The 111,973-nt window shown below is 42.2% G+C and overlaps 2 protein-coding genes, 1 long non-coding RNA gene and 1 other non-coding gene across 5 annotated transcripts; 2 read left to right on the forward strand and 2 right to left on the reverse strand.

The window, feature by feature from the left end:
* The first annotated feature begins 6,831 nt into the window (after positions 1-6,831).
* SLC25A30 (solute carrier family 25 member 30) lies at positions 6,832-31,112 on the forward strand. Its single transcript, XM_040267223.1, has 10 exons — positions 6,832-6,899; positions 15,476-15,590; positions 17,581-17,728; positions 19,822-19,916; positions 20,913-20,998; positions 22,787-22,882; positions 23,499-23,623; positions 25,664-25,802; positions 27,166-27,246; positions 28,232-31,112. The coding sequence occupies exons 2-10, from the start codon at positions 15,527-15,529 to the stop codon at positions 28,271-28,273; spliced, it is 876 nt and encodes a 291-aa protein (XP_040123157.1). The 5' UTR covers positions 6,832-6,899; positions 15,476-15,526; the 3' UTR covers positions 28,274-31,112.
* A 2,734-nt stretch (positions 31,113-33,846) lies between these two features.
* On the reverse strand, positions 33,847-33,919 carry TRNAG-UCC. Its single transcript has one exon. It is a non-coding gene; the product is annotated as a tRNA-Gly (tRNA).
* A 12,851-nt stretch (positions 33,920-46,770) lies between these two features.
* COG3 (component of oligomeric golgi complex 3) lies at positions 46,771-106,366 on the forward strand. 2 transcript variants are annotated; one of them, XM_040267224.1, is made up of 23 exons: positions 46,771-47,099; positions 56,607-56,753; positions 58,247-58,308; positions 59,566-59,731; positions 60,509-60,583; positions 61,625-61,717; positions 62,412-62,537; positions 65,476-65,556; positions 67,212-67,255; positions 67,690-67,816; positions 68,409-68,500; positions 69,672-69,811; positions 71,620-71,780; positions 75,533-75,644; positions 79,395-79,519; positions 84,126-84,215; positions 87,441-87,561; positions 90,008-90,096; positions 90,205-90,339; positions 96,396-96,471; positions 101,177-101,304; positions 102,395-102,493; positions 104,419-106,366. In XM_040267224.1, the coding sequence occupies exons 1-23, from the start codon at positions 46,923-46,925 to the stop codon at positions 104,446-104,448; spliced, it is 2,496 nt and encodes an 831-aa protein (XP_040123158.1). In that variant the 5' UTR covers positions 46,771-46,922; the 3' UTR covers positions 104,449-106,366. The 2 variants fall into 2 exon arrangements, 1 of the variants encoding a protein (XP_040123158.1); XR_005725713.1 differs by lacking the exon at positions 96,396-96,471 and having other exon boundaries at positions 104,419-104,531.
* LOC120883205 lies at positions 58,535-64,386 on the reverse strand. The gene is made up of 3 exons (XR_005725714.1): positions 64,299-64,386; positions 59,250-59,252; positions 58,535-58,548 (listed from the first exon to the last, which is right to left on the reverse strand). It is a non-coding gene; the product is annotated as an uncharacterized LOC120883205 (long non-coding RNA).
* Positions 106,367-111,973: the final 5,607 nt, after the last annotated feature.

Below are 111,973 nucleotides of genomic sequence, written 5' to 3' on the forward strand. Positions count from 1 at the left end.
AAGAGGACCTGTGGGACTTCCCCGGTGATCCAGTGGTTAAGACTCTGCACTCCCAAGACAGAGGGTGCAGTTCAACTGCTGGTTGGGGAACTAAGAGCCCACCTGCTGCCCTGTATGACCACCCCCCACCTGTCAAAAAAAGAGTGCCTGTAACCAAGAAAAACATATGCCAAAAGCCACATTTCCAGGAACATAATTTCTCAAACCTCAGCACTGTTGCCGTTTTTGATAATTCTTTGTTGTGGGAGGCCTTTTCTGGGCATTGTAGGGTGTTTAGCGGCATGGCTGGCCCCTACCCCTTAGGTGCCTATAGTAGCACTCAGTTGTGACAATCAAAAAACATCTCCAGACACTGCCTGTCTCCTGGGGGACAGATCTGCTGGTTAATAACCACTGCTGTGAGATATAAGGATAAAGAATTTGACCAGCTCATTCCAAGCATACCAGCTGGGAACACTGCCCATCCATCTGTTGTTGTTAGGAGTAGCTATGGCCCTTTACTGCTGCACTTTGCCAGGGGCAAGGTGACCAGATGTCTCTGATGCAACCTCTCCTCCCACCACCAATCACTGAAGTCCACCCTGAAAGTGGTCTGATTCAGGCCTTTCATTCCGCATGGCACCAAGCATCTAAAAAACCCAAAGAGACTCCTTCCTGACAAGAGGTAGGGTCACATGACAGTACATCAGTATCGTTCCTATAGTCTAAGGTAGTCTCACACACATTTATTAAATTCTAGCTGATTCCAAAGCATTTGTTCTTCCTCGTTATTACAGCAGTACAAGTGCGACTGCCAAGGTGATGAAGAAAACCAAGATGTGAGTGAGGATGGCCCTTGCTGCCCAGCTCTTCGTGGCGTGTGGCATAGCCCAAGTCACAGACTGTGGTGCTGGCTTGTTGAGGGTGACTCTTCTCAACAGCAGCTAATAAAGGGCCTGAATGCAAGTACAGCAGAGAGTCCAGCTACCTGAGATGGACAGGCTTTAGAATGCAGGGTTGAGAGGCAGATGAAGAGGGGAGGGCGGGGAACAGGATTCCTGTGACTGGAAGCTCTAAGGACCACAAGGGAAAGGGCTTCTCCGTTAGGCTAAGAGGCCGTCCTTGATCCTGAAGACCCTGGGAGGCCAAGGAAGAATTTTAAGCTCACAAGTGACAGAGCCAGATGAATGTATTTATTTATTTTTATTTTTTAAGATTTATTTATTTTTGGCTGTGCTGAGTCTTCATTGCTGCAAGAGGACTTTCTCTGGTTGTGGTGAGCGGGGCCACTCTTGGTTGACGTGGTTGGGCTTCTCGCTGCGGTGGCTTCTCTTGTGGTGGGGCGCCAGGTAGGCACACGGGCGTCAGCAGCTGTGGCTCAAGGGCTTAGTTGCTCTGCGGCACGTGGGATCTTCCCAGACTAGGGGTCAAACTCGTGTCCCCTGCGTCGGCAGGTGGATGCTCAATCACTAGACCACTAGGGAGGCCCCGCCAGATGAATTTAGAAGATGTTTCTACATCATTTACACTTTACAGAGTACATTTTTGCACGTCACTTCATTTAACATTCTGTAAGGTAGGTGTTGTTTGTATTTGGCAGCTGAGGACTTAGAGAAGTTGATTAATCAAGGTCAGAGAGCTAAAACAGTTGTGGCCAGGACTGAATAGAATTCAGGCCTCCATTTCCGCCTTGCCGTCTCGTATTTTGACTGTAGTCAGATAAAACACACACAAAGGGCCGTTATAGGGCAAATGTGAAAGCCAAGAATAGGTGAAAAATTGGTTGTGTTTAGCAGGGACTGGCACTGAGTAGTTAGTAGATTTGTTCCTAGACTTACCGTTTCATTTGTTATTCTTGTTTTTTTCTAAACTGGTTGTGATGATGTCACCATGTTAGTATTCCCTAGAGCAATAATTTCCAACACATGGATCAAGACCCTTGGGGGAACCCAAGGTTATTCAGAGGGTCCTCAATTCAATGTGAATTTTAGGGATTCCAGTATTTTTAAAAATTCAGTTTACATTACAAAGGAATCTTTATACTTGAGAGGGACCTTCATGCTAAATATACACGATATTATGTGTGTATTACTAAAGATGATGTGTATATTAGCAGAGGCTGGTGGGGCACAGGGAAATAGTGGGGTTTGGCTGTCTAAAGAATCTACAGGAAAGGGTGTGTCACACAGTCGTGAGACAGAAAAGGAGTTGGTGAGATGACAGTGGAGGTAGAAGAAGTCATGTTCTTTTTTCCCTGCCTTGGAAAGAACAATATCCCAGTGACTGTTCCTACAGGCTGGGGATTGCCTTTGTTTTTTTTTTTTTTTGGCAGGAATCATGTGATACCTCAAACAGGTCCAAACTGTATTGACATCAAAACAGCGAGCGGACAGAAATGCAGGGTCTCATTTAGAACTCAAGTTGGAGTGTGGAAATAGGGTTGTTGAAGCGCAGCCCAGGGCTTGAGCTAAAGAAATAGGAAAAGGGATGAGAGAGAAGGGCTCTGGCATAGACCAGTCACCTCCTGCAGCCTCAATTTCCTCATCTATAACATAGGAATAATATCTTCCAGCATGAATGAACCATTGAATATAAAGATTCCTGAAAGAGGGCTTTGCATCAATAAACGCAGGGTTTTAAAATTAATTAATTAATTTGTGTCTGGTCTTAGTTGTGACACTCAGGTGTGCAGAATCTTCTATTGCAGCGCAGGGGATCTCTAGGCATGGTGTGAGGGCTTCCGTAGTCGTGGTACCTGGACTCGGTTGCCCTGAGGCATGTGGAATCTTCCCTGACTAGGGATTGAACCTGTGTCCCCTGCATTGCAAGGAGGATTCTTAACCACTGGACCATCAGGGAAGTCCCAAATGCAGATTTTATACACAGGCATGTACCTTTGGGGGCTTCTCTGGGGGCTTAATCCACCTGCCAATGCAGGAGACACAGGTTTGATCCCTGGGTCGGGAAGATCCCCTGGAGAAGGACATGGCAACCCACTCCAGTATTCTTGACAGGGAAATCCCATGGGGAGAAGCCTGGGGGGCTACAGTTCACAGGGTTGCAAAAGAGTCAGGCACGACTTAACAATTAAACAACATAATACAGTGGCTGGTGTCTTAGCAGAAGGAAATTTGGACACAGATATGCTGCTGCTAAGTCGCTTCAGTCGTGTCCAACTCTGTGTGACCCCATAGACGGCAGCCCACCAGGCTCCCCCGTCCCTGGGATTCTCCAGGCAAGAACACTGGAGTGGGTTGCCATTTCCTTCTCCAATGGACAGAGACATACACACACATAAAAAAAAAGCGAGGTGAAGACAGAGGCAGAAACTGAAGTTATGCAGTTACAAGCCAAGAATACAAAGGATAGCTGGTAAGTGCTAGAAGCCTGAAGAGAGGCAAGGAAGGATTCTTTCTATATTTCTGTCTTTCCATAGAAAAAGCCTCAGGAGAATGTGGTTCAGCTGAAACTTTGATTTTGAACTTCTAGCCTCAGAACTGTGAGAGAGTAAACCCCTGTGTGTGTTTTTTTTTAAACTATATTGTTTGTGGTAATTTATTAAGGCAGCCCCAGGAAACGAATTCACTGGCTGACAGCCAGTGGGGACCGGAGATAGGCCAACAGCCCTGTGAGGGAGCTTGAAAGGATACTCCTACAGCCGGTTGAGTTTGGAGGCAGATCTTCCCTCAGTCCAGTCTTGAGAGGACTGCAGTCCTGCCATAGTAAATACATTCTTGTGAGAAACCTGGAGCCAGACCTACCTACCTAAGCCCTTCTTGCATTTCTGATGCACAGAAACTGTGAAGTAATACACGTTTGTTGTTTAAAGCTGCAAAACATAACCCTGCAGCAATAGATAACAAACTAATGCATATTCTTAATTTTGGGGGGAGTGGGAGAATAGACAGGAAACTAATGACAGTGGCTAGTGATAGGCGGTGAGTGGGACGAGTACAGGGAACAGGAGGGGGAAATTCCTCCTCTGAAAACGCTTGAAGAGTTGATTTTGAACCAAGCGAATGCTTTATACATTCAAAAATGAAAGCTAGATAAGAAAGATGAGAAAAGCAAACTAAAATTATGCAAATAAAAATAAGAAACCTAACACCATATCACGGTGTATCACACGGCTAACACAACCATATTGCAAAGCAGATGAATTCAAGTAACTTTTGATCACCATCCTCACGCTGCTCACCTTTGGGAAGAGATGGATTTACAAAGATTAAAAAAAAGTGCAAAGAAATCTTAAACTTAGGTTTGCTACTGGTGTTAGTATCGAAGTCACAGCTCTTTTGTCTATATTGTAGGCTAGAATAAACCAGTAAATATATTGATGCTGACGAGAACCAGAGTATTCCTGCATTTTTACCTCTCCCCACCATGTTTACTGTTTTTGACATCATATTTTACATCTTTTCCTTAGTAACCAGGGTTTTTCACTGTGGGAGAAGAAACATATAAAATTGAAAGAGGAAGGCTAGAATGAACCTCGAGATGCTGACTTTTTAATTGGAAGTATCAATATGAACTCATGATTTTAAAATATATCTGGGTAAAGAGTATACTGTTTAGTGTTTTATAGCTCTATGAATATATATGCACTTGGTCCCCTGAAAGGGCCTAGAAGAAATAACATCCCAATAGCAATGAGCACCCTGGACACTAAGATCTAATTTTCTTTTATTTATTTTTTATTTTACTTTACAATTCTGTATTGGTTTTGCCATACATTGACATGAATCCACCACGGGTGTACATGCGTTCCCAAACCTGTACCCCCCTCCCACCCCCCTCCCCTAAGATCTAATTTTCTGAGTACCATTTCCTACTAAAAGGAACTAAAATTTCTCTGCATCAGGCAGAGAAAATGCAAGGAGAGCTAGGAGATCCTATGTCAGAAAGAAAGATAGTGCTCAAAGATCGAGTGATCGATCAATAGGATGGAGACTTCCTTGGTTTCCAGGGACTAAGACTTGGCTGATCTGAATGCCGGGGGTCTGGGTTCTATCTCGGATCAGGGAACTAGATCCCACAGGCTGCAACTGAGACCCAGCACAGCCAAATAAATAAATATTTAAAAAAACACAAAACAGGATATATGTAAGGAAAGTACGGGAAGGGGCTTTCACAGGTCACAAAAGGGAAATTCAAACACCACAAATAATATTGGTAGTTGGTTATAATAACTGGATTAAATTGAAATGTAAAGAACGCCAGAGTTCATGCTGTTATTCAAAAGAGGAGACTTGTGAAGGGGAAGAGAAGGAAGAGAAACAAAATACAGGTATCATCTGTATCATCTGCATCGTTGCAGAGGCAGAGAGGGTCTTTGTGGAGGACTGCCAGACCACCCTTGACCAAGTGATCAGGCTTGACATGGATGCAGGATACAGTGTCTCTGGATGGAAATAGCGTCACCTCTGACTTTTACTGAAAAGTTTGATTTGCATCTAATCATAATTCAATAACCCCATACTCTTACAGTCTACTATTGGCCTGGATTTTTCAAATATGTCAAAGTAATGAAAGATTTTTTTCAGAGTGCTGAAATCCCCTGGTTGTCTAGTAGTTAGGACTGGGTGTTTTCACTGTCGGCCTGCCAGGTTTGGATCCAGGGTTGGAATAACAAAGAGCCTGCAAGCCAGCTTAAAAAAAAAGTGAGAGTACTAGCACTAGGGTAATCCTGGGTACATCTTGAACTGAAAAATTAAAAGACATATGTGTGTGTTTGTGACCTTTCAGTTCAGTTCAGTTCAGTTGCTCAGTCGTGTCCGACTCTTTGTGGCCCCATGAATCACAGCACGCCAGGCCTCCCTGTCCATCACCAACTCCCGGAGTTCACTCAGACTCACGTCCATCGAGTCAGTGATGCCATCCAGCCATCTCATCCTCTGTCGTCCCCTTCTCCTCCTGCCCCCAGTCCCTCCCAGCATCAGAGTCTTTTCCAATGAGTCAACTCTTCGCATGAGGTGACCAAAGTACTGGAGTTTTCAGCTTTAGCATCATTCCTTCCAAAGAAATCCCAGGGCTGATCTCCTTTAGAATGGACTGGTTGGATCTCCTTGCAGTCCAAGGGACTCTCAAGAGTCTTCTCCAACACCACAGTTCAAAGCATCAATACTTCGGCGCTTAGCTTTGTTCACAGTCCAACTCTCACATCCACACATGACCCCTGGAAAAACCATAGCCTTGACTAGACGGACCTTAGTCGGCAAAGTAATGTCTCTGCTTTTGAATATGCTATCTAGGTTGGTCATAACTTTCCTTCCAAGGAGTAAGCGACCTTTAGGGACAACAAAAGAAATTTAAATATGGACAGTATATTGGATTTGACTGAAACGGTATTAAATTTCTTGCTTGTCCTAATGGTGAAGTATTTAGGGGGTGAAGCAGTGTTGTTTGCAACAGTCCAGTAATTCAGGGTGAAAAAACAAACCCTATACAGTGAAAGAGAACGCAAATATTGTGAAATATTAGCATTAAATTTAGTGCAGAGTCTACTGTACAAGTCTTCAGTTGGTTTATAAATTTTACTTTAAAAAGCCGGGTTTTAAATAAAAAGGGAGCAAGTTTACTTCTCATTGCAGAGGGCTCTTCCAAGGCTCTTAAGTTTCTGTTTCACTGCGGCGTCGATCTCGAGGCCGTAGAAGGCGTCACCGCTACCAGGGGAGCTCTCACCCCGGCCAGAGACGAGGCCCGGGGTCCAGCCGGTCCACAGCCTGGTGGCCCCCAGCTGCCTGGGACCCGGCCTGGGCGTGGCCTGTGCCGGGAGCGGCCAATAGGAGCCGAGCCGGCGGGCGGGGCCGCGCGCAGGCCCCTGGGTCGCCCCCGCCTTTCTGCTGCCTCTTTCCGCGCGGCCGCCGGTTCCGTCTGCTGCACAGCCCGGGACGGAGAAGGCGCAGGGCCACCGCCGGCCGGTAAGTGTCTGGCCTTCCGGCCGCGGCAGCGCCGGTCGCCCCTCCTGCGGCCCGCCCCCCCAGTACCCAGCGGCGCCCAGAATCACCGGAGCCGGACTCCCGGGCCCCTACGCAGCGGCGCTGCCTGGTCGGCCGCGGCCAGGGGGCTGGGGATCGGGGCCGGGTCCCGGAGAGCCCCGGCGCAGGTGGGGCCTTCCCGGGGCTGCTTTTGCTCTCCGGCTCGCGTGCTGGGCCTGGCTTGGTGGGGCGTGAGGTTCCGGGGTGCGCCCCCCTCCTGGTGCTGCCGCTGCCTGCGGTCGGGCCGATGCTGCAGGAGGGCCGGTTCCTGGCTCTCATCACTCGGCGGCGTGGGGGGTGACTTCTCTCCGAGTGTCACCGAGATCAGGTGTGACGCCCGTCTTGCATCCCGGCGTGTGCGCCCTTGCAGCCGCGGTGCGTTTCACCTGCCTCTGCATCGCTCACACCTGCGATTCATTGAAGAGCGTGCAACCGGGGCCGGGCGAGCTGCGTACTCTGGGAAAGGGCCCTCTCTTTGAGTTGCTCCTGGAACACGCCAGGTTGGCTCACGTTTTCATGGACTGGTAGAATTCATTTGCTCGGAAAGTTAATGTAGCTAAAGGTTTTAGCATAGTTCTAGGTGTGATTAATTTCGTGTACAGCGGTTATAATGACATTGTTCCTGCGCAAGACTTGCTAACGTTCGTGCTCCTGTTGCGAGAAAAGTTGAAAGGCGTAAATTTTGCTCTTGATTTTGCTGCTGCCAAGCTCTGTGACCCAGTTAATTCATATGAGATAAGATAGATTCCTAAGACTCTTTTAAAATACCACGTTTCATGAGTCTGATGAGCTTGTTTTTCGTCCTGTACCTTTAAAAAGAATGGGATATAGAAAAAATCCATGGAAGACAGCCCTGCGGGAAACAAAGATTTATGAGCGCACCGAAGTTTAGAGACTGGATTGCGGTTTAAGATTGGGAACTGAAAAGGGAGCAGTGTAATACTGAAAGAACTTACCCAGAGTTAATTATATAAGAGAAACTTGGAAAGCTTTCAGAAGTTCCGGCAGCAGTTGCTGTATTTAATTACCTCTCTTTGCAGCTGTATAGATGCTGTAAGGGGAAGATAAATACTAAAGTTATAGAAAATGTAATAGGTTATGTAACCTATCAAGTGTAGAGAGAATGCTTTGGAATTCTTGATTTATATAGACATTTCCGCTCGGGAAACACTTGTTTATTAATAGTTAAGAAATGTTTGTATACCCCCCTCAGGAAAAATCATACATTTATTTTTAATATGTTGATTTCCTACCCTCCCACGCCCACCCCCACTTTTTATTGTATTCTTATTATTTGCGCCAATGTTTTTTTTTTAAACAGCCTTTGGAAAACAGTGTTTGGCTTTGTAGTACGGAGAGGAAGATCAGCTTTCCCTCAGGGAGAGCTCAGTTTGAGTCCTTCATTGCTGTGTGACTTGGCAAAGTCACTTTCCCTCTCTGAGGCTGGCTGTCCTCAGTTGTGAAACGTGATGATGATACCTATTGCATAAGGTCATGGAGATTAACCAAAACCTTTTATGTGGAAAACAGAGCAGTGCCTGACGTTAATACATGTCATGTATTAATAATGACGGCCATTGTTAGCACTGTGTTCACAGCTCGGGAGAGGTGGTCTCTGGGTTTTAGTTTAGCTAGGAGGCGGGGCCGGAAGAAGAAAGCATAGTGATAAGTGATCAACAGCCACGCCCCGTGCAGGACGCTGGAGTTTTTGCAAGTTGTAAGTCCCTCCCTGAATCTCAGGCTGAACTACTGCTCAAACACTAGTGATTGCTAAGGGCCACTTCAGTCTCCTTGGCTCTGTTGGCCTTCAGTCTTGGCCCTTGAGCAGAGTTGGGGTTTATGCCAACAACTGAATTAGCAAGTTAAGGAATGTGTGTGAGGAGAACCCCTCCAAAGAGAGCTTTAAAACAAAGAAACGGTTGAAATGCGGAACAGAGGTTTCAGCCCCAGATAACTGAAGCCCTGTTACAAGCTAGCCTTGGCCAGTACGCTTACTGGACCTACGGACCCCTCTGTTCCAGTATTAACCAGAACCTCTTCTTGTTTGGATGCTTGCCCAATTACTGATGCTTTTGGGTTGTTATTTAAGCCGAGTTATTATTTCTTTGACTCGGCAAACAATAACCTGGGAAGGCACAGTAGTCTTAACTGCTCAGGCATGTAGTCCTAGCTTTGGGAAAGGAAAAGAGAAGAGCCCCGAAATTATTTTTACCCTACTTTTGTCAACTTTTAAACATCTTATTAAGAGCTGAATAGAAAGTACTTCCGTACAGTTTAACCAGGAATACCAGAGGGACTCTGGTTTGTGGAAGATAAGGTATTGTGAGGGTGCATCTGAATGGGAACTCATGGGTGTGTGATTTAAAACTGGGAGGCAGCTCCGCTGCAATGTGGCACCCTAGTTGTGTTTGCATATGAGTATAACCCAGGGTTTTAACATTATAACCAAAAAACCTAATATTAAAGCCGACAGAAAAAAAAAGAGCCAAATCTCATTAAACTAGCAAAACAAAAGTATTGACAGGAAACCAGAAGACTTAATGGGTGAGATGGCGTGAAGTCATATACAATACAGTTTTTTAAAAGCATTTTTAATTAGAGACCAGAAGGTAAAATCCATTTCCCATACATTTTTGCTGACGTTTCAGAGGATATCTTTTGTACTTCTGTGTGTGAGTATATTTTGTATGTATGCATTTCTACAGACACTGCTAAAAATCACTGTTAAATAAGATGAATCAAAAGAACTGTCTGTAGTGTCATCACTGCCTGATCAACTACCTAAGTTATTTAAGTGATAAGTATTCCAAGGCGTTGTTTGCCATCACTATTTGACTCACTGATGCTTGGGGATGCTTCTGAGGTCCTCATTCAGTGGGTGGGAAGTATCTGTTCTTCTAAGAAGCTCCTCAGACAGGTTCAGTTCAGTCACTCAGTTGTATCTGACTCTTTGCGACCCCATGAGCCACAGCACACCAGGCCTCCCTGTCCATCACCAACTCCCAGAGTCCACCCAAACTCATGTGCATCGAGTCGATGATGCCATCTAACCATCTCATCCTCTGTCATCCCCTTCTCCTCCTGCCCTCAATCTTTCCCAGCATCAGGGTCTTTTCAAATGAGTCAGCTCTTTGCATCAGGTGGCCAAAGTATTGGAGTTTCAGCTTCAACATCAGTCCTTCCAGTGAACACCCAGGACTGGTGTCCACTTTCACCCAGAACACTCTTTTAAGATGGACTGGTTGGCTCTCCTTGCAGTCCAAGGGACTCTCAAGAGTCTTCTCCAACACCACAGTTCAAAAGCATCAATTCTTCGGCACTCAGCTTTCTTCACAGTCCAACTCTCACATCCATACATGACCACTGGAAAAACCATAGCCTTGACTAGATGGACCTTTGTTGGCAAAGTAATGTCTCTGCTTTTTAATATGCTGTCTAGGTTGGTCAAACTTTCCTTCCAAGGAGTAAGCGTCTTTTAATTTCATTGGTGCAATCACCATCTGCAGTGATTTTGGTGCCCAGAAAAATAAAGTCAGCCACTGTTTACCCATCTGTTTCCCATGAAGTGATGGGACTGGATGCCATGATCTTAGTTTTCTGAGTGTTGAGCTTTAAGCCAACCTTTTCACTCTCCTCTCACTTTGATCAAGAGGCTCTGTAGTTCTTCACTTTCTGCCATAAGGGTGGTGTCATCTGCATATCTGAGGTTATTGATATTTCTTTTGGCAATCTTGATTCCAGCTTGTGCTTCCTCCAGCCCAGCATTTCTCATGATGTACTCTGCATAGAAGTTAAATAAGCAGGGTGACAATATACAGCCTTGACAGACTCCTTTTCCTATTTGGAACCAGTCTGTTGTTCCATGTCCAGTTCTAACTGTTGCTTCCTAACCTGCATACAGGTTTCTCAAGAGGTGGGTCAGGTGGTCTGGTATTTCAATCTCTTTGAAAATTTTCCACAGTTTGTTATGATCCACACAATCAAGGGCTTTGGCATAGTCAATAAAGCAGAAATAGATGTTTTTCTGGAACTCTCTTGCTTTTTCTAAAACCAGCTTGAACATCTGGAAGTTCACGGTTCACATATTGCTGACCTCAGACAGCTTAGGAGCTGCTAAAAAGGAGTCCTGTGTTCCACTCAGCACATATAGTGTCTCAGCCAAGAAAATAAGAATCACAGAGGCCATGAGGGGTGGGGAATGGTTAATGATTTCCTTTTGGAGTTGTTAGTTACAGCAGGCAGGCAGTTAGGTCTGAGTAGAGAAAAGGGGGCAGGGGCCAGGTGGCAGGAAATCAAGCATCTTGTAAAGAGCGAGGGTCCTTATGCAGATAAAGAAAAACAGGAACCGGCAGACTGACCGGAAACGACACCGTTTTGGATGATAAGGATCTGAAAAGCAGACAAAGAAAGGTGGGAAAGATAGGAACCACCTGCATCCAAATGTAATCCTTTGCTCACTGTGCTCTCTTTACAATAGGGCTTCCCTGCAGCTCAGTAGTAAAGAATCCGCCTGCCAGTGCCGGAGATGCAGGTTCGATCCCAGGTGGGGAAGATCCCCCGGAGAAGGAAGTGGCAACCCACGCCAGTATTCCTGCCTGGAGAATTCCATGGACAGAGGAGCCTGGAAGGCTACAGTCCATGGGGTCCCAGAGTCAGACACGACTGAGCAACTCAAGAGCAGCAAAGTCTTACAGATAAGAAGTACCCGTATTGCACTGATGCCATGACACTTCTGATCTGAGCTAAATCTCTAAGACAGAAATCCTTCTCAGGAAAATGGGGCTGGGATGAAAATCAGGGAATATAACCCCCAGGCTCGTTCTTCTCCAGTAAATATCCCTCTCCTTTATTTGTATGCTCCTCGCAACCAGCTTGCCAAAGAAATTGTGGGTGGCAGCTCTAAGCCTATTCTCCCTCTTTGCTTAAATAAACTTTCACTTTTGCTTTCTTAATTTCTCTGCTTCATCTCTGAATTCTTTCGTTATGAAGAAAGAACCTCCAATTCACTGGCCACAGGGTGATGTAATATTTTGGAACTAGATAGAGGCGCTGGTGGCGCAACACTGTGAAGGTATTGAGTGCTCTGAGTACTGAGTATTGAGTTGTTTGCTCTGATGCTTTGTTTGTAGTATGTGAATTTTGCCTCAGTAAAAAAAGCTCTGGAAAAAAATAATACCATCTGTATACTGTATATTGGAAAAATTAATTATCCCTATTCAGATTGAATGAGAAATATCAATAACCTCAGATACGCAGATGACACCACCCTTATGGCAGAAAGTGAAGAGGAACTGAAGAGCCTCATGATGAAAGTGAAAGTGGAGAGTGAAAAAGCTTAAAGCTCAACATTCAGAAAACTAAACTCATGGCATCTGGTCCCATCACTTCATGGTAAATAGATGGGGAAACAATGGAAACTGTGACAGACTTTATTTTTCTGGGCTCCAAAATCTCTGCAGATGGTGACTGTAGCCATGAAATTAAAAGGTGCTTGCTCCTTGGAAGAAAAGCTATGACCAACCTAGACAGCATATTAAAAAGCAGAGACATTACTTTGCTGACAGGTCTGTCTAGTCAAAGCTATGGTTTTTTCTAGTAGTCGTGTGTGGATGTGAGAGTTGGACCATAAAGAAAGCTGAGCACTGAAGAATTGATGCTTTTGAACAGTGGTGCTGGAGAAGACTCTAGAGAGTCCCTTGGACTGCAAGGAAATCAAACCAGTCAATCCTAAAGGAAAATAAGTCCTGAATATTCATTGGAAGACCGATGCTGAAGCTGAAACTCGAATACTTTGGTCACCTGATGCAAAGAACTGACTCACTGGAAAAGACCCTGAGGCTGGGAAAGATTGGGAGGAGAAAGGGACGACAGAGGATGAGATGGTTGGACTGTATCACTGACTCAACAGACATGCGTTTGAGCAAGCTCCAGGGGTTGGTGATGGACACGGAAGCCTGGTGTGCTGCAGTCCATGGGGGTTGCAGAGTTGCACACGACTGAGTGACTGAGCTGTTTCAAATTGAATACCTTCTGAGCATTGTTAGGAGCTTCCCTGGTGGCTCAGATGGTAAAAGCGTCTGCAGTACAGGAGACCCAGGTTCAGTCCCTGGGTCAGGAAGATCCCCTGGAGAAGGAAATAGCAACCCACTCCAGTACTCTTGCCTGGAAAATTCCGTGGGTGGAGGAGCCTTGTAGGCTACAGTCCATGGGGTGTCAAAGAGTTGGACAAGTCTGAGCAGCTTCACTTTCACTTGAGTATATATATTTCTAAGACTTTTCTCTTAAATTAAGCACGTTTTTATTGTTTCTATGGTGTGTCTCATCAGTAGTATTCACAGCTGCTTAGTAGTATTTTCTCCTTAATTAAAACACCATCATTCCTTTTGATCATGTACAGCCTCAGGTAGTAGCAGAAAGAACATGAAACTTGGGATAAAGTTTGGGGGTTGTAGGTCCATTTCTGCCCCCTTAGCCATGTGGCTTTGGACAAGGAGTGTTCCTGAAACTGGCTTTCCTGGTCTGTTTTTCTGTCCTATGCCAAACTTCTTGTGGGGGGATCCACTGAAATCATTTATATTGAGCACTTCTATAATGGCAACCTACAGTACTTCTTCTGCATATCACTGTTACGTGGTTATTGTTTTGTTTTTTAACTTGAAGTCAGCAAAATTCAAGAATGGGTTGAGGACAATACATGGATTATTGGATTTATTATTAATGTGTTTTACAGTTTGTAACTTACAGTGTTAATCATTATCTTATGACTACAGTAAGGCTAAGAATTAGTTAAGTACAAATATTAAACTTTAGGATATTAGATAAATTTTGGGGAGCATTGCTTGTTCTTTGTTAGAAAAATACATAAAACATGTGTTTTTTTTTTGTTTTTTCTAAACATGATGATTTTTAAGTTCCGTGCTTAGGAAGCCTTCTACTTTACCCATCTGTAGCCACTCTGAATTTAGCTAATGTCCATAAATGAGGAATAGATATCAGTTTATCAGTCTACCAGGGTCTCCTTTGAGTTCCCATGTCTTCTCTTGGTTTAAGCAAGCCAATTGGCCATCTTGTTGTGAACTGACATTAGTAGTGACTTGTGTTAGGTCTCCTGGGAAGTACAGACCTGGAAAAACTCCCCGGACCTACAAAGTAAAAACCTTGGGCAGATTGCTTGCCAACGACTATAGTAAATTACTGGCCAAAAAGGTCATTCTAGTTTTTCCAATATCTTATGAGAAACCCCAGTGAACTTTTTGGTCTACTGAATGTAATTTTACTTTAAACTGACAAGAATTAAAGTTGACAGCATTAAAAAAAAAAAAAAATAAATAAATAAATAAATAAAGTTGACAGCATATACACAGAAGTGGGGGAGTTTCCTTGTGTCTCCTTTTAATGGGCGCAAGCCCAGCTTTGCCAGCTGAAACCCCGGGAAGCTGCAGAACATATAATGAATGTGGGGGCCTGGCTGTGGCAGGTGCGGGCATGCATGTCACCGTGAGTGAGGGCACATAGCCTCAAAGGAGGATGGAAGGCAGCCTTTGTGAGTGTCTTTTTTTTGTGTTAGTTTTAAAAAATAGACAATTTCCACAATAGGCCTAAAAGTTGGGCATTTTATTTTGCTTAGTGAGTAAAGGTGTGGGCTCTACCCCTGACTGGTTGCCTTGGATGTTTCGACGATGAAGAGGATGGAGAATTGAAAAACCTAGAGGTTAATAACTGGAGCTTTATGAATGAGGAAGGAAGTGATGAGGCTCTCACCCCGTAGTCGGCCTTGTTTCTTCATCCCGGGCCTCCTCACAGCTAGTAACATAGTATGGGTAAGAGAAGAGAGGTAACTTTATAAACTGGAAGTATATTGTGGCCAATGTTAGGTCAATAATTATCATTTTAGCTTGTGACACTCACTGGGTTGCAACATTTCCCTACTTCTGTGAATCTGAAGGACTTCATTGCCTCCCAGGAGGGACTCACTAAGACAGTGGCAAGCTACTAGCAAGTATTTATTAAGTGTTGAAGAACAGGTCGAAGATAACACGGGCCACCCAGAAAATCGCCTTCACTGTACCACACTATACACATACATGCATTTCAAGGTATTATTTTATTGGATTATTTATGGCCTCCGTGAGAATTAAGGCCACTTATAAAGTGATTTGGGGTTTACGAGATAGGGTGCTTTGCTTTATAAGGTGAGGCTTGGGAACTGGGGTGGGGGATTTCCATGATAGCGTCTGGTGGCAGCCTTATCTGACTCTGTGACCCCGTGGACTGTAGCCCTCCAGGCTCCTATGCCCATGGGATTCTCCAGGCAGGGATACTGGAGTGGATTTCTGTGACCTCCTCCAGGGGACCTTTCCGACCCAAGAGTTGAACCTGGGTCTCCTGCATTTCAGGCGGATTTTTTTTTTTTTGCCATCTGAGCTACCAGGGAGGCCCATCTCCAAGTGAAACACAAGTTTAAAAAAGAAACTGCCTGTGTGAGAAGTTCCATTGAAATGTCTTACTTTTGTGTCCAGGAAAAACCCCGTTGGAGGCTATGCTTCTGTGAACAACAGACAGCGGTGAGCATGTCGGCCCTGAACTGGAAACCCTTCGTGTATGGAGGCCTGGCCTCCATCACGGCGGAGTGCGGTAAGTAAGGAGCCCAGAGCGGAGGCTGGCCAGCTGCCTGCTGCATACCACGAGGCTTAGACTTCTGGTCATGATAATTGGATATTGAAAGACTTCTGGTGTAAATGTAGTTTAAACACAGAATGTGAAATTTTGAAACACTTCATCTTAGAATTCAAAATTTCTTTCTCTTCTTGGGAATCTTTTAAGACAAAATAGGGACTTTCTGGGTGGTCCATTGGTTGAGAATCCACTTTGCAATTCAGGGGACATCAGTTTGATCTCTGGTGTGGGGATTAAGATCCTTTACGCCATGGGGCAGCTAAGCTCGCTTGTCACAAGGAAAGATCCTGCATGACGCAAGTGTCATAAGACCTGATGTAGCCAAATAAATAAATATTTAAAAAAAAAAAAAAGGTAAACAATGACTCTGACTGCTTATTAGCAGTTTAGGGTTCAAAGTTCAGTGGGGAGAAGGTTGAACCAGTTGCCCTAACAAAAGCCTCATGGATCATTGTTGGCTGACATCTGTCCCCATTCTCTTGTCGTCCTTCCCACTCTGTCCCTGTGAACATATTTGACTATAAAGAGGTTTAGGGAGCCCCACGATCTTACCAAGCCAGAGGTGAGCGACCGTCACTGCGGCGTCGTGTTCCCATCATGCTCGTTGTCCATGTCCTGCTGATGACTCCATCAGCTGTCTCCCGCCACATCCCGTTTGTTCCTTTGTTTATTCCTCGAATCATTCATGCAACACATGTTGGTGATTGGTGCAAATTCCCTGGCGGTCCAGTGGTTAGGACTTCCTGCTTTCACTGTCTGCGGGACCCGGGTTGATCCCTGGTCAGGGAACTAAGATTCCACAAGCCTCCTACTGTGGCCGAAAGGAAAACAAAACAAAATGAAACCCACGTTGACTGAGTTGCTGCTGTGTGCCAGGTGCTAGGTGAGTCACTGCTGACCTGGGATAGAGGCTGCCCTTGTGGCCGCAGGGACTGGAGCCGATGGGTTGGGACACCGTAACCCCTGACCCACCCACCCCTGCCTTAGGTTTCCTCTGTGGACTCACTGACACAGTGACTCACGGTTACTGTGTTCAGGTGTGTATATTTGGATGGACTCTCTCTTAGGTACTACATTAAACATTTTAGCCTCTATTAAGAGTCACTTTTGGAGAAGGAAATGGCAACCCACTCCAGTCTTCTTGCCTGGAGAATCCCATGGATGGAGGAGCCTGGTAGGCTACAGTCCATGGAGTTGCAAAGAGTCAGACACAGCTGAGCGACTTCACGTCACTCGCTTCACTCCTTACTTTATCATTGGAGGAGGAAATGGCACCCCACTCCAGTGTTCTTGCCTGGGGAATCCCATGGACGGAGGAGCCTGGTGGGCCATGGTCTGCGGGGTCACAGAGGGCTGACGCAACTGCAGTGACTATGCAGTGGCAGCAGCAGCAAGAGTCACCTTAGGCTGTAACACAGTGAGAAACTCCATTCATAGTGAACACCATATTAGCCTTCACATGAGGGAAAAATAGTAACTTTTATTTTATTTTTATCTTTTTATTATAATTATTTTTTGGCCATGCTGCACAGCTTGCGGGATCTTAGTTCCCCGACAAGGGATTGAACCTGGGATGTAGCAGTGAAAGTGCCGAGTCCTAACCACTGGACTGCCAGGGAATTCCCAGTAACTTAGATTTTAAAATGGATATCCCGTTTGTATAAAGCATTCCAAGTACCTACTTTAGACAGCAGTGCAGCCTCTTCACATCCTATGTAGAAAAAGATGGGACATAAATACAAATATATGGAAAAGAAAATAGTTACGTGTTTAAAAAAAAGTCTTTTGATTCTTAATTTTTTTTTAATAAGTAGAGGACTGAAAAGTATCAAATTCTTAATTCTGCTTCTTAGTCTGAATGTTTTCTCAGTAATAAGTCACTGTTTATCCTTTATTTAGTGGAATTTCTTTCTATTAAGTGAAACACTTTCTTCTGAAAAATTTTAAGGTACCTTTCCAATTGATTTAACCAAGACACGGCTCCAGATTCAAGGCCAGAAGAACGATGCAAACTTTAAAGAAATCAGGTATCGAGGAATGTTGCACGCATTAGTGAGGATAGGCAGAGAGGAAGGCCTGAAAGCGCTGTATTCGGGGTAAGTAGACGTTTCAAATGGACAGACTTCACACTGAGATGTCAGAGAGAAAAAGTCCAAGTTCGGGGTGTATTTGAAAAGAACAAGTAGCAATGGTTGATTTTTTTCATTTCAACTTTGTTTTCTACGTGTTTTATATAGTGAATGTTGTGTTAAAACTTTTTACTATAGTCAAATACAGATAATGGTACAAAAATTACGTTTGTTTTGAAACATTCTGTAGTTTATTTTTTTCCTCTTCCCCTTGGTTATTACCGAGCTTTTTACCATAACGAAAATGATGTCATATTCTCCGTGGACAAGAATTGAGGTGAACAGCTTTCCTTTAGCCTAGCGTTTAGTGAACATTGTGCTGTAGGTGCTGGATAGGAAAGTGATTAAGAAGGGACCCTGCCTCTATCAGAGGCCCTGCAGGAGATCTTTCATTCGGATGATTTAAACGAAGGGAGATTCGATGAAAGGGGCTTCCCTGGTGGCTCAGTGGTAGAGGACCTACCTGCAATGAAGGAGATCTCGGTTTGACCCCTGAGTCGGGAAGATCTGGAGAAGGGATTGGCTACCCGCTGCAGTGTTCTTGCCTGGAGAATCCCATGGATAGAGGAGCCTGGCGGGCTACAGTTATGGGGTCACAAAGAGTTGGACACGACTGAGTGACTAACACTTCACTTTATAAAAGGGCTGCTTAAGGGTTAAGGGGACAATTGAAGGGTTACCCAGAAACTGGCAAAATGAGAAATTGTTACCCAGGCTAGGACCTAGGGAACAAGGACAAACGAACAGTGTTAGCAGAGCCTCCCAGAGCTGGAGCCTTGAAGGAGCCTGTAGGAGCGGTCCAGGGGTGCTCTGCTAGTGCCCAGGGAGAGGAGGAAGTCCTCTGCTTCCTCCTGTCCCTCCTGCCCTCCCTCCCACCTTCTACCTGCTGAATCCTCCTGGAATCAGCTAGCAAGGGAGCTGGGTGGTAGTCCAGCAGCAGCTCCTGCCCTGAAGGAACTGTTTAGGGCAGAGCATCCATATAGTGTGTGACCTCATCCATGGAGGTGGTAGGAAAGGAGGGGGCGGGCTGATGTCTCTTCCGGTTCTGGCCCGTATGCAGACGGACGTTCCGTTCCTTGGTCTAGGACCCAGAAGAGGAGAGCGGATCGTTTGGAAGTGGGGGTAATTAGCTCAGTGTGAACTCTTGCTCTGGTGGTAGGTATAGGGCGTGTGAGTTGAGAAATCCGGGAAGCAGGTGGAAATGCATCCTAGAATCAGCATTGGAAACATGAGTTCAGGAGTCGGCAGTCTCTGGGCAGTTGAAGCCATGTAAGTAGATGAGCTCATCTGGCGAGTGCGTGGGGCCAGGAGAGAAGAGAGGAAGGACAGAATCTCCGGCCCCCCAGAGGACAGAGGTAAGCTGTGCATAGAAAGAAGAGGAGTGGAAGAGGCTTAGGGAGATGACTGCAAGCAGGGCCAAGGGTGGACTGGAGCAGATACCACAAAGGCAAAGAGGCTTCATAAGATGCTGATTGAGAACCATCATTTGATTTAGTAATTGACATGTCCCCTGGGCCCATTTTGGTGGGCGTGGGTATTGATGGAGAGGTTGGAGGGAAGCCCAGTTGCAGCCTAAGAAGGAAGTGGTAAGTGTGGCAGGAGAGCCTGGGAGTGTGAATGCCAGGTGGTTCTGAGATTGGGGAGGGAGGGTCCCTGGAAGGAGAGGGAATAACTGGAATAGGGCCCCCAGGGAGGTGGGTGGTGAGCTTCAGAGAAACCCTGGAGGATGCTGACAGAGGCCGGATTTCATCAGGGACTCTGTCCCGAGAAAGGAGAGCCCTCCGTGATCAGAAAAGCAGAGCTCTGTGTTCACGTATTTGCGTACGTTTTCACTGAGGATACATACAGTGCACTGAGCTGTCGCTTGGGGAGCCAGTAACCTGCACGCATTTGACTGAACCCGCCTGTGTGTTTGCTGGATTTTGATCTTTGAAGAAAAATCCATCTTAGTGTAGTTTGCGGAAGGCAGATAACATGATTGTGTCCCTTGTGTGCCTCCTCTAGAGGAGTTTCAGTGACTCTTAAGAATTTCTGTGTCCCTTTGTCCCTTGGCTTGGCAGGATCGCCCCGGCGATGTTACGCCAGGCTTCCTATGGCACCATCAAGATAGGCACCTACCAGAGCTTGAAGCGGTTATTTGTCGAGCGTCCAGAAGGTGAGTGGGGAATCCTTTTTCCACTTATGGACAGGAGGTGGGTTGTTCGTCTTTTTACTCAAGTGGTTTATGAACAGAGGAGAACTTTGGGCATAAAGTCTAAACAAATTCTGCCTAAAGCATGTCAGCTATTAGCTGAATTTTGGAGGGTAACAGTTAAAAAGAGCAATTTACAAGCTTCTTAATGAGTTATTTCCACAACATCCAGACTATGGAGTATGTCGTTAAAGTTCTAGCCTACTTAAAATTCTCTAAAATCCTAGGAATTACCACCTATTTTTCAGGAAAGCAGGCTATATTTCTTAGTGTTAAGAACTCTGATTTTATTTTATTTTATTGCTGGTTGATTCTTTGACTTTGCTTTAATCCATAGAAGTTCCTATCTGTTTTCACAAAGGAATGAGCACCAGTGTCTGTTGGGTGAGAGCAGTGAGCAGAAGCAAAGACGCTTTAAAAGTGCTTCAGTGTATTCCAAATAAGTACGGTGTGCTTGAAAGTTTTATCTCCACGTTATCTCATAGGGTATCTTCTATTCTCTTACCATGGTGCATTACCTCATCTTATTTACAATAGTTAACATTTACACACACGAGTGAATTGATGGATGGTTACTCTTCCATGATAATTCACATTCCTTCTTAAGTATCAAGAAATTTTGCTATGGGACTTCCTTGGAGGTCAGTGGTTACGACTTTCACTCATAGGACTTGGGTTCAGTCCCTAGTTGGACAAGTGGGATCCTGTAAGCCAAGTGGTGCAGCCAAAAAAAAAAAACCAGAATAAAAAGAAGTAATTAAAAAAAAAAAAGTTTTTCCTGAGAAAAATCTCTTCTGCCAACAAAATCCCAAATTCTTTTAAAATCACTTACTTTGTTAAGCATATATTTCTTTATTCTCCTAAGTGAACAAGTGGTATGTAAGTGAACCTCATTTGTGTATGCATTATGTACACGAAGAGTTCTGTATATGTGAAAAGTCAAATAATATGTCTTTGCAGATGAAACCCTTCTGATAAATGTGGTCTGTGGGATTCTCTCTGGAGTCATATCCTCAAGCATTGCTAATCCAACGGATGTTTTGAAGGTAGGCACCCCTATATCTTGGGTTTCCGTCATAGCTCAATTGGTAAAGAACCTGCCTGTAATGCAGGAGACCTGGATTCCATTCCTGGGTCGAGAAGATCCTCTGGAGAAGGAAATGGCAACCTACTCCAGTATTCTTGCCTGGAGAATTCCATGGACAGAGGAGCCTGGTGGGCTACAGTCCATAGGGTCACAAGAGTCCGACACGACTTAAACCACCACCACAGCCTTGTATCTTACAGGCACACTCTGCCTTTTCTTAATGAGATCAACACTCAGATCATGATGCACGTGCGATTCTGTTTACAGTTTTAGTGCCGGGAAGCCTCTAACTTAGAAACACGCACTAGGGGGTTTCCCACTGATAGAGGTGAGCTCACGAGTAGAGCCCCTTCTTGGAGACTGGTGATCTGGGAGGTTTTGGTGACTAACCAGAGAAAAACGTTTAGTCCTGGATGCATTTCATTTGTCATTGAAAAATCTCCTGTGTTTTATTGGTTCATGAAAATAGGCGGACTGCAAGTTTTACACCAGTTGAGGCTGCACATTGGTGACCCTTTCTGAAGGCATTTCGTTAGCCATTAATCTGACTCCAGGAAATAATAAAGAAAATATTTACTTAACCACAAGTAGACATACCTTATTAGATGACCTTGCAGACAGTACCAGGATACGGCCTTCTTAAATCCCCTGGGACTAATGGATTAAACTCAAAATTAGGTGCACGTCCTTGTTTGAACCTTAGTCTCAAGTTCTCCCTTTCCTTCCCTCCCTCTTCTTCTCCCCCATTATTGCAAGCAGCATTCATTGCGCTCCTGCTTTGTACCAGTTGGTATCCTGTGTGCTTAGAATCCAAGAATGACTAAGGCAAGGACCCCGCCTGCAGTCTTTAGTCTAATGGGAGCTTCTGATAACATCAAAGTTGTACACGGCAGGGACGCTACAGTTACACAGGTGCAAAGAGAACTACCAGGCTCTAAGTTTACCCCGGGGTTAGATCGCTAGAGAAGTTTCCACACTCATTCACCTCTTAAATGTGCAGAGAGGCAGTTTCCTGCAATTTCTCTTATTTTTGCATGCTACCGTGGCAGTAGCAATCACCTTTAGAGTTAGAGGTAAATGCATGTGCTCCCTCAGACAAAACAAGGTACCAGTTTTTAGTGAAAAGTCCTTTATTTTTAAAAACGTGGAGAGAGCTACATCAAACGTTATTTTTATGTTGGCATCTCGGTCATGTGAATTCCATGGCTGTGGTAAAGTTCACTTGCAAGTTCAAGTGTAAGAGAGTGTGACGGCATCACATGGCTGTCCTTTGGCCAGCACGTCCGCATACCTTTCAGTTTGGCTGGAGGGAAATAATGGTGGCTTGGAGTAACTAATTTAAGAAGGGTGCTTGCCCATGCTTGATGCTGCCAAGCACGCTGGATACTCATTAATTATGTGAAGTCTTTAGAATTAACACTCAGAGTCTCTCTTTCCTGCTTAGTAAAGAAAAAATATGGAAAATACGCCATTTTTTCCATTTCAAAAGACTATTAATAATAATAATTTTGTTTTGACACTTAATGAGCTGCTACCTGCAATACTCTGGACTTTCCTCGATGCTTTTTGATGATTCCAAAGTGCCTAAGAACCAATCCATATAAACTTAAGCTAGCTTTATAGTAATATATATGGTACAGTTTTTTTCTTTTAATGGTTATTAAACAGCAGATTGATTTTTTTTTTTTTTCCTGAATTTGGGGAGAAACATGCTAGTTTCTTTCTCACGTTAGTCTTTAATCTCTAGATACGGATGCAAGCCCAAAGCAGCACCCTTCAAGGAGGAATGATTGGCAACTTCATTAACATTTATCAGCAAGAGGGTACGAGAGGACTGTGGAAGGTGAGCTGACTTGGTTCTTCTCCCTATTTCCATTAATTTAGCTAATCCAAATGGCATAATGAAGTAACTGAACAGTGACATCTGCCCTTGAAGGGATCTTCTTCCTTCATTTGTAAAATGAAAACGTCATGATTTCACATCAGGAATGTGTCATGATTTTACAGTAACTTTTGTGTAATTCACATGGAAGAAATGTTATGAAGGCTGAATTTTTGTTTTATTTCTGTTTTAAGTTCTTAGGGAGAAGGGCTTACAGTTATGTTGGTTTTTTTTCGGTGGTATGGTTTCATGGCTTCTGTGAAGACCGTTAAGCAGACACTGGTACGGAACGCTATTTCCTAGTATGGTCCGGGCTGTCCGTCCATAGAATGGGTCCGAAAGGCGATCCAGACCCGTTCTCCCCATACATACAAGGAAACTGGAGGTGCTTGTCCTGGTGAAGGTCGTACAGTTAGTACCAGAATCAGAACTAGACTTTGGCGCTTCTGACTTCTTACACTCTGCGTTTTTCTGCTCTGTCACTCTGCATTTCTATGCACCAGCAGGCAGACATAGAAACTGGCCATCGTTTGTGGGGGAGAGGTGTCTGAATCTTCACGTTGATGTTTTTACCCAGGGTGTGTCCCTTACTGCTCAGAGGGCTGCTATTGTGGTCGGCGTGGAGCTGCCAGTCTATGACCTCACCAAGAAGCATCTGATTCTCTCAGGCCTGATGGGAGACACGGTGTATACCCATTTCCTGTATGTTTATGGATTTTTTTTTTTTAACTAATGTTTTAGGTATGCATGACTTTAGACATTTTAAAGAAAGTTTATTATAAAAGTATTATATTCTCATATTTCAAAATTATGGTGCAGAAGGAAAGCAGGAAAAGGTATAATAAGCCTTTATCCTTTTACCTCGGTAGCCATTGTTAACTGCTTGATAACGTACCTTCAGGTTTTTCTATGCACGTGTAAGTACGTCTACAAAAATATATTGCTCTGTTGTGCTCAGGCATGTCCGACTTTTTACCACTATGTAGACTGTAGCCCACCAGGCTCCTCTGCCCATGGTTTCTCCAGGTAAGAATACTGGAGTGGGTTGCCATGCCCTCCTCCAGGGGATCTTCCCAGCCCAGGGATCGAACCTGAGTCTCCTGCACTGGCATGTGGATTCTTTAGCACTGAGCCACCAGGAAAGCCCCACAGAAGTATATTATATATGCTTTATTATGCAACTATGATCGTGTTTAGCATTCTTTTACTTTCATTTTTATATTAAAATTTTTTTTCAACTTTATTGAGGTATAACTAGCAGGTAAAATTATAAAATATTTAAAGTGCACAATGTGATTTGATACATATGTGAATTGTGAAATGATTACCCCCATCCAGTTAATTAACACATCCATCATTTTGTGTGTGAGAACAAAATTATTCTACTCTTGTAGAAAATTTAAATTATGTATAATACTGTTATCAACCATAACCACCATATTATATATTAGACACTTAGACCTTATTCATTTATTATTTTAAAAATTAATTATTTTGGAGTATAGTTGCTTTATAGGGCTTCCCAGGTGACTAGTGGTAAAGAATCTGCCTGCCAATGCGAGAAACTCGGGTTCAATCCCTGGGTCAGAAAAATTCCCTGGAGACGGAAATGACAACTCACTCCAGTATTCTTGCCTGGGAAATCCCATGGACAGAGGAGCCTGGGGTAGCAAGAGTCAGACCAGGACGAGTGACTAAACAGCAACAAGTTGCTTTATAAGGCGCTCTTCATCTTAAAACTGAAAGTTTGCATGCCTTTCCCAACCTCTTCCCTATTTCCCCCAACCGCTAGCTCTCGCAGTCACTTTTCTGCTGTGTTTCTATGACATTTGGCAACTTTGGAGACTGTTCTGATGCTTATGCCTCAGCTGGACGGGGAGTGCCAATGACATCTACTGGGTAGAGGCTAGTGAACCATGTACGTCTCATACTGCACAGGAAAGACGTTCACAACAAAGAATTATCTGTTCAAAGTGTTAGTAGCTCCGAAGCTGTGAAACCCGACTCTTGAGTTAGTTGATACCAGGACTGGTCTATGGTCCAGGTATCAGTTTAGTGGTACCATGGGCCCCCAGTGGGCATTGTGTTACAGTGAGGAAATCTTTTTCTCTGATCTCTTAGAACAGGATAGTTATGATACGGCTAAAATTACTCTGATGTCTGTTTATAGGTGAATAGATAGATACAGTAGATCATCCTTGGAAGATGTTCCTTGCATGTTTCTGTATTTCTTCCTGTTTCCGTGACAGTCCAGAACCTCAAAGGTATTGTTAGCCAGGACTGGGGTTTATAACCCAGGATAAACAGTGCTGATGTTTAGAAGTCTGTGTAGCGCTTTAGCGGAGAAGGCAGTGGCACCCCACTCCAGTCCTCTTGCCTGGAAAATCCCATGGACGGAGGAGCCTGGTAGGCTGCAGTCCACAGGGTTGCTGAGGGCTGGACACGACTAAGCGACTTCACTTTCACTTTTCACTTTGATGCATTCAAGAAGGATATGGCAACCCACTCCAGTGTTCTTGCCTAGAGAATACCAGGGGCGGGGGAGCCTGGTGGGCTGCCGTCTATGGGGTCGCACAGAGTCGGACACGACTGAAGCTACTTAGCAGCAGCAGCAGCAGCAGTAGCGCTTTAGATAGGGTCCTTATTCGCATGTATTCTGTCTTGTTACCTGTTACATATTAACCTAATTTGGGAGGAGGCCGTTTCCTTTGATATGCTTTTCTGATGGTCTCTTCTTTATAGCTCAAGCTTCACCTGTGGGCTGGCGGGAGCCCTGGCCTCAAACCCTGTGGACGTGGTGAGAACGCGTATGATGAACCAGAGAGTCCTCCGAGATGGCAAATGCCCTGGCTACAAAGGCACCCTGGATTGCCTGTTACAGGTGAGTGGGGTTGTCCGTCTGTACACTGTTGTTCTTTCTGTGGCTTCTTGGCTTCCATGTTATCCTCTGAAGAGTTTCTCTTCATGATTTAAAAACACAAGGGTTTGGAGCCCAATGAACCTCTCGTTCTGTCACTTGTAATCCTGTAACTCTGGTCTGTGTACAGACAGTGTGTACACCTCGATTTCCTCACAAGTGGCACAGTGATACTACCTGTGTCACAGGATTATTATAAAAATCATTGCAATAATACTGCCGAAATAGCATGGTGCCTGGAATGCTATTACGTAGAAATAGTGTATATATATTTATAATAAGTATAAGCATAATAATAAGGGCTTGTTCATAGAATATGATATATTAATATAAAGGACACTAGTGAAATAAGCACATTTACTTAGTCTTCAACATTCTGTGGATTGCTTCTGTCTGTGCAGCTGGCCCCCAAATATGTGTATACATATAGATATATTTTATATTTATTTAATCAAAGAAGCATCTAAGTTTTGAGGGCTTACTATAACTAAGGTGAGTGATGTCCTAAAGCCTTGAGATGGTACAGAGTATTTGCCTAAAACAGGGGCTTTTATAAATACAAAATCTAAATGAATATTTAGAAATGAAAGTTCATTTTCCTTCTGTCTCTGCCCTGCTGTGAAGGGTGAGAAAATACTCATATTCTCTGTGATGGCAGTAGAACCCTGTCTGCCTCCGGAATATATCGCCTTCCTGTTGAGTCAGATTGGACTGAATATCCTTCATTCAGATGTCTCTGAAAGGAACCCATGAGTCTTAGCCTTAATTCTCGGTTTAAATAACTGGGCCTACTGTTGAGGAGTAGATGAAGGTCTGGGACTGTCTCTGCTACTGGACTGCCAGCAGCAGAGATGAGGGGCCACTTGTGTGGTTGCTGTTTTCCGTCATGATGCTGGCACGCCCCTAGACTCCAAACTATCGCTTTAATGAAGCAAAGATACTTGATGTTGTCCATCCAGCCACATGAAGTAAAGGTCCCCTGAACTGTATCTTTATCTCTGTGGCCTCCCTTTCTAATTTATGACCTGTTGTGAGTCCACATGGCAAGGAGGCAGTAGACTCTAGTTTGGAGTTAAATCTCACCACTTCTTCATCCAGCTCCTGTTCGCTTTGGGTGTGGGATGGTTTGGTACAGAGCCTGAGTCCTCACCTAGGCAGAAAGCTTTAAAGAACAAAGAAAGGCAGTGGGCAATGATTTCGTAGATAGTCCTTCCAACAGAATTTTATTTTTAAGAAAGACCAGTTCAGTCTGGCTACTAATTATTAAGGCATATTTGACATAATTGGAAAGTTGGACACTAACTTCTTTCCCCTCCACTCCTAACAGACATGGAAGAATGAAGGGTTTTTTGCTCTATATAAAGGGTTTTGGCCAAATTGGTTGAGACTTGGTCCTTGGAATATTATTGTATCCTTTTCTGTTGCAGTAGATCTGAGCAAAGATATACCTAAAGAATGTTGTTTGCATAAACTATCGGGTTATTAATTATAATTAAAAGTAGATTTTTTTCTCTTTTGAATTCTTCTCATTCAAGAAGTTAACTATTGAATTTCTTTATACACAGGTAGAAAGTCTCTCTGCCAGCCTCTGTGAAACTTGGTTTAATGATGGTGTTCTTGAAAGCCAATGATATCAGTGAAAACTTTTATTTAGACTCTGCTCTAGGAGCTGAGTGTGTTAATGATTTCAGAGAGAGACAAGGACTTATTTATTTATTCTGTAAATCCCTGGCCACCCTTGGGCAGGATGTGGTTTGGCAGCTATGTTCTAGAATGCTTGAGAGTGCCTAATGATAGGAATTAGCTCCAGAATTATTTGCCTGATTAGCAGTTTGTCCTCCATGCCAAAGTGAGAGGCAGGAAAGAAACGACAGTTTATTAGGAATGAAAGGGTAGGATTATAAAGTAAGAAATGTTGGTTTCTACCACTCTTGTTCTACTTTAAAAAAAAATCATTTTTAATTGAAGGATAATTGCTTTACCAGCCTTGTTCCTCATTATCTGTGCTTCCCTCCCTTGGAAGCTTGCCTACCGGCCACCCTGGAGGAGAACTTCCGAGGGTTGCTGCCTTCTCTTACAGACTTCACTATTCTGTATAGTCTTCCCCAAAGTTAGAAAAACTAGCAGTGTGGATGTACTCCCAGAGGCTGTGGCAGCTGATGCAAGGGATTTGTGTGCCTCAACTGTGGTCTGTCTGTTCAGGCCGATCTTGGGAACGCTCCCAGGGAGCTCTTTTGGGGTGGTTTAGGATGGAGCCATCGTGTTTCATCACGCCCCCAGCACATGGTCTGCCCAGACCTATTTGTTAGGAGGCGTGTGCTATTTGTGGGTCTGTTTTGATATGTCAGGGTTAAGATGGCATAAAATGTCAGCCTTAACTAATACACCTGCAGTTCTTTGTGACCTATGAGCAGCTGAAGAAACTGGATTTGTGACAAGTCAAGATTGCATGAGACATCCTCTGAAAACGCTCACTTCTGAAATAGCGAAGCTTCCTGTCTTTCCCACTGCTTCTCACTGCTTGGCCCGCCACAGATTAAGGTGTGAGCAACAGGTGAGGGCTGGGTTAGCTCGGATCACTGTGTCCCGGCATCGGACACTCTGCACCAAACGTTTAACGGCCTCGACTGTAACACCAGACACTAGTCCTTACCATTCAAGTGCCCTTCGACATCAAAGATAACAGGAAATGCGTGTTTCTTGCTAAAGAAAACTTGCATGAAGGTCAGGAACTGTGGACCGTTTCCTTCAGGGGAAGAGTAACTCCTGCTGCACCTCAGCTCATAGCCAAGACTCCCAGACTGTTCTGAAGAAGCTCTTTGGAACCGTGGGATAGAACGTCTGAGACGGTGTTACGTTCCTGAGCTTTTGGGGGGCTTTGGCTTGGTGTCTGCTGAAGAAATTCACACATGGAGACCTGGTGTACCCCAAGTATAAACAGGACAGGATAGAGATCCCTGGAACATTGCACTGCTTTGTAATTTCCTATTTTGGCAGGATCTTTCACTTATAATAAGTGACTTTTACGCCTTTGACCACTGGACCTTTGTGAGGAATTGTTACAAAGTATTACCATCTAAACTCTTGATGGTGTGAGAGGTTGGCTTGGAAGGTAGCAAAGTCTGTGTTGTGGGAGGTGTGTTTAAGCAACTTGGGTTCTGTCCTAGGTAATGGTAGTACTGGGTTGGCCAAAACATTTGTTCAGGTTGTAAGAGTGTGGGAAAAATCCGAATGAACTTTTTGGCCAAGTCAATAATTTGTGATATTAGCAAAGTTTCCATCTCCCAGTCTGTACAATGGGGATAATAACATCTATTGATACCGAGCATCAGGTGAAGAAAACAGTAGCTCCTACTACTGGACTTGTAGGATACGTGTCTTTACATCATGGTGTCATATAGCCATAATTCCAGAATAAATAGTTCCTGTGTGTAAAGAGAGTCATTTTATCAGGGACTACTCCCAAGTGAGGTCCTGTGATAAAACTCTTGTGAAAGAAAGAGGCTAACGTTCTGTTATATTTCCTTTAGTGAAATGTGGCAAGTTAATTGAAGAGTTGATTTTTTCAGATTTCCTGGGTTTTACTTTAGTTCTGGTCACTTTTGTTAAAATATTTCCTGTCTTGGACTTCCGTATCCGTTTGGGTAGAAAATCCTTGCTTGAAATTTGAAAAGCAGTATTTTTGTATACCTAGAGTCTGATAAGAGGTATATAATAGCTTCCTTCTTTTCTTCTAAAGACAGGATATCATTCTTCTTTCTCATCTTTATCTTACTCTTTTCAAAATAAAAAGTGACTCTGAGAGAGTCCCAGGACCTTTGTACTTCTAGAAGACATCCCTAGGAAAGAAAATATATTCAGTATTCACTTGGGTAACTTTGGTTCTACCCTTAGAGTGTGCTCAGTCGTGTCCGACTCTTTGCGACCCCATGAACTGTATCCCACCAGGCTCCTCTGTCCATGGGATTCTCCAGGCAAGAATACTGGAGTGGGGTGCACGTCCTCCTCCAGAGGATCCCCCCCCCGACCCAGGACTGAACCTGTGTCTCCTGTGTTGGCAGGCAGATTCTTACTGCTGCACCACCTGGGAAGCCCTGTGAGAGTAACAGTAAATATGTACTCACTGGGGCTCCAGGACAGTCACCTTTGCGGTATATGCACGTTCCCAGTCCTTCCAGCCCCTGGACTGCTTCCTCCTTCGAAGGAGAATAGAAGGCACGCAGATTTTTCTTGGGATTGGGCAGTTTTTCTCCCAGTCTCTTTCACCTTGCCTTCTATATTAATGCTGACTTTGAAAATAAGATTTTGTGAGGCAGGATTTCTGTTCCAAAAGGAAGAACTAAGGCAAGAAAGGAGGCGGTCAGAGAGGCAGGTAGGTGTTGATTGCTTCAAAATTCAGCTGGAAGTCTAGTTTTCACTGACCAGCTCCAGATGTGCTACTAGAGAGCTGAGCCCCTTCAGGCCTCGTCCCTCGTACTAAACCATATCTTTAGAGAGGAGACTTCTCTTCTTACCAGAACATTCCATTGGTGTAAGGGCTTTCTATAGACAGGCTTTCACTTTTGGGTTCCTTGAATTTAAAGGATGACTTTTATGAACCATTCTTTGTTTTTCTCCCTTAATGTAGAAAACATTGTGTATACATATAATTCTTAAAACAGTAGAAGTGAGTTCATTTTGAAGACCATGAAAAGATTGAATGTCATGTAATATTCATTATATCAGTTTATTCAAATATGTACATGTTCATACCAGGATGAAAAGAAAACCAAACCCCTCTGTAAAAGGTAAGCACATTTTAAAGACAAAAATTTTGTATTTCTTCAGTGCAGAGTTATTATAAATACCTTATAGAACAGAGTCTTAACCTGTTTTGATTTTTTTTTTTCTATTCCCTGAAAGAGTTATACAGTTGTTGAAGCTTCTAACCAAGGAAGAACTTGAAGGACTGGGAGACTTGGTCCCCTTGTCTCTGGGGCTGTGACTATAAGTTCCCTCCCTGCACCCCCTTGGGCATTGCTACATGTAGCAAAGGGATTTTTAGCTTTTATAACCCAAATGAAGAAAGTGGATTTTTTGTTTGTTTGTTTGCTTGTGTTGGATTTGTGTAATCATTGATGGCTAAGTTTGGCTGATTGTGATATAAAGAACGGCTTCTGTTTTCTGTATTTATTCATGCACCAGAAATTGTGTATATTATTATATAAAGACTATAAAAGTTTTCATAAGCCTTTATATTTTGAGCTCTTTATTTAAACCTGGTTGGAAAATGTGGCATAAACCTTGTGTCATTATTTAATAAACTGTAGTAATATATAATGATAAAAATGATTTGTGGTTGTTTCAGATGCATAGAAACATTTGAACAAAGACAAGCTCTAAAACGTCCAGGAAGCTGGAGTAGGTCTGGCGTTCGTGAAAGTGACTGCAGACATTGCTCTCTGCTTAGAGAAGTTGTTGAGATCGTCTTACTAATTGCCTGGAGACGTGTGTGGCCTCCCAGTCTGCACCTCCGCAGAGGCCAGTGAATTTGGCTCATTGGGTTTGCTGGGCAAGGCGGCTTTGAGATAATGGAACACAGGTGGGATGCCATCAGGGCCTTGAAATTTCAGGACCCCTCAGTCCTTCTTCCAGTGCCTAATGTTGGCAGGATCCTTGGCTAACTGTTGGCTAGGGGGACACCTCTGGTTGGGTATAAAACAACCAGGGGATGAAATGCAAACGTGGTTCTTTTTTTTTTTTTTTTTAACTTGAAAATATTTTCTAGGTGCCTGTCTTAACATTTGAATTAAACACAGTGGTCTATTGAAAAAACAGAATTGGCAAAAAAAAGGGAGCCTTGTGGTCTCTGGTCCCCTACCTAAGAGATCAGATGACACACCTTTATGTGATCAAGTTCATGTGAAGGTCAGTGGGAAGCTCTGGCTGCTGGTGAACCTTAAATGCTTGGAGAATTCACATCCCACTGGATCCGGGCACCTGTTAGACACACTGGGCGTGGAATCCAGGCTATCTATTTTTAAATGTACAGCTGAGAAAATCTGATGGTAAATTTTTCGTAGATGACAGCTGCTCCATCCTGAAGCAGAGTATGGGAATAGAAGACAAAGGCAATGGATGAATCAGTTCCTTGTAAGCTTGATGCCAATAGTGTAACCAAGAGCAAAATACTGGAAACTCCCTATGCCTATATGTCCCTTGCTGATATAATAATCCATACAGTGGCTCACCATGGGACTCAGGAGAAGAATGAGTTATATCTCAGTCTGCTGGCCTGGGCAGCTGTCCATGATATGCTATTATATAAGAAAAAAGTTAGCATGTAGACTTCTATAGGTATATCATGACCTCATCGCTTAGAGGAAAAAGCATAAGCTTACGTCAGTAGGGAATGGTTGTAAAGCTTGTGGATTAGGCTTCTCCAGAGAAAAGCGGACCAGTGGGATGAGTGTGTGCCCATGCCTGGTTTATTTTAAGGAATATGCTTCTGTGATTGTGGGAGGCTGGCAAGTCTAAAACCTGTAAGGCAGTTGCGCAGGACAGCGGACTGGAAGCTCAGGCAGGGTTTCTATTTGTCTTTTTTTTTCCTTTGGCTGTGCCATGCGGCTTGAGGCAGTGAATACACTGGGGTGCCAGGGAACTCCCTCTGTTTTAGTCTTGAGTCCAAATTCTGGGAAACCAGTTTTTCCCTCCTAAGATCTCTTAACTGATTGAATGGGGCCCACTCATATTATGGAGTATAATCTTTTTTTACGTGCTTTTAAAAAACTTTTTATTTTTTGGCTTTGTTCCTGTACGCAGGCTGTTTCTAGTCTCGATGAGGGGGAGCTTCTCATTGTGCTGGTTTCTCCTGTTGCAAAGCACAGCCTCCAGGGCTTTCGGGCTTCAGTAGTCGTGAGTCCTGGGCTGTGGAGCTCGGGCCCAGTAGATGTGGAGTACAGACTGAGCTGCCCCTCGGCACGTGAGATCTTCTCTGAGCAGGGATAGAACCGTGACCCCTGCATTGGCAGGCAGATTTCCTAACCAGGGAAGGCCAATATGGAGTGTAATATTAATGTCAGCTGACTGTAGATGTTATCCACAGCTACACATGCCCTCATGGCAACATCTAGACTAGCGCTTGCCATGCAACTGGGCACTGTGGCAAGATCAAATTGACACAAAATGTAATCATCACAGGGTAGAAAATTATTGATATTTTCTTTATGCATAATTGTATTGGTTGGTTTGAAAACTGATGTTTTGCCATTTAAAGAAAAATCTTAGAAAGGACTAATTTGGAATACAGATGTTCAAAGTACATATAAGTGAAGGGAATTGGGGGAAGTGAGAGTTGCAGTGTATGTAGTAGACTTTCTTTTTTAACTATGTTTGTAAAGTATACCTAATGTTTGCCAAACATAAAATTGAGCTGAAAGGTTAAATGGGAAGCTTGTTTATTTCAGTTTTAACTACTTATTCCTCAGTAAACTTAGTACTTTTGTAATTTAAAAGTTTTTTAATTTTTTTTTTTTTTTGGACAGTGGGGGAAACCTCTAGAAGAGTTATCATGTACATCAGTCAGTTTCAGTTCAGTCGCTCAGTCGTGTCCGACTCTTCATGACCGCATGAATTGCAGCACGCCAGGCCTCCCTGTCCATCACCAACTCTTAGCCTCTAAACACCAGAGTATGTTAATACAATTTTTAGACTCCCCCGACATAATGATTTTCATATTATATGCAGTTTCATTGTATTATATGGTAGAGAGACCACTACACTTTCATTTAAGAGGGTTTGCTTCATCAGTTATAATCTTGCAAATAGATTTCTAAAACACCCCACAATTCTCTATGGAAACAGAAACTGACAAAATGTAAGCTAATTCTCTACTTAAAAGTAGTCTGCATCTAACACTTAATGCCAGGGTTATGAACATCGCAGAGCTGCTTCATTTTGAATTGCGTCACTACTTCACCTCTTTTTTTGGTGCAGGGGAGAGGGGACTGTTTGACACACAGGATCTTAGTTCCCTGACCAAGGATCAAACCTGTGCCCTCTGCAATGGAAGTGCGGCGTCCTAACCACTGGACCACCAGGGAATTCCTGCATCATCATTTTACTGAAATATTTATTTGCTTTTTTATTTATGTGGCTGCACCAGGTCTTAGTTATGGCATGGAAAGAAAGATCTTTACTAGCAGCATGAATGCATGCTTAATCGCTAAGTCTGTTCGACTCCTTGCGATTCTGTGGACCCACCAGGCTCCTCTGTCCATGGGACTTTCCGGGCAAGAATACTGGAGTGCGTTGCTGTGCCCTCCTGCAGAGGACCTTCCCGACCCAGGGATCGAGCCCATCTCTCGCGACTCCTGCACTGGCAGGTGGGTTCTTTACCACCTGTCTTAACTGTGGCATGTGGGATCTAGTTCCCTGAGCAAGGATGGAATCTGGCCCCCAGCCTTGGGAGTGTGGAGTCTCAGCCACTGGATCCCCAGGGAAGTCCCCCTGCGCCACTATTTTAATTCGCTCTACTACTTGGTGCTGTTTTAACACAATAATTTGCAGAGTGTTTGCGTGCCTGTGTGCTCAGTCGTGTCCAACTCTTTGCGACCCCATGGACTGTAGCCCACCAGTCTCCTCTGTCCATTGAATCTTCCAGGCATGAATACTGGAGTGGCTTGCCATTTCCTACTCCACATTTGCAGAGTAAATAATACCAAAAATACTTGCCATGTTAAATGGAAGCAACCTGCGAAGGTTGGTTCATTACTTCTGGGACTCTTTCGTGGTAAACATTATCTTAAGGTCACCAAAGAGTCTGAGAATTGGGGTGAGAGCACTGTGTGTACTGTTTCTTACTGAATTCTTTATTTAACCAGTTTCTCTTATGACACAAATAAGATTCGTCAGTTAGTGTTCAGTTCAACTGAGGTAAAATATGCATTTAAAAATTTGCCATTTTAATCATTTTTAAGTGTATAGTTCTGTGGCATTAAGCGCACCATCATCCATCCGCATAACTGTCCCACCTGAGCTCTACACCCACTAAATAAGTCCACATTTTCTCCCCTCCTCCCAAGCCTGGGAACCCCTGTTGTATTTTCAGTCTCTAGGAGGTCTTCCATGTTTTTCAATTTTGCTTCAATTTTGAACAATAATTTTGTTATGCATATATGCCACGGTTTGCTTATTCATTTATCCATCAGTGAGCACTTGGGCTGTTTGCATGTTCGAGCTATTTACTGCTATAAATATGAGTGTCCTAATGTCTCTCTGAGACTCTGCTTTCAGTCCTTTTGATTATATACCCAGAAGTGGAATCGCTGGATCATACGGTAATTCTATTTTTAAGTTTTTGAAGCCCTACAAGGGCTGTACTATCTGACATTCTGACCAACAGTGCCAAAGGGTTCCACTTGATCCCCATCCTTGCTAACACTTCTTGTTTTCTTTTCTTTTTTCTTTTTTTTAATGGTAACTATCCTAATGGATGTGAGGTGTTATCTCATTGTAGTTTTGATTTGCATTTCCCTAATAATTAGTGGTGTTGAGTATCTTTTTTTGCTGTTCTTGTTGTCCATTTGTATATCTTTGGAGAAATGTCTATTCAAGTTCTTTACTTGGTTTTGAATTGGGTTGTTCGGTCTTTTTGTTGAGTTTTGGCAGTTCTCTATATAATTCTAGATATTAATCCCTTACGAGATATATGATATGCAAATCTTTCCTCCCATTCTGTGGGTTGCCTTTTTACTCTTTGATAGTGCCTTTTGCTACACATTATAAAACTTACGTCCAATTTGCTTCTAAGGGCTTTATTGCTTTATGGTCTTACATTTAGGTCCTTGGTCTATTTTGAGATAATTTTTGTATATGGTATTAGATAAGGGTCCAACTTCCTTTTTGTGTGTGTGGATAGTCAGTTTCCCTGGTACCATTTGTTGAAAAGGCTGTCCTTTCTCCATTGAATAGTTTTGTCAAAAATCATTTCAAAGTATATGTGAGGATATATTTCTGTATCTTCATAGGTCTATCTATGCCACTTCCACACTGTTTTGATTACTGTGGGTTTGCATTAAGATTTGAAATCAGGAAATGTAAGTCAGTTTTATTGTTCTTTTTCAAGATTGTTTTGGCTTATATGGGTCCTTTGAGGCTCCATATGAATTTCAGGATGGGTTTTTCAGTTTTGCAAAAACCATCATTGGGATTTTGAGAGAGATTGCATTGAATCTGTAGATTTCTTTGGGTAGTATTAACATTTTAATAATTATTAAGTCTTAAAAGCCGTGAACATGGGATGTATTTCCATTTATTTGTCATCTTCAATTTCTTTTAGCAGTGTTTTTATTGCACAAGTTCTAACAAGTCTTTTATCTCTTTGGTTAATTTCTGAGTGTTTTATTCTTTGTGATGCTATTGTAAATGGAATTGTTTTAAATTTTCAGATTATTCATTGTTTGTACAGAGGAATGCAGCTGATTTTTGTGTGTTGACTTTGTATCCTATTGTTTTGCTGAATTCATTTATTAGTTCCAATAGTCTTTTTTTTTTTTTTGTAGAATATTTGGAGTTTTCTACACTTAAGATCATGTCCTCTACAAACAGATAATTTACTTCTTCCTTTCTAATTTGGATATCTTTTTTTCTTGCCTAATTGGTCTCACTAGAACTGCCAGTACAATATTGAATGTAAGTGGTGAAAGTTGGTGTCTTTGCCTTGTTCCTGATCCTAGAGGAAGAGGTTTCAGTCCTTCACCATTGAGGATGATATTTGCTGTGGATTTTTCATATGTGGTTTTTATTATGTTGAGGTAGTTTCCCTTTATTCCTAGTTTGTTGAGTGTTGAATTTTGTCAAATGCTTTTTCTACATCAATTGAGATGGTCATGTAGTATGTTACATTGATCAGTTTTTGTATGTTGAACCATTCTTCCATTCCAGGAGTAAATTCCACTTGGACATAGTACACAATCCTTTTAATATGCTGCTGCATTCTCCTTGCTAGTATTTTGTTGAGGATTTTTGTAGTAATGGTCATAAGAGATATTCGTCTGTGGTGGTTTTCTTGTAGTATCTTTGTTTGGCTTTGTTATCTGGGTAATGCTGGCCTCATAGAATGAGTTAGGAAGTGTTTCCTCTTTAGTTTTTTGGAAAACTTTGAGAAACATTGGTATTGGTTCTTCCATAAATGTTTGGTAGAATCCACCAGTAAAACCAATAGGTCTATTGGGTCCAGGATTTTTCTTAGTTAGGAGATTTTTGATTACTGATTCAATCTCCTTCCTTTTTTTTTTTTTTTGGATTACTGATTCAATAGTTTTTTTTTTTTTTTTAATTACTCCTTACAGAATAGGTCCATTCAGATTTTGTTTCTTCCTGATCCAGTCTTGGTAGGTTTTGTGTTTCTAGAAATTTGTCCATTTCATCTGTATTATCCAATTTGTTGGCATACAGTTATTCATAGTAGTTGCTTATATTCCTTTTTATTTCTCTAGAATTGGTAGTAATGTCCCCATTTTCATTTTTGATTTTAATAATTTTGGTCTTCTGTTTCTTTTTCTCCCCTTAGTCCATCTAGCTAAAGGTTTGTGCATTTTGTTAATCTTGTCAAAGAACCAAGTTTTGGATTTTTTTATTCTCTATTTAATTTATCTGTGTTCTAATCTTTCTTATTTTCCTTCATTGTGTTAGCTTTGGGTTTAGTTTTTTCTTTTTCTAGCTGGTTAAGTTGTAAGTTTGTGCTTCACTTTCATTTGTCTCTAAGTATTTCTCATTTCCCTTGTGACTTCTTTGCTGATTCCTTGTTTGAGAGAGTGTTGTTTAATTTCCACAGTTTTGTGAGTTCTCCAGTTTTCCTTTAGTTATGACTCTAACTTTATCTCACTGTGAACAGAGACTCTTCACAGAGACTCCAGCAAGAAGCAGCCTGAAGTTCTTCTCTAGGAGTGATGGAAGAGCACCTCCTTGGTCCAGTGGTTAAGAATCTGCCTGCCAACGCAGGGGGCCCGGGTTTGATCCCCGGGCAGGGAAGATACTGCGTGCCATGGGGCAACTAAGCCTGTGTGCCACAGCGGCTCTGCCTGAGCTTGCCTGCCAGCTGCAGCCCCTGAGGCCCTTGTGCCCAGAGCCTGTGCTCTGCAACTAAAGAAGCCCTGCCTTGAGAAGCCTGCACGCTGCAACTAACGAAGCTCAGCTGGATCAAGGAAGACAAGCACAGCCAGAAATAACAAGTGCTTTCTAAAAAGAGTAATAGAAGAGACTGTGGAGTTTGAATCAGGCCTGGAAAGGGTCCAGCAATTTGGTGATAACTACAAGTGGCTGAGTGCTTCTCCGTTCTCAACCAGGGAGGTCTTTCTTTCCCAGGGAGGTCTTTTCTGCATCCTGGGTGAGATCCAGCCTACCTTGTATTTCCCCTTGTTAAAGGATGATTTTTCAGGAAAATGTAGAAGCATGATTCGTACAAATATAAATTAATGAAACGAAAGGAGTGAAACAAACAGGGAAGAAGTCTCAAAAAATGCTCAGGCAAATTAAAAATATAACCAGATTTTTAGAAAATTTCAATATTTTGGAAATCTTTATGACTGAAGAACATCATTGGACTTAAATAGGTAGGCAATTTGCCTTTAAATCCTGATGCGACTTCTTTTCCCCAAGGTTCCTAGTTAAAGAAAAAAAATTTTAGCTAGTTTAAAAAAATTAATTCAATGAGAGGGAATTTGTTCAATACTGAGAGTTTGAAGCCTATACTTATATTGATTCATTTTAAAAGAGCAATAAAGTTTGTATAAGATAAAAAATAGACAACTCTTTGAAGAGAGCAATGGTAAACTGTAAAATAGATCTTAAGAAATTTCTCTGTATACAGCTTGAGACAAGGAGATGGGAAATATGAAAGGTTAAGAGACCTGGGGGACAGAATGAAAAGGTTGTATTTGGACAAGTTCCCATCAAGAAGCAGACTTTATGTAAAGACTTGAATGAAGTTAAAGAGACTGAGCATGGTTGTTAGAAAACCTAGATATGAGCAGTGGTGGGAAATGGTTACTACCCCTAAACTTGAAGGAGCAAGGCTGGGAAATCAAGTTACTTTTTAGCACCATAATGTAATACTGCTTTTTATTCCACTTCTTTAAATTTTATTACTAGTAAACATGCAGTTCATAGCTTTTTGAGGTTGAAATCTTGGCAAGTAGTTATGTCTTTATTCAAAATATGCCTTGATTCTAAATTGGAAGCTGGGGGACCCTATGTCTGATCTAAGAAAGCAATTGTGTTGCGAAATAAAGCCTAACTTACTATTTAAGTAAATTGTCCAAATTTAAAGTGACTTATACAGATCACTGATGTGTGAATGAGAAACTGATACAGTGAGTAAGCAAAGAAATAATTTGGAAAGGCAAACAGATCTTCAAATACTTGTTGAAGCTATAAAAACCAACACTAAGAGAAGTGATTCTCATAATAAATTAAGGATCATGTAGGAAGAAATTCAGCAGTTTCAAATTACCATGCTCTGAAAAATGCAAGAGGGAGTTGCCGACAGGCGGTTGCCATAAGAATATTTTCTTTCAAATGATTTCATCTTGTTACTTCATTGTAAGCCACGGAGTGAACGCATAAATATGAGAAGCCTGATGTTTAATCCATGCTCCTCACTGATGCTGTGATTTAATGTTTTGGCACTTAAACTTCACCTACTGGGGAAAGTAAGGAGCAGATGAGAGCTGCTTGATGCTACAGCATCGGCTCTTTTTGCGATGTTGCATTCTGAGCTGGGATCTTTGACAGTGGTCAGATTTTAGTCACCGAGTGGGGCTGACCGAGGCGAGACCTTGAGGTAGACCAGGAGGAGGTCTTGGGATCGGTATCTCCCATCTCCTCCGCATTCTCCTCCCATCCTTGATCTGGAACACCCTTGACCCTTGTCCCATGGACAGTTTTCCATTTCCAGGGGCCTATTCTAAGACATTAATGGATGAAGAGTCTTCAGAAGCAAAGATACAGCTTTAGAATGTTTAGTTACAGACATTTATAGCACATAATAGGGACGTTCACCATTATCTGTCCCTTTAGAGCAGCAGGATATAATGGGTGGCATTTTTTTTTTCTTCTATTTTTTGCTGTAATGCCTGGCAAGCAGGATTTTAGTTGTGTGATCAGGGATTGAACCCAGGCCCCTTACTATGAAAGTGTGGAGTCTAAACCACTGGACATCAGGGAAGTTGCTGTGTGGTGTTTCTTGAACCAAAGCCTTTGATCAGTGTTTTTAATGTGTGTTTTCATTTCATATGCATATATGTATATATTTTTTCTGAATCATCAGCATGATTGTCTTTTAATTAAGCTATAGAAGAACAGGGGTTGATTTATATGCAAATGGTATGTACAAGCTAGATTTAGAAAAGGCAGAGGAACCAGAGTTTGAATTGCCAACGTCCGCTGGATCATAGGAAAAGCTAGAGAATTCCAGAAAAACATCTGCTTCATTGACTATGCTAAAGCCTTTGACTGTGTGGATCACAACAAACTGGAAAATTCTTAAAGAGATGGGAATACCGGACCACTTTACCTGCCTCCTGAGAAATCTGTATTTTCTCAGGAGGTCAAGAAGCAACAGAACCGGACATGGAACAACAGACTGGTTCCAAATTGGGAAAGGAGTACATCAAGGCTGTATATTGTCACTCTGTTTATTTAACTTATGTGCAGAGTACATCATGTGAAATGGCGGACTGGATGAACCACAAGCTTGTGGAATGAAGCCTCCAAACAGACCCCAGGCCAGGATGTTGATGCTCTCCGGTGGGGAGCTGGGTCGTGGCCGCCTGGGATCCAGCTTCTGTGGCAAGGACGGGAGTATCCCCAGGCAGCCTGGTACAGATACCCGGGGTCCTAGTAGCTATTCCGGCCCAGAAAGGAGTGGGCCCTGCGTGGCTGTCGTGGTGTTAGAGCGAGCCGGCCACTGGCGTTCGAGCCCCCCCCCCGGCACCCGCCCACCTGCGGCGGCCACCCGGAGGCGCACGTGCAGACTTGGAGGAGGGGACAGAAGGGAAGCCAGACTACAGAAACCACGGGCAGCCCTGGCTGGCTCTGGAGGCTTACCCACAGTTCTTTAGCAAGCTCACAACCCAGTAAGGAAGTCGGGATGGGGGTGGAGTGAAGCAAAAGTGGCAAATTTTTTTTTTATCCTCCTTCCCCCTGTTTCAGGTTTACAGTTTGATTCAACAAAATGCCAGTCACACTTGATAAAAATCTGCAGATGAAAATTTTAAAATGCAGGATCTAGGTTATTTCGGGTGAATATCTGCCTGTTATGCCATGACATAATCATGAAGGTTATTTACCTTGAAGAGATGTGTTTTTGCTTTTTGGTTGTTTTGTTTTTAATCATCAAAAACAAAACATCCCTCATTTACCAACCAGGCTGTTCATTTTAAAACAGAAGGCTGGAGAGCATATTTCCACCCAGGGGAGTCCTCCAAAGGTGACCAGTACCCCTTCTCCCCACATCCAGCCGAGAGGAGAAGGAAGGGACCTACTTGGGGAGGTGGGGACAACCACTTTAGACTTTGTGTCAGGGTTCGGTTATTTTAGATTTACTGCTAGTACATATTTACGTGTTTTACGCAACCTACTGGTCCCTGGCAGGGAGTCACAAGCTGAATGAGCACCATGTGGGAAATTAATACCAGCAGAGGCCAGTGGAGGTGGCTTCCAATTCTTGGTCAATCCCCTGAGGTCCAAGTCCTTCTAGCTTTCCTTTCTTTCCTCTACAGTTGGCCCAGCTGTGGCTCAATTTCCAGGCTGCTGTGGTGTTTATGCTCTGAGAAGGAAGTGGCAACCCACTCCAGTGTTCTTGCCTGGAGAATCCCAGGGCCGGGGGAGCCTGGTGGGCTGCCGTCTATGGGGTCGCACAGGGTCGGACACGACTGAAGTGACTTAGCAGCAGCAGCGGTGGTGGTGTTTATGCTCACGTTCTTAATTTCAGAAAACAGCCACAAATCCCTTTCAGGAAACTTCCTTTCCTCTACCCTTTTCTGAAAAATTCCTCAAACTTTTGCCATATATATTTTGGCCACGTTGTGCCATGTAGGAACCCCAAGGACTGAACTCGTGACCCCTGCAGTGGAAGCGTGGAGTCTTAGCCAGTGAACCATCAGAGAATTCCCTGCAATATATATATATCCCACAACCTAACTCATCTCTGCTTCTTTATGGTAGGTCCCCAAATAGTTGCACATATGTGTAGAACGTTATGGATTCTCAATGGAACACTAATTAGGGACTTCTCTGGTGGTCCAGTGATTAGGACTCCATGCTTTCACTGCCAAGAGTGTGGGTTCAGTCCCTGGTCAGGGAACTAAGATCCTGCAGCACAACCAAAGCAAAAAACAAACGCTGCCCATTCTTAACTACTCCTCCTGTTAAGAAGGGGGTCAGTCCCTCCCCTTGAATCTGACCTGCCTAAAGTGACTTGCTTGGCAGAGTGCAGCAGAAATGACCTTCTGTGACTTCTGATGCAAGGTCAGAAGAAGCTGGAACAATCTCTTCAAGCCTTGAGTCACATCCAAATACTCTGAGGTCTTCACACGTGAGCAGCCTCATGGAGAGACCCTGTGGCTCCAGACATGGTGAACAGAGGAGTCTTTTCTGATATGTCCTGAAATTCCTGACCTGCAAGATTATGAAAGATAGTGAAGTGATTATGAAAGATAGTGGTTCATGTGGGGGTTGGTTTGTTAGGTGGCAATAGATGATAGGAACTAAACCATTCCCTCTATTGAAAAATATTTAAGCTGTGTCCATTTTTTTCCCACAAAATTATCCTATGTATGTACTTTTTTGTGTTTAATATGTAAAAATTTCTCAGGATAAATTAATATAAAATTGCTGGATCAAAGGGCTGTCTTCTCTTTCCATTTCTCTTGTCTGTGCTTTGATAGGTGTTGGCAAGTTTCCCTCTAGAAAAGAGTGTATAAAAGTGGCCTTTTCCTTCAACTTCCCAAATATCTTTGAGGTCCCACTTCATCATCCTGTGTTTCATTTATTTACATCTAAACGGGAGAAAAGCCTGCCTTACTTCCAGGGTTTCAATCAAGAGGTCAAAAGGGAAATTTGAATAATTTTATAAATGAAAATGTCATCTACGATGGTATGGGACCTTGGTCACTTGGGGATGAGACTCCAGTGACCTCATCTTTGTCTTTTTCCCAAGATCAGTTCAGTTCAGTTACTCAGTCATGTCTGACTTGTGACCCCATGGGCTGCAGCATGCCAGGCTTCCCTCTCCATCACCAACTCCTAAAGCTTGCTGAAACTCACGTCCATTGAGTCAGTGATGCCATCCAACCACTCATCCTCTCTTGTCCCCTTCTCCTCCTGCCTTCGATCTTTCCCAGCATCAGGATCTTTTCTAATGAGTCAGTTCTTCACATCAGGTGGCCAAACCATTGGAGTTTCAGCATGAGTCCTTCCAATGAACACCCAGGACTGATTTCCTTTAGGATTGACTGGTTGGGTCTCCTTGCTGTCCAAGGGACTCTCAAGAGTCTTCTCCAGCACCAAGACAGCCTATGCAGCCCTGTCTTCTCATTTCTTTTTCACGCACACAGTGTGTGAAACCATAGTGTGTGCATAGTCGCGTCTGACTGTACAACCCCATGGACTGTAGCCCGCCAGGGTCCTCTGTCAATGAGATTTCCCAGGCAAGAATACTAGAGGCTGCCATTTCCTTCTCCATGTGAATACATACGTGTGCTTTATACATACATGCATATACACATATATGTGATATGCTGCTGCTGCTAGGTCACTTCAGTCGTGTCTGACTCTGTGCAACCCCATAGACCGCAGCCCACCAGGCTCCCCCGTCCCTTGGATGCTCCAGGCAAGAACACTGGAGTGGGTTGCCATTTCCTTCTCCAATGCATGAAAGTGAAAAGTGAAAGTGAAGTTGCTCAGTCATGCCCGACTCTTGACCCCATGGACTGCAGCCCACCAGGCTCCTCTGTCCATGGGATTTTCCAGGCAAGAGTGCTGGAGTGGGGTGCCATTGCCTTCTCCAATATGTGATATGAGTGTTTATCAATTTGAATGATTTTATGGGAACACTTACCAATACTTGAATCAAGTAAATATATTGTTAAAAATTACAGTAGAGAGTTTCCCGGTGGTCTAGTGGCTAGGATTTGGTGCTTTCACCATTGTGACTTGGGTTCAGTCCCTGGTTGGGCAACTGTGATCCTGCAAGCTGTGAGGTGAGGGGCGCCACCCCCCCAAAAAAAAAATTACAGTAGCAAAGCTGCAGTTGTATTTGTCATGGCATCTAGTGCATCTGGGAATAGGCTAATCATCAGCTGGAAATAGGAGGAAATTTGGCTTGTGATATAGAGTACAAAAAGGGGTCCCTTGGAGAAGGAAATTGCAACCTACTCCAGTATTCTTGCCTGGAGAATCCCATGGACAGAGGAGCCTGGTGGGCTACAGTCCACTGGGTCGCAAAGAGTCAGTCACAACTTAGTAACTAAACAACAACCACAATAACAAAGCATGATTATGGGTTTAGGCAAATCTGCAATATAAGCACATTTGTGAGAGAAGATGCTTATATTTGGCCTCTGAAGGATAATATTTGGTGAAGAATTGTCATCACAAAACTCAACAGGATAAACTTCATTTCTGATATTTTTGTAATCAGCCTGGCCTGCAAAGGAGGAAGTGTGTTTTAGGTATACTAATTAAACAAACAAAATCCCTTACCTTAGATGCAAAAGTCACTGGAAAAAAAGGAAAAGAAAGTGATTATTAATAATTCTAACCATCTGTGAATATTTTGGGAGTGTTTCCTTTGGTCAACAGTATGGTACACTGTTTCATTCTCAGTTTTATCATTTCTCCAAAGACAGACACATTTGCTACAACACAAGAATTTTAACTCTGTAAAATATTTATTACATTTATTTGGTTGCAGTGGGTGCTAGCTGTGGCATGTAGGATATGGTAAGTGTGGAATCTTAACTGCTAGACCACCAGGAAAGTTTTAACTCTTGACTTTGATATAATTTTTCAGTTCAGTCGCTCAGTCGTGTCCGACTCTTTGTGACCCCATGAACCGCAGCATGCCAGGCCTCCCTGTCCACCACCAACTCCCAGAGTCCACCCAAACCCATGTCCATTGTGTCGGTGATGCCATTTTAGACTTTAGAAAACTGCAAAAGTGCTAGAGTTCAGATGTGCCCTTCATCCAGCTTCACCTTGTGTTACCATCTTACATAACCACATTATGTACAACAGTCAAGGCTGGGAAATTACTTTGGTACACTACTGTTATCTAAACCATAGGGCTAATTTTTTTCTATAGTTTTCCCTTTTTTGTCCCAAGATCTAGGCTCCCACATTGCATCTACTTGTCAAGTCTCTCTCATCCCCTAAATGTAACAATTCCACAGTCTGTCTTCTCATTTTTGACTTTGACTTTTTTGTTTGTTTTTTGACTTTGACACTTTGGAAGATTAGTGGTGAGCAGTTTTGTAGTATGTCTGTCTATTTGAGTTTGTTTGATGTTTTCGCATAATGAGAATGTGGTTTTGCATTTCTGGCAAGAATATCACAAAAGTGATACTGTGTCCTTCTTGATATTAGGAGTTTCATGGTGATGATGTTGACCTTGATCTCTTGGTTAAGGGGATGTCTTCCAGGTTTCTCCACTGTAATGTTTACAGCAACCCTCACTTCCCCCCATGAATAAATATCTCTGAGAGATCCTTTGATACTACACAAATTTCTGTATCTCCTCAAACTTTGGCCCACTAATTTATCATCCTTAGATTTTCCCCTGCTTTTTAATTATTGCTGTGATATCCTTAATGATTTTTCCCCTCGGTCTTTCTACGTTTATTGGTTGAAATTCTTTAGTAAAGTGGAGTCTTTTCTCCCCTATTTATTATTCATATCAGTGTGACCTCATAGGTATTTATTTCATTCTATACGTTATGGTCAAATACTATCATTATTTATTTTGTTGCTGAAATCTACATGATATAAATGGCAGAACAGCTTTCCAATTACACATCTGTGTCGTGAATTATTGATCCAGTTCTTCAATGCTGGACGTTTGAGTGGTTATTTGATACTATTTATGATGAGGAGAAGGCAATGGCACCCCACTCCAGTACTCTTGCCTGGAAAATCCCATGGACAGAGGAACCTGGTAGGCTGCAGTCCATGGGGTCGTTAAGACTCAGACACGACTGAGCGACTTTACTCTCACCTTTCACTTTCATGCATTGGAGAAGAAAATGGCAACCCACTCCAGTGTTCTTGCCTGGAGAATCCCAGGGACGGGGGAGCCTGGTGGGCTGCCGTCTATGGGGTCGCACAGAGTCGGACACGACTGAAGTGACTTAACAGCAGCATGAGGTCTGATATTGGAAGAGGACCCGGCAACCCACTCCAGTATTCTTGCCTGAAGACTCCCCATGGACAGAGGAGCCTAGCAGGCTACAGTCCATTGGGTTGCAGAGTCGGACACGACTGAAGCGACTTAGCATGCATGATGTCTGATATACCTAAGCCTTTGAGTTTTTATGTTTTCATAAATTAGGTTTCTAACAGCGGAATTTGGAATGTTGGAAAAGTTGTGGTAACTCAACACGTCAACACGGAAATCACAGTCCACAGATTACGGCGCTGTGAGCTGAGAGAGGCAGCAGATCCTGGAGCTCAGTGAGGCCCCTGCCGGCAGGGTCACGGAGTACAGTTGTCAATAACGACACGTAACAATAAAGTTATTGATGTTGAGGCAGGAACTTCCGGTAGGGGCAAGTCTATTTCCGTTAGGCCCTAGAGCCTTCTTCCTCTAGGTCTACGTCCCAACCGGAAATACTTGTACCCCGTCGAAAGCCACGTCGGTCCTGGACTCAGTCCCGCCCCCGCAGGGGAAGGAATCGCTTCCGGAGTCAGGGTGTTCTGGCTCGCCCCGCCCCGCCGCCGGTGCCGCGCTGGAAGCCTCGGCGCTCCCGGAAGTGGCCCGGGCCTCTCTGTGTCTCTCTCGGGGTACCCACCTCCCCGCTGCTGCTGCGGGCCGCGGGGGAGGCGGCGATGGCGGAGGCGTCTCTGCTGTTGTCGCTGCCAGAGGCGGCGGCGGAGCGGGACGCTCGGGAGAAGCTAGCTCTGTGGGATGGGAGAGCGGACACGAAGGCGCCGCTGACCGACCGGCAGACGGACTCGGTGCTGGCGCTGAAGGCGGCTGCCGAGGCCCTGCCCGTGCCGGCCGAGGTGAGGCGACGGCGGGGGCCGGGCTGGGTCAGCTCCGTGGGCGCGTCCGCCGACGCCCGCCCTGCAGACCCTCTCCCGGGGTCTCTGCCCTCCTTCCCGGGCGCGGGGACGGCTCCAGTGGGCGAGGCCGCTCCCCTTCGCGGACTGTCAGGCCTCTCGCTGCCCGGGACCGCCGGCGCTCCCCCTGCGGCGCGGGCCGGTTGGCCGGGAGTCTCGCCCCGGGTGTCCCTGGGGTCACCGAGGCCCAGTCCTGCCGCCCACCCTCTCCCGGAAGGAGAGCGCGGCGAACCCGAAGTGCTTCGCTTTCAGGACAGCCTCTTGTTGGTGTTCGTTTGCCACCTTAGTGAATACCCCGGCTTCCTTTTTCCCTAGGGGCGCCTGGGGAAGACCAGAGTTAGTCCGGGGTGACAGTTTTCATTCATCGCACGTTGATCTGTTGAGCTCTGGAATCAAGTGCAGGTTGTGTTTATATTTAACTTCTAGCAGAGCGGTAAAAGTGTTTTTCTTTGGAAGCTAGGTCAGTACATTATTAGATAATGCTGGTTTTCGGTTTTAGTCTCAACGTTTCTAGTTCTAATTACCATTTTGGGATGCTATGCATTTTACTGCCTGTGTGATTCAGTTCAATTAATTATAATAGCAAGAAGTACCTTTCATGAGTTGTCAGACGTTTGACAAACTTTTTCTAGTTTGGGGGGCCAGGTTCAGAAAGTCATTTTATTTGCACCCATAGTTACTTTTGATGTTGGAAGCCTTGTTTTCACACTTGGTGTCCAAAGACAGGTGGAGTTTAGCGATTTAAGCTTTTAGAGGGTAAGAACTTTGGTTTGAAAGTTCTCACTTAAACTGCCTCATGCTTTGCAGTAAAATACAGGTGTTCTTTCTTGGGTTTCTCTGTCCACCTGTATAAGTCTGTGCTGAAAGTGGATTTGAAATAAATGAAGAAGCAGGTAGAAATTTGCTTTGGCGTTGCCATCAAAGCCTTTCATGCTTGGGGAATAGAAGTTGTTTGCTCTGTAAATATTTCAGTCGGTTTGTAATTGGATCTGGCCTGTTACCAAAGCAGTGTACTTGGACATCGCAGTACCTTTGGCAAACTGTGTTCCATAAGAAAGGTGACCCAACTTGTTTCTGTTGTCTTGGGTCACAAACTATTATTCCCATTGAGCATGAGGGAAAGGGGTTGGAGAGGAGTAAATGGAATCTCTTCATTTTCATCCTGTTATGTGATATTCTTGCAATATAATGCCTACTGTTAGTAGGCAGTCATTTAACATATATTATGTGTCTAACTGAGGGCCAGGAATTGAGGATGGAAAGATAAGAAAGACAAGATCCCTGCCTCCTGGAGCTTACATAATTACGGTGATTATGAATATGTAAAAAAAAATAGTGAAGAAGGTAAGTTCAAATGGTGGTCCAGGATATAGAGAAAATAAAACAGGATGGTATGACACCAAGAAATGAGGTATGTATGCCCTTTCAGATAAGATGGAAGGCCTAAGAAATTAAGTAGAGAACTCATGTTGGGGAAGCAAGAAGCTAGCATTGTAAAGACAAGAAAAGTAATCCAGCTGGAGGAAAAGGCAATGTAAAGTCCTGGGTAGGTAGAGTCTGACAAGATCAAAGGTTCAGTGAGGGTGTTCTGGTGTGTGCAGTCCTAGTGTTGGATTCCTGTGAGACTCAGATGCCAGCCTGTCATTTACCCGCCCTGGAGCCTGTGAGAGGGGTTTCTCCTTGCTCGTCTGCTTTCAGCAGCCCTCTTTTCCCTTTGTATGTCGGATGGGGAGGCTCGCATGTGCCTGTGTGTGCTCAGTCTCATCTGGCTCTCTGGGACCCCATGCCTCTGTAGCCCTCCACGCGCCTCTGTCCATGGAGTTTTCCAGGCAAGAACACTGGAGTGGGTTGCCATCTCCTCTTCCAGGGGATCTTCCTGACCCAGGGATCGAACCTGGTGTCTCCTGAATTGGCAGGTGGATTCTTTACCACTGAACCACCAGGGAAGACTGAAATTGAATTTTTTAACCCTGTTGTCACTCTTTTAACATTGGCAGTGAGAAAGAAGGCCTGTTTTATTTTGTCCAACCAGGGTATCTGTAAAGGATTTTCTGTAGCATTTTCCAATTTTCAGGAGATAAAGTGTTTCCTGAACAGCAGGAACTGAGCAAGTTAGTTGAATAGTAAGAGAGCAGCTGCTGCTGCTGCTGCTGCTAAGTCGCTTCAGTCGTGTCCGACTCTGCGACCCCATAGACGGCAGCCCACCAGGCTCCGCCGCCCCTGGGATTCTCCAGGCAAGAACACTGGAGTGGGTTGGCATTTCCTTCTCCAATGCATGAAAGTGAAAAGTGAAAGTGAAGTCGCTCAGTCGTGTCCAACTCTTCGAGACCCCATGGACTGCAGCCCACCAGGCTCCTCCGTCCATGGGATTTTCCAGGCAAGAGTACTGGAGTGGGGTGCCATTGCCTTCTCCGAAGAGACCAGTTAACTTTCAATAAATATCATGAAGCTGTTAGTAACTTTCTTTTCTATGAAAGTGAGCTAGTCTTTTCTTGGAAAGGAGTTACATTAGGTTGGTGTTAAATAAGAAAATTTGTGGTAGAGTATTAGGTAGACTGGTTTCTTGTAGCTAGACCATATTTTTTAGTCATGAGAGCCTTTTTCTTTCTGCCGAGTTTAGTCATTCTGAATAAAATGCTGAGATGATTTACCCTGAAAGTTACCTGTAATTGACTGTTAGAGCTGTTTTCCTAAAGGTTTTGTGACCTTAGATTGATACTTCTGTGAAACTGTTTTCTTCTTTATAAAATGGGGATGATATGTGCCTCTCAGGTTATGTGAGAATTAAATCATGTATGTGCATACAACAAGCTACCTGTCAGTATTGTATTATGTATGTGCTTTTCTCCCCAAATGATTAGTACCTTAAAAGAACAGGCTAGGATCTTAGGATCTTGAGCTGAAGTACCTGTCACTCAGACCAGAGGTAAGAAAAGGAGTTAGGTGCCTTGAGGAAGGTTCTGAGTCTCCATCTGTATCTCTTCAGTGATTTGCTCAAGCAGAATTGATAATCTCAGGTTTCATTTAGGGAATAAATTTATTACATTGATTACAAAAGTGATTTTCGCCAACCCAAAACTGCACGAGAAAAGTTTGGAGAGAAAGGCATATTGGCTTGTTTTTTCCTGGCCCCGCTCAGCTGGTCAGGCAAGGCTTGATAGTTTGCAATTAGTGTTTGATATGTCAGTGTCCCCGTTTATATGCAGTAGCTCTCCGGGCTCGTTCCTCTCCGGTGGTGGATGTCTTCTCCGTCCGGACACCGGGGCAGTGCATGCGGACCAGAGGTGTCCAGTCGTCTCCTCTCCAGGAGTGAAAAAGTGGCCAGAACAGGAAGTCGGTGACGCCAGCGCACCCTTCTTGATTTCCCGTTGTGTTCCAGGTGCTTTGAGGAGAGAAGACAGCTGGGCAGATGTACCTAACGAGGACATCTTTTGAGAACTTCTTTTCTGAAAACGTATTTGTTTATTATTTCTTTGGCTGTACCAGGTCTTAGTTGTGGCACGTGGGATCTAACTCCTTGACCAGGGGTCGAACCCCAGGCCCCTCCGTTGGGAGTGAGGAGTCTTAGCCAAAGGACCACCAGCGAAGTCCCTCATAACCTCTTAGAAAGCAACTTGTTTTGTGATTCTAAAAAATTGTTTCTTAGAAGTGGTTGCAATGCGGCCTCTAGCTTGGTTGGTTTGAGAGAAAATGGTTTTGTATTAGAATGAGGCAACAGGACAGGAAGCTGGCTTCTGCTTCTGATATTTAAAAGTCCTAGTGGTTGGAAAGTAGTCATTTGTGCATGAAGTGATCGAGTAGAATGCTCCTTCATAATTCAGATTATCTCATTTACTCACAGCGTCCAGATTCCAGATTATATCTGGGGTAGCTGTGAGTACCTTCTCAAGCAGATGGAGTTTCCGTATGACTCTATTTTCTGAAGTATATCAGAGGGTGCGTTTTGGTCACAGGGGCAGCCAGAGCACACGCGTATGACGGCCCCGGGTCCTTTTGACAGGATAGTGTTGAGGGCATGGCACACCCGGAAGAAGGTGGTTTCAGTAAACCTGCATCTAAGACTTGATTATCTAACAATACAAATGTTGAGAGTCTATAAAAGAGATGGTTTATGGGTAACCGAATTTGAGAGTAAATAAGGAGGGAAATGTTAAGGGTATTAATTTCACTTTATACCATGGGAATCAGCAGATAGGACCTTAAATTGATGAATTCACACACAGTGCTGTTAATCTGTGTTTTTGAGTTATGGAATAACCAACAAAAATACTACTGAAAACAGTGAACTTTTTAACTCTTCTGATGATTTGGAATAAAAATACAAATAATTTTTATAAAAGAAAGTTGATAAAAATTATAGGTAATCTCTTTGGTTCCTTCTGCTTTTAAAAGTTCTTCATTTTACCCTCAAATTCCTTAGAAATATTTCAAATTATAAGCATTGGTATTACCTCAGAGAAGAATTGAAAGGGCAGAGAAAGGAAGAGGGCAACTTGATTTTCATGTAATCATTCTAAACTGCTGGACTTGTAAAATAATGCCCTTGTTATAATTTAATGACAAGAGTTGTGAATTTGAAGTAAGAAAATAAATTCCATCTTTTTCTTACACTCTGTTGAAAATGCTGCATATCAAATGAAAAGGCAAAGATGTGTATATTAAACTACTATTTGGGTTTAAAAAAAAAGTTACACTTGCTTTGTATATGCATAACCTGTCTTAGAAAAGCTTCGTGAGAAACTAGTTAACATTAGTAGCTCCTGGGGAGGGAACTGGGTGGCTGGGGAATGGGTCCATGGGAAGAAAATGTTTCCTATCATTTTGAATTTTGTGTTTTCTTAACGTTCCTCCTCAACCCTCAGCTGCTGGTGTGCCTGGAGGTGCCCTTGTTTTCTCGATTTTTAGCTGCTTGATGACACTGGGACCTCAGCTCTCTGGTGGAATATAGTTTGTAGATTGTTTGTATTTTTCTTATTAGAAGAGTGCAGGCCTTTTTATTTCAGCCTAGCCTCCATGTGCTTTCTTGCTTTCTGCTTTTTTCAAATCTGTGCCTGATCCACATCTCCCTCCCTTTACCTTTTGTGTGTGTGTTCATTGCTCAGTTGTGTCTGACTCTTTGCAACCCCATGGACTGTAGCCACCAGGCTCCTCTGAATATGGGATTCTCCAGGCAAGAATACTGGAGTGGATTGCCATTTCCTTCTCCGGGGGATCTTCCCGACCCAGGGATCGAACCCAGGTCTCCTGCATTGCACGCAGACATTTTACCATTCTGAGCTTCTTAGATAACATATAAACTGCAAGAAAATTATGTGTTTGAATGTTGTCATGATCTGTTCATAAATAACTGATAAAGGTCATTTACAGACTATTCTGTTTCCAAGAAGCAGTTCAATTCTGATATATAAATGTACTGACTCCGTAAAGGGAACCCTTTTGCACTGTTGACGGGAATGCAAATTGGTGCAACCACTGTGGACAACAGTATGGGGGTTTCTTAAAAGACTAAAAATAGAACTCCCGTATGAACCAGCAGTCCCACTCCTGGTATAATACATCAGCGGAAAACTCTTTAATTTGAAAAGATGCATGCACTCCAGGATTCATAGCACCACTACTTAGAACAGCCGAGACACAGAAGCAACGTAAATGTCCATCAGCAGGTGAATGAACTAAAGAGATTTGGCGTTTATGCAATGGACTAGTACGTAGCCATAAAAAAGAATGAAGTAATGCCGTTTGCAGCAACGTGGATGAACTAGAGATTATCATACGGAGTCAGGTCAGTCAGACAAAAACAAATATGGTAGGACGTGGAGTGTAAAAAGTGATACAGATACTTATTTACAAAACAGATTCACAAATGTAGAAAACAAACTTATGGTTACCGAAGGCGGAAGAGGGAGGGGATAACTAAGGAGTTTGGGATTAACAGGTATTTACTACTGTATATAAAATAGATTAACAGCAAGGTTCTCTGTATAGCACAGAGAACTATATTCAGTACCTTGTAATAGCCTGTAGCAGGAAAGAATCTGAAGAAAAATTTGTGTTTGTATATAGCCGAACCACTTTGCTGTACATCAGAAGCTAACAACATTGTATATCAACTGTACTTCAATACAAATGAATAAAATAAGTTTGCTTACTCTGTTTCTACTCATCAGTAGCAGTGGTGATAATAATAATGTGATAATAGCAGCAGCTCCGATCACTTGGTTTGCTGTCTGGTGGGCCTCGTGCCCCGTGCGTGGAGCGTCGACCCCGGTGATGCCTCCCCTGGGAGGCAGCAGTTGTGGTGATGAGTGGCTGCACGGAGTGTGAGCAGGCGCGCTTAGCTCCCTCTGTCCTTGGAACCTCTGGTGGCAACAGACAGTTGCTGGCCACACTTTAAACTCAAGGTAGATTCTCACCAGATTCCAGAAACTTAATTCTTACTGCCCCACAGTCCTTTTATATGCAGAGATTGTGTCACCATTCAGCACGAGTTTATGTGAACAGGTGATGCCCTTAATACATATTTACATACATCCAAGACCCTCCTGGCTCTTGAGTCAGGCTCATTTGTGGGGAGACTGAGGATCAGTCTCCTTCCTGAACTATTTTTTTTTCCTCTGTGCAGCTTCCCAATGATCCAAGAAGTCTGTTTTCTCACACTTGTGTTTTCTTGTTTTTGCAGTGGTCCCATACAGATAATTGAATTTCTATATTGAATGAATGAAAAGCGCTCAGTCATGTCTGACTCTTGGCAAGGACTGTAGCCTGCCAGGCTTCTCTGTCCATGGAATTTGCCAGGCAAGAATGCTGGAGTAGGTTGTGATTTCATTCTCCAGGGGATCTTCCCAACCCAGGGATCAAACTTGTGTCGCTCATACCTCCTGCATTCAGTTCAGTTCAGTTCAGTTCAGTTGCTCAGTCGTGTCCGACTCTTTGCGACCCTATGAACCGCAGCACACCAGGACTCCCTGTCCACCAACTCCTGGAGTCCACCCAAACCCATGTCCATTGAGTCGGTGATGCAATCCAACCATCTCATCCTCTGTCGTCCCCTTTTCCTCCTGCCTTCAATCTTTCCCAGCATCAGGGTCTTTTCCAATGAGTCAGCTCTTCGCATCAGGTGGCCAAAGTATTGGAGCTTCGCTTCAGCATCAGTACTTCCAATGAACACCCACGACTGATCGCCTTTAGGATGGACTGGTTGGCTCTCCTTGCAGGCCAAGGGACTCTAGAGTCTTCTCCAACACCACAGTTCAAAAGCATCAATTCTTTGGCGCTCAATTTTCTTTATAGTCCAACTCTCAAATCCATACATGACCACTGGAAAAACCATAACCTTGACTAGATGGACCTTTGCTGGCAAAGTATGGTCTCTGCTTTTTAATATGCTGTCTAGGTTGGTCATAACTTCCCTTCCAAGGAGTAAGCGTCTTTTAATTTCATGGTTGCAATCACCATCTGCAGTGATTTTGGAGCCCAAAAAAAATAAAGTCAGCCACTGTTTCCACCGTTTCTCCATCTATTTCCCATGAAGTGATGGGACCAGATGCCATGATCTTTGTTTTCTGAATGTTGAGCTTTAAGCCAGCTTTTTCACCCTCCTCCTTCACTTTCATTAAGAGGCTCTTTAGTTCTTCTTCTGTTTCTGCCATAAGGGTGGTGTCATCTGCATATCTGAGGTTATTGATATTTCTCCCGGCAATCTTGATTCCAGCTTGTGCTTCTTCCAGCCCAGCGTTTCTCATGATGTACTCTGCATATAAGTTAAATAAGCAGGGTGACAATATACAGCCTTGATGTACTCCTTTTCCTATTGGGAACCAGTCTGTTGTTCCATGTCCAGTTCTGCATTAGCAGGTGGATTTCTTGACCACTGTGCCACCTGGGAAGTCCGTCATTAACTTAGAAATACTTAGATATTAAGTAACTTGCCCACTGTAACACAGCTCATAAGTGAGCAGGAACAGAGAATTCCATGGTGGTCCAGTTATTAGGACTTCGTGCTTTCACAGCTGAGGATGCGGGTTCGATCCCTGGTTGGGGGACCTAGGATTCCAAAAACTGCGTGGCTGAAAAAATAGGGAGCAGGAGTTGAAAACAGGCTGTGCTATAAAGTGCTTTATTTACCATGGCTGAAAGGACAGCCCCATGTGAACCCAGGTACAAAATCACCTACATTTAAAGGGTCATATTTCTAAATGCACTGTAGCCCGCCAGGGCTACACAAGTTTGATCGACACAAGTTTCTAGCGACACAGGTTTGATCCCTGGGTCGGGAAGATCCCCTGGAGAATGAAATCGCAACCTACTCCAGCATTCTTGCCTGGCAAATTGCATTCCGGGTGCATTTTGTATCTCCCTTATTTTATTTTAGCTTTAAAAAGACTGCCTTCAGATGAAATTTCTGTATCTAGAAAAATAGGAAGCAATTTCCTAAAACCTTGGATTAAGGTCTTTTATTGCTAGACCTTAGATGTCATGCTCTAAGGGCTGAAAACTGGGATTGAAAAGAAACAGTTGGGGCTTTTTTACCTTCCCCAGCAATCACACTTCGCCCCCCGGCCCTTTTAGGTCTAAAAACAGCCGGCCTGTGTGACTCTAGGTAAATGAACCCTGGGGCTATCTTTAGTAATGAAGAACTAGATGGTATTCTGGGTCTGATGGCATCAAAGTGAGGCACTCAGGATTCTGGTGGGACACTCTGAAATTCTTTCTCTTCAGTTGTGATTTCGAAAGCGGTCAGCCGGAAGATGTGGGTGGCATCTGTCAGCTGTGTGGCGATGGTGGCAGGAGGTGCAGTTGTGGTCGTTGATTTCTGGGCGCGCCTGTCTTCTGTTGGTTGGGGTTAAGGAGGTCAGTCTTTTGTGCTGATGCCTGGGAGGCCTGCTGCTTTCATGAGCACACAGGGTTTGCCTTCGACTGGTGCCAGTTCACCAGAGGCTCCGTAGGGAGAATGTGTGCAAATTAGTACAGATTCACCACCAGCTTTCAAAAGGTAAGCCTAAAACTTTACTCATGGGATATTGGTATCCTGTTTATATTTTGAGACTAGCATTTAATATGTGTGTGTGTGTGTGCCCAGTTGCTCAGTCGTGTCTGACTCTTGGTGACCCCAAGGACTGTAGCCTGCCAGGGTCCTCTGTCCATGGAATTTTCCAGGCAAGAATTCTGGAGTGGGTTACCATTTCCTCCTGCAGAGGATCTTCCCAACCCAGGGATTGAACACACATCTTTCGTGTCTCCTGTGTTGGGAGGCAGATTCTTTATGGCTGTGTCACCATAGAGAGAGCCTAACTATAAGTGTTAGTATTATATGGCACTTACTAACCTCAGATGATTTAATGGAAAACATTTCTTTCTCTTTGAGAACAACTGAGATGGACTACCAATCTTGAGTTAAGTTCAGAGAATTTTCAATTTATTTGAATCTCTTTGTGGCTCTTTTTTTTCAAGCTCCCGATTGAAGATTTATGCAGTTTAACCTCCCAGTCACTGCCCATTGCACAGACTTCAGTAGTGCCCGAATCTACAGAAGACATTCTCTTGAAGGGATTCACATCCTTAGAAATGGAAGAAGAAAGAATCGAAACTGCACAGCAGGTGAATGGTAGCTTTTTCTTATAAGAATATTGTTTTAAATGTCTCAAGAGAGGGCTAATTAAAAAAGGCCCTAATTAAAACTTCTGACCTTTTAAAATTGTAGTTAAAATCTTTCTAGAATTTTTTTATGTGTGTGGGAGAAGGATGTATTAAATGCAGCAAGTAAGGAAAACACCAAGGATCTTTCCCAAAGCAGTATCTCTTGCTAGAACAGTCTTGATTTTGTGATTTTTGTGTTAGTGGTGGCTATTTCTTAAGTGTCTTGAGTGAACCTGTGCCCAGTTTTATTTGCAGTACAGATAAAAATACTATATTCCAAGTCTGGATGTTGATAGACTATTATATTTATTAAGGTTTTGATATTTTATGCCTTTTTGACCTCCTCCCAGTGTGTGTCTGTATTAATGTGTGCACCCCTGGCATGCGTGTGTGCTCACATGGACATACACAGACCTGCCCCCACTTGTTGCTAGGTAATTTCTTTCTTAAAAACCTCAGTATTCTCTTTAGACGAAAGCTTATGGTTATTTTTCAGTAATTTAACATATGTAATCTGTTGTTTTTTGGTTAATTTTATTTGTTTCCAACTATAACTCTAAATCAACTATAACTTCAGTTTAAAAAGAAAAAATCAAAGCTGAGGCGGTTACCAAGTGAAACATGGAGCAACTGTGCTGAATCGCACACACTTAGTCAGGAAAGGCAGTGCCGCAGAGTGGTGAAAAGCTCTAGCTCTTGAGTCAGGCCAGCGTGGATCTGAAAGGCACCTCCCTCTCTTACAGTCAGGGTTCGCTGAACGAAAGCCAAGGTACTTGGCAAGTGTAATATCTTGGGAGAATAAAGCATACCTTTGACTTCAGATCCCACCTGAGAACTATAGAAGATGATCTTGCACCATGTCTATGAACTTATTTGGAGTATTTGAGAAAAAAATCTGGATTAAATTTGCACTTGCATCTCTCTCTTTAAATTAAAAAAATCGAATACATTGAGTTATAATTTACATATAACGAAAATGTACTCATTTTAAGTATACAACTTGATGGTGGGCCCAGAATTCAAATCCAGGTTTAGTTGATGCAAAAGCTATGTTTTTAAACCACTCCTTTATATTATTTCTGAGCTTATATTCTCACAATTATTATTAGATAATATTAATATTTACCCAAAGCCCTATGTTACCTACTCATATTAGGCAAATTAGCAGGTAGGCAATAACCTCTTGGGAAGAAATATTTATTCCTGTTAATACATATTGTCTTGTTAATACTCTTATTATTTGACTCTGAATGTGGTCAGTGTTTTTAAGATACTTTCCCTAGCATATAGACACTGACCATGCAATTAAATTATCATCTCCTGGCTTCAAACTTTTAATATCTGAGCCCCAAACAATATGACTTAGTGTCTGCCCTTCTGACTTGCTGTTTAGCATGTAGCCACTCTTCATTTTGTTGTAGTTTTATTGACAACATAATACTCTATTTTTCCAGTTTTTCTCGTGGTTTGCAAAGCTACAAACTCAGATGGATCAGGATGAAGGAACTAAATATAGGTATGTGGCTCTCATTTGTTGGCTATCCTGATTTTTAGATCATCTGAACCATTTTGTAATCTGTGTCTTTAAATAAAATTAAGGTACAAAGAAAACTTGAACAGTCACATGTTCTTTAAGGATAGGTGGAGAAGGCGATGGCACCCCACTCCAGTACTCTTGCCTGGAAAATCCCATGGACAGAGGAACCTGGTAGGCTGCAGTCCATGAGGTCACTAAGAGTCAGACACGACTGAGTGACTTCACTTTCACTTTTCACTTTCATGCATTGGAGAAGGAAATGGCAACCCACTCCAGTGTTCTTGCCTGGAGAATCCCAGGGATGGGGGAGCCTGGTGGGCCGCCATCTCTGGGGTCGCACACAGTCGGACACGACTGATGCGACTTAGCAGCAGCAGCAGCAGAGAAGATGTAGGTCATTACAACTGGTAGTGGGAGTTGTGTGATTAAAAGAGAAGTCAGTTAGCAGGTTAGGAGGGAGACACTGATTTTTAGAGAACTTGAGATGGAGTGGGAGTGTTGTCAGGAACTCTGCTGTCTTTTCTTTAGAGGGAGAGACCCAGGAGACTTTAGGGATGGCCGACTGGGCTGCGTGTGTGCTGTGTTGTTTTGTTTGTGTGTGTGTGTGGATGGCATGGAGGAAGTGACTGTATGATATCTAGCTGATTTGGGGGCTCTGAGTTGAACATTTGCATTCATTTAACATTAAGTGACAGCTGTTGCTAGGCACTGTATTAGGCTCTTTTAGGTATGATTCCATTTAGTCTTCATAGCAGCATTATCCCTGTTTTACAGATAACTAAACTGGGGCCTGGAAATGTTGAATCCTTGCCTAATGTTAGAGACTTGGGCAGAGCTGGGACTTGGACTCACATCTTCCAAGTCCAGAATTCTTCCCATGACTTTGTCTCTCAAAGACAGACTTGACCTGAGGGATGGACCTGCTTGATGACCTTGGTGTCCCAGTCTTTGAGAGCTGAGCCCATGATTTATTGACCTACATGTGAAAAGCCAGTTTCTGGCTACAAGGCTGATGCCTTTTGTTGCTCATAGTTTCAGTCATTTTCCTCCTTAAGCATTGAAACAGTTTGTGACATAGTTTTTGCTACATTTCTGAATTAATAAATGTTTGTGACTAGGTCAGACTTTCCTTCTGAAATGCAAGCATTTGGGGGAAAAACAAGATTTTGTTGTTTATTGTCTGTGCTTATTGGGGGAAGATATTATTGCCAATCCCCTTTTGGTTCTGTTTTCTAGACAGATGAGGGATTACTTGTCTGGGTTTCAGGAGCAGTGTGATGCTATATTGAGTGATGTAAACAGTGCTCTTCAGCATCTGGAATCATTGCAGAAACAGTATCTTTTTGTGTCCAATAAGACAGGAACCCTACATGAAGCCTGTGAACAGCTCCTGAAAGAGCAGGTAATTTGGAAGAAGAGAGAATGTCAGTGACTATATTTAATATTTTTAAATAGATGAATATAATTTAATTCTGATTTCCTTAATTTTGAACACTTCTCTGTAAGAGATTTGCATTTGTTAGCATACAAGTGGTTGCTTGGACAGCCTGCTTTTAAGCTTGTAGGAGCAGGGGCCCTGGCAAGCTCTCGTATGCTTCGAGCTGTTAGGTCTCAGTACAGTTTCAGAGTGAAGAGGATATATTTGTTTGCTCTGTCTGCTCTTCATTATTGACACTTAATTTTGGCCACGCTGCATGGCTTGCAAGATCTTAGTTCCCTGACGAGGGATTGAACCCCAACCTTGGCAGTGAAAGCACCGAGTCCTAACCACTGGACCACTCAGGAATTCCCTGTTGACACTTTTCAACCAAGGAGTAGTGGTTGTAGTAATGGTGGGGTTTATGAAATGATGAACAGATCTAGATTGCACTTAAACTTGTGACTTAAAGATAAAATATTTAAGCTACTATACTTATCTCAGAGATTTCTGTTTATATTTTGTAAGCTTTTTAAAAGGCAATGCTTTGTTATTCTGTAAAAAGATCTTATATAATTTACTGTAAGAATCATTGCTTATTTTAGCCCATTATTGCTGAAATCTTTGGGCATTATTGTGAGACTATATATCTAATAAAAACCTGTATGACTGATATAAACCTCTTCAATGTAATTTTGAGACAGGAGTGTTGATTCTTATATTCTTGTAATAATTGATTTTTCTCTTTTAAAAAACTGCAAGTCGGAACTCGTTGATCTGGCTGAAAACATTCAACAAAAACTTTCCTATTTTAATGAATTGGAAACTATTAACACAGTAAGCATTGTTTTTTAATCTATTTCCCCCTCCTGAGTATAATCTTTAAACTTATAAATTGGCTTGAGTGGTATTTTTAACTTAACAGTTTGTTTGTTGTTAAGGTATTCCTATTTGTGGCTGATAGACCAATTCAGATTTTTCCACATATGATTTAAATAATAGTTCTTTCTATATTGTATTATACTTATTAAAATCTCTTTTTTGGTTAACTCATAGTATCTTATTTGCAAGCTGTGATGTTTATAAGAAGAAATATTACATTTTAAATATTTCTGTGGTTGTGTTTCTATAATATTAATTAAAACATTTCTTAAACGACTCTCATGTTTAGTTTGAGGAAAAGTATAGCCCTCTTAAAGCATTCTTGTATCCCAAAGAGATCGTCACAATAAGGACTCCTGTGTAAATTATATTTTTCTGTGCTCTGGCTCATAAATTAATTATAATAACTGCATATACATCATGTTATTAAAATTATTAAAAGTAATCTTAATTATTAAAGTTCTTTGAGAGAGAAATAAAAACGGTAGCCTGTTAACAGTAGAATACATTGACAAACTATTTGTATATCAAGATTAGAAATAATTGATTTTATATTTTATATATATTATATAGCTTTATATAGTTTTATATATTGTCTATTACATTACATATTAAATATCATGTTACTATTATGTTACCTCTATTTATACTGATATTACTTGTATATGCTTACTTATATTTTACTTTCATAGTATGACTGCTAAACATAATGTTTTAACTTTGAGAAAATCACCACTCTTTGAAATGTGAAAATTTATGTTTTAAAGTACTAGAAAATGAAAAATCTAGGTTCTTGATGTATTATTTTAATGTAACTGTACAGTCGAGGATAAAATGTTTGCTAATTCATGAAGAGCTCCATTAAAGCTCATTAGGAATAAACTGAATTCAATCCATATAATTTTTAATTTGTCCTCTATTGTATTGTTACACATGGGCTGCATTTGAGGCTATTTTTTGACTCTTAAAATGTAAAATATTTTTTTTCCCTTAAAGAAATTGAATTCTCCCACGTTGTCTGTGAATAGTGAAGGATTTATACCTATGCTGGCCAAGTTAGATGATTGTATAACGTACATATCATCTCATGTAAGTCATGGTATTTCTGTATGTTTTAAAGAAATCTTAACACCTCTGTGACATCACTTCTTATGGAATAATTATTTATTCCTAGGGGGAAATACATATCTGTAATATACTTGAAGAAAAATTATGGTAAATTCTTATTCACTTTCAGTAGTCATGTAAAAAACTATTGTACTTTCAGCTGCTATGGAAGCCCATGAAGTAGAGAAAGGGTCTGGCTGACACGGCTTTATCCCGTCTAAGAGGGCTAGTGATTTGTTTAGACTGTTGACTTCCTGTTTTGCTAGGTACTTCATTGGAAACAAAAATTATTACTTGGCAGGGGAAATGAAGGGGCAAGCCCTTTGGTGTAATCTCTGTCTTTTTCTGTCCACTGAGGATTTATAACCGTATTTATTTCACCCAACTCCAATCCTTTTCCTGGTTGGGCCTCACATATTAGCCTTGAGGTCTGTGGGGTACTGAAAATATATTTTGCTAAAAATGGCGAATATTTATTGAGCCCTGCTTTGTATCAGGCACAGGGAATTTGGCTATGACCAAGATAGTCATAGTATTTGTCTTCAAGGAGCGTATGACCTACATAAGACCTTCCTTTGAACTTTCTGTATAGCTTTGCGTAAAGGTTGGTTTTCATTAAATGTTTGCTTTGTTAATGTTTCTTTCATATGTATAAATCTTTCCATTTCCTTTACAGCCAAATTTTAAAGATTATCCTGTATATTTACTGAAGTTTAAGCAGTGTCTTTCTAAAGCTTTGCACCTCATGAAGACATACACTGTGAACACACTACAGAACCTCACAAATCAGTTATTAAAAAGGGTGAGTTAACTGGTGAGGTGGGTTTGTTTTTTTTAATTTGTTTATTTTCCATAACCTTAGTCTGAATACATAGAAGAACTATACAGAAAAGATCTTCATGACCCAGATAATCACAATGGTGATTATCCTGGAATGCAAAGTCAAGTGGGCCTTAGGAAGCATCGCTATGAATAAAGCTAGTGGAGGTGATGGAATTTCAGTTGAGCTATTCCAAATCCTAAAAGATGATGCTGTGAAAGTGCTGCACTTAAGATGCCAGCAAATTTGGAAAACTCGGCAGTGGCCACAGGACTGGAAAAGGTCAGTTTTCATTCCAACCCCAAAGAAAGGCAATGCAAAAGAATGCTCAAACTACCGCACAGTTGCACTCATCTCACATGCTAGTAAAGTCATGCTCAAAATTCTCCAAGCCAGGCTTCAGCAATACGTGAACCGTGAACTTCCAGATGTTCAAGCTGGTTTTAGAAAAGGCAGAGGAACCAGAGATCAAATTGTCAGCATTCCCTGGATCATCGAAAAAGCAAGAGAGTTCCAGGAAAACATCTATTTCTGCTTTATTGACTTACACCAAACCTTTGACTGTGTGGATCACAACAAACCGTGGAAAATTCTTCAAGAGATGGGAATACCAGACCACCTGACCTGCCTCTTGAGAAATCTGTATGCAGGTCAAGAAGCAACAAAATTGGACTTGGAACAACAGACTGGTTCCAAATTGGGAAAGGAGTACATCAAGGCTGTATATTGTCACCCTGCTTATTTAAAGGTGGGCTGGATGAAGCACAAGCTGGAATCAGGATTGCCAGGAGAAATATCAATAACCTCAGGTATGCAGATGACATCACCCTTTTGGCAGAAAGCAAAGAACTAAAGAGCCTCTTGGTGAAAGAGGAGAGTGAAAAAGTTGGCTTAAAACTCAGCATTCAGAAAACGAAGATCTTGGCATTCAGTCCCATCACTTCATGGCAAATAGGTGGGGAAATAGTGACAGACTTTATTTTGGGGGGCTCCTCAGTCACTTCCCTGGTGGCTCAGACGGTTAAGCGTCTTGTCTACAATGTGGGAGACCCGGGTTCGATCCCTGGGTCGGGAAGATCCCCTGGAGAAGAAAATGGCAATCCACTCCAGTACTATTGCCTGGAAAATCCCAGGGACAGAGGAGCCTGGTAGGCTACAGCCCATGGGGTCGCAAAGAGTTGGACGCGACTGAGCGACTTTACCTTTACCTTACAATCACTGCAGATGGTGACTGCAGCCTTGAAATTAAGACACTTGACCAACCTAGACAGCATATTAAAAAGCAGAGACTTTAGTTTGCCAGCAAAGATCTGTCTAGTCAAAGCTATAGTCTTTCCAGTAGTCATGTATGGATGTGAGAGTGGACTAAAAAGAAAGCTGAGCACTGAAGAATTGATGCTTTTGAACTGTGGTGTTGGAGAAGACTCTTGAGAGAGTCCCTTGGACTGCAAGGAGATCAGACCGGTTAATCCTAAAGGAAATCAGTCCTGAATATTCATTGGAAGGACTGATGCTGAAGCTGAAACTCCAGTACTTTGACTACCTGATGGGAAGAACTGACTGATTGGAAAAGACCCTAATGCTGGGAAAGATAGAAGGCAAGAAGAGAAGGGGACAACGGAGGTTGAGACAGTTGGATGGCATCACTGACTCGATGAACATGAGTTTGAGCAGGCTTCGGGAGTTGGTGAAGGACAGGGAGGCCTGGCATGCTGCAGTCCATGGGGTTGCTGGGAGTCACACAACTGAGCAACTGACTGAGCTTGTTTTTTTAACCTATTGTTAAATAAGAATATACATTGCAACTTCATTTATAATAAGAAAAATGGCCATATATATTTGTCTGTCACAGTTTAATTTTCAAAGAATACATAAGAGTGTGAGAAATAATTCAGTACTATATGATAAATAATAAAAAAGATTCAGACTATTTCTCACTTAAACTTTTTCTGTCTTTTTAAAGAAAATATTAGGAAATACATTAAAATTATAAAAGTGGTTCTGAGTGGTGGAATTATATATGATGGGTGATTTGAATATTTTTCTTTATAAATGATGGATTAATTTTCTCTATTTAGGAAATTTATTATTATTGAATGCCTCCTAAATGCTTGGCATTGTACTGGGAACTGTACAGTAGTGAAAGGAAATAACAAGGTCCCTGCCCTCATGGAGCTTATATTCAGGAGAAATAATAAAGAAATAAATTAATCAATTAAAGATTGTGGTAGATGCTAGGTGGAAAATTAGCTGAGTGTTAGGTTAGAAAATAAGAGTGGAGCTAGATAGGATGGTCATTGAGCACGTTTCTTTCCTGAAAAAATTAAAACCTTAAAGGTAATACATTTTATTTTTTAAGCTTATTTTCTAAAAATACGGAATATTTTCTTGAGCTTTCAGTTCAGAGCTACCGATATTTGTATTGAATTTCATCATTCACATTGCTCTTAGCTTACAGAACAGATTGTATGCGTTTTCTGTTTTGCAAAATTTTTAATTTTGAAAACTAATACCTAATATGTACTGGTACTTACTATGTGTTGGTGCTTTATAACTGAACTCTGTAAAACGTTTGTGCATGTTTTGTCTCCATTTAATGGATCCCCTGTATCTCAGAGAGGTTAAATAATTTGACCAATGTTCTACAGTCAGTAAATGACTGTGAATCTGAATTCAGTCTTTTTTACTGCCAAAATTCTTGAAGCATAGGATAGGTTTCAATTATAAAAAGGAGAGAGATGGCAGCTCCACACAATTATTTTATATGTAGCGATAACAATATTTAGTCTTTCTCTCTGTAAGCTTTTGGTTGGTATATAGGCCAAGCAGGGGCCATATGACATGGTTTGTGTTATATTTTCTGAATAATTTTTTGTTTGCTAATTATCTGCCTTCTCTGTCCTCCACCTTGTGTCTTTAGGATCCTTCATCTGTACCTAATGCAGACAATGCCTTTACACTATTTTATGTGAAATTTCGAGCTGCTGCCCCCAAAGTCAGAGTAAGTCTGTTGACATAAAAAAGATACTGCTATGAAATTTATTTAGCCAGCCCTTTGGAAATACTAATGTATGTTAGGTCCATTGCTTATACCAGGAAAATGAGCGTGAATGAATGGTAGGCTTTGTCCTTCCACATTACAGTAGTATATATTGAGGGGCTTTAAGCCCACAGAGCAGGAAACACCTAGCTCTTCTGTGATGCTCAGGGAAGGTTTCCAGATGAAGCTGATATTTGAGCTTAAAAAGCTTGAATTTAGAGAGGACTTGGGGGGATTAATAAGGATATTTTTTACAGAGAGAGCAACATGTCCAGGGAAGGTACTAGAACCATAAAAGACATGTCTTTGGGGAGAACCTCATGTAATTTGTTGATGCTGGAACACAGACTTTAGTAGAGCGTGATGAGAAATAAGAACGGTGGCAGAGGCCGTCTCACGAAGGATATTTCCTGTCACGCTCACTCAGGAAAAGCAGAGAACCAGTACAGTATTTTAAACCAGCGTCATCCCAGATACGGCTGACTGGAGCTGGTATGTGTATCTTTTTTTATTGTTGTGAAGTTTCTAGAAAGAGTGGTCTGCTTTTGCTGACTTTGACCCCACTCTCTTCCTTGTATCTGTCTTGAAAGTAAGTGGAAAGGAGTTTTTGTTTTTCAAAGCAGGAACTTGGTCTTGTTTAGAGAAGATACAGCAGCTAGTTGATAGTTTGAGGTTTAGATTGTGCCAGGTTGGTTGCCTGTTAGTCAGTTAACAGTGATACAGTTGATAGAAAAAATGGTGTAGGCATGAGGGCTCAGTGGTGAGTGGTATTTTTGGTCTGTTAGAAATTGACAAAGTAAGGTGTAATAGTCAGTGTTTTTCAGGATTTGGTGAGACAGGTGATACTGCTGATGGAATGTATTAATACTTAATTTCTTCCTCAAAAACATTTTAGCAGAATGGAACAAAAGTCTCTAAAAATATTTATCTTTACTGACCCGGTGCTGGGAGTCCCCAGCTGGGACTTAGGTATTATTATTGTATCAGCTTTCCAAGGTCAGAAATGGAATCTCAGTGACGTGGGCTTGTTCTCCTGGACTCAGACAGCGACTGGGAGTCAGCACTTAAACCCTCTAGTTTCACTTGAAGACCCGGAGCTCTTAACCACTGGGCTGATATTCTTAGAAAACAACCTTGATGACTAGCAATAGAAGAATGTCTGACTTAGAGTACATCCACTCAGTAGGATATCAAATAGCCATGTAAAGTAATGTTTTAAATAGTATTTATAATGATGATTCACTGACTGTTTACTAAGTGCCAGGCAGTAGGCTGAGATTTTCAAATATTTTCATCTGATAACAGATGTTATTTAATAAAAGAAAAGTATTTTAAAATATTAGTTTTTCAAAAGCAGATTGTAAAGCTGAATATATAGTATAATTCCAGTTTTGTTTAAAAAGGAAAATAACTGTGTACATACAAACACTGAAAGAAAATATTCTAAAATACTGTGATTTTTTTTTTTAATTTTTGCATTTTAGGTAATTTTTATGTTTCAGCTTTTTTGTATTCCCAGATTTTCTAACATGAGCTTCTGTTACTTTTACAATCAGAAAGTAATTAAAAATATTACTAAAACAGATGAAGTTAGTGAGCTTTTCTTTATTCCACAGACTCTCATTGAACAGATAGAACAACGATCTGAAAAAATACCTGAGTGAGTACCCACAGGTTCTTCAGTTTCCAAATTACCTTCCTTGAAGTGCTGTTTCTCCAAGTTTGCTGTGTTCTTGATGTTTTCTGAGCAATTACCTTGTGTGCTCTGCCAGCCTTTTCTTGTGGCACAGCTCATGACTTTATGAGTCTACAAAGCATCTTTTTCCCAGATAGCAGGATTTTCTTCTCATTGAGGTAGATGTAGGACCACTACTCCTGGAAGATGAATCTTTCTTTAAAAGATAAAGGTTTTGTTAGATCATTGTGATTTGTTTGCTTTTTCTTTATGTATATAAGTGTTTCTAGTTTTTAATGTGGGCAGGTGAGCAGCAACCATAGTGAGGCTTGGCACCCTATTTTGGGATTTAAGATCTGATTTAGTTTACATACCTGGAATCAGAAGTTTATGCTCCAGTCTCATTTGCTTTTCTTCAGATACCAACAACTGCTAACTGACATCCACCAGTGTTACCTTGATCAGCGGGAACTCCTTTTGGGCCCCAGTATTACTTGTACTGTAACAGAGTTGACCAGCCAGAATAACAGAGACCACTGTGCCTTGGTAAGTTTCTGCTTGTTGTGGTTTAATGTTAAACCTTCTCTTAAGCTGTTCTGACACGCTAGAAACTACACGTGGGTAAATAAGTTTTGGTCTCCCCATCAACAAACTTATAGAATCTTTCAGTTACGACAAATCTCACTTAGTAATTAGCATTCATTTGGGCAAAATATTCTAATTTTGATCTATTTTTGAACATGTGATGATTTACAAATAAGTATGGTTGTTTGAAAGATGAAGTTTGAGAGTTGGTGGATTTGTGTACAGTTTAATCTTAGCTTTTGCTGCAGAAGTGCTTTTTTATTTAGTGTGATTTTAATTCAGACTGTAGGAAAGTACATAAAGATTCTTTTTTTAAATACCCACCTTTGAACTGGTAGAGTACTTTTCATTGTCAAAAGTTTAGAAAACGTAAGAAAATAAAAGTCATCTATATCCCCATTATGCTGAAAACCGTTTTCTGTTATTTAGGAAGTTGTTCTATGAATTACATATGCATAGTCTCTTTGTAAATAAAGTGTTTCCTTTGCTTCATCAGTGCTGCTGGAGTCGTCATGTGCCTTAACTGTAGTTGGTGTGTGCTTGTTTCCCACAGATTCGCAGTGGCTGTGCCTTTATGGTTCATGTCTGCCAGGACGAGCACCAGCTTTACAATGAATTTTTCACAAAACCAACATCAAAATTAGAGTACGTGGTACATGCACTCCAATTCTTGTTTTTAAGATTTAATTTGCTAATGGCTTATATCATAGTAGTACTCTAAAATTAACTAAGGCATGTTTTAATTTTTGCGGGTATAGGAACAGTATTGTTGGATGAGACAGTGGCTATTTACTTTGAAATAAATTTGCAGCTTAAAGGCCAATATGCTTTCATAATTTTATAATTATGGAAACAGTAAGTTACAAGACTAAGTTACAGTAAGTTACAAGAGTAAGTAAGAGTAAGAGTAACTTACAACAGTAAGTTACAATAGCTGTATAGGCAGCTATTTTGGTATATGGAGCTGTTTATCTCCACTAAGTATAATAATTCTTTTTAGTTAAAAAATTTCTATGATTTTAACTCATGAGAGATACTTAAAAATGTAGATACTATTTAAAATCCTTTTTCTTATTTTTCTCAAGGTGTCTTTCAAATCCACTGTTAGTCACTTCTGAGTTCTTCATATTGGCAATTTTGACTCATAAGAATCCCAAGATTATGACTCTCATAATGCGGAACAAACAAACATATGTTATGGTTTTGGTGAAAGACTATATATAGAAGAGTACGGTTGACAATGTAAAGAGTATAGACAGCCTTACTTTTTTCTTTTCAAATGTTTAAAATTGTCAAAATACTTGGTGTATGTCCAGAATACTTTGAGTTTCTAAATCTGTATGTATTCAAGAGATTTGAACCAGTCTTTCCTGGGAAAAATGTCACCATTTGATTCATAGTGGTGTAGGTTATTTTATAAGTGTAGGAAAATTAAAAAATAATTAAATTATTTTATAGTGTAGGTTATTTATGGTGTAGGAAAACTAAGTCTACTGAAATATTGTTTTTGAAAGGACATGCACAAGATTATTGCTAATGTAAGTAAAAATAATAATAAATTGACTTTCAGCTGGGGCCAGCTAATTTGTTGACTGTGAGGATTGCTTATTCTGAGCTTTTTTATTGATTCTAGCAAAAACAGTTCAGAGAATTACTATCAGCCTTTCACTTCTCATTCTTTAATGTTCCCGCATATTATTTTCCAGTACATTTCCATTATTTTTATTGGCTGGAAGTAATTAAGGGTGACTTTTAAACTGTTAGAAAATACTGAAAGGATTACTACTGGTAACCATGTTTCATTCTTTCCTTTTAGCGAACTTTTGGAGAAGCTGTGTGTGTCGTTGTATGATGTCTTCAGGCCATTGATCATTCATGTTATTCACTTAGAAACGCTATCAGAACTTTGCGGGATTCTTAAAAACGAGGTGCTTGAAGATCATGTACAGAATAATGGTAAATGATAAGTAGAAATGATCATTTCAAAGATTATTTTTAAAAAATATTTATTTAGTTGCACTGGGTCTTCATTGTGGCATGTGGGATCTAGTTCCCTGACCAGGGATCAAGCTCAGGCCTCCTGCATTGGGAGCACAGAGTCTTAGACACTGGACCACCAGGAAAGTGTCCCGAAAGGTGTTTTTAAATTATATCTGTGACTCAGTGAATTTGAAAAAGATTAGCCATTCTCTGTGCACCCCACCCGCCCCACCCCAGTTCAGTTCAGTTCAGTCGCTCAGTCGTGTCCGACTCCTTGCAACCCCATGAATCACACCACGCCAGGCCTCCCTGTCCATCACCAACTCCCGGAGTTCACTCAGACTCACATCCATCGAGTCCGTGATGCCATCCAGCCATCTCATCCTCTGTCGTCCCCTTCTCCTGCCCCCAATCCCTCCCAGCATCAGAGTCTTTTCCAATGAGTCAACTCTTCACATGAGGTGACCAAAGTACTGGAGTTTCAGCTTTAGCATCATTCCTTTCAAAGAAATCCCAGGGCTGATCTCCTTCAGAATGGACTGGTTGGATCTCCTTGCAGTCCAAGGGACTCTCAAGAGTCTTCTCCAACACCACAGTTCAAAAGCATCAATTCTTCGGCGCTCAGCCTTCTTCACAGTCCAACTCTCACATCCATACATGACCACTGGAAAAACCATAACCTTGACTAGACGGACCTTTGTTGGCAAAGTAATGTCTCTGCTTTTGAATATGTTATCTAGGTTGGTCATAACTTTTCTTCCAAGGAGTAAGCCTCTCTTAATTTCATTGGTGCAATCACCATCTACAGTGATTTTGGAGCCCCCCAAAATAAAGTCTGACACTGTTTCCCCCGCCCGCCCCCCCCACATCCCTATACAAATTTAATATATTTAACACTTGGGTTGATGCCTTGTCTCTTTTTGAACCAAGATGCACTTTATCCTATGACTAAAATAATGATGGGGAAAGTATTTTAAAGCCTGTATAAAATTAGTAATAAAATAATTACCGTTACTGTTCTTTCTGGCATCTGAAATCCAGAGAGAACCAACCACTAGTTTTGTTGGGCATTTCTGGTACTGTTGGGGCTTCCCAGGTGGCTCAGTGGTAAAGGATCTTCCTGCAATGCAGCAGACCCTGGATCGGGAAGACCCCCTGGAGAAGGAAATGGCAACCCACTCCAGTGTTCCTGCCTGGAAAATCCCATGGGCAGAGGAGCCTGGCGGGCTACAGTCCATTCTGGGGTCACAAAGATTCAGACACGACTGAACACATGCCTGCCTAGGGATTGAAGCTGGACCCTTGTAGGAGAATGCAGAGTCCTAACCACTGAGTCTTTGAGGAATTCCCTCATTTTATTTTTTTACTCGTTTTTTCCTTGTAAGAATGTTAGCAAGTCATTTAGTATCTGTGGAACTCAATTTATATGTAAAATGGGGATTAACTCAGTTAACAAGTTGCTTTAGCCGTCTCTCAGGATTGGTATGAAGCTATATGAGATACCTTTTGAAAATCACAGAGCACTTTAAAACTAAGATTTTATTATTCATATTAATAATAGAAGTTATTTGAGAGAGTTTCAGGAAGATCTAAGGGAAAATTTATTTCCCAACTTGAAATCTGAGGAAATCGGAAGACAGTTATTTCAAAATAGAATATAACCAGTCCTTGAAGCAAGACTGGTTTACCCTATTGTAGACAATTTTGTAATGTTTTTGCTTGTTTAAAGAAAGTATTTTCTAAATCTAAAGGAATGGGTGATTGCACTTTTGTTTTTAAATCAGCTGAACAGCTGGGGGCATTTGCAGCTGGCGTAAAGCAGATGCTAGAAGATGTACAGGAGCGGCTTGTCTACCGGACCCACATCTACATTCAGACGGACATCACGGGCTACAAACCAGCTCCTGGAGATCTAGCGTATCCTGATAAGTTAGTTATGATGGAGGTGGGTCGTCTTGTTGGATCTTTCACCCACCCCCACACTTTTGAATATTTTATACTGGTGAAGAGAGGATTTCTTTTTAATTCTCATTCAGGATGCAAAATCAAGGGAAACTTGCTGTGAAGTCTTAGGAAATAACATTTTTCAAAAACTGAACAGAAATGATTTGTTACAGTGTTCTTTTTTTTTGTCCTTCTTTTAAGTTGTATTTTATAAACATTCTGTTCAGTTATCTCTTCTTTTCCATTATGCATTCTGTTTTTAAGGTGAATTTGTGTTTCCTTTTTTTTTTTGTAAGTGGCATCAGTTCAGTTGCTCACTCGTGTCCGACTCTTTGCGACTCCATGGACTGCAGCACACCAGGCTTCCCTGTCCATCACCAACTCCTGGAGCTTACCCAAACTTATGTCCATTGAGTCGGTGATGCCATCCAACCATCTCTTCCTCTGTCGTCCCCTTCTCTTGCCTTCAGTCTTTCCCAGCATCAGGGTCTTTTCCAATGAGTCAGCTCTTCGCATCAGGTGGCCAAAGTATTGGAGTTTCAGCATCAGTCCTTCCAATGAATATTCAGGATTGATCTCCTTTAGGATGGACTGGTTGGATCTCCTTGCAGTCCAAAGGACTCTCAAGAGTCTTCTCCAACACCACAGTTCAAAAGCATCTTTTTTGGTGCTCAGCTTGCTTTTTAGTCCAACTCTCACATCCATACATGACTACTGGAAAAACCATAACTTTGACTAGACGGACCTTTGTTGGTAAAGTAATGTCTCTGCTTTTTAATATGCTATCTAGGTTTGTCATAGCTTTTCTTCCAAGGAGCAAGTGTCTTAATTTCATGGCTGTAGTCACTTCTTCAGTGATTTTGGAGCCCCCCAAAATAGTCTGTTACTGTTTCCATTGTTTCCCCATTTATTTCCCATGAAGTGATGGAACTGGATGCCATGAACTTAGTTTTCTGAATGTTGAGCTTTAAGCCAACTTTTTCACTCTCCACTTTCACTTTCATCAAGAGGCTTCTTAGTTCCTCTTCACTTTCTGCCATAAGGGTGGTGTCATCTGCATATCTGAGGTTATTGATATTTCTCCCGGCAATCTTGATTCCAGCTTGTGCTTCATCCAGGCCAGCGTTTCGCGTGATGTACTCTGCATATAAGTTAAATAAGCAGCATGACAGTATACAACTTTGATGTACTTCTTTCCCTGTTTGGAACCAGTCTGTTGTTCCATGTTTCTAACTGTTGCTTCTTTGTATACAGATTTCTCAGGAGGCAGGTCAGGTGTTCTGGTATTCCCTGCTCTTTAAGAAGTTTTCCCAGTTGGCTCCTAAGCCCAGCCCGGCTGGTCAGGTGCCTGAGCTCTTCCCCAGTTTTGGGCAGCTCCTGCCCTGCAGGGTCTGCGCACTGCTCCCACGTGTCCTGCAGCAGTTCTGTACCGAACTTCCTGGCTTCTCACCCTGGCCCTCCTGTGACACTGAGACTCTCTGCAGCTGCCAGCCAGGCCTGTTTCCAGACCCTCCTCAGGTCAGACCTCTGTGTTGACCGTGGCCTTGAAGGCGATTTCCAGGTTAGCTACCCCGCTGGATGTAGCGACGGGAGCTTCCAACCCTCCTAGAGGAGGAGGTGCCTGTGTTCGGAGTAATGCACAACGAAGCAAAGTAGGTAAAGGCAGGAAGGCAGGGAAGCAAACTTGCTGGCCGAGACCCCCTCAGCCTGACCGTGTTTCTCACCTTGTGCCTTTAGATCTGCCCATTGTTCGTAAGTGACATAGAAGAGGGTTAGTAACATATGAGCCACCAGAGTGGATGGTCATATAACCATGTGTCATGGTCTCTTAGTAAAAACCCTGCATGCAGGTTGTCTCCTCAAAACTACATAGTACTGGTCTCCAATTTATGGTCTGAAGACTTAGGTACATCTCACTAATCTTTCAGTTACAAATGTATTTTCGTTTCCTTTTGAGTGCTGGACAGAGTTTAAAATGCCTAGGGTGTTAGTGCTAAAACAGAACCTGGAGCTTCTTATTTTTACTGATTCATTTTTTCGAATGACAAAGTCAAGTATACTGCTGCACGTTACAGCAGTGGAGACAGGACATGGGAAAGGGCGGGGTGGGGGAGTTGGTGGTGTCACCAATGTTCCAGGAAGTTGGTGAGGGCAACCCTGGGCCTTGGCCTGTGCTGAGCTCTCAGCACCCTGGGAAGTCAGCCAGTTAGTGCACCTTGGACCTGCCAGTCACCCCCTCACGGGCCAGGCCCACAGTAAAGCTGGAGGCACAACCCACAGGTCTAGGCAGCATGTCCCTCCTGCCCATGGGGTCAGAGCACCGAGGAGGGCACTGTGGAGATGACCTCTGCTGGGGCGCATATCCTCAGGACGGCATCTACCTGGTGAAGGAGCAGCCTGTGCCTTCTTGGTGGGGACCTTCAGCAGTGCCAGCTTCTTGGACAGACTGGTGTTAGTAGGTCTGCTTCTAAGCCTGATGCAGAGACTTGTGCTCGCTTTCTCCTTCCTCCCTTTCTTCCCTTGTCTCCTTGTGAATGTCAGTTTTTGTTTTCTAGATAGAGTACCTGTTTTAATAATTCTGTCTGATAGGGTGTCAAGTGTTAAGTTTACTCTATACTCCCCATGCCCCCACCTTGGACTTGCAGGTGGTGCTAGTGGTAAAGAACCCTCCTGCCAGTGCGGGAGATGTAAGCGATGTGGGTTCGATCCCTGGGTCGGGAAGACCCCCTGGAGGAGCACATAGCAACCCACTCCAGTATTCCTGCATGGAGAATCCCATGGACAGAGGAGCCTGGTGGGCTACAGTCCATGGGGTCACAAAGAGCTGGACACGACTGAAGCGCCTACCCCCTCCCAGTTTAATTTAGTGGTACATTTGGTATGTTTCTTCAGTCATCACTTGGCCAGTGTCTGAGTGTTTTCTTGTGTAGACCTCTTGGTTTAGACCGCTTGGATACTGCTTCCAGTGAATCTGCTTGCTTGTTTCTTTTGGTGAGGGTCGGGGGTATAGAGTGGTCTGGCTGTTACATCTGTGTGCCATTTGGGGATTAGCTATACTTTCTGATTTGTGCATGCAGAATGAAAGGACAGGCCTGATTGATTTGGAGCCTGTCTCCTAAATAGTTACCTGGCCATTTCTTTTTTTTGTCAGTAGCTGAATGTCATTTAGGCCTTCATTTCTGTGTATTTCTGCCTGTATAACCAATGGAAATTGGTAGGATTTTCACTGCCCTCTTAGTAGTTAGTGATGTGTATATTTGATGATATTTTTTAAGCAGTGAAGAAGAGCCAGATAGTTTCCAGTCCATAAGATAATTTTTTAAAATCTGTTTTAAAAAAGACCAAACTGTAGCTGTTCTCACATAAAGAGAAAACCATGGTGTGAGTTAGCTCACTACTTGATACAAGCATGTCTGACATCCACAATGTATCCCATCTTAAATCTGAGTATTTTGTTTCTAAGTATAAAGTTGAAAATTAAGCTTCTAATCTGAGCCTTGTATATTTGACTCTTTAGGACATAACCTTGTAATGGTTCTGAAATTAGTGGTTCAGGAAAGCCTGTGTTTGCTTTTATGAAAATAGAGACACTACCAGTTTAACTTCTCATTTCTATGTGCTGTTTTGGCATGGTTCTCTTAAGTAGTCTATTTATTCATGAATTAGGATATATATTTTTTACTTTATATAGAAACATTATGTTTGTGTTGCTAGACACAGCTAAAAGCTAATGTTCTCTGATTCTTTATACAGCAAATTGCTCAGAGTTTAAAAGATGAACAGAAGAAGTTACCACCTTCAGAAGCTCCGTTTTCAGATGTTCGGTTAGAAGAAGCAGAGCCTCCTAATAGTCTAACAAAATCTGGTATGTTATGTTGTCTTAACGTCCATTATTTAATTCATTCATTTACTATTCATTCACTTAATAAACTTATATTGAGGACTTGCTGTGTCTCAGGCATGAAAAACTGTTTATGCCTTTGAGGAGCCCACACTTTAGTGGGGGGAGATTGGCACACCACAGGCATTAAGCAAGAAATTCAGGGGTGACAGGATAAAGATATGCACAGGACTCTGGGACTGTGGAAGGACCATGGAAGAATTGTGAAGGGGGGTGAGCTTTGTGTGCAGAAAGGCAGGTTCACTGAGAACTGTGGAATCTGAAAGCTGTCGTGTGGATGAGTATGAGAGAGCCAGGTGGAATAAGGTTGTTTAAGAGAGAGCAGTTGGAGGCCTGCAGACAGGGGTGGAACACCATAGGTGCTTGGGGAGGTCACGTGGTTTGGTGTGTTCGGGCACAAGTTATTTGTAGGGAAGGAGCAGCTGAAACAGGCCAGAGTGTGACAGGTGTCAGGTGATAGTCTCGTGGACTTGGAAATTCTAGCTACTTGTACCATCAGTTTTGCATTTTTTAAATGTGCCTGGACTGAGGTGAAAAATCGACAGAAGTGTATGGGATAGCTTGAACTAGGGTGCATGTTATGCAAGGAGCAAAATTGTCTAAGAGTCACCCTGGATAACTCGTGAGTTATCTCGTGCCCTCTGTGTTGGCAGGTGGATTCCTAAACACTGGCCCACCAAGGAAGTCCAGGGTGGCATTTAATGAGTCACATTTATGAGTCACATAATAGTCCTCGTGGACTGCACTGCTCTAGAGCTATAAAGAGGAAGGCTGGCTTAGAGATAAAGACTGCGGAGTCAGTGACACTTTGGGATTGCATAAGATCACCCAGGACAGAGAGTGAAACAGGATAGTGGCGGAACTCTGGGGAGAGACTCGTAACAGGGGCTGACATTAGGAGCAGATGGAGGGAGTGGACCGGTACCAGGTTGGCAGGGAAAGAACAGCCAGAGGAGTGGGAAGCAGGAAGAGAGGGTGTGATCAAGACAGAGGAGGAGGGCTGGGCAGAGTGGTTTGAGTAAAGAGCTGAGAAATAAGAAATCTGAGGACACTGTGGCCAGAGAATGGGATACTGAGTTTTAATAATTAAGAGGTAGAATAGTTCAGAGTAGTAAAGTTTGTAGAAATTAATAAGAATGTAATTCTGAAAGAAAGTTAAAAGAAACTCTGGACTAGGGGTGCAGGAATGGAAGCAAAGGTCTTTGGAGTTGAGAAGGTCAGGGACAACCATGTGGGTCATCCATATGGTTACTGATGTTATTCAGAATGGAGGTGGAATTGGGGATGGAAGGCAGGACTCTGAGTCTCGGCAGGGGGAGCAAAAAGAAAAGAGTGATCACTTTTCCTGGTCTTCTGAAGTACATAAGAGATGCCTCTAAAGTGAGGCCTTTAAATAATGTGATGTTCATGTAGCAGGAGTAGTGAAAAAGTGAGAGTGTTAGTCGCTCAGTTGTGTCCGACTCTGTGACCCCACAGACTGCAGCCCGCCAGGCTCCTCTGTCCATGGGATTCTCCAGGCAAGAACACTGGAGTGGCCTGCCTTTCCCTTCTCCAAGGGATCTTTCCAACCCAGGGATCGAACCTGGGTCTCCTGCATCGCGGGCAGATTATCTACCATCTGAGCCACCAGGGAAGCCCAGCAGGAGTAGATGTCAGGGCAGATTGGCAGAGGGCCCATCCTGTGAAGAGGCTGACTATCAGTGTCTTCAACAAGCGTAGCCCTCAATCGCCATGTCGAGCAAGTGAGGGCAGTGTGAGGCTCATGGAGGAGGAGATCAGCAGGCGCGGGAGACACCCTGCAGCCGGTTTGCGCTGCTCCTCAGAAGAGGCAGCTAGTAGGCCGTGGACTTGGCTCTAGAAGGAACTTTTCCCCATCCACCGCTTCAACTATTAACTGTTCTCAAGAAAATGAAAAAAGGGACAAATAAATTGACTTCCGGCATTAAGCTACTTAAACACATTTATTTCACTAAACTTTAACTTGGGAGTACTTTTTGGGCTCTTCATTTTGAAGGAGGAATCCTGCAGATAGCCTGATTCTCAGCAAAACGATGGATACTTAATCTCCTAAATATTCCATGATATAATATGTCTAGTTCATTCTTTCTCCTTGAGGAATTTTATATAAAGTAGATATCCTAGTTTAAAGTAAGGCAGAACCTTTTAAAATTTTACAAGTATCACATGTTTTTGAAAAAAAAAAAAAAAAAAAGCTTACAGAATGATAAAGAGAAAGCACCAACCCTCAACGTTGCCCTCAGCCCTTTCCTGCATAAATCTACTCCACAAGCCTTCAGGTCTCCTTTTGAGCATATGCAGATCTGGCTGTTTTTAAATGTTTTTTATTTTTTTGGCTGCACCACATGGCTTGTGGGATCCTTAGTTCCCCAACCAGGGTTCAAATCCAGGCCCCCTGCAGTGGAAGCACAGAGTCCTGAGCACTGGACCGCCAGGGAATTCCCTATAGCCTTTTTAAAAAAAAATGAATTCTGTTTTGTTTGGCTATACTTTTACTTTTTTATTATTAAAAAAATTCAAATACACAGAAACATGGAATGATACAACAAACACCTATGCCCACCACCTGGATTTAAGATTTAATTTTATCATATTGTATCTATAGTTTTGCTAATTGTCTTCCCTGGTGGCTCAGAGGTTAAAGCGTCTGCCTGCAGTGCAGGAGACCTGGGTTCGATCCCTGGGTCAGAAAGATCCCCTGGAGAAGGAAATGGCAAGCCACTCCAGTGTTCTTGCCTGGAGAATCCCATGGACGGAGGAGTCTGGTGGGCTACAGTCCACGAGGTTGCAAAGAGTTGGACACAACTGAGCACCTTCATTTCCACTTTCACTTATTGACATCATTGCAACTTTACCTTTGAGTAGTTCAGCATCTCTACCCCCACCCCCCAAAACGGGACATCTTTCACGTAACCATAAACCATTATTGCACTGAAAAATTTGGTAATGTTTCCTGATGTGTTCTAATACGCATCCCGCATTTCAGTCTGCCCTTCTTGTCTCAGAGTGTGGTCTCAGCTCCACTTTGATGGCTCATCCAAATTCTGGTCCCTCCACCTGGGTGACCGTGCTTCTCTCACAGAAGTGTTTCTATGCAGCTGTGCAGCCGCATTCCTCTCATTCTCCTTGACACGCTTGCTGGCAGCTGCCTTTTCTGACGTGGGGAGGGTGGGGGCGGGGGCTGGACACACAGCTCTGGTCCCCTGGTCACTGGATACATTGTGTGGGCCTGGAAGTGATGCAGTTCTGCACGTGGAAGGCTGCCAGGCAAACGAGTTTGATTGATCTTCCTGTTTAAAGCCCTTTGTTTTCTTGCCGCTCCCCTCCCACCCCCACCTGTGTCCACTTGAGGACATTTGGATCTGTCTCCTTTTTACTGGGTGCATGGTATTCTGTAATGTGTGCATACGGCTCCTGTAGTTCATAAAGATAATTGATTCCAGTGTGGAGAAGGCAACTTGGGCTGAACGTGGGAGGCTGGAATGTACAGATGTGGGTATTCGTGTGTGTTCTCAGTCAGTGTGTTAAATCTCACCCGTCACTGATGTAGATTTCCTTTGACATTCTCGATTAGAGACGAGGCTAGAGAAAATGGATGCCTCCAGCCTTTGATTGGTAACAGAAACTAACAGTTAATAATTGCTGTGCATGTAAGACAGACCTGTGAAATGTCTTCTTTTCCACTTGGGGTTTTAGGTTCATCTGAATCTCTCAATCCTAGACCGCAGACCACGATTTCTCCAGCAGATCTTCATGGAATGTGGTATCCTACAGTTCGACGAACTCTTGTCTGTCTCTCCAAATTGTACAGATGTATAGACGTATGTGTGTCAGTCAATCCTTGTATCTTTACTATAAATTGCTTGCTCTGTGACTTAAAATATTTTTTAATTTAAATTTTATTTTAAGATCTTGATGCAATATATTTTGCTTGGTATTAGATTCAGATAATACAATTTTTATATAGAGAGATAACTTTAAGATCACTCTAACCTAGAGATTCCTAACCTGAGTGTTTTGTAGGCTCTCAGAATCCTCTCATGGGCTTTGGGTAGTCTGTGAACACCTTGAAGTTGTGGGTAAAATTTTGTCTATATGTTTGTATTTGTCTTTTTGAGAAAAAGACCTATAACTTTTATTGTTTCTCAAAGCCTGTAGCTTTGTTTCTCATGGCTACAAATATATTTAAAACTATTGATTAGTTCATCTGTCTTTAGTCTACAGATGAAGACAAAGATCCAGGAAGGTTAATATGTCCACTGTCACATAGTGTATATTTTGTATAATATACATTCAGTACTGATACAACTACTTTTGTACTCAGTTTAAGTCAACCTCTTTAACAAGTGTTTCTTGTTACACAGGTTACATGTGTTTCTAACCATGGACTAATTATTTGCTGAAATGAGCAGTACCCTTTTAGTCTTTTTAGCCTCAACTTATACTGGACATTTGTTTTAGGTGGCATTTATTTTAAACATTTCAGTTTAACGATATATCAATCACTGAATGATCAGTTGTCTACCTTTATTTACTGTTAGTGTTAAAACCCAAAAAAATAGTTTATAAAAATCAGTGACTTTAATTCACTTTTCAAAAATTAATTTGATCATTGCAGCTTAAATAGCATATGAAGAGAGAAGTGATTAAATACAGAAAGAAAAGAAAGTGAAGTTGCTCAGTCGTGTCCAACTCTTTGCAACCCCATGGACTGTAGCCTACCAGGTTCCTTTGTCCATGGGATTTTCCAGGCAAGAGTACTGGAGTGGGTTGCCATTTCCTTCTCCAGGGGATCTTCCCAACCCAGGGACTGAGCCCGGATCTCCTGCATTGCAGGCAGATGCTTTACTGTCTGAGCCACCAGGGAAGTCTACAGCGATCACGTAATTAACTGTTGAGAAGCCACTGTCTGTTAAGAGTGTGGTTCAGAAGGGAATGTATGTATCCCCTCCCACTCCAGAGAGCCTCTGTGCTCACCGCCCTCTGGCCTGAGCAGGATTGCAGAGCTGGCTCATGGGTTCACTGAAGAGCTCACTGCTTGATATCTGGGTTAAACTGCATCATTCCTGGAGTTTGTGCTCGGAGATTCTGAATTGAACCAGAAAGCGCCTTTTACTCCATTCTGGGACTTTTAGGGGTGAGGCCAGGTTGCCTGTGCAGACTTGGATTCTCAGCCGTTTTGCCCAGCTGCTGCGATCTCTCCCAGAGGGAGACTTGGATGTTGGCAGCCCTTCTTCCCCAGGTCCTCCCAGGAGGTGTATTGAATGATAGTGTTAGGCTGGGATTCAGAAACTTCCTATAGCGGAGCCAGGATCCCAGGGGAAATATGGGGGGCCACATTCCACATAGAACCTATTGTCATCACAGACCCTGGTGAAGTCTCTTAGGTGCTTAGTGGGAATTTTAGGCAAACAGTAGGTAGGCCCATGAACGACACTGTGCCTGTTTTTATTTTATGCCCTACGCCTGCCTATTATATTTTCATTTAGCTTACATTCAAATCTTATCCCTCTCCATCTGACCAGTCAAAGGTAAAGAAAGACATGAGCAGGAGGAAGAGAGGGTATCAATTGAAGCTGTCTTCCTAAGGCAGGCAGGGTGAGTGATCTAGCAAGTATAGTTCAGTCACTCAGTCGTGTCCAACTCTTTGTGACCCCAGGAACCTCAGCACGCTAGGCCTCCCTGTCCATCACCAACTCCCAGAGTTTACTCAAACTCATGTCCATTGAGTCAGTGATGTCATCCAGCCATCTCATCCTCTGTCGTCCCCTTCTCCTCCCGCCTTCAGTCTTTCCCAGCATCAGGGTCTTCTCAGATGAGTCAGTTCTTCACATCAGATGGCCAAAGTATTGGAGTTTCAGCCTCAGCATCAGTTCTTCCAATGAATATTCAGGACCAGTTTCCTTTGGGTTGGACTGATTGGATCTCCTTGCAGTCCAAGGGACTCTCAGGAGTCTTCTCCAACACCACAGTTCAGAAGCATCAATTCTTCGGCACTCAGCCTTCTTTATAGTCCAACTCTCACATCCATACATGACTACTGAAAAAACCATAGCTTTGACTACACAGATCTGTGATGGCAAAGTAATGTCTCTGCTTTTTAACATGCTGTCTAGGTTGGTCATAGCTTTTCTTTCCAGGAGCAAGCATCTTTTGATTTCATGGCTACGGTCACCATCTACAGTGATTTTGGAGCCCAGGAAAATAAAGTCTGTCACCGTTTCCATTGTTTCCCCATCTATTTGCCATGAAGTGATGGGACCAGATGCCATGATCTTCGTTTTCTGAATGTTGAGTTTTAAGCCAACTTTTTCACTCTCCTCTTTCACTTTCACCAAGAGGCTTTTTAGTTCTTCTTTGCTTTCTATCATAAGGGTGGTGTCATCTGCATACCTGAGGTTATTGATATTTTTCCTGGCAATCTTGATTCCAGCTTGTGCTTCTTCCAGCCCAGCGTTTCTCATGATATACTCTGCATAGAAGTTAAATAAACATGGTAACAATATACAGTCTTGATGTACTCCTTTTCCTATTTAGAACTAGTCTGTTGTTCCATGTCCAGTTCTAACTGTTGCTTCTTGACCTGCATACAGATTTCTTAAGAGGCAGGTCAGGTGGTCTGGTATTCCCATCTCTTCCAGAATTTTCCAGAGTTTGTTGTGGTCCACACAGTCAAAGGCTTTGGCATAGTCAATAAAGCAGAAGTAGATGTTTTCCTGGAACTCTCTTGCTTTTTCGATGATCCAGGGAATGTTGACAATTTGATCTCTGGTTCCTCTGCCTTTTCTAAATCCAGCTTGAACATCTGGAAGTTCATGGTTCACGTACTGTTGAAGCCTGGCTTGGAGAATTTTGAGCATTACTTTACTAGTGTGTGAGATGAGTGCAATTGTGCGGTGGTTTGAGCATTCTTTGGCATTGCCTTTCTTTGGGATTGGAATGAAAACTGACCTTTTCCAGTCCTGTGGCCACTGCTGAGTTTTCCAAATTTGCTGGCATATTGAGTGCAGCACTTTCACAGCATCATCTTTCAGGATTTGAAATAGCTCAACTGGAATTCCATCACCTCCACTAGCTTTGTTTATAGTGATGCTTCCTAAGGCCCACTTGCCTTTGCATTCCAGGATGTCTGGCTCTAGGTGAGTGATTACACCATCGTGATTATCTGGGTTGTGAAGATCTTTTTTGTACAGTTCTTCTGTGTATTCTTGCCACCTCTTCTTAATATCTTCTGCTTCTGTTAGGTCCATACCGTTTCTGTCCTTTATCGAGCCCATCTTTGCATAAAATGTTCCCTTGGTATCTCTAATTTTCTTGAAGAGATCTCTAATCTTTCCCATTCTATTTTTTTCCTCTGTTTCTTTGCATTGATCACTGAGGAAGGCTTTCTTATCTCTCCTTGCTATTATTTGGAACTCTGCATTCAAATGGGTATATCTTGACCTAGCAAGAGACAGCCTTAATCTTGTCTCACTGTGCAGTAGCCTCATGAGAAACAGAGGAGAGGGTAGCAGTGCAAAAAGAGAATAAATCCTTACGCACGAGACCAGAGCCCAGGGTGGTGGCCTAGTAATAAATATTTTGCTCATACACATCCTATCAGTTCCGTTTCAGGTGGAGTAGAGGCAGAGAGGAAGCAGGGGGGCTGACAGGAGTCTGTGCACACACCACACCTCTGGGAAGATACAGCAGTGGCAGAATTAAATTAATCATACTTCACCTTCTGTTTTGTAACCTGATTTTGTTTTTAATTAATTATATTCTTGTACAAGAATTTTATCACTTCCTGTTCAGCATCCTTTGATTTCATGCACAGTGTTCCATTTCCATAATTTAGATTTACTAGTATTTTGTCAGCTGCCTATCATTGAACATTTGTTATTTCCAGATTTTTTTTTTGTTGCTGCTTTAAATAATATTATGAAAAGAGCCATGTGTATGAATCTTAGAATACAGTACTGATATTACTTGGGATACATTTTTAGAAGTGGATCTACTGAGGCTTTGTTTTCAAGGTGGTTTTGTATGTTTCAAAAGCAGCCTATATCATGTCATGAGAGGGTACTGGAGTGAGAGCTTCCCAAGGTCGGATCACATCTGCCTTGTACACCTACCACTGTGCTTCCAGGACCAGCACACAGCCTGGCATGAAATAGGTGCTCAGGAAATAGTGGTGAAAGGTCACATGAGAGTTTCAAGAGGTGCAAATTAGGAAATTGTTCTGGTCTAGAAAGCTTGTGTAGGAATAGGAAAGTCTGGGAGGAGTATTGGTTCAGTTCTGTTGCTCATTCGTGTCCGACTCTTTGCAATTGGTAGTAATGAATTAATTCATCAGATGAGGGCAAGCAAGCTGTACTCACAGCCTACATATTTCCTTTTGGCTTTGTTTGAAGTGCTACAGGGGATGTTTCTCTTTTGTTTCACCAGAGGGCAGTGTTCCAAGGACTATCACAGGAAGCCTTGTCGGCCTGCATTCAGTCACTGCTTGGAGCATCAGAGTCCATCAGCAAAAACAAGGTTTGATAAAGTGTTAGATGAAATCTGATCATCTATAATACTATTGTGGAATGCAGCGTTTATATACAGTCACAGAGATTTAAAGCCATTTTGGCAGTAGCATTTATTTTTTTTAATGTGATTTAATTTTGAGGCCCTTTGAGAGGAGGTAGTACTTTATTTTAGTGCAAAAGACTATGCTAAATAAGAGAGTGCCAGCTTTGCTGAAGTACCAAAGGTGATACTTAGGTTATAAATTCTGTGGGATAAAGGTTTCTTGTTCTAGCCTTAGTAGCAGGAAGGTACTGGACTGCTTTTTCCCTGGAATACCGAAACTGTTTTCAAGGAATCGTAGCAATCTGTCATCATCCCCACAATGACATTCCAAATAATTGAATGGCCTCACTTGGAGGAATCAGTCAGTCAGTTTGGAAGATAAGAGTAGGGGTCCATGGATTATGTGACTAGGAGTTGACACATAAGTTTTTATTCAAGAAGAAGGGATCTGGGGCTGATGGCTGTTGGCATGTGCTTCTCCCACAACCCCTGAGATTTTTTTTTTCCAGAAAGTATGGTTCAGGATGCTGCTCTGTTTAACTCCCCACCTAAAATACCTATTGCTCACCAACAGGGAGGAAGTTGTGGGACTGTTTCCAGCCAAAATTTCATAGCTCGTGGGAGTTTTCAGACTTTGTGAACCTTTCTAGACTTCCAGATTTATAAACTTGGTTTCTAACTTCAAGGTTTTAGATAAACTAAAAACAGAAACCTCCTCATGGAAGAATGTGGGATCCTAGACAAACTGGAAAAAGCTCTGCTTTTGTGACCATTGTATGTTCCCATTCATGGGATTGAGAGTTGAAAGGAAATTCTGACACGGGAACTAGAAGAGAATGGAAAGTTAAGTTATAGACAGGCAGGTTGAAATTTAAAACATATTTCCCAGCCTGAGCTTTCATATTCTTTTGTGATAAAGGGAATTAGGAAACACGTCTAACACTAGACACATGTTTAAGTGAATTGTGGTATATTCCATACAGTGGAATATACAGATGTTAAATTCCAGAAAAGGGAATGATAAAATCTAACGTAAATACGTTAAGGTAAAAACACGGCGCAGGATACAAACCAGATGATAGCTGTGTAATGAATGCATTCATTGAAGAAAGTAGTGATGAAAGGTTGGGGTGACTGCAGATGACTCTCATTTCTTCTCACACTTGTCTTTACTTTCCACAGTAAAGCATGTATTTCTTAGATTATCAGAGGGAGAACAATGACCTAATTTTAAAAATTCATGTGCTTATTATCCTCTTGTACCTCTGTCCTCATTTTAAAGGGAAGAATGAAAGCCCTTTTTTTTTTCATTATTTGGCCTTTTCCGCACACCACCTGTAAGGCCATCCTCGCATAAGGCCATCGTCTAACTCTGTTTCCTTCATATTATAAGGTGCTTAAATATATATGAGGAGACCTTCAATTTAGTAAGAATTAGCCGATTTATTTTCACAACTAAGTTAGTGTGCTTTTCATCTTTCAACTTTTGGAAAAGTGACCAATGAAAGTGGCTTAATGTGTTGAGACTTTCTTAAGGAAAGAAATTTTCTTCCATATTTAAATTGAGCACCTAGTGTATCAGTACACTAACACGATACTATTTGCTGAATCACAGTAGCTTCTGCAAAGTAAATCCAATCTGTATGGTACTGTTTTCTCGTTTGGAGCTGTTAGTTCTTTTGAAAACAGAGCAGTTATTCAAAATGGGTAGCATTTCCTACTTACCCAGTGCTCTGTGTTCCAGAGTGCAAAGTGAGTTTCTATCAAGTAAATTATACACGTTGATTTGTGTCTATTCAGGAGGGTGGGAAGGAGAGAGAGAACAGAGAGGAGTCACCTTAATAACCTCTTTAAAGCTTATACAATGCACCTTGTTTTACTGTGCTTTGCTTTATTGTGCTTCACAGATAACTGTGGGGGTTTCTGTGTTTTTTTACAAACTGAAGATTTGTGGCAACCCTGCGTCAAACATGTCTTTGGCACCATTTTCCCAACAGCATTTGCTCACTTAGTGTGTTTGTATCACATTTTGGCAGTTCAGTGTTTCAAACTTTAATTATTATATTTGTTGTGGTGATCAGTGATCAGGGATCTTTGATATTGACTTGCTGTAAGCTCAAATGATGGTTATTTAAAAATATTGTATTGCCTAAGATGGTTAATATTTTTAGCAATAAGTATTTTTAAATTAAGGTATGTACTTTGTTTCTTTAAACATAATGCTGTTGGCCATGTAATAGTATGGTGTAAATGTAGCCAAGAAATTTATGGGACTCGCTTTGTTGCGATAATCACTTTATTGGCAGTGGTCTGGAACCAAACCCGCTGTCTCCAAGGTATACCTGTATTAGTTACTGAAAGACATTATTCTTTTTGTAATGCAGAATAAGTTGATTAAAAATATTTTCAAAGTAAGTCTGTCTTGGGTAGCAGCAAGAAGGAGCAAACATAGCCTTGCTCTTCTTAATATACAGACTCTTTTCTGAAATGAGAGCTATGGTGATTCACTATTTTGGGAACTGGGTCAGAGCTTTGGGAACTGAGCTTGAATCACAAAACTCTTGAGGCTGTGTCCTGAGAGGGTAAAGGGAAATGCAGGAGCGTCTGCACGTCCTGTGTGGGGTGTGGGTAGTCCGTTCTCCATTGCTGGCAGGGTAATCCAAAATGACCACCCCAAATGTTTTTACATTTGGAGGCTCCTTTTGTACTTTTATATAAATACCAAGATTTCCGATATTCTGAATATTGAAACCACTTTGACCAAACAGTGAAAGCTGTGTTACTAGAGAAACTAGGAAGCTGTGCGAGATCAGTCAGGCTCAGACCTGGAACTCCGCTTGCTGTGCTGTGCTGATCTTGGGCCGTATCGTCTCTTCTCTTTTTGCACCAGGTTAGAGTAGACTTGACTTCTGTTTCTAACTGTGTTGCTTTAAGACCTTTTGTCTGGTTTACTTTCTTAGGTTTGCTAAGTAGATGATAGTAAAAGTTTGAAGTAAGGTTTTTCCAGATAGTTTCAACATGAAAACATGGTAGAGTTCATCGCACAACAGAGGAGTATTGGCACCATATAGTTAGGCTCAAGGCAAGTGACCTCGGTAGATTAATGTTGAGTTAGTAGCAACCGTGTTATATGTATCCCTGTTTTTACTTAATCTGTGATAATATCCATTTTTCTGTCTTACAATTTAGACTCAGATTGATGGACAACTTTTCTTAATAAAGCACCTTTTGATTCTTCGTGAACAAATTGCTCCATTTCACACTGAATTCACCATTAAGGAAATTTCCCTGGACCTCAAGAAAACTAGAGGTACTTCATTGCCCTGGCTGGCACAGTTGGGTGTGTTTGACCTGTCCAAGTGTGGCAGCACAGGTTTATAGGTTTATTTTATGTTCATCTGCAATTTTTGATTTTGCATGCTGTGCTTGCTGAGCATGTTGCTTGTTCATACTAAGCTGAGCTGACAACATCCTAGTTACATCTAACTTGCTGTGTTTTCTTTATGGAGAGAACTATATTTGAGCATTTCAACTTGCAGTATGACTTCTCTGAGACTCTGCCACATATTATCATAACCAGTTAAAAAATGAAAGATCATTGTAATAACTACTTAAGAGTGTCAGCTAACCGGAATGATTTTAGACATTGAGTTGGGTTTGTCAGTTCATAGAAACTCAGGAGGCCAGCTGGGTAAAATCAGAAGAGTGAGTCAGGTTCTGTTCCTGGTCCATCATTTCCTAGTTCTTGTGATTTTAAACATGTGTTTTAGCTTCTGTACCCCACGTAAAATGAGCAGAATCAACCCATGATGCTTTCACCAGATTATCAAGATCATTGAGTGAAAATTAATGAAAATATATATTAAAGTGTTTTTGTAAGCTTAAGGTGCTTAAATAAACTTAAGTTGTATTATTAAATCAGCTGGTTAAATAATCACATTAATAGGGTCTTGAGTTGGTAATAGGCATTGAATCATCTTGAGATAGGTGCTTCATCCATACTAATGATTTGTTTCTGACTGAATTAGCAAGTGATGATTTCTAAAAGATTAGTTATTTTTTAAGATGCTGATCTTGAACAGTTAAAGGATATACCATCAATATATATCTCCCTTACTTACAAATTTATCTAAACTTTATCTTAACCATTTCCAAGAGAATTAAGCTCTAATGCCTTAAGCCATCCATTTAAGAAATGAATGGATTTCTCCCTTGTGCACTGGGAGAATTGAGAAAATTCACAGCCATTCAGATTACTTTTTGTATTCCATGGTTTAGAGGGTCTTCAAATATAGGACTTCTAAGAGGAACAAGTTACTTTCCTCATGACTGCTTATAAAATAGTGGACTTGATATAACATCACTTGGAATCAGTGAGTCATATTAAAACAGCTTATTCTTTTTCTTTTCCTAATGCACTTTCCTGTTCACCATAGAAAATACCTTTTGGTTCTGATGGAATCTGGATAGTAAGCCTGTATGTTATTCATCTGCATTGTAAATTTTTTTTTTATAACAGCAGCCAGATTTTCTGACTTTTGCCTTTATAGAATGCATCATTTTTTTAGTTTTTTTCTTTCAGTTTCTTCTCATCAGAGGCTTCCATTACCCAACCATTCTGGTTGATTTCATCCTTTCCTTTCAGTGTGACATGTGGGAATAGCACCCTGACCTTGAGGAATACCAGGCACTGACGGTCCTTATTTTATTTAAAGGATGAGGTGAAGCAGGACTGATCTATTTTCTTTCACATTTTTTCTAATTCATAACCTGTTGCTGCTTCGTTCTACTATAGATCCACTGAGGTGTGAGAAAATGAAGTATTCTAAAATTTTGGCAAATTTTGGTTTAAAATATGTTTTCCCTGCAACACAATGAAGGTTCTGTAATCCTGCTGTATGATCACCTAGAGTTTTTCAGGTTTCTTGTAGAAAGGACAGTGGAAATGAAGAGTCATTTACTAAAGCATACTGAATTCAGAATACTGAATCTGATAGGGGATTTTTTTTTTCAGTTAAATCAGTTCACAGTTGAGGCACGGAGTACAGTGTGGTGTGTGTATGTACTTTTAAATGCAGGCTAGAAGCACTTCATGCTGTGCTTTCTGCAGCCTGGCAAGGCAAAGCAAAGTAATGGTCTTTTCTGACTACCACTGGATACTTGCTGTCTTTACTTTTAAGCCTCTAACCTCTCACGACTAACGTTATATCTTATTGCATTTGAACATCAATGAGACCTGTTAGTACTTTGCACAGATTCTAGTTAGTCTGGAGGTTAAGGGGTAAATATGTCCTTTTGGTGTTTTTTTTTTTTTTTTCTGGCTGACATATTAATTTATTCTCTCTGCTTCAAATGAATAAATTTCTATGACAGTCAGATCTTAAACAAAAGAAGCTGGGTAAGTATATGAATCTTTTTTTCTTTTTTTTTTAAAGAAAATCTTATTTAGCATCATTAAAGTAAAGCTGTGAAATTGTAAGGTGTTAATTACCATTTATCCTTTTTTCTTTGTTCCTAAAAATAAATAATTGTGGTTAATAGCCATTTTGCAATTCTGAGTTCTAGAAAATAATTATGCGTGAGTACTGTAGCCATCATGGGCACTAACCTCACCCACTCATGGAGGTGACTTGGAAATGAAAGGACTCTTGCCCCGTGGTGATAGAGAGCGAGTGTATGTTTACACCCTGAAATAGTTACGTGACTTCTCTGTTGAAACTGTACATGTTCACTGGATGAGTAATTTTGTTTCACAGATGCAGCATTTAAAATCCTGAATCCTATGACTGTTCCAAGATTTTTTAGGCTGAATAGCAACAATGCCTTGATAGAGTTCTTGTTGGAGGTGAGAAGGAGTCTGTTTGCTTGGTGGTGGGAGAGAAACAACATTCTTTACATGTCTGGTAATTTTAGGCACATAAAAACAGGAGGAAATTGTCATCTTCTTTTTAAGGGTACTCCTGAGATAAGAGAACATTACCTTGACTCTAAAAAAGACGTAGACCGCCACCTGAAATCAGCCTGTGAGCAGTTTATTCAGCAGCAGACCAGGCTGTTCATAGAGCCGCTGGAGGAGTTCCTGACAAAGGTATAGACCTTGCTGCATATTTGGTTCTTCCCTAGATTGCAATTTGAATTGCCTTCTTGTGAAATCCTTGGCAGAAGGAAATAGTAAACTGATGTCTTAACGATCCTAAGAAATCACCGTGTTTCGTCTTACGGAAGCTTTTTGGTTTGGTAGGCATGCAAGATTCTTCAGTTTTAAAAGAAAGTGTGAGTATGGCAAATCTAGTTACAGCAGGCTCTGGTTAGCTCTGTTCTCCACAGTGTAGATGTCTGCATGTGGTCTGGGGCTCTTGCTTAGATTAGGGCCTTCATGGCAGTAGTCCCAGACCTGTGTATGAAGGTTTCCCATTACCTAAATGAGTGATTTATTTTCCTCTTGTTTTACATGCTGTTCCTATCTTTCATTTTGTATGGATAATTGAGAATTGAAGATTCTATATCATTGCATTGTTAATCACCACATATATAGATTTATAATAATCTGTCTATCTCTCTGTCTCCCAGCTAAAATCCATCAACTGGCTAATGCCAGCAAAGAAAAAAATCAGATCATGGCAGTTTTGACTTTCTTTTTTCAATAATGGTTTTTAAAAAATCTAAGTTTTGTTGCTAAGGACTTAACTCGTAAAGATGTTTAAAAAGTCTTGAAATTAACTTTAACTTATTAATCTCTACTGTCTGTCCAGACTTGAATTTGAGGACATTAAAAGAAAAAAATAAAAACATGACAGCCTTTCCTCTCAAATTTGCTTACCTAAGTCTTAAATGGGGAGACAGGGTGTATCTACGAAATGACAAGAGGCAGCTCAGGAAATTGTTCGTTGGTAACATGTTGCTGGGTCCCATGATAAAGAGAAGATACTAGTTTTAAAAAATAAATGATACCCAAAAAAAAGCAAATATAGAAATGGTAAACTATTTTTTTATGATTGGGATATATTACTTGTTTGGTGGATTTTAGCCTGTTCGTCAAGAATTTGGAATGTGTGCCTTTTTTTGTTTTTTTTTTTCCTCCCCCTCACTACATAAATTTAAAAGGAGTGTGGTGTAAATGTTTTCTACTGGCTCTTGATTTTTAAAAAATGGTGCTAGTATTGATATTTTGTAAGTTACAAATAAGTCATCATAGTTTTTACTAAAACTGCCCTCATGGACAATTCGTTTGTAGATTGTAGTATGTGTTTTGGGAGAGCATCCACATTAATACTTGTGGGAAATGCTAGAGATGAATATTGTACAGTAATAGCAGCAGAACAGATCTTCTGATGTAAGCAAGATGGTTATAATGAAATCTTGGCTTAATGGGTTTTTTCCTAGAAAAACACAGTTTTCCTAGAAGTCAAAAGAATGAAAATTTACTGATGGCAGTTGTCCAAGTTGACCTGAGTATAAGTTTGGTATATTTAATATGTGCTAAGTTGCTTCAGTCGTGTCCGACTCTCTGCAACCCTATGGACTGTAGCCCGCCAGGCTCCTCTATCCATGGGATTCTCCAGGCAAGAATACTGGGGTGGGTTGCCGTGCCCTTCTCCAGGGGATCTTCCCGACCCAGGGATTGAACCCACAGCTGTTACATCTCCTGCGTTGACAGGCTGGTTCTTTACCGTTAGTGCCACCTGGGAATCTGGTTTAACTTTGTGCATTTTGGAAGATTCTGGACCCTGAACATTCTTTAAAATTGAGACATTTAGGTAGAAAATATGTATCCAAGTCTGAATTATAGCATGGCTCTGCCTGGACATGCCACACACTGCAGCAGTGACCCCTGTGTAGCTGATCATACAGCTCCGTTTATACTCCTCACTGTGGGACGGGGGAGGCAAAGGTCTCCCTCACTCCGCCACCAGCTCAGTCTGTGTTGCCCTTCCTCAGTTCATTCGCAGTTGTCTCGTTTTTCCTTTTACAACCCTGCTCCCTCACTGTTCCTCACTGTTTAGTGAGACTCTTTAGTAGATACTTCAGCTTAGAGGACCCAGCATCCCTTCTACACTATCTTATTCCAAATTGGAGAAGACTCTGATGCTGGTAAGATTGAGGACAGGAGGAGAAGGGGGTGGCAGAGGATGAGATGGTTGGATGGTATCATTGACTCAATGGACATAAGACTGAGCAAACTCCTGGAGGTGGTGAAGGACTGGGAAGCCTGGCGAGCTGCAGTCTATGGGCTCGCAAAGAGTCAGACGCGTTCAGACACGCCTGAATGACTGAAAAACAACAAATTCCAAATTTAAGTTTCTTCCCTTGTCCTCTTGGCATAGAGTGGGTCAAAGGCAAAGATATATACACACATAGGCAACTCACATGCACTGTACGCACTAGAGTTCATACAGACACTTGCGATCATTTCAGACATTGTTTCTTAGAATTTGTGGACCAAACATTTTTCACGTTTCACCAAGTCAACATTACTAGTACTCTGACTAGCAGAGACAAAGTCAATGATTTTAAAACTTTGAAAGGATTTTCTTTGAAGGTAATTCTGCAGGTGCAGAATCTTATAGCCCTTTTGTTATACTTGCCATTGTAAGGCAGTCAGTTCTTGTGCCTGATAAATGACTGCAAGAAAACCAGTATTCATCGATGTAGAAAGGAAACTGTTTCATCTTTCATCTGGCTGTGTGCTCGTAGGTCTCAGTATTACTATTTGGATGTAAGCCTCATTAACAAAATGTCCTCAGCTTGTTTCTGAGTTTGGGCTGATTTTTAAAACATATATGGATTTGCCATAAAACAAACTGTGAGCGTCTGTAGAAAACATTTTTAGGTTGTCAGAAGACTTTATTTTTTTGGACCTGAAGACTCCAGGTGTGATTCCAATCCCCTTCACCTGTTGTAAATTGCCTTTATTGTTTATGTAGCTCTTTCCTTGAGCTCTCTTTGTTGAGATGCTTTGTTTTCATTAATTCTCCTTACATCCCCTGTGCCTAGAGTAGGTAAATAATCTTCATTTCAGACAGAGAAATTTAGCCGTAGCAGTGTGACCCATTACACATGAGATGAACATTTCTACGGCGTTTTTAATCTGTCTGGTGTAAACATCCTTCCTGATTTTGGGGGGGTCACAATTAATAAAATTTTATTTTATAAAATAATGAAATTTCTTGAGAATGATAAAGTTCTAGAAGAACTTTGCCTTGTTTCCTGCTCCTTGAAAAATAGCCTTTTCTCTTGACATCATTTCAATGGTTCTAGGGAGTGCAGTAACCCACTCCAGTGTTCTTGCCTGGAGAATCCCAGGGACGGGGGAGCCTGTTGGGCTGCCCTCCATGGGGTCACACAGAGTCGGACACGACTGAAGTGACTTAGCAGCAGCAGCAGGGAGTGCAGTGGGCTTCCCTGGAGGTCAGTCAGTAGAGAATCTGCCTGCGATGTAGGAGACTGCCTGCAATTCAGAAGACGTGGGTTTGATCCCTGGGTCGGAAAGGCCCCCTGGAGAAGGAAATGGCAACCCATTCCGGTATTCTTGCCTGGGAAATCCCATGGATAGAGGATCCTAGTGGGCTACAGTCCATGGGGTCACAGAGAGTCAGACATGAGTGAGCAACTGAGCATGCACGCAGGGAGTGTAAAACTTTTCCAAGTGTTGAGGGGTAGAGGTTTATACGAAAATATTTGGGTCAGATATTTTCCAAAACTAAAACATTGTCCATACTTTTTTATTGTTCTCGAATTTCATCATATTGAATATTGCTTGAAGCTGACTGCTAAGTAGGGCTTGGGGTAGTCATGAGGGGAGTCGAGAGAGCACAGCATTTCGAGGCGAGGACGCTGAGCTGAGGACCGCATTCTGCGCCTCCTGACCAAGATGGGCGCATGTGCTCAGCTTCTCCAAGCCTTGTTTCTGATCCCTACAGAAGAGCGCTGTCGTATCCCTCCTTCTTATTTACAGTTAGTACAAGGACTCTGGTGGCTCAGATGATAAAAAATCTGCCTACAATGCTGGAGACCCGGGTTTGATCCCTGGGTCAGGAAGATCCCCTCGGGAAGGGAAAGGCTACCCACTCCAGTATTCTTGCCTGGAGAATTCCATGGGGTTGGAGAGTCAGACACGACTGAGCAATTTTCACTATACTCTATATAGTGAGATAGATATATATATATCACTATATATATCAGGACCAGAAGATCAAAAGTAGCAAAGTACTTTCTAATTACTTGCAGAAATGTTAGTTTATGTGACAAATATGAAGTGAAGATTTTGCTTTTGCAACAAAACTGAATGAAAGTATTTTATAGGAAGTATAATTTCAAAGTTTATAGCTAAGCTAAAAAGTGTTTCCCATGGTAGGACCAGTTTATGCTAAAAACTCATGTTAGCAGATTTCATTTCCTCTCAAGCAATTTGCTAAAGTATTGCAAGTTTACTCTTAATGTTCCCTCTTAAATATTATTAATTTCCTCAGTAACAGTATAAATTAAATTTTTTTCTGACATAATGTTGTAATAGAATTTGACCTATAAATTTCATTTCTGTTCTTAAGGAGTTATAACCTAATGGGAAACCAAGCTGGATATTATGTAAACATGAAGATGTGTATAGCAGTGTCATAATGAGACAGTGGGTCTGTCTTCATCCTGTGGGGTTTTAAAAAAGATAGGGCTATTTGCAGAACTTTGAGGAAAATGCTCCTTGAGGTTTAACTTAAAGACAAGTATTGGGTTGGCCAAAAAGTTCATTCAGGTTTTTCCATAAGATGTTAATGGGAAAACCAAAACGAACTTTATGGCCAACCTAATTAATTATCTAGATAGTAAATAGAGGTGAATATACCAGTCTGTATTTGCTTTTAATATAAAAATAGTTCTGTGTAATATATGTCATTATGAAATTGGTTTAATTCTGGAACAGCCAGTGGACTAACAGGCAAGCATTACTATTAAAGTGTAACAGTTGGACACAGAAAAATGTTCAGGACTTAGATTTAAGTGGAAAAAAACAGTTTTCAGAGCACTGTGTTACTGCTTTTGTAAATGTAGACACATTAGTATGTTTCTATTTACATTGGGAAATATTGGGGATAATATACACTAAATGTGAGCATGTTTTTCTTTTAGCATTGTCTAATCCCTAGACAATGACTCACTTTTAAAAGCAGCATTTCACAGTAAAAGTAAAGCCATATAGAGGAACTGAGTGACTGGAAAGGGTGATTTTAGAGAGATGACAACATGAGCGAGGGCCTAGAAGTAGTTTCAGCAAGTGTGAGCTTGGGAGAAACAGAGGGCTGGAGAGGCCTGGGTTACTGTTGTATCCTGTCTGTGCTCATCCTCTGCCTGCATATTTATGTGGCCTTCTTCATGAGAAATCGAAAGAGCTGGTGTTGAAGTCTTTCTAATGAGACTGTCTGCTGAGGCCAAGGTCATGGCCTGGACCTGTGGCACCTAGCAGTCCATTTCTAAGATGTTTTATGAGTTTCTGTCTTTCATACTCCCCAGCTCCACCTTAGCCCCACTGTAACTTGGCATCTTAAGAACATTCTTGTCCAAAATGCATGGTTTTGCTTCTCTGTACTGATGCTGAGGAATGAGGAGAGAAGTGACTAGAGGGTGAGCATCCAGTTCCATACCTCTAACACTGGTTGGTCAAGTGTGCTTTTTGATGCTATCTGAAAACCTTTTTTTTTTTTTTTAATAACATTCTCTCTACCTATAATGAAGAAAAGGACCCTGTAGATATATAAAGGGGGTTTTGTCCAGCTCCTGTGACATGTTTTTGATAACATAGGAAAATAATTTAAAGGTAACCTAACAGTCCACTTAAAGAGAGATCTGTTTTGTGTAGATGTTTCTCTCAGTCTTCATTCTTGTCTTCCTGAAATGTTTCAGGCAGAATGCCTCAGGACATTGGTGTGGTTTTCTTTTTGCAAAACAGTGGTATGCCTTGAAATCACAAAAGAAGTTTTGCTTAAATATTTTATTGGTTGTAAAGGATGGGAAATGATTCATTTTCTCTTAGAGCTGTACATTTGGTCATTATTATTTTCTTAGGTTCAAATGGTGTCACATCTTTTGAGAGCAGTTCTAGTTTAATTTGTCATCAGTGAAATGAAACTTTTCCCCTTTTGTCTCCTCTACTAGGTTTCAGCATTAAAAACAATGGCCAGTCAGGGAGGACCTAAGTATACGCTGTCTCAGCAGCCTTGGGCACAACCAGGTATCCACATCTTACTATTTGGGATTTCTCTTTTAGGATGTCGGTTAATTTGCATTTATATAGTCATGCTCTGACAGCCTGGAGTTGGCTTCCTCCTCTTGCTGTGGTTTAGGTTAATGCAAGATCCAGTTTGGAGTGGACAGGTCTTAATGGAGCCTACACTACTTGTATTTCAACAAGCATTCCATACATATACATATGCACACACCCAGTTAAAAATAAAATTTGGCTTAGATAAGAATGCTTTGAGTGCACTAGTTTTTGTATACTTGCTTTTCACTGTCTTAGAACTTGGATGAAAATACACTGATAATATGAAATTGATGGAGCGTTTGCTACTGTTTCCAAGTATTATATGAAGAAATATTGCACATTATTACATTTTATACAAGTTACATTCTCTTTAATGTTTTAGAGTGTTTGAAAAAAAATTGTAAGAGTTGTTTGGGAGTTGGCAGGCAATGTCATTGATTGGCAGAAATGCTTGAGATGTTTCCTGTCTTAACTCTTTCCTAAATGTAATTTTTTTTGTGCTAGAAGGTGTTTTCCCTTCTTTGGCATTAGATATTAGACATTGAAAATCAAGACTAGTTTTGTGGGTTATTTTTAGTCCATTTTGTGACAGTTTAAGTTGTTGTTCAACCAGAATAAATCACTTTGTTAGATTATATATTTCTGGCTATTCCTTGGCTCATGTTGTGATAGAGATCCTTTGAATGAGAAGAGCACGATGGCGAAGCAATCTGTTTTAATTATGGGTAAGCTGTGTGAAAGTTGGTAGGAAGCGATTTGCTTATAGTGAGAAAGCCGAAGGATGATTCCGTCTTAGCAGCCATAAAAGATTGACTGTCTATAGGCACTTAAACTGGAATCAGGTTTTTAACACGATTGGCTTTCCATAGTGAAAGAATGTATGTCTGTCAGGTACTTATTTCTTTTGGGAAAAAGAATTGAGGCCATTCTGGAATTTTTAGTTATTCTTATTAGTGCCTCAGGTTAGTTTGAAGTTGAAGTAGAACAGAGAAGAGTGAGAGTAGCTCTGTCTCTTAGGAAGATTTGTGAAGCATAGAGAATTATCACTTGCATTTGAACGGAAGGCAGGATTTTATTCCAAAAATTTGTCATGGGAACTTTTATAGGTTTGCATTGATTTGTTTTATTTTGCAAATAAACTTTGTGACACGCTTTAGTCCTTTTGTTTACTGTGGTAGAGACAGTGAATGGTATACTGGATTTATTATTGTAAACCTTGTGTTGTATATGAGATTGAAATCTTCGCCATCTTATGAAAAGACAGAAAACATCCTTCACGTAGTAGTACATTCTGTCAAGAGACAGAAAGCCAGTCTTTTACAGACAATACTGGAAACTCTATAGTCAGCCTGACGGCAACCACTTGTTCTGACCCCTCAGGGTCAGCAGCAGGCTTGTCAACCTGTAACTTAGCACCAGTTCTAGAAGGAATTCTGATTGTCTTTGGATTAACTGGGCTTTTGGCTCAAGGTTTCAGTTATTTGCAGAGCTTATTTAGAAATAGGAGCTGATTTTATTTTGAATGTTAATGTAGGTGAAACTCTTGGGTGCAATAAATTTTTCTTCAAGTAGGTAGAAACCAACAAATTGGCATAGGCATAGTTAGTACAGCTAAGCCTAGGGGCTTGATGTATAATTAATGAATTTCCTTTCTGCTCTGAAAAGATTCTCATTTGCTCAAAGCAGGGGCTGTCATTTTCTCGAGTGGAATCCTAATAGGAGTCTCAGTGTTGAGCATGTGGTGCTCTTAGGTAGCACTCCCGTCGTCATTAGTAAAGCAGGAGTAGATGAAAGGAAAAGGAAGCCGACAGAAGGACTAGATGAAATCAGGCTTACTGTTTTTGTCATTTAATCACTTTGTTTCTTTCTATGTGAGGAGATGCTGGCGAATGTTAGCAGTGATACTTCAGTTTACCTAGTTGTACCTTCCACCCCTTTGGCCACAGGGAGCTATGGAGTTGCTGTCTCTTGATTTGTAACAGGAGAAACCCATACTGAAATGTCAAAGATTTTTGAGCCTTTGGGGACGGAGCACCAAGCACAGTCTAGGAACTTGTTGTGGACCCCTGGAACCCAGGGTTAATGTGGTACATGCAGACTTGATCACATTCTTGGGGTCAGTTCATGATAAACTCATGAGATTGAGCTATAATTAGGATGCCAGTTTGTTATTTCACTCTGGGAGATACACCTTCTTAAGAATTAGGGTACTTTATTTACTGAGCTACACATATAACTGTAGTTGTCCAGGTCTCTGAAAACTGACCAGTGACCCCTCAAGTGTATTAGTGATGAGAGGGCCAGAGCCTATGGAATTCACTGTCTTAAAGGAGTTGTCATCTGTTCATGAAAAACATGCAGTCCTTGGATTGTTGGTTCTTTCTTCTTGTGGGCACAGGCACTTTCTTGCCCTGTTCATCTATGACCCTCCTCAACTGAAAAAACTTTTAACGTGGTATGAAAGTGGAAATGTGGAGGAGTATAAAATGAGAAGTAATTCTGTTCTCCACCTCCAAACTAGTTCTCTCAAAGGCAACCATTGTTCACAGCTGCTTCCTGAACATGTGTATTCTAGCACATATGGACTTGAAACATGTTATACAAATAAGATTATACTATTGTTACTTGAAAAACCTGGGCACCCACTTTTTTAGGTAACAAGTTTTAGCTCAACACTCACCAAGTTTCCCTTTTGGTAAGTGTTGAGCTGAAAGACACACAAAAAGGCAAAGATCAGGAGAAGGAAGGAGGTATTACTTGCAGCAAGAAAGAACACCAAGGATCTTTCCCAGAGCAGCATCTCCCCAGACAGCAAAATTGGGGAAGTTTTAAGCCAAGGGTACACGTATTATGAAGGGGCTTGAGCAAAAGGGCTTCAGCCTTGAACTGGGGCAGTGGTCTACAGCATCTAAGCTTTCATTGATTGAAGTCACAAGGGTCAGCAGCATCATCCAGCCTCCACCTGGTTGTGGGCCTTACTTCCTGCAGAACTCACAGACGAGTATCAGATTGTTCTCTGTGTCCCTTGAGGACAAAGCTAGTGTTTTGTCACTGAACCCTTGTGTTTTAACTGCTTTTCATTTTTTCCTGCATTCCCTCACTTCCCTTAAGATCATCAATTATTGAGACCTCTTCAGGGACAAGCATTGTGGCTGGGCTTAGATCACAAAATGACTTAGGACAAAACAGCTTCCCTTATGTCAAGAAAACCATTCTTCCTTCTCTTTCTCCAGCGACCTCCTACCCAATCTGCTTACGAAATATCTCCTTCCCCCCCTTTTTTAAAAAACACTTACTCTGTACCTTAGAGCCCCTTCTATATCAGCTTATCCAGCTCTACCCATTTTAAGTAATGGACACATATATCACTAGAGCACAATTTCTTTAATAATTCTATTAATATTTAAATTACTTTTAGTTTTTCCTTACACTCTTTAATAAACACACATATCTTGGTGGTATTTTGTGAGCATGTCTATAAGGTAAATTTTCAGCAGTACAAACATTAAATATTAAAGAGTATGTGTATTTTCAGTTTTGCTAGACATTGCCCAGTATCCCTTCCAAGAAGTTGAACCAGTTCATACTGTACTCCCATCAACAGTGGATGAAGGGGAATTCCCTGGTGGTCTAGTAGTTAAAATGGGCTTCCCAGGTGGCTCAGTGGTAAAGAACCCGCCTACCAATGCAAGAGACACAGGTTTGATCCTGGTTTGGGAAGATCAACCCACTCCAGTGTTCTTGTGTAGAGAATCCCATGGACAGGGGCACCTGGTGGGCTACATAGGGTCACAGAGAGTTGGACATGACTTAGCAACTGAAACAGGAGACAACCAGTAGTTAGGTCCCCACAGGCAGGGCCACACGGCACGGCTACAAATAATGGTGCCTGGAGGGGGCTGTTTCCCCACACCTCTGCCAGGTGTGCATATGCACAACCTTAGCGATTGTGACCAATCTGAAAGATTCCAGTTGCTTTAATAGGCATTGCCTTAATTATGAGTGAGGTCGACCATCTTTGACATGATTAATCAGTCTTTTCCTTTCTAGCTTTCTGGGTAATTTTCTCTTTTAAATACTTAATACAGATTACTGCTGTTCTTTTCCATTTGTACTTCTTTTGAGACACTACATCTGGGCTGCTAATTATTTCAGTTAAACATTTTCTGGAATTCTATTCCTTTTCTGATAATATAAGAACGTAACAGATGGATTTTTAGTTCCCATTAAATACGTGTGGGCATTTTCTGAATGATCTCATAAGACAGAAAGCATCTCTTACTGTGAGTCAGTAAGAGTCACAGTGAATAAGTTCATTCATTACGAAGTAATTCTTTCTAGTGTTTCTCTGCAAATGACTTCCCAATTTTACCTTACCTCTTATCTCCAAATTCCAAAGGCACTGTACTACCGTCCCTATGAATGTCCTGAGCCATGCTGGGGGAATTCTTTTCTGTTTAGCTTTTGTGGTTAGAATTTTATATATCTAAATACTTAATGAATGTTTATGGGCTTGTGATTAAACTTGATAAATAAACAAAAGTGAAAAAAAATTCTTTGAGGAAATAGTTGTCTTTTGCTGTTTTTCTCTCCTTTTATTCTCCTCTGAATTAAAATAGAAGTACTTCTTCTGTTTTTATTTGTGATACTAAGGAGGCTAATTTCTTTCCAGCAAAGGTCAGTGACCTTGTGGCAAGTGCCTACAAGACAATAAAAGCAAAGCTGCCCCTGACATTGAGAAGTATGTCCTTGTACCTATCCAACAAGGATACTGAGTTCATCCTGTTTAAACCAGTCAGGGTAAGTTTCATGATGATCTGTTTGAATGTTGGCTGCTCTCTCCAAATATTCTTGCTTCGTCTAGCATTTTCCTCTTCCTGTGAACATTTGGAAACGTTGATCTACTATTCTAGTGCAGTCGATGAAAAAAAGCACTGGGATTCTTGAAAGACTTAACAAAGCTTGCATCTGTCTGATTCTGCCCCTTCTCCCCTTCCCAGCCCTCATTTTGTCTTAATTTTTTATGGTTACCTATGGCACAAAGGTGATTTCTGCCAAAAAGTAGAAATTAGTAAATGAGTAAATAAGTAATCAGACCTCTGTGTGAGATGTGGCCCAACACTTGAGAGAACAGCATCTCAGGAACTATGCCCCATTTTACTGGTGAGTAGAGAAAATAAATGGCAACCCACTCCAGTACTCTTGCCTAGAGAATTCATGGACAGAGGAGCCTGGTGGGCTGCTGTCCATGGGGTCGCACAGAGTCGGACACGACTGAAGCGACTTCACATGCATGCATGCATTGGAGAAGGAGATGGCAACTCACTCCAGTATTCTTGCCTGGAGAATCCCAGAGACAGAGGAGTCTGGTGGGCTGCCGTCTATGGGGTCGCACAGAGTTGGACATGACTGAAGCGACTTAGCATTAGCAGCAGCAGCAGCAGTAAAAATATATGGCTTGCAGCGACCCCCAAGGGATTAAACGCCAGAGCAAATTTAGTGCTCACTGCTTCCAGCTCTGTGTTGAGCTCACATCTTTACTCAAGGCATTGGTTGATTTTTAAAGTACAATTTATGTGTCTGGGAACTTCATTATCTTTTGTGGAAGAAATTGCTGCTGAAGACTCTTATATTCTCTGGAGGGGACAAAGCTGGCAAGAGTTTAGTTTTTTCCAGGAAATACTATCTGGTAAGTCTTATTAGTTAGGTTGTGCTGGCATGTGAAATATTAAGGACCAGTTACATGTCTTTGATACTCCCCGGGAAAATACGTCTCCTCCACTTGTTTTGGCAAATAGTAGTATTTAACGTCCTTGGTTCTTCATGTTTAAGGAGGCTGAATCTGTTTTCAGTGATTCATGTAATACGATTGCCTTTTCTTCTTTCTAAGAATAATATTCAACAAGTCTTCCAGAAGTTCCATGTCTTGTTAAAGGAAGAGTTTAGCCCTGAAGATGTTCAAATCATTGCTTGTCCTTCAATGGAACAGGTGGGTAATCTGTGTTACTTTTATAACCTTTTAGTTATCTTACTTGAGTAGATAGTATCTTTTGAATTACCATATTTTGTTGTAATTTTTTAAATTGTACATTATTCTGATGAGCATTGCCAAACGTGCTCTCTCACATTTGGCAGTGGTGTTCAAATTTTCAGTTGCTTCTTTTTTGTTTTTTTTTTTTGCCACACTTTGTGGCACATGGGGTCTTAGTTTCCCAACCAGGGATCAAACCTGGCCCCTTGCCGTGGAAGCATGCAGTCTTAACCACTGGACCGCCAGGGAAGTCCCCTCAGTTGCTTTTTAATGCTTTCTGATAATTGAAAGTTGCTCTGTTTAAGCTAAACTCTTTGTGGAAGACTCAAACAGTGGTATTTAGGTTGCTGCATAGTTTTGTTTGCAGTATGTATGAGAAGAGGCCCATGTTTCAAAGATGTCAGAAAGAGGTCCTCTTTTTCTCTTCTTCCTAAATTAAAAAAAACTGAAGAGAGAGCTGAGCCTGTGTTTACTGTCATCATTTATTCCATTCTGTCAGCAAACTTTTAGTGAGTAGAAGAAGACTGGCGCCACAGGGAGTATTTTGTTTATGGTTTTAAGAATCGTTGAGGAGTTTAGTATGTGGTAAGGACTAGAGAGGAGAGCAGTAAGGTTGGTGAGCGTCTGATTGGTTTGCGTTGAACCTGCAGGGAGAGACTGGAGGCAGTGAGTGTGGTCAGTCTTTGAGGAGTTTTACTGTGCGGAGAGAGAAGAGATGGGGTGGTAACTGGAGAAGTGGGGTCATTTTTAAATTGAGGTATAATTCGTATACCATAAAATTCATCTTTTTAATTCAGAGTAATAGATGACCAGTGCAAGTTCGATGCATGAAACAGGACTCTCAAAGCCAGGGCTCTGGGACCACCCAGAGGGATGGGGTGGGGAGGGAAGTGGGAGGGTGGGTTCAGGATGGGGGGACACATGTGCACCCTTGGGGTATTCATGTCAATGAATGGCAAAAACCACCACAGTATTGTAATTAGCCTCCAATTAAAAGAAATTAATTTCTTTTAAAAAAGGAAAGGACAGTTATAGTTACCAGTAGGTCTCATAAATGTGCAATGTGCATACTTAATAGTAAATAAAATGCAAAAAAACCCAAAAAACTCTTGTGTTTAGAAGGACGCACTGCCAGGCTCAGTCAGCCACAGGTCTCTCCAGGGCCAGGGTGGCAGACCTGCAGAGCTCAGGCTGCGTCCCTGCTGGTGACAGTGGCGACTTCTCTGGTTTCTCCGGGCCGGCTCTGTGTCACGCCCTCCTTTACAGTGGGGGCAGGGGGCTCCTGAATCTGCCAGGCCTGTTCTTGTGCAATGAAGAATCATTTAAAGAATTCCTAGCATGCAACTCTCTGCACAGCACACTCTGCATACAGAAAGATGAAGTTGGTTATTTACAGGGGTCCCCAACCTTTGGGATCTAATGCCTGATGATCTGAGGTGGAAGTGATGTAATAATAACACAAATAAAGTGCACAATAAATATAATTCAAGTGAATCATCCCCAAACTGTCCCCACCCACAGTCCATGGGAAAATTGTTTCCCATGAAATTAGTCCCTGGTGCCAAGCAGTTTGGGGACCTCAGAGCTATTTCTGTTTTTTGTCAGTGTTGGTGTCTAGATTTTTTCTGTCTTCCTCATCAGATTGTGAATGAGTTAAGGGTCCAGGTTCGGCCGTACCTCGGGACCCCATGACGTGCGGTGCCCCAGGGGCTGCTTCGGGAGTCAGACCATGACGGGGCCAGGTTCTGCTTTACAGCCGGGTTTATTGGCCTCTTAAACATTTTAGGCTTGCCTTGTTGTTCTGGTTGTGAGAATCTGAACACCTTTTCTTGAGTACGGTATTGCACAGTGGAACTAACACAGCCTCTCTCTTTGCTTTTCAGCTGAACCTCCTACTGGCCGTTTCTAAATGACTTGGCCCATTGGGCTGTGCGTATAGATGGCCGGCCGGCAGGAACGGGCTGCCAGGTCCGGAGGCTGCAGGACACCAGGGAATTGGACGAGGGACGTCCCCAGAAGCACATGGCCGCCGCTCAGGGCTCATCACAGAACGAAATGGAAGCAAAGTGTGCAGTGATTTGTGCTTCCCTTTTAAAAACATCAAAATGCCAAAGATAAGCTATATAGTCTATGAGCGCTGATAGCTGCCTCACTTAAATGATCGCAAGCAGTGTAAGTTTTTAAGAGGAAAAACTTATGGAGGGCACACAGGGAAATGGTTCTTAAGAAAAATGCAGTGAAAATAGGTTACAATAAACACCACAAAGAGCTTTACGGAAATACAGCTAATTAGGGAACTTCTAAGAGTAAGGTTTGTTAGAGCAAGAAACACTGCAGTCCTTTTAACCACCGAGCATTCCACAGTGACTTTTTTTTTTTTTTTACTTCCAGAAATGTTATTTCTACACTCTATTTATAAAATTTCTCCTCTCACTTTGAAGTTTAGTTTGGAGTAGATTGGCTGCTCCTGGGGATTCAAGGTGTTCTCTTTCTGCATGTTTGATGTGGGGTAGTTTCAAGATGCAAGGGCCTTGTGTAAGGTCCCAGAATCCGTACTCTGTGAATGGCTTAGGTACAGAGCATTCAAAGGCAGGCCAGGGCTGCAGCCTCCTCGTGGTGGATACGTGCGTATCTTTAATGAGAATCTTCACGGTACAATAGGCAGTGTTTGTGAGGGGGAGGTACCAATTAGGGCGTCTTCAGGCTGGCACACTGAGGAGGCCAGAAAGCCTGATGAATAGCAGGTCGCATGCATGATGCTTAGGGTTACCAGCTTTCTGCACATTGCCTTCCATTTCCATAGTTCTTTGAAAAGCGAGCACTTTTCTGTCTGGAACATTCACAGCGGCTGTGCCGCCTGCCAGCCTTGTGGATTGGCAGCCTGCGACAGCAGAATACAGTTTACTCACAAACTGGTGAAGACCGCCCATGCCTTGTAATAGACTGCCTGATATCAGGGATCAATCATCAAATTAATCACGCACATCTCTTGAGTTTTCCTACAAATACCTGTTTCCTGATTGAATTGGTTTTGCCTCTGATGTTACAGTAAATGTCACCTGCTTTTTGGTTCACAGTGGATTTTGAATTACTCAGACACTAGTTTAGAGATAGAACGCTACCAAGGGCTCTGGAACGTAGCCAGCAGACCTCACTCTGTGCGACTAGTATTTTTCATCACTTCAAGTAGACTCCCGCCACGTGTGGATAGTTTACATACCCTGATGTCTGTCATTTTAAAAGGTCACTTGCTTTTCACCTCAGTGTAACTTGGTGATGGATGTTGCTTGATAGACCTTAATACTCTGTATATTTTGGGAAGGTAGAAGGTAAAGAGGGGCCATATTCATTCTTTGATAGGAAATGAATGAATTAGGAAGATTCTACTCACTTCTACTTACTATTTTAAATATGTGTTTGATGAAATAAACTGTAAAATATCCAGTTTTGTATATTATATGTACATTTGATTTTTAAATAGCCTTTCCAAAGAAATGAGGGCATGATTATTGTACAGTACTATGATTTCATTTGATGTACAGAGCAGAGTATGTTCTTAAGGATAAAAATATTTGATGGCACTCATTCTTGTGCTTTGAATCTTTCATTTCTGAAACACTCAAACACCTTACTGAGTAGGTAATAGTGATCCAACCTGTTTGCTAAATGACTGTTTGTTTAAATCTGTACAGTTTAAAGTGTTCACTTATACAGAGTGTACATACTTTCAAATAATTAATTTAAAATGCTTTATATTATTTGGCTAGAAATTGCTGTTTTTAATAAATGTGAATTTTTTCAGAAATAAAGATTTTTGCTTCCTACTTTGTCCTCATGAGTCTCTGTGTGAATCCTTTTAAAAGAATTTTTAAACTAAGATTTTTTTTGTTGATTCACATGCGGTTGTAGAAGTCATATAGACTGAGCCTGGGTACCTGGACTGGATTTCTCCCAACGGTCCATCTTGCGGAATGGTAACATGTATCACAAGCAGAGTATTGACAGTGGTCCTCTCCACCGGTGTTACTCCCATTTCCCCCATTTTACTTGTATTGTGTGGGTTCTCTTGGCAAGATGATTATTGTGGAAAGACATTTTGGAAACATTTAACGCCTCATTAGTTGAAAGATAATTTTTCTTCATTTGCAAAACTGCCAATTTCCAGAGTACCATCAGCACATATAGTTGTGTTGAACTTTAGCATTATTGAAGTCACAATAAAAACAAGTATTGTATTTTTACAACCCTGTATCTAAATTCTCTGCTGTTACCAAGGAACAAAGAGTAGTCAGCCTTAGTTTTTAAAAAGAGGCCATTTGTCAAAGGAACTTGCAGGTATTGGTGGAGGGAAGGCTGCTTCCCAGAAAACAGGAGCTTCATTGCTTCCTTTCAGGAGCTCTTCTGGTGGTGGTTTTTTCACCAGCTTGTCGGTCTGCTCCTCCTCAGGCCCCTGGAACGGAGGCAGCTGCTGGATGCTTGGTAAAGGGGCATCCATTACATAGTCATCCAATAAATACATATTTGGGATTTTAAAAAACTCCCAGTTATCAAAATATGTTCACTATTGGACATTTCTACAGTGTTTGAATTTTAACATAAAATGTGAAAGTTTTGTAAATGAAACTTGAAAGGTAAACTGCTGTTAAATGTTTGCATATTGGTTCCAGATTTTTTCTATGTATATTTAATTTTTCTTATAATATTGGGCTCTTTTACACTCTTTTAATCAGGTGAGCTTTCCTTTTTTATTTTGGTTGTGCTGTGTAGCTTGCAGAATCTTAGTTCCCTGACCAAGGATTGAACTGAGCCCTGGCAGTGAAAGCACGTAACAGCTGAACCACCAGGGAATTCCAGTCAGGTAAGTTTTAATCATCAGTTATGAGTGGTGTTTGTTACTGTTCATTCACTGACTTGTGTGCAACTCTGCGACCCCAGGAACTGCAGCACACCAGGCTTCTCTGTCTACCATCTCCCAGAGCTTGCTCAAACTGACGTTCGTTGAGTCAGTGATGCCATCCGATCATCTCATCCTCTGTCATCCCCTTCTCCTCCTGCCCTCAGTGTTTACAGATAGGCATAGTCTCATCTCAGTGTTTACAGATAAGATCCCTGGGTTGGGAAGATTCTCTGGAGAAGGGAAAGGCTACCCACTCCAGTATTCTAGCCTGGAGAATGCCATGGACTGTATAGTTCATGGGGTCAGGTCCGAAAGAGTAAGACATGACTGGGCAACTTTCATGTTCATTTGCTGAACTATTTGAAAGTAAGTTGCAGGTATCATGACGTTTTACTCCTAAATACTTAAGCAGCCATCTCCAAACAGTAGGCACAGTCTCCTACATAACCCTAATACCAATATCACACTTAAAAAAATCAGTAGTATCTACTATGTAGTCCATATTTCACTTTTCGCAATTGTTACCCAGAATGTTTCATATAGCTTTTTCTTACCCAAGTGCTTACATGTTACTTGGTCGTTATATCTCCGGTCTCTTTTAATGTAGAAATTCTTAAGGTTTCTGTTTGCTTGTTTGCATGGCATTGGCGTTGACTTTTTTTTTTTAATATGTCTCAAGAGTTGGACACGACCTAGTGACTACACCACCACCGGGTTAGTTATAGAATAGACCAGAGTCTGGATGTCCCTGTGTTTCCCCATTGCTTAATTCAGAAGACCCAACCGTTGCAGAATACATTCTTCTCAAGTATGTGGGACATTTGCCAAAACAGACGTGCTGGGGCATAAAACAACAAAACAGAAAACCCAAACACGATCTACAATAGTAGTTCTCAGTAAGGTGACCCCTGCCCCTGCCACCAAGAACACAGTAGGCAACATCTAAAGACGTTTTTGGTTGTCATGACTGGCGTGTATGTGTGCACAGGGACAGAGGTTTTATTGGTTTCTATTAATAGCTGGAGAAGCAACTAGGATGGCCAAATATTTTATAATGCATAGGCCAGCCTCCTACAACACACAGTTATCCAGTTCAAAATGTGGAGAGCAGTGGAGTTGCAGAACCCTGTGACAGACGCAGCAACCCCCAATCTCCAGCACTTGGCTGTTTCCTCACCTGTTTTCATACCAACAAATGGTGTCTTTTGCTAGTTTGGCTATTGTCTGTCTTCCGCACAGCAGGTTGTAAGCTGCTCTGTTGTGTTGACAGCTGTGTACCTGGTGCCTAGAACAGAACCTGCAGTAGATGCTCAGTAAGTACCGGTTGAAAGAATCCCCGTGGACCCAAGTCACACAGCCTTCCCTTCCCCATCCCATTCCTACCAAGTCCTGCCTCTACCCCTCCTTCCCCCCTCCTTTATTCCCTCCCCTCCTCTATTTACAATGCCATGGCCCTGAGTCAAGACCCTCATTTTCAATATTCCTTGCTGGGAATATTGAGGTATTTTTACTACAAGAACCTAGGCTTACTAATGCTCTCCTTTCTCTTTGTGTACAACTCCTGATGGCACGCAGGCTGTTCAGACCCCTGTGCATCTGTGTCCAGCCCCATCTCCTTACTGCTCATGCTCTGTACCCATCAGGGTCCTGGAGTGTAAGCATCAGAAGGCATGTCTAACTGGAGCAGGAAAGGGCTCTATTGGAAGGAAACGTGGGTATGGGGGACAGACCAGACGCCGGAGGACCTGAGGAATGAGAAGAGGAAGCTTTATAGGTGCAGAGGTTTTGTCGTTTCCAAAGCAGGACGTGTTGGTCCACTGCCTTGACAGTGTCCTGGCCTTTTGGCCCTGCTCTGAGATTCTGGAGCTGGGCGCAGAGAGCATTTCTCCACCACCAGCTGGTGCAGAGTGAGGCTCTGTAGCATGCTGATGCCCACAAGGCACAGGGAAAAGGGGTCTCTCCGTCTACACCACCCTGGCAGTGTGTGGGGCGGGGGTGGGGAGAGGACAGGTGGCACTTCTCTGGTGAGTTCTCCTGCTGCTGTCCAAGCAGCAAGTGTCTGTGAACCAACTCGTTGCAGATGTAGTTGGCTAAGACACTGTAAAGAGGCGGGTCCCTCATCCAGCATGACTGGTGTCCTTATAAAAAGGGGAAATTAAATAAACATTTCCTTGGCCGTGTCGGCTCTTAGTTGCAGCACGCAGGCTCTCTAGTTGTGGCTTACAGTCTTATTAGTTGCTCCTTGGCATGTGGGATCTTAGTTCCCAGACCAGGCCAGTTCTTAACCAGTGGACCACCAGGGAAGTCCCTGGAAAGGGGGAATTTGATCCAGAGGTGCACACACAGGGAGAACGCCATATGAAGACTGCCAGAGACAAAGGAACTCCTAGAAGCTGGGAGATGGGCCTGGGCCACATTCTTTCCACACCCTTGATCTTGGACTTCCGGCTTCCAGAACTGAGACGATCAGTTTCTGTTGTGTAAGCCACCCAGCCTGTGGTCCTTTGTTACAGCAGCTCTAGCAAGCTAACACAGAGGGTGGGGGCTGGGTTTTTCTAGTTCCCGGTCACCTGGCTGCTTTCACTACATCCTTCATCTGTGAGGGGACTCACTTTTCCTTATGAAGTAGTCCCTGGCTGCTGGGTTATTCTGTCTGGCCCATGAGAACACTCACACAGAGCAACAGCTGCAAGAGAAGTTGGAAATGCAAAAAATCTCTGTGAAATATCGCATCTAAGTAAGTGCTGGCAACAAGATATTTTAATGGTTGAAGATTTTTAAAATATTTATTATACATTTATTTGGCTGTTCTGGGTCCCAGTTCCCAGACCAGGGACTGAACCCAGGAACCCCAGTGTTGGGAGCTCGGAGTCCTAGCCCCTGGACCACCCAGGGAAGTCCCTAAAGATTTTGAAGAAATATTTCCGTTGGGCTGTGCTGGGTCTTAACTGTGGCACACAGGATCTTTAGTAGCAGCATGCGGGATCTTGTTCTCTGACCAGAGATAGAACCCGGGACCCCTGCATCGGGAGTGCAAAGTCTTAGCCACTGGACCACCAGGGAAGTCAGAATATTTTAAAACAGGGAGCTGACCAAACCCAATGCCTCTTCGAGGCCACCTGTTGACAATCTCTGCATTAATGGGGTGAGTCACGCTTTTAGGCTTCTTGGAAGGAGCAGGACCAGGGGAGGCATTGGCTGAGGATCCTAAGCGCTCACAGCCGGGAAGCCCCACGCTGAGCGCTTCCCCAACACCATCTGTTCTCATCCTCTAGCTGCGAGCTGTGTTCTGTGGTTGCCCTCTTGTCACAGAAGAGGGAATGGAGTCCCAGAGGGGCTCCCTGCCTTGGCCGAGGTCGCACAGCGGGCATGTGGTGGTGCCAAGACCCCCACCAGGACCATCGGCTTCCAAGGCACATGTGGGAGAAACGTTGGGGCTTTGAGACGTGGGCAGGCTTGGAGGGTTTATTTGCTGCTGAGACTCGACCCCGGAGCTTCTGTCTCCAGCGCCTGGTAGGAGAAGGTGCCCCTGCCCACACCCAGCAAAGGTGTAAACCAACAAGCTCCGTAAATGTGGAGGTTGGCCCATGACGCTTCGCTCCCCATAGCGGTCATTGGCAGCGTTCGTGGCTCACCGCCTGGCAGCAAAGTAACTGTATTACTAGCTGGTGATGCTGCTGCTGCTGCTGCTAAGTCACTTCAGTCGTGTCCGACTCTGTGCGACCCCAGAGACGGCAGCCCACCAGGCTCCCCCATCCCTGGGATTCTCCAGGCAAGAACACTGGAGTGGGGTGCCATTTCCTTCTCCAATGCATGAAAGTGAAAAATGAAAGTGAGGTCGCTCAGTCGTGTCCGACTCTTCGCGACCCCATGGACTAGAGCCTACCAGGCTCCTCTGTCCATGGGATTTTCCAGGCAAGAGTACTGGAGTGGGATGCCATCGCCTTCCCTGCTGGTGACGCTACGTGCCAATAAGATGTGAGAGTCAGAGGGAAAGTGAATGGTAGGGCCTGCTGCTACCAGTCCGACCATCCCGGACCCACCCCAGGCGCACAGTTGTCTGGGTTTGGAGTGAGGATGGGACTTTGATGAAGATTTGGAGGCAGGAGAGCCCAGCTGCAAAAGTAGGGTTTGTGTGTCTGTTTACAACAGGGATTGGCTAGTTGCTAGGCTGAGCCAGGAAGAAGGGGTTTCCCACACGCTTTTGGTTCAGGCTGCAGTTGGGGTCATTCTGGAAAGTCTGCAGAGTCTCGGATGTTGGAAAGGTATGCTGTACAGGACTACCCAGCTCCTGAACCCCCCTTTTCTAGAAACTACTGCCCCTCCCCATGCTTGACATCAACTAGGAGCTATGGTTACAAGACATAACCCCGCCCTCTCTACTACACTGGATTGAACCATGAGTGACCTAATCAAGCCAGGCCAATCGGAGACCACTGGAGCCTTTGAGAAAGATCAGGAGACAAAGCCACACAAACTGAGATGTCTAGAAAACACGTCTTTGGAATAAGACGAGTGTCACTGAGCTGAGAATGACAGTC

The sequence above is a fragment of the Oryx dammah genome, unplaced genomic scaffold (genome assembly GCF_014754425.2).
Source record: "Oryx dammah isolate SB20612 unplaced genomic scaffold, SCBI_Odam_1.1 HiC_scaffold_24, whole genome shotgun sequence".
In the NCBI taxonomy this organism is placed as follows: domain Eukaryota; kingdom Metazoa; phylum Chordata; class Mammalia; order Artiodactyla; family Bovidae; genus Oryx; species Oryx dammah.

What these genes read in the sequence shown, in the direction of transcription:
- SLC25A30 (XM_040267223.1), top strand. Translation starts at nt 15,527, where the DNA reads ATGTCGGCCCTGAACTGGAAACCCTTCGTGTATGGAGGCCTGGCCTCC. An exon ending in CTCCATCACGGCGGAGTGCG is followed by an intron (nt 15,591 to 17,580) that starts GTAAGTAAGGAG and finishes AAAAATTTTAAG; the next exon opens with GTACCTTTCCAATTGATTTA. An exon ending in ACGGTGTATACCCATTTCCT is followed by an intron (nt 23,624 to 25,663) that starts GTATGTTTATGG and finishes TCTTCTTTATAG; the next exon opens with CTCAAGCTTCACCTGTGGGC.
- COG3 (XM_040267224.1), top strand. Translation starts at nt 46,923, where the DNA reads ATGGCGGAGGCGTCTCTGCTGTTGTCGCTGCCAGAGGCGGCGGCGGAG. An exon ending in CGATCTGAAAAAATACCTGA is followed by an intron (nt 67,256 to 67,689) that starts GTGAGTACCCAC and finishes GCTTTTCTTCAG; the next exon opens with ATACCAACAACTGCTAACTG. An exon ending in AGTCCATCAGCAAAAACAAG is followed by an intron (nt 84,216 to 87,440) that starts GTTTGATAAAGT and finishes CTTACAATTTAG; the next exon opens with ACTCAGATTGATGGACAACT.